We start from the raw sequence: 142,457 nt of genomic DNA, 5'->3' as shown, positions 1-142,457 counted from the left end.
AGAAATTCCCATAGAACTGTAGCAAATACAACCTGGTAAAATAGCACACAGGGATTATTTATCTTCCCCTCTTCCACCAGTGTCATTGCTTTTTGCAAATCAATCTCATTCAGGACAAAGTCTATAGCAGACAGAACAACACTCAATTCTAGCACTATCCTACCAACAGATAAAGACTGAGAGCTACAGTGCCCCCAACAAGACAAAGGTGAGGTGTTTTTTACTAAGCACCTCCTTCTACTTTGTGACAGTTCAGAGGAAGCCAAACTGAGTGCCCTACGCTTGGCCAAAGTTCAACAGGACTTTTCTATAGCACAAAAGGCAATAACACTATTACAGAGTATTGAGTCCTGCTGAATTCATTGGCCAGCAGAAACACTTTGTACTACCAGGTGTGGAGGTCTTCAAAATCCAGGGGCCCACATCTGGTGCCAGAGGAGAGGAAGCGACACGCTAGCACAACAGCTGTATTGGATTATATTCATAATTCTCAGAAATGTACCGAAACACTTTCCAGCATGCGAACGCTTGTGCTTCAGGATTAGTCTTGAAAAGGCAGAATCAAATTCTTCCCTTTCCTGGCACTCTCCCCTTGACCCACAGGGGATCAATCAGCTTGTGAACTACAGACGAATATTTGCACACAATATTCTTTTCAGATACAGCATTTGGCAGAGGCTCATTAGAGGAAAAAATGGCACTGATTTAGACAAGGAATGGCATTAACTTTTCTCCTTGCAAAAGGAAAAGGATATCAGTTTCACAGAAAACAGACATGAAGTTCTGAGAATAGGGGTCCAATAGAAAAGCCTGAGTGACTTTGAGAGCCCTATGGCATCGCCACATGCTGCATGTGCAGCCATGCCATATGACAAAGTTGCGGCTATGCACTATGACATCACTTTTAGGTCAGAGCTGTGTCTCTTTATGTGACAGTTTCACAGAAGAGCTTGAAAAAGCAAGTTGGAATAGTCACTGTGACAACTCTCACATCTTTCTTTTTAGATGTTGTTTAAAAATCCAGCCTCTGAAAGAAGACAATGATGAAATACTTGTATTTTCAAAGTTAGCTTCTGTCCTTCTCTCCTATAGAAGAATGTTTAAAAAATGCTAGAGGCCCAAAACAGAAGCAGCAGAACTTAATTTTGTAAGTGTCAAAAGTTCTTGGACTCATGCTCTCTAGCAGGCAAGATTGTTTGAAAGCCCTGGGGGCTTCTTCCTCAGGAGCTTGCCTGACCTGCAATATCTAAACAAACATGCAGGAACACATCCTTTCATTGCTTTCCTACAATTTTTGCTCCTATAATTATGTGTATTTTATGAAAGCTAACAAGAGAGGTGAACAGTCTAACTCTCCATGAGGGCTGTCTTCTTCCGAGGGGAAAGATCTATAAGTTTCCACAGTATTGTTGTTCTTGTTTGTACCTAAGGGTCTAATAAAAGTTAACCACTCCTGCACAGATTTTTGGTGGAAGCGCATTTGCTGCTTTTTATAACAAGGAAAAACAGAAGCAGACTGCCAAAGAAACTCACATGACTGACTGCAAGTGAATCATTCAGTGCTATTTCTTGTATATGCATAAACTTTTTCAGTCCCAGCATGCCCAGTCCTCAGAGAAGGGTCTCCCCCATTACTCTATTTTGACTCACTAGAGTTACATTTGTTCTGTAGCATCAGCCCAAATTGAAGCCCAAACTGTTCTGCATGCCAGAGAGAATAGTTGTACTGGACACATTTTAAAAGACAGTCATGAGATGTCTCAGATTATGCAAGGTGATGCCCTGATGCAATACAGAAAACACCCCAAGAAGAGGCTAAAATGGAAAAAAAAAAGTTGGAATAACTGACCACAAGCTTGTATTTTAGGCAGGGGAAGGGAGCTCAGCTGGTGTCATTCCACTACAGACCAAATTTGTTTCACAATTTAAAATGAGTTGTGAGTGAAATAAAGCTGTTCGTACAAGCATTGCCTCTCTCGGAGGTACTCTGTAATTCTAAGCCCTGGTGAGATTTTGTGCTCACAGTTGTTTGATAATGCTCAAGCAATGTATCTGCACCCTGAACCACTGCGGGTACTGCTTTTATAAATAACAATTTTCAAAGACTTAAGTATGTATTAATCAAGGTGCAATACTGAATAGGTATGTTGCCCCCATAGGGCAGCCTTCAAAGTATTCCTCAGCTCCTGAGAAACAAAGATATGAAGCAAGAGCAGCAAGAAATCACCAAGGACTTCCTTGGTGCTCACTGTAAGATCACTGGATTGCAATATGATAGTCCCAGTGGAACATTAGGAAAGAGTATTTTCTTTTTTAGAATGACAACAGTGTAATTTTCTGGCCTCCCCATGCATGATTGGAGGTCTCACATTTCTGGATGATCTGGATTAGTGTAACTTTAATCTGTTGCAGCATTCATTCCATCACCAGCTCTGGCAGCAATCCAGGCAGAGGACAGAAAACCTCCAACAGGCTTTCTTTGGGAGCCTTCTTTTCCCTATCCACTTCACAGACATGGTGCCAGAGCTTTTTCTGACTGAGAAATAAGCCTGTCTTATACTCCTGTTGGCTTTAAGAGCCTGAGATAGCCACACAGCCATCTGCCACAGGTATCATTCTTCTCACTTTTCATACCACTATGTGACTCAAAAAACACAGAGTAGGCAAGTAGCAGAACCAGGAAGATGTACAAAGTTTTTTTACACCTTCAAAAAACAACAGCATTAAGCAGATGGTATCTTATCATGAACTATTTTATTTGGTTCTGGTTTGCATCAGTTTTAAGAAAAAGGTGTTGACTGCATGAAGAACCCCTCGTTATATACTATAATAAGAGGGGAAGAGAAAAAAATCAATACTCAGTTAAAAACAGACTTCCCAAAAAAATAGGCTTTGTTTTGGTCAACCCAGTAAAGTGGGAGCAGAAAATGGAGCCCTGCTGAACAAAACCTAGAATTGTGGCACTTCTCACGTGTGGTGGTAGATTAAACCGAGATAGTTATGGAGCAATCCCCCATCTCTTCCTGCAGCCATCTACCATGTCTCCCTCAAGCAGGGAGCTGCACCCTCACTGCAGGATCAGCTGCAATCAGGTGAAGTGCCATAGCAGCTCCTGTACCACCATCATGCATCAAAGTCAAGTTCACAATGTGGGTTTTTTTGCTATCTGCTGCTGATTATCAAGAGGTAAGCTACTCCTCACCACCAGATCCTCTTTCCTACTTAGCAGAGCTGCTTAGGCTGGTTCAAGAAGAGAAGTTGTTCTCTAAGAGTGTGAGCACTGATTTTTCTCTTCTACTCAGATCTTCCCCAGCTAACACCACTGCAAAGCAACCATTTTGGGAAAAGACAGAACAGCTGAGGATCCTAATCAGTTCAGGCATCCCAGCTTAATCTGTTGCCTACACTACCTGCATCATCCCTACTCTGCAGCTCTTAGCACTTCTCTAGAGCTTTGGAGCACTTAGGAACTGTCCTGCCTTATGACAGCCTGACCAAGACTCAGGATGTATAGCAGAGTGGAATGCTTTGTGGAGGACCCAAAAACTTACACCACTCTGTGGCTGCAAATCTTCCTAGCTCTTATTAAAGATTAGCCTTTACAAGTATCCTGTCCTCTCTTAGAATCACCCACCACATGACAGAAAAACCACAATCAGTTTCACTCTAAAGTTGGGGTTGCTATGAACGAGCCCCTTTAAAGATGAATTAAAAGTGTGCCATCTGTAAGTAAAACAACGTGCACTTGTGAAGCCAGACATCTTCACTAGGAAGAAAGGCTCTCAAGTCAAAGGCAATAAAATATCTCAGTAGGACTGTTGCAAAGCTTAAATTCTCTCTTTGAAGTAGCACACAGTACTGTTGTTATGTGTGCTAATGAATAGCTCAGCATTCTCAGACTAGTTAGTTAAGCACTACAAGGAATTAGAAATGCCTCGTGCCAGCCACTCTTTTCTATGGAGCCACTGGCAATATTTTTGTAGTAGTTTGTCTCTGAAGCCTTAGAAGTGGCATTGATGAGGCTTCCCAGAGAAGGAGAGAAGGAAGAAAGTGAAAGCAGGTGTACTGGATAAATAATAAAACCTCTGCAATTAATTTCCAAAAAGTCCCAAGATGCAATTTCAGCAGCAGCAAACACAGGTGTTCAGCAGCACTCTGAACAGGCAGATGCAAATAAGGATGACAGAGACATGGAGAAATGTGAGTTCCCTATTCCCTCTTAGTACTTTTGGTTATGTTGATCTGAAAAAAGACTAAGGCCAGAGAAAGCAGTTAGGTATCTGTAATCAATAACAAATCAACTGCTTTCGAACAGGAAACTTTGCACCTCTCTGCTGTCTGAAAAAGTAGTGTATGGGACATCTTTCACAGGAGATATAGAGTACTATTATGTGGACCAAAGCCAGGAGGCAAAGCCAGGATAGCAGCAGAGAGAAAATAACTGTGATAAGCTATTAACAGCAGTTCAGTGGCTTCTAAGCTTAGCCTCACTTTTGCCAGTAGGAAAGGTCCTGGATACTACTTCATTGAACATAACTGCCTTAAGCAATATAGCCTCATTAATTTGAGCATCTGTTTCACCTGCTAAAGAGAAGTGATTTTGGTCTTGTATAGGCTTGAAGTGACAGCAGTTTGAGAACACTTTCAAGGAAATTTATGGAGATGGAGCTCTTAAAAACATTAATGCCCCCCTGCTTTTATTTCTGTATTCCAGATGCACTTCTATTTATCCCCTAAATAAACCCTCACTCTCTCCATTGCTTGACTTAAAAGATCAGTGCAGAAGTTCCAGTACCTCTGTGGATCATTGTAACTAGTGTGACAGCCTCAATCATGGTGCCTGGGAATGGTGGCAGAAACAGTCCTGGTGCATGGGAATTCAGTGGCAGAAACAGTCCTGCTCAACCTCCCTTGGAAGGAAGCAGGCTCAGCAGCATTACCCTGTGCCAGCAGTCAAGGAACTCTGCTCTACCGGCTAAAAAATGCAGCTGTCTTTTGCAAAGATTAACAAACCTGGGATGGGGGGAGATGGACACAGTCCAAACCCCATCTTTCCTCCTGGAAAGCCCCCCTTCCCCACATGCAGATACCTGTAACCCAGCTAAAGAAGTCCCCTTTAAGAACAAGGGACACCTCCCCAGCCTCTGCTGCCTGACAGAGCTCTGTCCATTACCAGCAGCCTGTGCTGTCACTGTGTCCCAAGTGGCCTGTGCAGACCCAAGTCCTGCCCCCGAGTGCCTCTGTTTCCCATGGCAGAGAATACCTAACCCTGCAACAGTACTGCACCTGAAAGTCTGCCCACTACCCTGCCAGCAGCTAACACCAGGCAGGTTCCTGGGTAAAGAAAGATGTTTTAACACACAGTGCTCTTTGGGAGAAACATAAAACCCAAAACCAACTCCCCTCCACCCCCCACACACTTGTTTTTACTTACACTCTGATCAGTTCCAAGAAGTCTGTTTTTCACCCAGCATGCTGCTGTCAGGATACACACAGTCTCGCAGTTGACTCCCATTTGTCATGATTATTGTTTCCACCAAGAGAGATCCTGCCTTAGGAATACACATCATCTTTACATATCCAAACTCTCAGCAGCCTGAGACACAGTAAATTAAATAGTTCACTATTACCAGGAGATGAAAGTCCCTTCCCCTTTTCTCCCCTCTTCCCTCCCTACATATACCTTGTCAGATCTTATTGCCCATTGGTGTCATCCAGAAGCCAGAAGAATCAAATGCCAGCTCAGATGCATGTGAAGTTTCTGCCTCAGGCTTTTCTCTCTCCCTGCAGGGCTTCTGGGCAAGACCCAACTTAATCAGGGGTCACCTGTTCAACAGAAAGGCTAAAAGCTCCATCTTTCTTCACAAACATCACTCTCTAACACAGGACATGTTCAGCCATTCTCTTTCCAGAAAATAAATAGAACATGTTAATAAGTGTCCTGCAGGCATCCACAAGGATGGCCTGTAGTGTTGCAGTGGTGCTAAATTAGGACAGTCATAAACAGTCTCTGAAAAATACAAGAAACCTGGGGGTTTTTCCCTCACAGTGACTACTGTGGCTATTTTCACTAAAAATTGCAGAAGTCAACTTAAAGAAGATGGCTGTTGGATGAATTAGCATTTGAACTCTCATGTGTCTAATAAGTTCCAGCATCAGAAGAAGCTTTTCCTCTGGCCACAATCTCCCCTCTTTTTCTTTCATATAGATTCTCTAGTATCTCCAATTCCGAGCATATACCATGGGTGTTGTCTTTAGAGTCATTCCCCATCATCTATTTTCAGGAAACTTACAGTAAGTCAGTTACTTTAAAGGTATGTGTCAAATAAAATTGCACTTGGCAAATAAATTCAGAAAGCATAGGAAAAAAAACCACAGACACAGAAAAAAAGATATAACAAATGTGCACAAGCTCAAATGCCCAGGCACCGTTTCCTTAGAAACCAGGCAAAGGACAGGAAAATCCTGTAACCAACAGTAATGTCTGGTAGCAAGGCCTCAAGACTTAATAGTAAATCCTTGTCCTTTAGAGTATGAGCTCAAAAACAATCCTCCCTCTCCTGGAGAGGGAGGATACAGCTGCAACATGGGCAGGAGGATAGTGATTGCCTTGTATGGTTCAGATGCTAAAATTAATAGTGACAAGTGATACGGCCAAGAATGTGATAAATATCATCCTTGCAAAGAATTGGCAGGAGGCTGCTGCATTATCAGCACCCAGAGTAAACAGAAAAGTTTACCAGGGAAAGCATCTGCATTTACTATTCTGCAGAATCAAGTCTGAATTTTAAAAATCTCCATCTAGATCTTAAACCAAGGAAGGGATTTCACAAAGTAAAAGGGGTTTGATGGAAACCCGTCTGTCATGTCTTCCATGTCTTCCACCTGGAGAACAGCCCAGCATTAGCACCCACGTGTGTAAGGCTGTTTTTTGAGAGAAGTTCTTCAATCCAAATCCTTTGCCAAAAGTCAAAGTAAATGGCATCAAAATGATTTTTGATTGAGTGTTATATGGCTCGTTTCAGATAGGGACAGTTAGAGTCCAAGCACCCTATAGATTTCAAACAGTGAAAATCTGTACTACAGACCTTGTGCAGCATAGGAAACTGGTGTTATAAGATACGTAACTCCAGTAACACTGCTCTAGAGTGTTCCAGAGAAGACTTCTTCCTACAAGGACTCTGGAGTAGCTTAGATGTGGACTTGTATGAGGCTGTGTCTATGTGCAAAGAATTTGTTTGAAGAACTCCAAAACACAGGAAAGTGAGAAGTCTTTTTTTCATACTAGGTATTAGGCAGTGCAAAGGTGATGCTGGTCCAAGGGAGATTGGAATCTTCTTACCTTGTGGTACAACTGGGGGAAATTGTCTCAGAAAACAGAAAAAGGAAAGTATTTCTGACCAGATTGGTCAGTTAGAGGTCTTGATCACAAGAGGACTGAATGTTCATTCCTAGCACCCCAGGTGCAGTCTCTGACTCTGGCTAAAATCTTAATCAGAGTGGTGGAGTGTGTGTGCACCTCCAGAAATCTTAACAGTAGCTGGAAGAAATTGGTTCCTCCTTTACGCTTTCTTTAACTCAAGAAAAGGTGCCTGGTTGTCTGACAGTGCAATCTTTGAGCCAGTGGAAACAGAAAAAACCATGAAACCTGTTCACAAGCTGATTATTATGCAGATCAGCAATCATTATCCTTTCTCTCATTACCTCAAATGCTTTCTGCCATCTGTTGGTAACAAACCTGCATCTGGCAGATTACCAGAGGAGCCCTAATCAATGGGTAATTGGGGTAGAGGATTGTGTGGACAATCCTGGCAATGAAAGCACAGAAAAACTTCGAGTGGGAGAAGAAAGTTTGCCCATTACAAAGGTGAGATCCGACACACAGCATTTCTCTACCATTCTGACATAATTCCTTCTAGGTGGGAACTATGTGGAGGGGTTAGACAGATATTTGTCACAGGCAATGGGATGAATTATACCAGCCTGTGTAACAATACCTCAAGCAAAAGGTTAATTTCTGACAGATTATGCCAGCAAGTGCTGCCAGGAGAGGCACAAGCAGAGCAAGCACAAACATGCATGAGTTTGCATTTACACTGTTGCCTTTTAGAACCATCTGTTAATGAGACACAGAGGATGCTATGGACTCATTCAAGTAATGGCTCCTAATCTAGTCTCTTAGTGCCTTCTGATAGGAAATGCTCAAAATATGCCCACTGTAGATTTTCCTTCTCCAGCCATACATTCAGGGTTCTGCTCCATTCCACATAGTCCCAAGTCTTGATTACAGCAGCTCAGATCTAATATTCACATTATTCCTCTGGCTTCCAAAGGAAACAAAGCTTCTAAAGTCATATTTCTGGTGCTGAGCTCCCAACAGAGACATACTGACAGATTTTAACTGAAATTTCAGAATGAGGCAGAGTTACCAGATTCCTACAATTTTTTGAGGGAAATGACATCTGAGTGGAACAGAGAAACCCAGACAGAATCACCAGCAAGGGAAAGAAAAAGGGAATTTGCTGCTCTGCATTCCCATTGTCAGCTGGCTAGTCTGTCAGCAAATGCTTTGAGCTACTCTGCACATGAGGACCTGTCAAGCTACCTCTGCTGATGTCCTTCTCCTCCCTGAGCATCTAGGAAGTAAGATGAAACTTCAAGTGGCAATTGTAAAGATTTCTGTAAGAATCAGATTTTTTTTATTCACCTTTCAAAGAATGGATCAAAACAAAACCAGAACCGTACTGTTTGAAAGTTCCACCCTTCTGCCACTCTATAGATCCAGAGGACATTATGCACCAGAAAAATGTTCAGGGCATTTTACTCTCTCTCCCTCTCTAACCCCATTGTAATGGTGCTTGAGATGTCAAGATACCTGAGTTTAATAACGACACAATAAATCAACAAGGCTAAGTAATCTCCCAAAACTAGATCTAAGGGTGTGAAAAAGGTGGTACTTTTTTTTTCCCCTTAGTGCCTTGCAGGCCAGTGCTGTGCTGTGCCTGTTTGCACTGGCCCTGGCAGCTGGGAAGGTACATGCATAACATCCCTTGCCCAGACACCACCCTGGGAGGGTTGCATTCATTGGTGCATGGAAGAAATCAGGAATTCTTGTAGTAAGAAAGTGGCCCAAAGAAAAGAAGGAAGTAGAAATCCCTATAAATATCCAAGTGCTGCCAATGCCCACGCATGCTGGGCTGGGATCCAAGCTCACTGTTTTGGGGTGATAAGAATCCATATTAGGCACCTGAACATGGGAGAGGAACACCAACACCCAAATTAAGATGTTAGTAAGACTGTGACTAAAAACCAACACCCTCGAATGATCTAATATCCAGGCTGGGGTGACTAAAATGTGACAATGTGAATTTTTACTATTCAGAGGGACTAAAAGGAGACATAGGAATGCAAGTGAAAGTCGGTTTTAGAAGCATGTTCCCAAGAGATACAGATCTTATTTCCTTCCTGCTATTAAAGGAAGGGGGCCTTTGATATGTACTGGACTACATAAGGGCAGAGAGCAACACCCCCATTTATTCAAATCCAACAACTTTGCTTTTTTTTTTTTTTTTTTTTTAATTCAGTGTTTCAGGGACATTACTGCAATCTCCATCTAACAGCTGCAGCCTGCAACACGTTGCATTTACGTCCCCACTCAGAAGGCATCTGAACACAATAACTTCTCATAGGCTACTAACTTGGACTGCTACCAAAACCCAAGGGTTTTGTACAGCTTGTAACCCAAGTCAGCTAACTTAAAACTTTCAGAGAGGGAACAGAAACAAAGCTGGTTGAGAGAGATTTGCCACTCTGCTCTTTGGGAGGGTTGTTTTTGTTTTGAAATAGAGATATTGTGTGGTCCATCTTGAAACAGAGAACAACAACTCAGTCACTTCTCTGCAAGATCAGATACCTGTTTGTTAATGGGAGGAACAGTTTCTCCAGCCATCTTGAGCCTCCCATACTCACCAACAGTATAAGTCAGAAAGATGGAAGCACAGTGAAAAGCCAAATCCTCTTCACATGTCATTTGTGGCACTGAAAAAGAAGGGAAAAAATACCAAAAAAAAATCCAGACTCAGTTCTTCAATATGACTATGCTATTGTGGGCAATCTCTGTAGACTTAAATCACAACCTTTGCTAAAACTACAATCCCGCTGCTTTGCTACTGAGACATCTCAGCACAGCTACGCTGGACATGCCAGAGGTGGCATTAGTTCAGACACAACACTGAATTGTCCTGCTGACGCCTCAGGAGTGACTCAGCTGTGCAAGCATCTAAGAGCATTTTAAAGATCCTGAGTATTTCCATATATACACAGTGTTGTTTAGGAAATAAAATCACCTAAAAGCCAGGTATGATAGCAGCCTCTAGGAGAGCTGTTTACACACCAGTGACCCTCTTGAATCCAAAGTATGCTCTGTCCTACTCCCTAACTCCTCATTTCACTAATAAAGAAGGCATGTAGATCATCCTCTGTGTCTGCTGCAAATTATAAAATCTGAAACTCTTTTCCCTTCACAAATCTGTGATGCTCCTGTCTATGACTCAGAGGAAAGTAGTACACTCTTCAGGAAAGAGAGACTTGCCAGAAGCAAGAATTTTCACAGCTTGTACTAATTCTGTTGTATTGAAATAAGGATTTCAATACATTGATCACACTACCCTGGCACAGCTTTGGTCTGTATCCCATGTTTTATCCTTCTGAAATCTGAAACCCAGAGGGCCTCTCGTTACCTTCTTCATATAATTGTCTTCCTTTCTTCCTTAGTTTTCAAGCTTAGTGGCAGGGAGCTTCACCACTCCCCACGTATTAACCCTTCCTCTATTTATGTCACAACCAAACAGTTCTTTGCTAAATCAGTGAGCAAAGGAGGTGAAAGAATTAAGTGAGAGACAAAGGTGGCTGCTAAGATGGTGCATGTCCCAGTGATAGAAGAATCAATAAAAATGATTTTTTAGGCATCAGTCTTGACTCAGGGTCTCAAATGAAGATAGTCAGCTCCACAAGTGTCCTACTTTCTGAAGAACAGGATAAGAAGAGAGCACTTTGAACTTCTGCCCAAGGCCTTACCTACAGATTTTTGTTGACCTACAGAGAGCATTTAACCTTGCTCTCACCTAAACAATGCAGATGTGCTGAAGGACTCACAGCAATATCTATGTTGTGTGCAGAAATTAGTCCTCTTTCCTCATTGTAACATGAACTTCTCAAATTGTTGATCTCATTCAGAGCATAACCCAGGCCAGGACAAGATGCCTGGCAGGCAAATAATCCACACCTTTACCTTTGGTTCAGCTGCCACAGCATCAAGCAAACAACTCACAGCTGCTAAAACACCATACTGAACCACTCAATTCCATAAGTTACCACTTTCCAGGTAACCTCTCCATAAGGATACAAGGGCTATTCAAGATTTTTCTGAAAATTCCCTTCTGTTTCTGTAACCATATTGCAGAGAAAAACAGCCTTCATGGAGAAAACTCTGATTCTACACCAGCAAAGAAACTACTGCCAGAGTCTAATCTTGCTGCCTTCTGAACACTGCTACTTATTGTTCCACTGCATTGTCTCCTAGGACTGGCTGTAGGTACCAATACTTGGTGCATCCAGGATCACAAGACATTTCCCAATCAACAGCCAACAACAAATTTAAGAAGATTCTACTTATAAACAGAAAAGTCCACATTAATTGATTTGCACCCACTCAAGTTCACAGAAGACGACATTTCTGTTCACCCATTAGATGTTTCCTGTACTAAAATACTTTTTGCTTTGGAAATCTTCCATTGCAAGTCTTTGAAGCATATATTGAGGATTATCATAAGCAGCTTATCAGAAGAACATAGAAAGATGACATGGCCCTAGTTGTTCCAATCTCGTTAACTGGGCAAGCAGGCAAGTGTTTGAAACAGACTGCAGAACATAAGGAAATATGTTTCTCCCAAAAAGGCTGCTCAGCAGAATGTACCACTGCGACACAAATGCAGGTGTCACTCTGAGACAGTCACGCTTTGACACACAGGCAAGTATTCAACAAAGAATTGAGGCATCCAGGAGCGTAAGCCTCGAGTCTCTCTTTCCTCCTTACCCAACCACTGTTCAATTCTCTCAGACAACATGAGCTCATCTAAGTCTAAGGTCCTGTTATCGAGGAGGGCAACATACAGAATTTTTTCTTTAGATCAATGACACTGTTATCTTGATAGCTACTGTGAGAAAAATTGGACAACAGATATTTGGCTAATACTGTGTTAATTAGTCAAAGACAAATTTTTTACTACCCATGCCTTCCTAGGCTCTTAGCAGAGAATAAGTGTCTTGTTCACATGGTGAAAAACATGCAGCAGCCATCAAACACAGCCAGGGCAGCTGCTAATAATTGTCATGCAGAGTCTGTAGAAAAGAGTCCTCAAAAACTAATCCATCAGCCTTTGTGCTCCTCTTTGCCTGTGACATTCCTCAAAACCACACTGTGTACCTCACTTTTAATAAACGTGTGAAAATAAAAGAGAATCTGTAGATAGGAACAACTTCCTTATGAACCCAGTTTCACAGTAATAATTTGTTTACTAGAAAATCTATTCAGCATGTACACACAAAGAGATGAAAAAGACTGTTGAATAACTGACTAATTGGAAAACACAGATGTCTGCTTAAGCAGAGTCCAGCAGCCTCCAAGTTCAGGCTGTGTTCTGAAGATCATGCCCCATGCCAAGTGACCAGCACATGGATTTCAATTGCATGAGGTAGGGAATATCTGGTTTTGGATATCAAACCAGTTGTTCAATCCTTTTCCTCTTAGCCATCACCTACAATGAACCATTCAGGATGGATCATGAAATGAGGGGTAGGCTATAGTTCAGCTCCTCTGGAACACTTACACTGTAATAAAACTCTGCTAAAAACTAGCATTCTCAGTTCAGATGAAACAAACAAAATATGTGTTAAACAAAAGGCTGTATCTAGTCATCCTCTGAAGACAACACAGCCCACGGCCAACACAGCAGGAATATATTAACTCCAGCGAAGTAGGGAAATTACCACCTGTCACGTATCAGGTACAGCCTGCATGCCCCTTTATAAAGCAAGGGTATTTCTGTGATGCTAGGAGGAATATGATGGAAAGCTCTGTGCAGTGAGGCAGCCTGATACAGACTTATCAGTTGTGCCTATTCCCACACCTACCAAGCTCTGCAGCTCAAGTGTTGAATTAAAACAGCTCTCCCATCACCACAGGGGCCTAGAAGCACTGCAGCAAGTCTGAACCCAATACAGACATGCTGCAAGTTGGAAACTTGTCTACTGAGCTGCCCCTCCATGGCAAAGACAGTGTATAGGATTAGTTATAGATGTACTCATAACCTTAGAGTGCTCCTGTAGCTTCCCTGTTTCTAAGCAACCAGTCCTACTCAAACAAGCTGCCTCCAGTACCTCTGGCCATGACAGAGAGGAAATGCCTGAGCCCCTTTTTCTCTCCATCCCAACAAGTTTCAACGAGCAGATCTAACAAGTTTGTCTAATCCTTTTCCCCCTCCTTTCACCTGAAAGCAGCTGCAGGCCAGGTTGCTTTGAAATTCATACCCTAAATAAGTAGTCTGATGCCTTTCCATGAGATCTGGCAGTGAAAAACCCAAACAGTGAGTTGAGGGGGAAGTATCACAAGTCTCCAAAATCACAGTATTAGCACAAAATGCAAATCCCAAAGGGCTCAGAAGGTGTAAAGTCAGGACTGGGCATAATCAGAGATAACAGGGTTTAGGAGCTGAATCCATGCATAATTCACAACGAATTTAAGGAATGCCTGTGATGTCCCTCTTTCAAGCCCTAAGCTCTTCAATATTAACAAAGTCCTTATTTCAAAGGAATTTTGTTTTTTCTTTATCACCTCAGCGTGAGAAGTACAGATCCATCAATATCACAGTTTCACTGCAGAAGTCAGATCCATGAAATTTGGCCAATTATTTTACAGAAACCACCATTCCCTTTCCCTACTAGTGCATCACTCCGTTCATGTACAAAACCAACAGAAGATCCTGGACAGCCCCACTCTGCTTTGTAGATGCCATAAGATTATCTCATAAATACTACACATACCACAGTGAATCACATCTTACACCATCTATTCTGGAGAAAAATACTTAATCCATCTCAATAGTAACAACTTAAAACTCAAAAATATCGTAAATCTTGTACATTTCAAATCTCAAACTTCAGCTCAGCACACTTACTGTAAATAAGAAATCTAGTTTTAGTCTGTCTTCTCACAGCTCAGTACAGAGTTGTTGGATGAAGTGAGGCAAGGAACAACAGACTTCCCATGAAATCCCACTAGAAACTAAGAATTTGCACTTGTAAACATAGACAATCTGTATGTTGGCATTGACAGGCCAGGGGTGAATGGAACTACCCATTCCAAGAAATACATGCTAATACATGACCACAGTCTGAGTCAAACTACATCTTATTTTGATAGAGTACAAGATGTACCTACTCCCACTTGCTGTTTTACGGGGATTATGATGCCACAACTCAAAAAGAAAAAGGAAACATACTAGCTTATCTGTTTATGCAAGTCAGTGTCCAATGTCACATTACAAACCCAGCTTTACTGGTGCTTTTAACAAGACAAACTAAATGTGAACTCAGGCAACTAAGGAGCTGGCTTACACTTTGTTGCCATGAGAGTATGAAGAAGAAGCAAGCAAAGATGACCAGACCCAAGGCCACCAGATTTTGCAACTCCAAGCCCAGGGATGATCTCTCTGCAGTTTACTAAATCAGCCAGGTCTATAGGGAACTTACACTAGAACACAACAAAAGAGGCCACACCTCAAACCCCATGTTCAGTCTCAGGCCTCTCACTACAAGACAGGTGCTGAGGTGCTGGAGCACCAAAAGGTGTCCAAAGAGTAACAAGGGTCTGGAGCACAAGTCTTAGGAGTGGCTGAGGGAACTGAGGTTGTTTAGGCTGGAAAAAAGGAGGCTCAGGGGGAATCTTACTGTTCTTTACAACTACCTGAAAGAAGGTTGTAGCAAGGGGCCAGTTGGCCTCTTCTCCCAGGCAACAAGCAACACGATGGGAGGAAATGGCCTTTAAGTTGTGCCAGGGGAGATTAAGTTTGGATATAATGAAACATTTCTTCACTGAAAGAGTGGTCAGGCACTGGAACAGGCTGTCCAGGGAAGCACTGCAATCACCATCACAGAAGGCATTCAAAAGGCATGTGGATGTGGCACTTGGAGATATGGTTTAGTGCTGGATTTGGCTACGCCAGGTTAGCAGTTGGACTCAGTGATCTTAAAGGTCTTTTCCAACCTAAATGATTCTACAATTCTATGATACTCATTTATTAAGTAAATAAACCAGCTTTTGATGTTCAAAACATGAAAATCAGTGATCTGTGAGCTGAAATTGCTATTTAGTTAAAGACAATTTTTTTAGCATCTTTACCTCCAATCCTTACACCAAATCCAAGCTACGTTACCAAAGGCTGTGTCTCCAAGCACCCAGCACATCCCTCCAAAGGCACTGGGGTCCTGCTTCAGTTCCTCACTTTTGTGCCATTTTTCCTTCTGCTACAGAACATTTTCAGCTGTCTGCAGCAAACCCCAGTATTTAAATAGACAGCAATGACATCTAGTGGCTGGTTAAGAATTTGCCTTTCTAAATTCCCAGCCTGGGCATTCATTTTTAGAAAGGAGACAGAACCCACCACTTTCAGCATTCCACTTAGCTGCTGCCAACTACAGGAGTGCACCCGAAATTCTCTCCAAACTCTTTCAAAACACACACCACTGGCTCCCCCAACTCAGAGCATTTCCCCCCTATCCCTTGCTCAAAGCCCAGGAGAGGTCATGTAGTAGGCACAAGTTTGCTTTAGGCCTTGCCTGTACTACTGAATTACTTCAGTGTAGATGTAGCTACAGATACTTGTTCTGGGTATACAGGGCTGGGGCTTGCACACACCCTTTTGGTTATGCTGTTCTTCAGCTGCATTAGGCTAAGTGGTAGGAGTTATTCACACAGACAAGGACAAGACCCAAGGCCACAATTTTTAACAGCTGGTACAGTTCATTCATAGCTTAAAATACATACAAAGGACTGCAAGTTCTAAAATGTAACTGTGCTGAAGTTACAAGGAGAAAAGATAAAAATGCTATTCTGAATGCAAAGAGGAAGAGATCTTGCAGATTAGATTTATGGGAGAACAGTAAGCAGTTCACTTCCCTCCACCACCACAAACCCACCCCATCCCCCCCACCCAAAAAAATAAACTCTCTTACCTTTTTCACTGAGTGATGTTGCAAATTGCCAAGAAGCACAAGTAAGTGGTTACTGAAACTTTCTGAAGCATGTGACAACGTAAAGAAAGTTCGGAAGATATTTTTATTAACCTTTTTGTATTATTGGCACTAGTCATTTAATCACTACTGCAGTCTTTGCCAGCAGTAACACTCTCTATAACCTCCACAACAAACCACTTAAATGATTTTTCAGTTAACAATGGTGAGGAAGAATGAGATTTGAGGTACATGTATCTGGGGCATGTGCCAGAGCCCTCAGAATACTGCATACTAGTAATTAAAAAATACCTACTTCTAGTTTTGTTAACTGAGACCTATTAATACCCATGACCGGAAGCAGAGGTGCCTTTACCCCACCACCCAATCTCAGGCAAAGACTAGAGAGTTTTTATTTACTTATTATGCCTCATTTCCCACAGCTTCTTCCAATACTAGGGACAAGCAGATCATTCTGCAATGGTCTGTTTAGTGATGAGACTTCTCTAGCACAAACAGGAAAAGCATGGAGAACTGTAGTAATTCTAATATACCGGGAAAGCATCCTGTAAAAACCCAAAAGAGATGGAACAAGTGTTAAGAACATGTCAAAATAATCTGAAATTACCCCTGCATCAGAATGAGCTGATAGCCATGTTCTGCTAAAGGGCAGAAAACAGTCACTTACCTTTGACCAGGAATTGGTTTGGGGGGGAGGCTACTGTTGGTTTACAATGACATGTACAACCTTAAATATCACACTGCTTACAGGAAAAGATGATGATTCACAGGAGTGGCCAGTTATAACAGGTTTAATGGTAAACTTCAAAAGACATCACATTTAGTTTTCATCACAAATTCTTCTGCCAGACCCACTAACTTATTCAAAGTAAAAGGCTATGAAAGCCAAAGAAAACGACAGCATGTGGGTTTTCTGAACCACCGAAAAAGTGCTTTCTGACAAGCCAGCAAACACACACCACCAGGTGGTAATGGGACTGCCTATCCCATGGCTCCATCAAAGAAAAGAGGATCTTGAAACCTCAGGTCTTCATACTTTCATATCTGTTTTTATTACTTGTGTCATTTTACACAGATAAAATTAATTTGTTCCAGGCTGATGCTCCCAACAAAAACATAGATGTTCTTCTGAAGTTCTGAACTCTGAATTCTTAGGTCAGATCTTTGAGGAAACCAATACATATTCTCCTACAATAACATGAAGACCCATTTCTACAACCGTACAAACAGGGTAAGTGGTTAGGAGATTAAGAGAAGATTAAGAGAGGTATTCAAGACAAGCACACATATTCATGTGAAAGAACTGAGGTGGTTTTTCAGAAGACAGTATTTTCTATTGCCTTAATTACAAGAATTATATTTTTTCTTTTAGAACATTCAATTCTTCTGTCAATTACTACCTTTGTGATTCAGTCCCAAACAGCAAAACCTAATTAAAATCTTATTTTTCTAAAACGAAACAAGGAACCCTTGCTAAACTGCTAATGAAAATTTTTTTTTCTCTCACTCACAGCGTAGTGATTGCTACCTTCTTGGAAAAATTTTCCAAGTTGGACCAATAGATGCACTGACTTGCAGCCACCACCAAAAAGTGGAAGGCAAAAGACTGTTTAGGCACAAGGTACTAGCTTCAAAGGGCAAAGCAAATCTCACACCAACAGAACATTTCTGTAGACTACCCTTGAGCAAACCTCTGACTAGATCTTGAGTCTAATGCTCAAGTGCAGCTTGAAGAGAACCACAGCAAGATATACAAACAGATTGTGCTCCTGCTTGCAGAGTGCCAGTTGAAACCTTAGTACTGCATCTATCAGTTCTGGTTTGGGGTGATGAGAAAACCAAGACCCACAATACAAAGGCAGTTATAGTAGAAACAGGATGGAAAGAGGAGTGGTGAACAGGCATTCTGAGAAATAGTACCTACAGAAAATCCAAATGCGTCTGGTCTCATGCATAAAGCTTGTGAGAAAGAAAATTATACACCTTGAATTGCAAAGAAATTACTTTTATAATTTTCCTGCAAGATTGTATAATTGAATAATAAATTATACACATTCTTGTATCACATTGTGTAGAAACATGTATTTGTGTAGCATGATGCTTGCAAAATATAAATATGTCAAATCTTCTGTCCTTTCATGTTCTATGTATGTGGTTATAGACTCTCAACAAAAAGGAAAGAGAGGGCAATTCTAGCTTTGAAAGTGATGAATGAAGACTACACTGCTTAGTGGCCTTCACTACCTTTCTGTTTCAGCTTGTCTTCACCAAAACAAATACCACACAACAGGGCAGATAAATCACAGGCTGCTCCCAATTCCTTCTGGACAAAAAGGCACTCCATTTAGCTTCACACTGAGAACCTCAGAAGAACTGCAAGCAGAAACATCTGCTAAATATATTCCAGTAGGTTAGCTCTAAGTATTGTTAAAGTTCTTAGACAGCCACAACTATATCTCCCCACTTCTCAAGACTAGTTCTCCCTAACCCTGGTAAAAAGTCTGCACTACCCTTTGTTTAGAGTTGCACAGAAGTCACTGTGTTCCTGCTCCTGGAGGTTGGAGGTTATATCCCCACCACAGAAGCTTCACAATTTGTTTGACAGTTGAAGATTTGGAAAATTACAACCAGCTTTGCATCTCCTCTTCATACTTCTGGGGATCAATAAAAGGCTTGTCAATGGACCGGATCATCAGCTCACCACAGTACACACATTCAGCTGCCACAATATCATCAATGTCAGCTTTGATCTGTTCCCGGCTCTGCTGCCCCTTCCCCAAGCTAATGGTGTCTGCATCCTTGGGACGATGGTGGCTCTTGGATGGCTGGCTGGTAGCTGCCAGCTTCTTCTGAAGATCTTCAAGTTTTGCCTGCTTATAGGCAGGAAGGTTAGGGAAAACTGCTTGGAGGAGACAGTCATAGTGAAACATGTGACCACACAGGAAAAGGTAAAAAGGGCGGTTTAGAAGTGGAAAGTCACAAGCAGCACATTTTTCCTGAGGCTCCACAGAGCCATACTTATTTCTCATTTCCTGGATGTCCTCTCGGATCCTCTTGGCACTCTGCGTGGCTTCCTCCATCTCCCTTTTCAGCTCCTCAATGTGCTTGTTGTAATCCTCCAGGGAGTTACAGATTGCCTCCTTGAAATGGTCAATAGTGACAAAGTCTGGAAAGAATGGCAGCACATCTTCAATCTTCAGCAGAGCACAGCTGGAGAGGCAGGCCATTGCCTTTTTGACATCTTTCTCTTCCTGAACAACATGGCGAGCGATCTTCAACCACAGCTTCTTCCGGAGCTCCTCATCATCTTCAGGAAGATCTGCACAGGACTTGGCAAGATCAACATCCACCTAGAAGTTGGACAGCAAGGAAACAGAGTTAAGCTTCCCTCTTCGTTTATGCACCATTCAACTTCAAAGCCTGCTGTCCATTTTAAGAGGCATCTAGAAAACCCCTACTGCTATCTCACTGTCTAGGACTGCACTACTGGCGTGCTCCTTGTTTCCATGGCAAACACCTCTCCTCTCCACCAGCACTCCTGACTGAAGATTAGCTTGCTACCCAACAGAGAACAAAGGCCAGCACAGAAAGGGCAAATTCATGTTATAGTATCTTTGCTGGCCACACATTTCAGCGAAGACACAGCAATTCCAAAAGGAAAAAAATCCAGCATCTCCCTGAAGATCAGACTAAGCTGACAAAGGCTTCTGTGATCATTACCAAAGCTATCAATAGGTAATTAGAATCCTTAACAATTGCTATACAAATCTTGCATAAATGTAGATACGTTAAAGGTATTTTGTCAGAGACTGAGCTTGAGACAGACAGTACTCTTCCTTGTACTTTCCATGCCTCCACCCTCAGTTACGGCTTGTCAGTCAGCTGCCTACTTGAAACAGTTGTGAAAGCACAGAAAAATGTTAACAGAGCCAGGTCTTTCTTCCAAGCCTCAGCTGCACCACTTTGATACCAGTGAGTCTGCCCAGCTCCTCTCAATGCTCTGCTGTTCAAAGTAACTTGAACAAGCTACATTCTCGTGTATCACAGCATGCACAGATACACACATACCTGTAAGGCGAGATCCACAGCCTCCTCATATAATTCCATCACTTTGTAAATGTGGACACATGCACGGTGGTGCCCATGCTCTGCACACAGGCGTAGTGCATACTTCAGGTCATAGTGGATCCTGTTTGGGTTGGTTCCTGCTTGCTCCAGGTATGACAACAGTGAGTCTGGCCGACACAAAGCATAAAGAGATAACAGGTAGTTGTGAATGGCTTGCTGGGTTTCCTCCAGCTGGTAGACACAGAACTCCATATATCTGATGGCTTCATTGATCTGCTGGGTGCTGGCACTCTGGCTGTAGTTAACAAGGGCTGGAATGAGGTTCCTGGCATCCAGTCTAGAGCCCATAGAAATCCAAGCGTCAACCACCTTCTTGGGAATATGTTGGATGAGAACCGGAGAGAACTTGTAGAAGAGTTTCTCATCCCTGTGCCTGGACAGCACATTCAGAGCCTCATCGTACTCGTCGTGCTGGCAGTGGTGAGCTACTACCCGCTCATAATCCTGCATGATGACTGCAAAGTAGACCATGTGCTCTGTGTCGCCATGGCTTGCCAACAGCTCATAAATAGATGCCCGATTATTAAAAAGACAGTCTTTGTTTTTAGGACTGCTCAGGAAAGTGCGGAACTTCTCCCGTGTATCCAAATAGAGATTTCGCTGTGAGGGATCTCCTTGCAATATGCCCAGCCAGTTCAGGTACAGCTCTGTCAACCACGTGGTCAGCAGAGTAGTCTGTGTCTTCTCTGAAGGCTTTAGGTTACTCAGCTTCTTAATCAGAAACTCCATCAGGGCCTCTTCTTGCTTGGCTTCAATGAACTTCAGAGCAATTTCCTCAAAGTAGTTCTGGGTCAGCGCATAACATTTGGCACTGTCCAGATACCTCTTGTTTTGGAAGCAGTGCTCTGCCTCTTTGGCCAACACGATGTCAAGACACTCTGGACGGTCCTTACAATACTCTTTTGCTAAATCAAATTTGTTCATATTCATATACATCTTCCACACATCTCTAGATTCCCGCTGGACATGGTAGCGGAACACTACTTTCTCAGTGTGGATCCATATCTGCTGGACTGTGGGATCTTTAATCATGCGTGTCAGCAAGCCAAACTTCTCCAGGAACAGATCCTGAAAAACAACCTGTCCATTCAGAGTGCAGACAGCCTTCACCCGGTCAGGCAGCAGCAACAGAAAGTGGAACTGGGTAAGCACAATGGATATTGGCTTGTTCACAGTTATGTCAATGTCAGGAGGATAAACCCAGACCCGTTCGTCACTCAGAATTGAATCAGGACGACTATAATCCAATGTACCATATAGAACACCGTTTCCCATCATCCAGGCGAAGGAGCGTGGGTTGGAACGCAGTTTTGGAGTGTAAAAGGCTATCTCGCTGAAACCCAAGTTGGCTGGAAATTCCCGAAAGCTGGGCAGATGGTCAGCATGCATGGCAAATATGGAGCTGAAGCCTTGCTGCTCTGTCCCTTCAGGCACTTTGCCAACAAACTGAAAGAGTCTCTTCCTAGTGGTGGCTATAATAAAAAATTTCCCTTCTAGCCCTCGTTCAATTTCCAAGCAGCAGACTGGGGCAGGTCCAGATTCCTCCTCCAGAGTGTAGACCTGTCGGAAGTACTGGTCAGGGTTAGTGCTGAAGAGGCTTCCTTCACTGACAGAGATTTCAGCCTCATAGATCTGTCCCTGGGAAGTCCCCACCAGGATAGGCCCTGTGTTGGTTTCTGAACCAAGAAATTTGTTCCAGCCCACACTTTCAATCAAGTGTCCTTTCCAGCGGGAGAGTGCCCGCACTTTCTGAACACTTCTGTTCAGGTAAAGGCATTCGCTGGTGTTCAGAGCAATCAGGAGATGAGAGCCTGCCAATAGCAGAAGGGTAAGGGAGGGGGAAGGAGAGAACAAATCAAGACTGTGCCTAAGCAAGCCAAATTCCTGCAGCTTCTAATCCTAACATTTGATAAACTCCAATATCAACATACTTAATCCAAGACTTTCCCAGGCATTCATGGGAATGTGGGGATTTCCATGCTGGATCAGAACAGTAGTCCATATGTTGCAATGTTAAATAACTGGTACCAGATGCTCTAGCAAGAAGGTATTCTGTTTCAATAAATGTGCTAAGGATAAACACTTCCCAGAGTTCTCTCCTACCCCTGGCAGCTGGCGCGAGATATAAGCATCTCTTTCCAAATTTTTGTTTAGTTTTTTAAAATCAGTCTAGGCTACAGTGAACTGCAGATGTTTTATGGCCCTTTTTAAAGCTCCTATATAAACCATACAGCAGAGAGTGACTGCAAACCTTCCTTTGATTTGTTTTAGCCTTGCTCAGAACAGCCTAACTGCACGTGTACATTTCAGAGTCTGAAAACACAACACCGGCACAAGCCTGTGCTTTACTAATAGCAAAAGGGCAAACCAGTGGGCAGGGGCCCTGGGAAAGAGTCTGGCTCATGGAAGATTGATCTGTTCTCCTTATGCACAAAGCAGAAAGCACTTGCTCTGCTCTGTTCACTGTCTGTAAATATCCATCACCCACTGCCTCACCTGTGTGGTCCAAAAACATCTTGTAGACTTTGGCTTCATCTTTGCGTCCCAGCTCCACCTGATTAGGTTCATCTGGCTTCCCAAGATCAATCCTGCAAAGAGAAACCATGAAATCACGCTGCCAACAAAAGTTCACATACCTGTAACTCCTCACCTTTGAGGAGTTTTGGTTTTCATACTGGACTCGTGGCTTTTTATCCAGTTTGCAAATGTAAGTTCTTCAACAACTTAGGAAAAAAAAAAGAAAGCAGGGGAAAAACAAAGAATAACTTCAGGATTCTGGCAGCATTACCTGAGAAGGGTGTCTTTCCCAAGGCTCATACAGAGCTGGTTAGAGGAGACCACTAAGCTGTTAATTTTCTCTGGAGGAGCAAAATCAATCCTCTGCTTGTTAAATATTGGCGTTTCCTTCTCCAGTCGTGCATTGACATATCCTGGAGAAAGAATGTGGACGCTTAGAAACTGAACAAGACAACACCCCACAACAACAACCCAAAACTACATCAAAATTCAGACTAAAAGACTAAAAGTATTGTGACCTGCTGCAAGTTTTACTGAAAAGGAAGGCTGTTCCATGAAGCAGGAACACAGAGAAAAAAAAAAAAAAACCCTAATTGCAGGCCTACTGGTGCTGAAAAAGACAATGCAGTGGTGGAAAGTAGCCTGCTACTAGTAGACAAACCCCTTAATTGTTTATTCCACCAATGCTTTCTCCTTGTCTTTGCCTCACCTCTAGACCAGCTACAGGATCCTTAAAATACACTTCTTCTAGAAGAAAGATGCACATACAGGAAGAGACAAAGCAACCACAACCTGAGTAGGCAGCCTTTTGTTCAGCACATGCTTTTTTCTTACACATCGATCCACACCTTAAACACTACCCATTTATACAAAGGTGCATTCCTTTATTTCCAGTTATGTAGAACTGATGTTCTTCTTTTCAGATTAGGGAGCTGCAATGCCACAGTTTAAATTTGCTGGTGTGAACTGCAGCTCAAAACACATACAAAAAGCTCCCAAGGTACAGATTCACATGATATCACAGCTAACCAATAAACACCTATATATATATATAAATATATATATATATATATAAATAAAAGGGAAGGATTACTCTGAAAAACCCACATGTTACCAGAACATCAAGTCACATTCATCCAGGTAATCTCAAATTTTTTTCGGACTGTCACCTGGCTAAGCAAGGCTGACTCAGCAAGGAAACTTAGAGGCAGGAAGGAAAGGGAACAAATAGCCTGTACAGAGGTAAGGGTTTAGAATTAAGGAGAAGCTGTTTATGGTTTCATTCATAGTTCAAGCCAAAGTATTTGATTTCAGCATTCTGGGCTCTTTGGGCCTGTATCCATTACATTTATAACATCCACGGGATCATCACCATTAACATGAGGATTTTAGCTATTGTCCATAATAGGAGAAGGATGAGCTTCCTCAATATACAGTTCTCTATACAAAGGAGATGTCTACTTTACAGCATTCATTCCTTTCAAATAGTCTCCTCCCTCATCTTGTCCCCAGTGTCCCTATTCTGTTTAATCAAGATTCTACAGCAGCATTTCACACCCTGATTTCTGGGCAAAGCTACCTACTTCCTCAGACCTTTTAATCTGCCCAAAGATCTAAGATCACCAGTATGGTCTAGTGGGTCAAAGTAGGCTTCTCAAAGCTGGAGCTACAGAATTTGAAGTTCACAATGCAGCAGGACTTTAGGTTGGATACAGAGTCACTGCTTGTTTATCTACAACCTTGAGAAACAGTACCTGCAGTTTAACAAGCACAGGGAACAACTCCCTGAAACTGAGGGATAAGTTTCAACATCTTCCAAAATTGCAAACCTAACCTTAAGGATGGCTTTCAAGAAGGTAACTATTGTATCTTTTTACAAAATAAATTTACTTTAACTTCAGATGGCCCACAACTTTACCAACCCAAATTTTATTAAAAATTGCCTGTGTGGCCTGATTTCAGAATAACTGAAATCCTGATTAGGCTGTGCCTTTGCAATTAAGCAGTTTCCCAAACTTCCTCTGCCAATATCAACTGTGAGCAAACAGGCAGATTTCTCAACTCTAAGACAGCCATGACTGAAGACAGTGTTGCAGCAGTCAAGAAGAAAAGCTGAGTCCTGGAAAATTTATTTTCCGTGACACGACTTGTCCCAACACTGTTCTGCACAACACCTATTCAGGCCACTTATTCCGTATCTAACATTACACAATGAAATAACCATGCATGTAAAAACAAACAAGGGGAACATACCTATTCAGTACCCAGACTCGGATTAACTGTGTCAGTGTATTTATATTCCATAATTTACATAGCATGACAGAATTTATCAATTCTTAGCACGCCTATGAACATCACAAACTGGTTTTCCCAAAGGTTACCAGTGGGCAACACTATACAAGCAAAAAAACTTGAAAGAATGCGTCCATGTATTTCCAAATTTGTAACCCCAAAACACCAGCTCTGCATAGAGCTGGTCCTACCATGACAATACCAGGTACAACGAATTCTCTCATAACCTACACTTCCCTGCCACACCGAAAAAACATTGAGAGGTGACATCTAGTAGAAAATGGTTATTGAACCTAATAAATCTTGAATTTATAATGCAACAATAGTGGAATAAATTTCTCTGACATGAAAGAAAAAACGGACCGGTCATCACACCATTACTTTACACTGATGTGACACCTCCCTGAGCAGTACAGTATAGCAAAGCCTCACATCCCTTGACAGAAAAGTGCAGTCGTAATACAGACTGCTTTGTTGGTCGCCTTGCCATCGTGCAGTCAGCCTGAAGGAACCACTCTAGAGAACCGAAGTCTTTGCTAAACTGCGCCTGGGTTAGGAAAGGAACTCCGTGCAGGAACAGCTGTGCACACATCCACAACACGGTAAAGCGTGGCTTCCTCAGAGAGGAGCAGAAACGAGAAGCAAAGTGACGAGATGTTCCCAGGCCGCTAGCACAGGGCTGAGCTGCACAGGGCTGGGCTGCACAGGGCTGAGCTGCACAGGGCTGAGGCGCGGCGGGGTGTAACTAGTGACACACGGGCACACGCCACTTCACGCACCCGCGCTTGCTCCGCGCAGCACCTCCGGCCACAGCCTCCCACACAGAAGCAGCGCCGCGGTTTGGCTGGGCTGGCCTGCACGCTGCCCAGCCAGGAATCGAGTGCTCCCCGTCTCTAAACACTTCCCACAGCAAGCCGTGGAAAAAACAAGCCGCGGCCGAATGCTTCGCCCCACACACGCACAGTGACACACCTCTTCCAGGCAGCACAGCCTGGCGTGCCCTGCTCCCCACCCGGAACTGCCGCCTCGCCTCCCCCTCTCAGCAGGAAGGCCGCACGCGGGAGGCCGCGGCGCGCACGTACCGGAGTGCGGGATGCCCACGCTGGCGCGGCCCTGCGGCACGGACACGGAGCGGTGCAGCGCGTCCTCGTACTCGTCCAGGATGGACGCCATGGCCCCGCGCGGCCCGAGCGCGGCGCGCTCAGCTGACCCGCGGCACGTGCCCCTGCGCACGCGCGGGCGGGGCCGGCGGGCGGGGCCGCAGGCTCGCAGCAATGGCGGCGGCGCTGGGGCCGCCCGGTGTGTCCCGACGGCCCCGTCCCCGACACTCCTGCCCGCGACACTCCTGTCCCCGGTGCTCACCTGGAGCTGCCCGGTCGGCCTGTGCCCTTGCTGCCAGGCCTTGGGCTCCGCGCGGTGCCCGCCGCTTCTGCTCACTGCCGCGGATACCGAAAGGCTTGTGTCGAGTTAAAAAACGGCCCACTCTAATAAACAAAGTCGGCATTTTTGTACGCCAGTAATAACCAGAAGTTCCTCTACGTGGGTTCTGTGCTCTGGGTTTGTTGTCGAATATAACAAGTAGAACCACGCCAAACATCAAAACTTGGATTTGCCACCAAAGAAGGCTAAAAAGAGGTAGGGTGCCCTCCCACAGGGGCGCTGGAGACTCCTCAAGTGACCATTAGAGACCCCTTCCCTAATACTTGAGCATGTGTAATAGGATCTACACAATTAATTAGCATACGTACAAGGCTGCTTGGAAATAGGCATAAACTTCTTGAAATGTAAATACATATTCATATAATAAATTGTATATAAGTAATAGAAGTGTGAGTCTTAGTGTGCATCCCAGGCAGAGAGACATCCCCTACCCCCCATTTACCTGGCACTGTAACAAAGTACTGTTGCCTTTCTAACCTGTAACTCTGGTTTGAAGGTTTTCTTTCCCAGTTTTCAGTGACACTGTCCTGTTGTGTGCAGCTGCATGCATGAAAAATTACCTCATTAATGCAGCAGTGTGCCCTACTAGAATCAGTCCCGACTGCCAGAGCAATTCTACTGACTGCGGCTAGGAATTATCCAGTTTAAAACACTCTGTAAAAACTCCTGTGTTGTGGCTCTCGTGTAGCGTTGGTGGCAAAATGTTGGCTTTATCGCTAGAATGATCATTGAGGCACAGCATAAGGGGATCAGCATAAGGTGCTCCTTGAACTATACTAGACTTGCTCTGCAAGTTTATCACAGGTTTCTGTGTTGGACCCAGTTTCTGTGTTGCTAAATAGTACTTATAACCTGGAGTTTTCTTCTGTTCTGGTGTGCCAACAACTATTATTTACAGTTTTACCTTCTAGCTTAAACTAGCAGAATTTATAACAATGGCATTAACAAAAAAGACTAGTGTCTTACACAACCCTTTGGGTTTCATCCTGTATAAAATGAACAGAGATGTATATGTGTACACTCTATGTGTGCTATACACCATACTGTGAGTATACTGTATACTGCATGTTAGATACAAGCTTCACTTTCTGGAAGCAATGGAGAAATGTCTCTCAGGGTACAGGGCAGCTTGCACCACAGAGGGATCCATTACAAGACACAAGAGGTCTTCCCAAACTTAGTTTGCACATCAGGTGGCAGTGAGGCACTACAGGCAGCAGCTGCATGTGCTTGGCTTCTCACAAAGTTACACCTCCTTTTTCTCTGCTCTTGCTGGACACCCCACCCTCATAAACTAGGGCTGTGGTCTGCATCACTCAGCCTCAGGCCTTCTCCCCAGTGCTGAGCCAGACAGGCAGGTCCCACGCTAGCTGGGTTCCTGGAGGCTCCCATGGCACACCTCCACAGGGTCACCTCTGCCTGCTTTGCTAAAAACAGAACATGGCTTTTGCTGACCTAGCCTGCCTGCAAGCACCAGTCCCAGCCTCTGCTGTTTATCCTCTTTATGTGGCAGCTCTGAGCCAAAATAGCAAAACCACATTCTTTTGCTGTCTAATCATCCTGATCTTCATAAGCAGGGACTGTTCTCTTTCAGCATCTCAAAAGGCACAAACCAATTACATTCGGTTTAGGGTAATGAGGTAGGAAGGGACTTCTTGGACTATCAGATCCATTCTCCCACTCTTGTAGTTACCACATCATATAGTCCTTTCTCTATTCCTGTCAAGCTGTGTCTGATAGTGTGGGTATTTTTTCCCCTAGCTGCTCTAGCTCATACCTGTTCCAAGCACTCCCATGATTTCGAGCTGTGATTTCCAGTCTAACATAAGCTGTGGCTAGTCTGAATCCTTTTGTTCTTGTTCAAACACTGATCTTATATAGGACATTATTATGTCTATAGAGGACTTTATTGAGCTTTCATTTCCTCTGCAAAAATCATCACCAATCGTAGCCTTCATTTGGATGTACCAAATCCAGGATTTATCAAACCAAGAAGTTCTTGACTTCTCTTAAAAAGAGGAGATGATTCATTCCTTGGAGCATCCTACAATTCTCCACATTGGCTGCAGCTTCAGCTCATGTTTATGTCACAGGGGTGAGCATAGTTGACCCCATTTGAGATGAGGTCTCCCCCTGTTGTCTTCAGCTATGATGCTTCTAATTTTCCTTTTTGTGGTCATATTTTTAGCAGTGGAAAACTTAAGGGTTATTTGGTAAGGGGGAAATAAACTGTCTTGAAATATATCTGGATATTAGGGTAAATTGACATTTGTGCACAAACTTCTCAGTGTGCAGCTCTGTGGGCTGTTTCAACTCAAAGCCTAGATCAGGCCATGTTTTATAAGTTGTTTTTTTCTTGGTCAGATCTAGAAATGTTGTTCTCTTTCTGGCAGATATTATTGCCTGTTAAGGCTAATACCTCATGAGAAACCTGTGTCTGATTTTAATGTGGTTAAATTGGAAGCCAGATTTTCACCTTATTTGGAAATAAAACATCAGCCTAAAGCTAACCCGAGCCCACAAGCCTGCTCCATCCATCTGCAGTATCATCTGCTGCGATTATTTAATTTACAAACATGTGCAATAATTATATCCCAGTGCTACATTCACAGATTAGGTATTCTGAAAAGAAGGGAAGAGCAAGTGTTGCAGATGAAAGATTTATCAGCTCTTTGATTCACCAGGAATGTGTGGAGAATCTGATGATTACATTTTGCATGTAGCAGTGGTGTAAGTCTAAAAGAGGGACTTGTGCCAGAGAATTTAGGAGATTTTGGTGATATGTTTGGATTGGAAACCTAAATCCTTGTCTTGCTTTGGTAGGCTGTGGTCACAGCAGCAATTTGCAGTTAATTTTGACTTAAACAGTTAACATTTTCTCCAAGCTGTGGGCTATCAACATCTAGGTGTTGCTTCTCCTTAAATGCCTAGAGGAACAGGTTATTCTAGATAACTACACTGACAAAAATCCGATGTGTCCAAGGTTCAGACTCCCAGCAGATAAACTCTGTCTAAGTCTGTTCTTCCTCAATGCTGTCTGTGTCACTCCTGGCTGCCCTGTCCAACCCCCTCTTGGTGCACAACAGCATGTATATGACTGCAGAGTGAGACAGTTCATTGCCCTGCAGCAGATGACTCTGTGACCCATGATCCAAACACGAATGATGGTGCAGAGGAGAGGGCAGGAAGATGTGGCTGTGGAAAGAAGTAAGGGAAGAATCTAGTGACACAATTGAAATTTGAATTAAACCCTGGACTTCCTCACAGATTTCCACTGCAGACGGTACTGATCATCACTCCACCTCACTGTATATAGAATATTCCTTCACAGTGATCAGCATCAAAAATACCCTGTATTCTTAATAGCTGTAGGCAGATAGGTGTAACTCCCTAACTGCACCAGCCTCCGTAAGATACCAACAAAGGTGTAACATACTTCGGGCTATGAGACACCCCTGTAACTGCTTTGAGAAGAGTGCTGCAGATACCTGTGTCTCCCACTCAATCAAGAGACCCTGTCCCAAGAGAAAGGACAGCGTTTCTGAGTGACCTTTTGAATGCTGTATACAAATTTAATGCAGTAAACAGAATTACAGTGGCTGTGTACCCTGGGTGTCACAGTTACCCATGAGAACCTGAACTGGAACCTACACGGGGAGCCATACAACAATTAGAATTTACCCTGGAAAAGATCAAAGCTCAAAATCTTGCCAGAGCCGCCTCCTAACCATTAACCAAACTCCCAAGCTCTTCAAACCCATTGTCAGAAACAAACTCCTGCGGAGCAGTAAACACTGGGTGGAACTGTATCGTGCCTGAGCAGCAGTTGCGGACCTGCAGACCGCGGTTCCCCTGACACTTCGTTTTCCCACAGGTGAACTACCAATGTCTGTTGATGCTCCATGTGCATTCCAGAGCAGGCTGCCCTTTGTAAACCCACCGAGTGCCCCCATGGAAACCCTAGGGCGTAACCCATCTGTCCTAGAGTTTGAAAAAAGCAGGATGGGAACATGCTTTTGCAGTGAGAAAACTTTTTTCCCATCACCGGCACCCTGTGGCTAATCCCTCAGTTTTGATCCTCGAGGGAGATCCATAAATGATAAGCCTGAGAACTGAAACTGATAACTTGGCAGAGACAGTGATCTTAGAGCATTTTATGCTTTTCCGATCCCTCTTAAACCCAGCCATTCACTGTTTAGTGCTAACTGCCTGCCTTTCCTTGTTTCGCAGGAGGGATGTGAGAACTTTATCATCTTTCTCTTGCTAATTCCCTCACCCATTCCTGTTAAACGTTAGCGCCTCTTTGGTGTAAAACGTCCGATTGAGTGACATAATTAAATTAAGCTCAGACCATTGTCTCCCAACCTGTATTTAGTCTGAAATTTTCTGTTTCTCTTTCAGATTTAAAGAAAGTCTTTGAACGCCTTAAACTTTGCCTGTTCTTTCACAGTCATCAGTTGATGTATTAAAATATGTACTTTCTCCAGCAGATGGCAACACACTTCTAAATTATTCACAGCATGTCTGAGAGGTAGGACTAGTTCCTAAGCAAGTCAGGAGATGAAGTAGAGTTTGAGAAAGGGACTTAGTGCTATATGGTGCTTGTCTCCCTTTGAAACGTTCAAGAAAATATTTTTGAAGCTAGCGGCATTGTTATTTCATTTAAATTTATTATTCTCTAATCCGAAAATGTAGTATAATACTGTTCTTGTGGCTCTTTGCCTCCACATTTAACAAGAGCGGCAGTGAACAGGTGAACCAGAACCTCTCTGTGCATCTCTCAGGCATTGCCTTTATTTCCAAAAAGCAATGAACTAGTTCAGAGGCCAGGACAGTGGGAGCTGTGTTATAACATTGCTACATTGTTTCTCTCTCCTTTTTTTTTTTTTTTTTTTTTTTCCCAAAGGCGTTTTGAAAGCACACAACTCCAGTTCGCACCAGAAGTATTCATTAGCTGCTATAGAATTGTAAAGCATTTTTATTGCTGGAGACTCTGCAACTATGGAGTTTCTATCAATCAAAATCTCTATACAGGAAAGTAAGTACTAGAATAATTCTTCCTTAGATTTCTGCTGTCATAATTTTTCAATGAATGGGTACAGCCTGATGTTTCACTGACTGTGTGTTGTGTCTCTTTCTGCCTCAGCGAAGTTGATAGAAAATTATACAAAGAAGCATTTGACATCACTTCCTGAAGGTTAACTAGGCAAGGCACACCGCAAGGGAAAACCAGGCTCGGACTCTTGTCTTCACCTTTTGTCTGTCACTCCTTTTAAGTGGTAATTATAGTTAGCTTGATTTTCCCAGGGAGGAAGCACACTCAGGTGCATGACAAACCCTGGGTGACTCAGAACTGCTTGTGTCATTGCTTGCAATTACGAATTCGACCAGCTGGGCAGCGGCTGTACCTCGATTTCTTCAGCGTCTCTTGATATCACAGGATCCAGTTTGCTCTGGCACCTGCACTCCAGTTTAGCCTCCCTCTCCATCTGGATCCCCACCCACCTGCCCTGTGCATGATGGCATTGTCGCCTGTTCTCACTGTGCCCCCCTTTCTCATTGTTTAGGTTTCTCTTGTGCAGCACTGTGAACAGACTCAGAAATGGGATCCCGGGGCACCATTTGCCAAGGAGCCATATTGACAAATGCAGCCCACTCGTACAAATGCAGCTAACGCTGAAGGCTGGGTTTGCTCACTACCATGTTAGGAGGGGCTGATAACTTTTTTTCTTTTCCCTTGGTGAGATGGGAGCCATGCTATTTTTAAAACTGCCACCTCCCATAACAGACAATGCTTTTTCTGAAGCAACATGAGTAATTTGCTAGGCTTTGCAAAAATGAGAATGGCTTCAACTCTGTGAGTTTCGGACAAGACTGTGAAGCAGAATATCAGCCAAGGAGGCAGAATACAGTGTTGTCAGAGGAACAGAATACAAGGTTGTTGGAGGTCAAGTATTGCTCAGGAGCCACTGAAAGTCAGGACCACTATCTGCTAAAAAGCCCAGTGTCACCATTTCTCCATATTATAATACTGCAATTCAGAATGGAAATTATATGGAATAGTTTGAGCTGGTCTGTAGTTTCATCCCCACAAGGGACAAGCCCATGCATCTGCCTCATCCAAATTGGCTTATGTACTGTTCTTGATTTGGTCCATAGGTGGTCTTCTTTTGCCACAGCAGCAGTGAGAAAATTATTATAATTAATAGAAATGGGCAGAACAGGAAGTGTCTTCCTCTAAATAACCGGGTTTTTTAATAACAGGACTTTGTACAGATGTATACAGTTTGTTTGGTGGTGACAGTCACACACTGCCTGAATATATAAATCTATTTCCACTGTAAATCACTTTAATGGAGCAGCTTTTCTGTGCAGCCCAGCTGAGTAATGGCTAAACACTAGCAGGCCCTGAAATCTGTATTTGATCTGCCTGGAAAGAGTTTGATCTTCTGCACTTAGTTCCTGGTGGATAGGAATTCACATAATGAGAAATACCATCATAATTTGTACTAATTATAATTCCTGGGAGTGAGGCCAAATACAGCCTTGCAGACTGTGTATTTCCCACTCAGGCACAACTGATTTTGGCAGAGGAGCACGTCAGGCAAGCAGCACGCAATGGTGCTCTCCTAATGTACCTGTTACCTACACAGGCAGAGTAGGCAGACCCCAGAGCTGTTGGTTCAGCAGCTCTGGAAATGGGACAGACTTTCATTGCAAAAAAGCCAGAACTGTGCAAAAAAATCTAGGAAACCCAAAATATCTGACTGCTCTCTGCATTGGGAAACTAAACCTGCATCCACTGTTAGCTGTCAGGACCAAGGCAAGACCTGAGAAACGAATCCATGGGAGCGGCCCTGTTTGTTTGCTTAATCACTTTGTTTAAATATAGATTAAAAATCACTTAAGCTCATTGACAGATTAAGTGTGTGTCAACCAACGGTTGTCAGAAACTGCAAGGGAAAGGGAGCATAGTCCCAGAAGAAAGAGATTTTAGGAAAGGAGTAAGAGAAAAAGGGCTGGATCTGTGGAGTGGGGCAACAGTGTATCTTCTTAAGGGAGATACATTCCTAAGCAAACAGCAAATAGGGAACTTGAACTGTCGACTTCTCTTCATCTCTTGTCCCTGCCAACAGTGAACAATTTGGTGAATAATCCCTCATTTACATTCATTTCTTCTGATTAAATGGAAATGTCATAGTTCACAGAAAGTCAGCCAGAGTCTGAAATGCTCTGGGAAAGCTTTGTAAGATCCCTGCTTGCTGTGCTGCCTGTCCCAGCTGCAGTGTAGCGTGTCCTTGCTGGTCCCATTGGAGACACTGCCACACCTCACACGCTGCAGAGTATGGCCTGCTCCGGTGCATTCTGCCTTTTCTGGAGAAGTTCAGCTGTCACCTGGCTCTGAACTAGCACTGAAGAGTGTGGCTCTGGAAAAAGCCAGTCTAATGCAAGCCAGGCCCTTGAGATAGCAGCCACTTGCTGTAGCAAGACTACCTGGCACATGTTTTAGCAGCAGCCTAGTTTCTAATACCATCCCCATTTTCTGTAGCTGTAGAAATTTAAGGCTGTGCTATGTGTAAAAATACATAAGGGGTTGATTAAAACAAACTGCAAGAGAAAACTGCAGAGGAAAAACCTTCTTGCAGTTCCCGGGAAGCTTGTTGGCTGTCTCCAAAGAGTGGACATGCTTTGTCCACTGAACCTGAAGGGTTGCAGTGCTTATGACTTTCTGTCACCCACAGGGAAAAGCACTCTAGACTATGCCTGACCTAAAGATTTCTTCTCAAATTCAGCATTAGTGTAGGTGGAACATCTTTGTATCTTTCTCAGCATGGATGCAAACTACAGCAAGACAAACTCATGAGCTGCTGATCAGCCAGCTGCTTGCAGCACAAACCTGCCCAGTGCAGGCAGGTCTGCCTTGTTGAGAGGACCATGAAGGACACCATGTTAACTGAATGAGTGTTGTTCATTGGTAGCCTGGGTTTAGCTCCTCCATTAGGAAGCAGCTCCACATTCAAAGCTAATGTTGCAATATTGGGTATTGCAGGCATTAATACTTTCCCTCCAGTGTTTCCAATCACTTGGAGGAGCTACACTGGCATGCAGGGATGGCTGAGATAGTGTGGCTGTATCTCTCTTTTAAAGTGGTGTGTTCCCACTCCTCTGTTTAGTCATACTTCTTTAGACGGTGAGCTCCTCAGGGCAGGGATGGAGCTGTCTTCTTAGTTGCCAAGGGCACAGTGTGGTGTGTGAGCTACCAGAGGTGAATATGCAAAACAGGCAGCAGACTGGGAACTCCTGCACTTGTCTGTGCAGCTGGGAAAATACACTTTGTGGCTTTTGCCAGCAGGTAGCAACAGCTTGGCTGGGCCCCAGCAACCCTGTAATGCCAATCGTGTCGTAAACAGATGGGATTACTTTTGGCCATTTGTTTTATATTGTCCTTTACAATATTGACCAGCACTGTTGGTTTTACTTCCGTCCTGATTTCATGGCAGAAATCACAGATGCCCCAAATGGCACGGTGGAGTTGCTTCTGTCAAAAAGGAAGCGGGGGCGACTTGGATGGAGCGCGGCTTTCCCGTGCGCGGCTCAGAGCACGGCTTTGGCCCCTGCCGAAATTCCGAGGGCAGGCGCCGCTCGGGGGCATCGCGGGGGATGGGGGCGCAGCAGCGGGACCCTGGCCCGCGGGACGGCGGCAGGAGGAGGCGGCCAGGCCGGGCAGAGCAGGGCTGGGCCCGGCCACCTCCCGGCGGGGCGGGACAGGGCGGGACTAGGGAAATAGGGGCTGGTTTTGTGCGCGGGGCGGCAGGTGTAGTGATGAAGAGCGAAGCGCGGCGGGCTGGAGAGGGTGGCCCCGCACGGCAGCTCCGACAGCAGCCCGCTCTCAGGAGCATGGCAGCAGCGCCGCCGCGCCGCTCCCCACGCTGAGCCCTGTCGAGTCCGTCGTGCCACCGTCAGTGCCATTGCCATGCCTCCCCAGGAGCTCCTGGATTACGCGCCCGCCCTGCGGAGACACAGCCCGTCCCGGGGCAGCGGCCCGGAGCTGGGGATCAAGTGCGTGCTGGTGGGCGATGGCGCCGTGGGCAAGACCAGCCTGGTGGTCAGCTACACCACCAACGGGTACCCCGACGAGTACCAGCCCACCGCCCTCGACACCTTCTCCGGTAGGTGCCGGCCCGGGCTGCGCGGGGCGTGGGGGGCCGGGAGGATCCAGTCCGGAGCAGCGAAACCTCGGGACGCGGCGTCGGGAGGAGCGGGGTCCCGGCGCGGATGGAGGCGAGCGCTCCCGGGGCCACGGGCTGCCCTGTGCGGGACGCGCAGCGGGGGCTCTGCACAGCCCGAGGGGATTTCTGGGATCGGACCGAGTCCCCCCGACGTTTTGCGAGGTTTAGCAGGTGGTGGTCCTCCGTTCCGCAACTGTGTCAACTTGATTTGCAAGTTCTATGAACTTGGGCATCTTTCTGGTTTTGTGGTGTTGTTATGACTAAATAGAAGGGGGCTTCGTTTTTTTGTTGTTGTTTGTGGTGGTTTTAGCTTCAGAAATAGACTACAGTGTAACGCTGTGATTTTAGCTTCAACTGATGCTCGGAAAAACCGTCTTTTTCTCTCCATGTCTGGTGAAGTTTGCATTGAACAGAGGTTGTAAAAAAGTTGACGGGCTTTATAAGTCTGGCTAGAATTGCAAGCTGATGAGCTCTCATTAATTTCCACTTTTGTAAATGCTGTCTTTGTTCTTGTTCTACAGCCCTCTTCCTTTGGGCTCCAATTTCTAATACAAACCCCAGGAGAATATAAAGCCCTTTGAAAGATTCCTTATCTTCATTTGATATGAAGAAGCACAGCACTACTTGACAATGTAGATTGGTAGATTAGAGATGTGCTCAAGTCAGACCAGGAATGAGACGTCTAATGTGTCATAGTTTTAGGGGTGCTTAGAGGGAGTGTTTTGTTTGAACGTCCCCCCTTAGTTGCTCACTCTGAGAGCTGTTGATTTACCTTGACCTTTTCCAAGCTATTCCACTGTCACTTGAAGGAACTGGACTGGGAACACGCTGCTGTTCATGGTCCAGAAGCCCTTTGTGAACAGATGTAAGGAATTATGAGTCCTCCAAGGGAAAAGTTACTACTCTCTCTGCTCTCTTTGTATTAATGTATATGGATTAGACTAAGAGAGGCTTAACACTACTGTTGTTATTAGACTGCACATTTTTGGAAGCGCAAATCCATAATAAAATGGTCCAGAAAGGTGAAGGCAAGATGAGTGCAGAGACTCCCTGATTAAGAGCAGGTATTCTGAAGGTAGCTGCACATGGGTTTAGTTCCAGTCTGGATGTCCCAGTACTGAGTTTGCCTTCAGAGGTTCATAGGATTTGTAACTGATAGAAATCAAAAACATTAAAAATATGTCTTGTGAAGTTCACTTTCTGCTTATTGGGAGGAAATGGAAGAACAGACAAGTTTCCCTTCCCACTCCTACTCTTACGCTGGATAAGCCTGAAGAAAGTCCCTTCCTGGAGTCAAATGTTATGCTTCAGGATCCAGCTCAAAATTTCAACCCAATTCCTTCCACTTTTGGAGAATACCTGCCATTGAAACAGCCAGCAGAACTCAGCAGTTTAAATTCTAACCTTAATCCTGGTCATGGGACTGTGATGCCAATAACAAGATAGAAGAAGGTGTTGCATTATCAGGGGGACATCTCTGGGACAGTGACCCAGCCACATACAGATGTAGTCTGGCTGCTACCTCCTGCTGGGTGTCACTGCCAGGTAGAGCAGCCTTGAGTGAAATGCGTACCCGGTGACCTTTCTCCACCAGGCTATCCTGTTCTGCCAGCCCCTTTGCTATTGTACCATGATCCATCCTCATCCTGGGGGTGTGGACCTTGTGAGGGCGGTTATTTGGAGAGCTGTTGCAGAGTTGCTAGCGTAGCTCAAGCTAGCAGCAGATGGGATGAAACTTTGTGCAAACGCTGGAGCAGTAGGTAACGTGTGTGGTGAGTTTCTTCTGAAGATGGCGAGACATTTCAGAGATGCTAATTCCTTCTCTCAATGCACTTGTGAGACAGAGAAAACCAGATACTAGAAAGTCAAATGCCTGCTGCCTTGAAGATCAAGTCAGGATCTAGCAGGTTCTTTGATCAGGAACAGGTTTCTCTTCCTCCTCTGGGGCAAAGATATGGTAACAACCCAACTGTTTCCCAGTCACACGGAAGCAATGACTTTCAGCTACGCTTCAAGGAGTGGCACTGTGGTGGATGCACCCACCCCTTCATTTTTTTCCAGTCTTGGTCTCCCACCAAACTTCAGTTCATCTGTTTGTCTGTGTCCCCCTTTTTTTTCCCCAAACTGCTTTCAGGGAGGACTACTCTCCTTCAAAAGCTTGTGTTAGACTCTCTTGTTTCTGTCACTTCTCACCTGACAAATTACTTCAAGAATCACAAAAGATTGATCCTGCTTCTGGTTGGGAGATGTTTTGTTTGTTTGTGGGTTTTGGGGGGCTTTTTGGTTTGGTTTGGTTTTTCTTTTTTTAACAAAAAGGACAATAAGCCCTCCTCCCTGCACAAAGCACTGGAATTTTGCTAGTTTATGTCAAGTGCCAGCCATTGTCACCTTAGCCATGATGTCTGCCTCTATTCACCCAAGCACAGCCCCTTGTCAGGACTTTCAAGTGATTTCCAGCTCCACAACCCCTTTTTCCCTCTCCTCAGTTCCTAGCCTAATCTCTGTGGTGTCTATGCACTTAAACATCTAACAGTTTCATTCCTGACTGTCATCAGAGGTCCTGCCAGCCCTCAGTCTGAGTCAGCTGATACCACATGAAGGCTTAGTGTGATTAGGGAGTGAAATGGGAGCAAACCTTACATGTGTAACTCAGCAGTTTTTCAGTGTGTGGATAGTCTCTGAAAGGGATTTCACTCATCACTGTTTCCTTAATAGCTTCTTCATTACAAAGGTGGGTTTTTCCTTAGCTAGGACGCTCATGTAACATTTTTTTAAGGACAAATTTCTGGTCTGGATGGGAAAAATCTCCAATAGCTTGTTTGATGGGGACTGAATTGAATTTGATTGGCCAAGAAGATAGAAGCAAGTTGCCAAAGTTATCTGGTTTTATCTTTATCTTTTTTCTTGGGTTGTGGAAGAACAAGTGGTTCTCAGGGAACTGTTTGGCTAAGGGCTCTTCTTGTCTAGAGGAGCAGTTGTCCAGTAATGTGGAACTATTCTTTCAAAATTCTGGAGATGAGCACAAAACACCTGACAGCTAACAAAAACAGTCTGCTGCAGTTCTTTTAATGTTTCCAGTGCAAGCTTCAACAGTCTTAGTGAGGTTTGGGAGGATGCTCAGCTAGGAGGAGGTGTGACTTCAGTGAGTCTGTTCAGCAGGGTATGAAGCAAAGTGCTCATGAAAAGCCTGTATGAGTGTACATGTATATGCTGGCCAGCTGCTTTAGACTCATCCTTATTCTCCTTCTGCTACAGTGCAGGTCCTCGTGGATGGAGCCCCAGTCCGAATTCAGCTGTGGGACACTGCTGGACAGGTAAGCTCTATCAAAGCAGCTGTCAACTCTGGTCCTGTGGGACAGGTACTGTTTTCAGGCTTTGAGGATGGAGGTGTTTAACTGGGAGGAAAGGAAATGCACTGGTCCAGAACCAGTCATTTGCTGGTATGGCAGTCACAGACGAGTGAATGACAGATGCCCTCAACTCTGAAACTTGTGTTTGAAAAGTGGCATGGCCACAAAGTCAGTACAATGCCCTGCCTCTGTTGCTATCTTAGTTAACTTGTAGAAAAGCTACTGCAGCATCATGCTGTTAGAAGAACAGTCCAGTGAAGATTTTTTTTCCCCTCCCTTTTCTACAGGAGGACTTTGACTGTTTGCGCTCTCTTTGTTACCCTGACACCGACGTCTTCCTTGTCTGCTTCAGTGTGGTAAACCCAAGCTCCTTCCAGAACATTACAGAGAAATGGATCCCTGAGATACGAACTCACAACCCACGGGCGCCAGTGCTGCTCGTGGGGACACAGGCAGACTTGCGGGACGATGTCAATGTCCTCATCAGCCTGGATCGCTACCACGTGAAGCCTGTGCCCCGGCCTCAGGCAGAAGGTCTAGCTGACAAAATCCGGGCCGAAGCCTACCTGGAATGCTCAGCACTGACCCAGAAGAACCTTAAAGAAGTTTTTGACATGGCCATTGTCAGTGGTGTTGAACACAAGGCACGTCAGGAAAAGAAGATGACTGCCAAAGGCATCAAGACTCTCTCTAAGTGCCGCTGGAAGAAGTTCTTTTGCTTTGTCTGAAGCTGCTTTTAGGGAGGGGAAAAGAAACACCCAATGCCAGTATTGGCTCTGCACCTTCTTGGAGTGACTGCTCCTATGGCCCCAGCAAGGAGGGTATGATAAGCTGCTGGGCTTGGAAACCTGTCTCTTGCTGGGTACAGTACCAGATGCCAAGGAGACATGAACTAGATTTCCATTGTGCTGAGATGTGGAATGGTCCAGGCAGCTGTAATACTTGCTGGACATGTCTGTAGTGTTCCACACTAATGGGAGCCTTTAGTGCATCAAGACTCAGTACCCCAGAACAGGCAGGTTCCTTACATTGTTCAAAATGGCCAGTTTTCTGGTTGAAGCTCACACACTTTCAGAGTTCTGATGCAGCATAATAAACACGAGGGACTTCTGAAATCAGCCTGTGTTTTGGCTGATTTACAGGCGTGGCAGAGAGTAGGGCAGAGGCAGTTGAATGCAACTGCAATGTGGTCAGGCATGGGGTGCAGAGTTTGTAATGTGAGACTTGGGTTCCCCCTCTGATTCCATTTGCTGAAATAGGTAGAATTCACTTGGCTGTGAAAAAGCAGCACTCTTTCTTAAAGGTCCTGTACTAGGAGTATTCTTGAGAAGTTATTTCCTCAATAAAGGCCATTAGCAGGCTGAAGAGAAAATGCACTGGCAGCTACAGTAATACTTTGAGCAAAACCCTCTCTGAGAGGACTCTCTAGTCCTCTGGGTGCAGGTGTTACAGTCCTATCCTAAGAAGTAGTTGTGGACTTGGATACCGACTTTGAAAGGCCTTTTGTGTTTGTGGTGTTTCAAAAGAAAGAAGAGGTGAGGAAGAATGAGGTGTGGCTCTGTCTAGCTGAGAAAAAATTGTGTCAGCAAAGGGTTTATAACACTACCAAGGGGTCAAATGTGGATGGAAGGGAGAAGAAAGAAAAGGAAGAAAATAGAAAGGAGAAAGATGGAATGAAGAAAGGTAGCTGGAGAAGGAAAGGAGAATGAATGTAGTTAAATTAAAGTTATGATTCCACTTAGTTGAGATACTGATATGCAGGGTAATCTTTAGGGACCTGAAAATTTTGCTAGTGATATGAATTTCAAAGTAATATTGTCAATAGATTCAGTTCCGAATCAAAAGGAGGAGGTTGTAGTGAGAGAGAGTTCCTCTTTATTAGAAAAATCCTCCATTTCAGATCTACACATAAGAATGGAATTTATCTTGTACTGTTCTTCCTGAGGCTGCAGAACGGGAACAGAGGACTCAGGGCTTCTTTCTGTTATGCTTCCCATTTTTAGAAGTCACTGCTTGATCTGCTGAAATCAAAAGCAAAGGAAATCCATGAAGTTTATGCTGGAGAAAATAATTCCTTAAGTTTCACTCCCTTCCCCATTCACCTGTTTCTCAGGGGATTAATACCTCAGAGAGACTCTATTCACATTTTATTATATTTTATTATGGAACTTGCATCAATTTCTAAATCTTCTTTTGCAGAGACATTTCATTTTGGTTTATGTAGCAGAGAGCATGACAGCTCTGTCAAGTGATGCTTTGATACTCAGGGGGTTCTCTGCATCTGGGCACAGCTCATCGCTTTGAGGACTCTCTGGAGTAATGGGACAGAAAGAGAAATAGCTGTGTATGGTTTGCCCTAGACCAAAGGCAAGCATGGGTGAGCTAGTCAGCCTGTAGCAAGGCAAATGTGACTAATGCAGTCTGGCTCCAAACAAATGCCTCCCAACCGCTCTCACAGCCAGCTGGTTTTGTAGTGCAGCTCATGTAGTTCCCAGGATGTGAGACAAGACTGCTGTCTCCCTGGGCAGTATTGCAGGATGAAAGAGGTGAAGTGTTCCTGCGAGGGGAAGTGGCCCACGGAACTGCTTCTAGGGTAAGGCTCAGACACCTGAAAAGGATGGTGCAGCAAAACGAGCTGAATGTTGAAAGGACTCCTCCAAATGAAATGCCATTTGAGTCCAGTGAGGAGTCCTAAGAGATGGTGAGCACAGAGACAGTAGCTAGAATTACATGTCTGACACAGGTCTAGGTAGGACACCTGACAAAGCTCTCACTCAGCAATGCATCCCTGTGTGCATATCCTACCTGTACAGGCACCTTTGCTGTATCACTAGTTCAGTTTGTCTGTTGGGCCTTTACACATTTCTTTAGCCTGTGAGACCGAGGGCTGTGGTGTGACCTGCCAAAGAGCATGCCACATCCCCGTGGAGCAAATCCAAAGGTGGAAAGAACACCAGCCTCCTTCCTGCCAAGGACAGCAAGGGTTGTCCTGCAGTAGCTTGGTATGAAACGGGTTATTTCATTCTGGAAAAGAAACTGTACTGAGAGCTACTTTCATTCTATGTGATTGTGTCTAAAATTTGTTCAAATAAATTTTTTTAATGTCCACAGTTTGTGTTTGTAATTTCGTCAGTGCAAATTAAGTTGGGCTTTAATGTGGAGAGGGAGTTACTCTGTTTTACTGACAAAAAGCATAACAGGGAAATAGCCCCACTTCTCACTCCATGTCCTAACCCCACTAGCAATGGTAAAAATCCCCTCATAGCTGAAACTTTCCAGGTTCCCTCTGTTACCTCAGTTAATCTTTCTCAACCTCTGCAGCCACCCAGCATGGAGACTGCTGAGGGGAATGGAGTAGCAAACATCCAGGGCTTTCAATGCCTCTCCCCAGAAGCCGCTCTCCAGGGACCAGTCAGGAAGCCCTCCCAGCACTCACTGAGCCAAGCCCATGCAGGACTTGCATTTGGAGCCTTAATGACAGCATGCTGCTCTGTCATTAGCCTGATGGGTAATTTAGGATGAGCTTCACTTAACTTACCTTGGCAGCTAAACACTGCTCAAGTGCTGAAAAAACTTGCCTGTGCCACATAGGATGCAAAGGCTCCATCCAAGACCGCTCACAGGACTAACCCTTTTAGCCTTGTCTTCAGTATTACAGATACTTCCATACAGGTCAGGGCTCCTGCCTGTCCAGATGTGGGGCCCCATAGCTGCTCCAGAGTCAGAGGGCTGGAAAGTGAGGTTGCTGAGGGAGGAGTGTGGTGGTTCAGCAGAGAGCTAGGAAAGAAAATGGACAAAAAAACAGAGTAGCAGAGGTAGTGGGCAAATTCAGAAATAGGAAATCACTACCAATAAAACATGACTTGGGAGCTTGTGTTTTGGGTGAGGAGGTTGTTGGGGTTTTTAGGATTTGTTTGGGTTTTTTTGGGGGGGAGGGGGCAAATCTGCAATCACACTCTCCTTCTACAGACCCACTGTTTACTAGGTGTAAAGTAACCTAGGGGAGTATTTGGAGCTAGCTCCCAGCTTTGTAACTTCCTGGCACTAAATCTTACAGAAGCACCTGTGAATGGAAATAGCAGCAAAGTGTGAATTAACTTTACAGGGAGTGAGTCACTCTACTGAGCCATATCCTGCCATATGCACAATAAGCACTCTAAAACTCCCTGAAATCCATTAACAAAGCTGAACTCCTGGGTGTGGGGAGGTGAATCTATCTCATTAAATGGAGTTTCCTACCAAAGCCACCTGAGGTGTCTGTAAAGCCTTGCTCTCATCCTCTAACAGAGCAGTACTGGATCTGTGCTACTACCTGGCTTTGGTAGAGTCTGGGCTTGTTTCTGCCTTGCAGTGCTGCTTGACCAACCTGTATTTTCAGATGCTGCTGAGAGCACAGAGGAGTTCCTGGGAGACTGTTGCTAACACAAACCACCCCACCAGGCTGGGTGAAGCTAGTGCAGTCCACTGCTAGGCCAGCACAATCCCTCACAAGTGCTGCTTAGTTTCTTCCAAAAAGGATCCTTATGATTAGTTGATCTGACTTGTTCCATAGCAAAAGTTCAGCATCAAATGTTAAAAGCACCAACATTCCTACAGAGTAGAAACTCTCTAGTACCTTCTTTCTTGCTCAGGGCTCTGACTTGGATCTTGGGTAGCAGACTTCTGCATGTCCTTGCATCCAATAGAGTAACTGGTAAGGAAGACTGTCCTTCCTGTACGGGGGAATGCTGGTTGAGACCCAGCATAGGTAACAGTACAAGTACTTCAGTACAGGTACACACCATGGTTTGTAAATCCACATGAAGCCAGTGTGCTTGCTGCCACTCTCAGCTGCCATTGCCAAAGAACCTGAGCTTGGATGTCAGCAACAGTAGGGATACAGTACAGAAATGACCCTTTAGCTTCCTTTTTCTGTAGGTACACACCTAAATGGGCTCAGCTGTGCCAAAAAGGTAACACTTTCCTCAGCTTCCACTGAACCCTGAGTGGGAACTAGACCCCAAAAAAATACCAAGTTTCATCTGGCTCAGCACGTCCTCCTTCCAGCACCAAAAGGGCAAGTCTGAAAGTCCTTCTGGAGATCTTTATGCCCTGTAAGTTACATCCTATTTATTTTGAAGGGACAGCCTGAGCTACTATCAGGTCAGGAGCTGACATGAGCCTAGCAGGAGAAACCCTGCTGAAATGCAATTACCTCGGAATGGCATCTTCCCCCCATTTCCTGAGAGGGTGTGATTACATTAACAACCTTATCCCTTTCTTAATATTCCCCAATTTAATCCTCAGGTGCTAACTGGCTTTTTCTTCAGATTGCTCCAAGTTTAACGTTATTTATCAATTAGGCCCAGCTTAGAAGCAGGGTCTGATTTGACTTTTCTCAGCTGTACTGGCAGATAGGTAACCTGCTTCAGCTTTGCTCTTAATGCATTCCTGCCCCTAATTTGGGCTAGATTGGTCCTTTCCCGTGGTCCTATCTGCAGTCTCTCAAAGACCAGCGTGGGAACACTGCAAGAGCAAAAGGGAGCAGAGGCACTGCTCCAGCAGATGCTGTCACCACAAGACATGTTTGTCCTGTCACAGCCTATGTGCTAACTGAACTGCTGCTCTTCCATTCTGTTGAGACTCCTTTTTGCCCAGGATGCTGCCCTTGGCTGCGTGGTCTGCTTGTACATCTTGAGTCTGCTTTACGTCATTGCCTCTCTTTGACTGTGCTAAATCACTCTGTAGCAAGGCTGGGTGATAAAGCATTTTTCCAAAGCAACCACTTGAGCTTTTAATATGGCTCCAAGACTGTCCTTCCTGTGGTGGAGAATGCTGGTTTAGACCCAGCACTTAGTCTGCATCTGCTCCCAGAAAGGAATCAAAGGGCTGGCCCAGCTGGCACCTGGGCCTCCTGGAAGCTGCTTACTCATGCCTCTGCAGAGTCCAGCCCAGGGTTCCCCATTCCCACCGTATAAATACAGCATTGTACTTGCAAAGACCTATTGCACAAGAGGGCAGGGTATGTCTCAACTTATCCCTGAGACAGGCTCCCTCTGCTGCAGTCCCACGTGATCCTGGTTCCCAGGGTGACACCATGCCCTTTCCAGCTCCCAGACTGAGCTGCTCGGCATCCAAACTTGCAGGACTTGTTCTAGAGGAGCAGGAGGAGATGTGGGTCCCATCCTCCCCCTCCAACCCCTTATCCCCAGCACTACCCCTAGGGCAGTGTTGTGAACTGAAATACTCTGGTTTCTGCTGCTATGGAGGAACATCAGGTGCAAAGAAATTTGGCTGTGGGACAAGTTTCACCACGAGTCACTGAGCCAGGCTTTTCTTTCCCATGAGATAATCTTGGGCGGGGCAGACAATCTCTTAAAATTAAAATACAATGAAAATACACGGGCTTCCCAGGGTCTAGGGCAAAGCTCTCTTTCCGTGTTTTCTCAGAAAGCGAGCCAGGCGCTGCCGAAACCTTCCCCGGGCTTTCAGCGCAGAAGGAAGCGCTGCAGTGGCAGCCTCAGAGCCAGGCCTGGTGCCTGCTGCTCCCACAGCTGGCAGCAGGAGCCCACCCATGGGACCTGGCTGTGCCGGCGATGAGGGTGGAAGAGCTCAACCTCCTGTGGAAGAGAGCACAGTTTAGCGGATCAACCACAGACAGCAAAGCCCCCTTCCTGTGGCTGTGCTGCCAATCACTGTGCTGGTGGCATGGTGGAATTTCCTGATGGGGACAGCACTGGAGTTTCCCAAGCAGTTACCACATGTGAACGCTTGTGCTGGTGGTGCCATCACAAATGTTAAACTCTGTGGGGAGCTCAGGGCGCTCAAGCTGAGGGCTTGTCCATTCCTCCACCATCCTCATAAGCATCTCGCCCTGCCACCGAGCTAAACTCTCTGCTTCCCCAGGTAAACACCTGGTTACACTGCTCAGTGGCAGCAGGGACACAGGGATGTAGCTGGAATCTGCCAAGGATCTAGCTGGGATCTCCCTTGGAAGGTGGGTCAACACCTCAGCCCTACACACTGGAGATCCTTTCTCATCCAAAAGGGAAAGTCAGCATCACGTGCTGAGGGAGAGCTCATCGTGGGAGGATTTGGTTTTCCCGTCAGAGGCTGCATCCCTGCAGGGCTGGATGGGAGAGAGGCTGGGAAAATGCTGCCCAAGCAGTGCCCATGGGTTTCGGATGGTATTACCGAGCCCTCGCTGCTCTGCTGCAGGGAGCCCTTTGCCGGGCCGCCCGCCTGGGCAGCGGCTGTGCCCGGGGACAGCGGTGCCTGCGCGGCCGGAGCCGCTGGGATGGCTCTCCGCGGTGCGAAGGCAGCAGGAGCACCCAGCGACGGGCAGAGCTTCAGAAAGAGCGCATTCATCTTCCCTGCCAGCGAGGCAGGGAGCGCCCGGGGCAGACTGATGACGCACAGCACACCTGAGATCATTTTCATGGGAATAGACCCGTGAGAGACTGAGAGGAAGAGTCAGGGAAACTCTCCCAGCGCTTCAGTCAGTGTCAGCATTCGCGGGGCAGATTTCACAAGATAAACAAAAGCCTTTAATAACCGCAGTGGAGGGAGACTTTGAAACCCTGTGAAACCTTTGCCAGAAAAGGAGAGCGGCAGGCTTCTTGCAGAGTGCCAATGCCACCGGCCAGCCAGAGGCTTGGCAGGCACGGAGAAAAAAAGGCTTGCAAAACCCAAACCAAAGATCCAAGTGTGGGTACCCAGGCTGTACTCCCAGCTGTGAATGGTTGTACACGTGGTGCTATACATAGCACAGCAAAATTTTCATCCCACTTGCTAAGGGGTTTTAATAACATAGAGCAGATGAAAGATGTCAGCCACCCTGGAATATCATCTGGGCAGCAGCGTATAATTTGAAGGGAGGGTAGGAGGGGATATCTAATGTTGTGATATGTTCTGCAGGACGACTTGGTTTTTTTTCTTGTAAGCCAAATAGATTTGTAGAGTAATAAGTTATTAGCATCTAACAGTAAATTCTTACATGTACAAAACTCCTGTCAAAGGATACTAAACCTGAAATACAGGGACTCTGAGCTAATAAATAAAATACAACCATACTTTGGGAGGAAGAGGACTTCCTGCAGTGCCTGCCTGCCTTGTAAGTACCAGTAATGGCAGTATCCTAGCTTTACATGCAGTGCACTTATTCACTATCTCCAAACATCTCTTTTTGGATAATAAAGATACTGCATTAGGTATTGAGGGAGAAGGTAAGTCTAAATATAATTTAGGTCATCAGAAACCTGGAAATGCTATCCCAGGCTCTAACATCATTTCCCTGTGCAGTTTTGGGTAAATGACTTCCCTTTTCCATTTGCAAAATGGAGTTCCTTTCCCTCCATAGGGTATGATAAACATTTATGAACTGGTACACACAGGGTACCACAGGAGGGGAAGGGTTATTGCCAGGAACATGACAGTGCTTCTTTTCATTGTCCTTAAAATGGGATAAAATCCTGAAATGTGTCCATTATTGCCCTCTGTGAGTTTCCAGAGAGAACTGGAAAATCAAACCCTCTTGGTTATACCTCCAGCTCTGAGAGCAAATATCGCCAACCTTTAGTGCTGCTGAAGGAAACATGGATCATATGGTCTGCAAAGTTAGGAGATTATTAAAAGGAAGCTCTATGCCTATTGCTACTCAATAGTGCCTATGCCACCTTGGTGATGTGGTGGGAAAGGAGGAAGATTGAAACGTGGTGTCTTCACACAGTTATCAAGTTCCCAGATAAAATAAAAAGATGGGCCCAAGAGCAGAGTATGGGACATTCATGTCTGTTCTGCTTCTTTCATGTGATGCCTGTAGCACAGGCAGCACTATCTGAGCATAGCCACAGCCCATGTGGATGAGAGGACACCACATAGGAAGTCTGGGAGCCCAGCAGCAGCAGGAACTCTCCCGGAACAGGAGTCTGAACTAGCTTTAATTATGGGTGTAGAAACAGCATCCCATTCTGAGTCTATCATTTTTAGGAGGGGCAGAAGAGGAAGAGGCATTCTAAATACTGGGACACCTCTGCAGACTTTAGTAGACAAGAGCAGCTGATGAGCAGCACAGGCTTCCAGGAAGGCCAGGGTCTCTGGGTAAGCAGCTGCTGGCCCGGGCAGTCATGTCCAAACCCACACTGAAGTCCGCGCTGCTGTCACAATACTCGATGCAGCTGGACGAAGTGAGCTCACCACCACCAGGCTCTCACCATGCCTCCTGACTGAGGTGCAAACAGATGCACCCAAGGGGCATGAAAGCCTTGTGCTGCCACTTGCTGTCAGGCATGGCTTGGACCATTCCCCTCTCCCTCTCCCAGAGGTGAGACCAGAGCAGGGCTGCTGAGCACCTGGGATGTTCATCAAGAGGGAACAGCACACTCTGGGGTACAGCCTTCTTCCTGCCTCATCCACATAAATAGCCAGTAAAGATGTAGTTTTTCTTCTACTAAATATCAGGGCTGACTTCACTGATGCTGCCCTTCCATGTTTTATCGGCATTCACTGAAACTCTCTAGCTACATCTGTTGTATAAATAATTACAGCCTCTGAGCAAGAAAGGGTGAGGGGGCAGCACAAGCATTTAAATGCTACAAAAGGGACTCCACAGCAATCCTGGGTTGCTCTTCCCTAAACTCCTTTCTATACATCAAGGATCACAAAAGAGTAGGAAGAGACTGAGTCCTGTTCTCAACCCTCTGTTCTAGACCATGGCTTTATTGGTAATTAAAAACTACATCTCAGCTTAATTTTCTTCCCACACTTGGCTGTACTCTATCTTACCCCCATCTCAAAGAGGCATGTCAGTCCTTTCATATCCTCATTGGAGTTCACAGAAGTTTGGCAGCGTTAATCAGAGGCAATTACCTTTGCCTCTTTGGGCAGGGATATCAGACCTGAGCCTAGGGTGACTCACTGCAAGATCGCTTCCCCCTGCAAGGTTCTTCCAGACATCTCCTTTGACTGGAGACCTCAGCTGTTGCCTTTGGTCATTCTACTCTTGGGAAACTCTCCTGGCAGGGAGCAAGTGCCAGCTACTAAGCAGCCTCATGTACTCTGCATACCTGTCTTTTCATCTCACACAGCATGACTGATAAAAGGGTTACAGGCTGGTACTGGCCAACAATTATCTTACCAACATTTTCACATTTTGATCAAGTATTTTTTTTCCAATAGATTTGTGTGTGGAATAGTCCCATTTTGGTGATAACCCATTGCAATGCAGCCAGGGCTGCTGGATCACAGGCCTGTTCTCAGCAGTGAGTCTTTATGAACCCTGGAAAAAACCCAGCCACACTGACCATTCCTGATTTGGTCATCTTCTGGATTCTTGCCTTCCTGCTGAAAAGAAACAAGTTGCACCTTCAGCCCTTGCAGCTCTGATACCATCAGAGCCCTGGCTGGAAGGATATCTCTTTCAAGATCCCTTGTGTCTGTGGGAAAAGAGATCTCCCCGAGGTGAGCACACCATGCTTCTTCTTTCATTTATGAGAGAAAGAAATTCTTTCCATTTATGAGGAAACCTCATGGTTTCCTAGAGGGGGAGTTTTCTGTCCTACAGAAATCCTGGGGTTCAGTGTAGCTCATAAAAAAATCTGCATTGAAATATTTGCCAGAAATATTCCAAAGCAGTATGAATATATGCCCCAGAGAAGAAATTGAGTTCCAGCAAGCTGCAGCACTCGGAAGAAAAGTGAAAATTGGTATTATGTGCAGTATGAAGTAGGTACTATGTTACTATTAGTAACTAATTCATGTTTTTGTTATTCAGCTCAGCCTGCCAACACACACTCCTGGATGCTGGCTGTAGGCATCCTTACTGCTGAAGTGTGTGTCAACCTCACACAGAGACCCTGGCTGTGAATAAACACTCAGCTGACCCTGGCCTACCAGCCTGCCTGTACCTCCAGAGATCCAAGCAATCATTTGCAGGAGAGCAAGAGAAGCCTGATGGTTTAAAATTGCACTTCCATTTACACACAACCTCTCTGGCTGGTCAGGAAGCAGAGCATTTCACATCACACCTGCCACGCTATGAAATGAGGTTGGAAAAGTACGAGTGTTAGGAGTCTGCTGGGATAACTCCATGAGGACCACTGCCCTTTTATTTCTTCCTTTTCCCTCCAAGCAGTCCATCATCTAGGACAGAATTCTGTTCTTCTGCAATAGTGTGGATGCACTTTCTGTAGCTCTGGCTGCTGTGCAAATACACTGCTTTGCTGTTCTGGGGTCAAGAAGGAAAAATGAGCAGGAAGAAAAGCAACTGACTGAAAAGAAACCACATCCCAGTAAAGAGATGAAAGACTGTAAGGGATAATCTAGTTTTGTGTACAAGGGTCAGAGTTCCAAGAAACCCAGGGAACTGGAAAAAGGCCTGCCTCTCATAAAGGCTGGAAAACACCTTGGAGGGACTCACTCCATATGTGAGGTGCTGCAAAGAGTCCTGCCTCAGCACTGCTGAGTGAGCAGGGCATGAGTGCTTTACACAAAGCATTCCCCTGCAAAGTAGATACTGCTCTGGGTATAAGGAAGCTGCCCTGTCATAATATGCATGGCTGATTGCAGAGTTGCACAAGAAGAAGCTGGTTCTGACGTAGGTGAGAGCAGCTCTGAGAGCACCTCAGAATGGCAGGGTCTGGCTGGGCAGCAGCTCACATCCCATAGTTTCCCAGATGATGCTGAACACAGACTTAATTTCAAAGGCAGAACCTCAACTCAGTGAGCAAAGAAGGAAAATGGACATGAGGAAAAAATGTAAAATGTCTTCTGCATGCTACTTACTGACATGCACAGATGTGCTCCACTGCTGGCAGTTTTGAAGTTAAAACAAATGAGCTGTCAGTTCCATCGGCACTGCTAGTGACTGGGAAATCTTTGATAATAAGGACAGATTTGCAATGAGAAGAACATTTTTTTGCTTGGCACTTCCCTTTTTACTAAGACCTTTTTTTCATCTCCTTAGCCAGCAAGTACATCCCTGGCTTCTGTTCTTAAAAGGTGGACAATAGCCTCCTTACAAGCAGGAATTACCTCTGTGCTGTGAAGAGGACAGGGACATGAAAAGCAGGCTTCTCTGACAGGGCAAGCCTTTCCTTCACAGCAAAATACTGCAGTGCATAACAGGCTACAGAACTATTTTGGTGCCCATTGCTCCTTTGCATAAAAGCCTTTGAACCAGAGTCGGTAATCATGGGAGCCGCACCGTGCTCAGCTCCTCAGCTGCTGATATGTTTATCAGCAGAGCATCAATCTGACTTGCTTCCTGGAGGTTTAGATGGCATGGGGTCATGCTTGCATCAGCTAATAAACTCCTCAGAGCTGCGTTGATCTCTTTTTTCTGTATCTGTGAGGCAGAGAGCATCAATGGAGTTCCCATCCCTAATTTAAATAGCTACCTCAATTCAGCAATGATAACCTGCAAGGCTTTAAGGCTTGGGGATTGGAGAGGCATTGCAAAGGGGAGAGGTGCTTCCTGAGAGTTTGGGGAGGTTGGAAACGGATGAGCTTTCAAACTAAGTGAGCAAACAGGCCTTGCATATATTTTGTCATGAAAACATGGAGGTTTGCTTTCCTCTCACCCTGTCTAAACTTTGGCCAAGTATGGCTGGCAAACAAGTGATTTAGAATGAGTCACTGGCCATGGCAGAATCCTCTTGGATACTAACCCTTGCCTGAGAGGAACAGCAATGCTGGGACAGCAGGGTAGTCCCTCTAATTTGTCCTAGAGGTGATCAGCAGTCTTCGTTTCTTTAGACACCCCAAGAATTTCTGAAATCTCTCTTATTTTGTGAGGTTCACTGCTAATCCTATGGAGCTGGGATGTTTAATGCTCTAATGATTACACACCACAGTTTGGGAGAAACTGCAAGGAGAAGTTGAGACACAGACGCTGGATAACCTCGTCAAAAGATTCTCAGCCTGCTCATGCTAGGAGTAGAAAAGAAGCTTTTTAAACAAAAGAGCAATTTTGGACAAATATTAAGTGGATGTGAGCTGGATAAAATCAAGACAGGTTAGAAAGCAGATTTTTTCATCACAGAGCCTGGAGGTTCTGGAGAGTTTAGCAGATGGAACACTGTAAGGACAATCCCTTCCCTTGGATCCCGAACATCTCTTGTTTGTGAAAACTACTAGATGACAAAGTTGTCTAAAACAGAAGGTAAGTGGACATGAGTCAGGAGGCCCTTTCCAGCCCTGCACTCAAAAGCAGTTTCAAAGGACTGCTGTGCCTCATAATTACAATCAGGCTGGGGCTGGCTCTTGAGCTTTGCCCAGCTCCACAACACTCATCTCTATGAGAAATTTGGACTGTACCATATGCAACATGTACTATTCCACTCTAATTGCAGCACAAACAAGCATTGACTTGGTTAGGAACCAAGCATGGTTTGTCTCGGTGCTTTCAGTGGCCACTTTTAAGATGTACCATGCATCATCATCTTTTCCCTTGTAACAGTGTCCTTAGTAAGGAGCCTGGGCTCCTGATCGCCACTTTTTTCCAGGGAAAACTGGGCAGAGAACTGATTTCATTACTGCTTCAGCTGGGACACAGACTCTACTCCCCCACAGGTTTGGATTCACAAAAAACTACCCAAGACACCAGGAGCACATCTCAGCAGACAGCCCCAAACCTGTGTCACATAAGCAGCAGTCTGGCCACAAGGAGTGGCTAGTCAAGTGTCGCACATTTTAAGGAGGACTTGTTTTGTCTTCTGCTCTAAGAAGATGAAAGGCACTCTGGAGAGGACAGTTTGGTTCATATTTGCTGAAAAGCACCATTAAGCTGGATGAGAGAACAGCCAGGTCGTTTTTACCTTCACACGATTGCTGGACGTCACCCACAGATAGGAGCTGGAGTGTGGGTCCAATGTGGATATACTGGGGTGAACTTTTCCTTAGCTTGAATTTTGCTGTTTACTCAACTGAAGCTGGCTTTCTTCAAATCAGAGGCACTCTTTTTTTTTTTTTTTAAGACAGGTGTATTTTCAATCATTATGGTTCCCATGGAGCTTTCTGTGAAGTTTGCAAGTGTCCCACCCAGACAGCTATTGCAGCACTTTGCGCAGTGCCAAAAATCCCCTTAGTGGTTCAAACTGGGAAAAATTTTTATCACTTCCTTTTTTGACACCCTTACATCTGGTGCAGAAAATTCACCATGTCCAGGAACATGCAGAGAGACATGGGGCTTCTGCAACTGGAGAAAGATGCTATCTCCTGCCTGATGCTGCGATATTTAGATTGTGCCACACAATCTGGCAGTTCCAGACATCTTGAAATGCATATCAGAAGTCTCTGGGGGAAAAAAACAGAAAGAAAGGAAAGGAGGGTGTGCTGAGAGTCAAACAAAGGTAGAGTTTATGGGAAAGTGAATGGGAGAGGGGCAAAGGAGCAATAGGAAGTTAAGGCTTTGAACAAGCCCAGTCATGCCTCAGGTACTGGTTTTACCTGTCTGCTGCCTGACCACAGCCCAGTCTGCCCAGTGACTGCAGTGGGAACTGGGGTGCTGAGCAGCGCTGAGCATGGGACTTGTTTGCTTGTCATGTTCCTGTGGAGGGGAGGTGGCCGAGGCACCCTGCAATGAGCGTGCCAGTCAGCTGGCAGCCCTTGCCACAGGTTCATGTGCAGGAACCAGAAGCGGCTCTGGAAAGGAAACACTGATCCATGTGTGGCATCTCCCTTTCGGGACTTGGGACGCAAGTAGGTGGTGACAGAGGAGGTTTCAGCGATCTCTGCAGCGCACCTCAAGGTGCATCTGCTTGCTGAAAGGGATGGCCAAGGAGGCCCTGGCTACAGGGCCAGGTATATCCACAAGTCATTGCAGTTTAACATGATCCTCTCTCTACAGAAGGGAAATGACCCTCCCTACCCAAAACATTTGCCTTTCTCCTACCCTACAAAGTATGATCTTTGTATGGTCTGACCAAGCTCTTAGCTTGGTAAGAGGAGGCAGCACTCAAAGCAAACGGATGGGCACACAAGCCCTTCTCCATTTTGAAACAGAAACAGCATACTCCAAAGCCAATTACAAACTGAGATTAACTGTTCTGGATTTCATTAACTACATATCAATTAGGCCATCTCAGAAGAAAAGCTCATTAGGAGCCATGAAGTAGAAAGGGCATTAGGAGGACAGAGTCAGGAAAGACAGTTATCTCCCAGGGAAGGACAAGCATCCTGTGCACTCTGCCATCCTCATTTCCTCAGTTTCCTCTCAAGGTTTGGAGACAAGCACTATGCATTTCTGCTTTGCTTCTGCTGAAGACAGCAAGTAAAAGAAGGCTCAAGTGTCCAATCTGCAGGTTTTCTGAGACTTGTGATCAACTCAGCCACAAAACTTCAGGAGGAACTTTCTTGAGTACAGGAAGGGAGCAGGGACAAAAGGCTTGGTTCCCTCCAGCCTAGAAACCTGCCAAGCTCTTCAGCACTACTGAAAAAAAAACCAAAAAGGCTTTTCTCCTGACCTGCTGATGGTCACACACACAACCCTGCCAGGAAATATTTGGCCTGCTGTCTCAGGTGACTTATGCAAAGTAAGTGGTCGCTTTTCTCCCAAAGACAGGTTCTACTTGACACTGCACTCCTGGGCATTTGTAGCCTGTTCCTCCTGCTGCAGAAATCCAGGCTCAAGGGAGAAGCTTTTGCAGTTTCCTACGCGGGTTTCACCACCACTGTTTCCTGGCTCTTCCCTCATGGTTTCCTTGGAAAAGACAGTCAGAAGAGTTTCCAGCCCACAGCTAACTAATCACACACAATTAACATCAACCTGAATGTAGTGGGGGAAAAAAAGAAAGCTGGGAAAGCCCCCTTTTCTCAGCAGCTGGATGAGGCAATTTGCAGCAAGCCCGGAGGCATGGGGGAAGCAGGAGCCTTTCATGAGGTTGCTGCTGGTCCATGAGAAAGGGCAGATGAGGGCAGTTTAGGGCAGCACTTGGGCTCCCTCAGCTTCAGCACTGTGGGCCAAAGCAGGACAGCAGGGAAACTGCCTGCCCAAACACCAGCCTTGCTACAAATGGTGTAGGGGAAAGCTCTCTGAACCGTGGGGAGGGCCGAGAGCAACATGACTTGCAGGACAACAAACAGAACCTGGATGCAGTTTCCTAGAGCCTCAGTCCAGCACTGTAGAGCCAGAGCATATGGGGCTAAGGGGGGATGTCAGGACTGACTGGTACAGTTTGACGTTTTGGGTAGCTTCCCTAAGAGCTGCTCTCCAAGCCATGCTCCTGTGTGCTCTCTTCTGCCAGCCCTGGTGCTCAGCTGGTGCCCTGGGGAGTTGGTTCAAGGAGCTGTACTAGAGGAAAACAGATCCCTGAAAAGTGAATTGCTTTTTTCCAGGATGTTTCAGGGCCAGCAGTGATAATGTGAGGAAAGCTAAGTGAGTGTAGAGCTACTCCTTCAGCAGGGACTAGCTGAAGACAGACTGAGTTGTAATGCTGAGCTGCTCCTTTGGGTTCAATTTTCACCATCAGCTCTGCAGGCCGCTGCTCACCCAGCGCTCCCACCCTGCCCTGCACCCTTGGCTGGAGGCTGCTGCCACACAGAGGGCCAGGACAGCCCAGCAGAAAGCTCACCCAGCCCAGAAACAGAATGTCCCTCCAGCCTGTCCCACCAAATGGACCTGCCTGGCCCTTGGCAATTTGAAGACCATTGCCCATCTGAAGGAGCACAGCTCACCTCCAGTGCACAGAGACAAACATGTTCTGGAAGAAGCTGCAGTGGATTGTGAAACACCAGCTGTGAGGTACAGCATGTCAGATCTTAGATCAGTTCTTTGAATCCAGGGCCTTGCAGAGAAACAGGGGCCTAGTGGTAAAAAAATACTGATGAAAACAAATAGCTATTTTCTTGGTACTTGGACTTCCTTCTGGACCTCACCCACTTGCCCCAGGGTTTGCCAACAGTGGAAGTTCCCCCAGTACACAACGCTTTAATATTCAAATTGCAGTGTCTGGTATACACTACTTCCAAGCAGAGCCCTCCAGATGCTTACTCATTTGGTGATGGCCGGGTATTTGCATGGGTTTTACAGCCTTGAATATTTAAGATGGTAATGTGATGGGAATGCAAGAGAAAAGAGAGAGGATAAAGCCTCCCCGGCTGAGAATGTGCATATACAAGGGGATGGGAAGAATGGCATTGGGCACATACACACTGTGCCAGCTCTTCCCTTTACCAGAGGGGCTGTGCTCTGCACAGATTCTGTCTCTGGCCAGTCCCTTAGTTGCTGAATGGGGGGATAAATGGAAGCACGGTGGAAATTGCATGGCTGAGCAGCAGAGGAGTGGTGGATGGATCAGCTAGCTGAAGACATGGCAAGCAAGAGGCAATTCCTGGGGAAATTCATTTTCCATTTAAGTCAGATTACCCCAGGCTTTGGGGTAAAAGGGAGAAGAGCTCGGCCATCCCAAAATACTAAGAGGAGAGGGAAAGGAAAATTTGTTGACAGGGTGTAATTCTACAGCATAAGCAGGGATAGTTTCTAAATATGAGCGAGAACCAGTTTAAACTGGTTTAACAGAAACTCCAATGCACCAAAAACCTCTAGCAAGGACATTAGAATAAGAGCCTTGCATCCCTGCCGGCAGCTCCTGTCTGCTCACCTGCAGAGCTGCATGGTCCATGCAATGACCTCACGGCTCCCTAGAGCTGCTGAGCCACCTCAAGTGTGTCACAAATGCCCCATCTAATGTAGATTTGCAGGGAAGGGTTGTATGGCGAAGCTTGGGAGACGGAGCTACCAGCTTCCAAATTTGATGACAGTCTATTAAAAGAACTGTTTTGGCTTGCTTTGGTTTTAATGAAGGTTCTACTGCCTGAAGTCCTTAGATTACTGTGAAAAAGTCTCTTATTTCTGACAAAATGTAGTGCGTAAGTTTGGGACAGCAATCGAGGCTAGCAAAAGAAATCCAGGAAACTGATCTAAACAGCTAAAGAAAGAGAAGCACCCACGTGTTTTGTTGGTTTTTTTTTTTAAGTCCCAGTGATAAGGTTTTGGGGCTGGACCGGTGACCCCAGTATCTGGGGCTTCCTCTGTGTAACCCATACAAAACCAAAGGGAAGTAAACCCAGGATACAGAACACCCACAAGAGGGGTGGGAGACCCTAAGTCAATCCTCTGTTCTTCTGAAGGTTTTACCAACTCTCCCCGTCTTGCAGGGGGATATGATGCTTTGAGACCTCGGGAAGCATGGTAATATGGACCATAACATTGGTTACAGGTGTAACCAGTGGAGCTTATGGAGCTCGCAGAGGCTCACACCTCAGCACCACCTGCAGCAGTGCACCATGTCCCTGCTGCTTTGACAGTACAGTGTCCAAGGCAACACCAAGAAGGATACTAAGATATTGCTGCCCCCTCTTGTGGACATTTCAAAAGGAGCTGGCAAACCACCCTGGGCAGCTGCTCCCGCTGAACAACACCCCATACTGAATAAAAAATGCAGCAGTGCAGCCCGGAGCCCACGGCAGAGGCAGAAGTCTTGGGGCCCCTGGGGACGCAGCTGAGGGAGGGAAGGGCTCCCACAATGCCTACATGAGAGGGACATTATAGTTTCATTTAAAGAAGAGTTTCTGGCTGGGGGAGTCCCAGCAGCTCAAATGTCTGGACCAATGTTTTGCTTCAAGTGCTCACAAATATTTTTGAACAATCCTGAAGCAGCTGTCATGTGGGTCAGGTGTGTCAGGGCAGAGAACAAAGACACAGGCTCTTTGTATGCACTGAGACTTGTGGAAAAATTCCCTTCCTATCGGAGCGCCTGGCTGGCTCCAGCAGGGCTCCTCTTCCTCTGCATCGCTCATCAGCTGCTCGCTGTCATTTTGTGTATCCTCTCATGAAGGCTGGCTCTGGGCAACCTGGAGAAGATGGTGATTAAACATTGGGTGGCCTCTGCAAAATCTTCTAAAGCTGTTACAGGAGCTGATGGTTAGTTTCAAAACTCCTGACACAGCTGGAGATGAGGACATCTCAGAGAGGCAACTATTGAATGAGGGCCACACAAACTCTGTCACGCCTCAGGTGGCACCTTGCCCAGGAAACACTTACTGGTCAGCCAGGTTTCCTTGCAGAAATGTTCCTCCATGCCCTGTTAGGTGCTGCAGAAGAGATCAGAGCTGCTAGAATTTCTAGAGGTGACTGTATTTCTCTGTGACTACAAGCTATTACAATAACATGCAGTTATGCTTGATAACCAAGGGACAGTATTTACAATTTCTCTCTCCATGATTCCAAGGAGGAAAAGAAAAAAAAAAAAGACTGTCTGGGAAGTTTTCACAGGCTATTTCTCACACAGGCACTATTTTAGTGAGCAAGGTTTGCTTACCACATAGTGGACTAGACTTCAAATCTGCATGTGTGCCATTTAGGAGCTCAAAGCACTCTGCAGAAGGAGCAAGTGTGGTCATTCCTAATGCTTGAAGTAAGGTGGGCAAAAATGAGATTCAAGATCTGTCTTTACATTATGTAGTGCTTGCACCAAACTGTTCCTTCTTTCCCTCAGCTTTAGACCTCTTCTTTTTAACCAGAATGAACAGTTTGGTCTCAAAATCAAAGTAATTTCTTCCTTAGGCAATAAATTAGGCCTGAGGGCTAAAGCAACTTATCAGAAAGTTTCACCCGACTGCGGCTTTTGTGCGTGGAACAGTATTCTGGCCTGCCACCGTGGAGCCATCCCTTGTTGTATCAGGGCAGCTGCTGCATTGGTTTGCAGAGCCATGGTGCCCCGGGGAAGCCAGTGACACACACACGATGTTTAGCTGAAAGCTAATGCTTCCTGTATCCCGGCCAGTAAGCCACACAAAGCCTGTGAGGTCCCCTCCAGCCTGCTGGGATAATCTCAGCCAAAAGCTCAGGCAAATCCTCCTTCCTGACAGTCAAAGCAAGGTGACTAAACAGCTTTGCTGCTCAGGAAAGGCAGAGAAGTTCCACGGTTTTCCTCCTGCAGAGGTGGACACCACCAACAGGCAGACTGGACAATGGGAAGGAGCAGCAGTTTCCTGTGAGTCAGTGAGGCAGCAGCTCCTGGAGCCTGCCAGGAGCCTGGCTCCTCAAGGCTTGCAAACAACCCTTTGGAAAACACTGACCAAGGCATTGTCTGCATACACTGCAAAGACATGGGGCAGGTCCAGACCTCAGAGCCTCCTGCCCTGAACCAGCCAGCAGCTTCACACGGCTCCGTGTTCCTGGCAGCCGGGGAACATGGAGGATGTGCTCCCTGTCCGACACAGCCAGTGCAATGGGGCAGCTCAGCTGTCACCGAGCACTGTTCTTGCTTGGGTAGTAAGGCAGTGAGGCAGCCTCCCCTCACTGATGGTCCCTGAGGAGTGGGATTCTCATTTTGCAAAGTTGCAAACTTTGGGCTCTTGCTCCCATCTGAAAATTTCCAAGAGCTGAGATTTCCTGGGAAGCAGGAGCCCTTGTGTCAGGTGGAGGTGCAGGGGCTGAAGGCAGGTGGGACTTGGGGGGTGGGGGTCCACAAGGGGAGGGCACAGGACAGACCTGCAGCCTCCAACAGGGCTGTGTCCAACACCAGGGGACACGAAGGTGTGGTGTAAGCACAAGAGACTGCAAAGCACGTACCCGCCTCTCTCTGGAGACTGTCACGAGAAGCAGTCCTGGTTTCTGGTGGTGCTCCCAGGCCAGGGGTTAAGCCAGGAGGGGATCGGTGACCCCACCGGCCAAGCTGAGCCGGGCTCAGCAGAGCTGCTCCCGGAGAGCGCTTCAGGGCACAGGAGGGATACTGTCGGCACTTACACCTGTAAGTAGATGGAGACCCACGATGGGAGGGTTGGTGTAGAGTGCTTGGTCATGGCAGAGCAAAGGCCACAGCCCAGAGCAGGGTGTGGGGAGAAAGCATTCCTGCTGCAAGCAGCACTCGGAGCTCAGCCAGGGTGGCCAGGTCAGTGGTGCAGCACAGGTCCACCTGGTTGCTGTACAAAGCCACTGCCAATTAGCCAGTTACATTTAGCTGACTTTACACGGCAGTTCTTGAGTGATCACCCGCCTGAAGACACAGTTAGAGCAACTCCCGTTTAAAGAATAGTGTCTGCTTTTGGTTTCAGACCCAAAGCTCAAACCAGTCTGACCAGCTGGAACCCAGTTTCAGGTTACACCCTGCCTTGCTCTCTGGGTGACTTAGTGGGTAATAATCTTTCTCCCAGAACACCTCGTGCAGTAGTTTCCTCTTCAGGTATCCACATATGTTGCACCCCCGCTTCCAGCCCTCCCCACGCCATGGGACCGCTGCTGCAGCAGCTCTCCCGAGATACCACAGCTGGGGCAGATGAAAGGGTGCGAGATAGCAGGCATGGGAACGGTACCTGCACCCTCTGCGGGCCATTGCTCCTCAGACACCACTCCCAAGCCAGATAAGACAAACATCTCTTTATTATCAGAGTAAGCACACAAAAAAATAAATCAAGACATTAGGTTTATTGCATAGGCCATGATAGGCTGTGGGAAAAACAAAGAGATGGGAGAAATAATATGAGACAGGTCACAAAAAGGAGGAATCTGACCCAGAAACGCTGAGGCGGATGCCTGTGATGGGGAGAGGCATGCAGTCAGAATGCCAGCAGACTCTGGGCAACAGTTTCTCTCCTTCCAGCCCAGGCATCAGCCCAAAGAGGCAGCTGTCCTGCCACTGTCCTTGAGAGGACCTGAGCCACGTCCTGAGCTGGGAATGGCTTCACCAGAGCGTTCCAGAACCACTCTACCTTTGGCCCTGAGTCTCAAGCATTTAAACTGAAGTCTGTACATAGATTCATGCCCCTTACACACACACACACACACACACACACACACACACACATGTGCACCAGTCTCCTCTCTCTTCACAGCAGTCTTCCAAGAGCAGCAGGCACTGGAAATTTAGGGATTGATGCCAGCCCCACAGCACATCAGGCCCTTCACAAATAGCTTCTTCTGCATCAACAGAAATCCTCAGCTCACTGAGCTACAAGCCTGGACCAGCAGATGCAGAACAGAGCTCAGAAGCATCTCATTGCAAAGGGACTACAAGGGAACATATAGGACCAGGACTGGGAACAGGACATTGGCAAAGTGGAGATTTCACATGCTGCCTTGGGGCCAGAGATGAGCTTTGGACCTCCCAGAGCTAGGCTGGGCTCATGTCGCATCAGAAGGGACAAGCCAGCAGGAGCAAGGAAGCCTGTGGATATTAGCTGGTGGTATCCAGCCCACTCCTGTGCTCTGGGAGATGCCAGGGACTCAGGTCAGGCAGTGTGCCCAGAGGAACATGCAGTAAAATCAGAGCTGCAGCTTTCCTGTACTATCAGCAGGAAAAGTATGCACATTTACTTCATGTGAGAATAAACAGATATTTTCTCAATGTGTTTGGGTTCAGACTGAACACTGGGAAAGCAACCAGGGCAACTCAGAGAGAGAAAAATAGTACATGTACTGTACACAGGAGACTGAAACAGAGCAGCCAGCCAGCAAAAAGTCTAGGTGTGCTTTTCTGTTAAAAAAGAAAGCCTAGTGACTTAAGCAGGTATTTCTGTTTCTGTCCATGCTGAAAACAGGAACTTCCAGAGAGTGTCAGAGAGCCCTTGGATCAGGTCTGAATGATTATGTGAATCCCACAGACCTCAAGGGACGAACCTCGACCAGGTAGACTGCTGAAAGGCAGGGCACCTTGGAGAAGGGGAGGAAAATACAAGGTTAAGTGGCAGAAAGTGACACTAAAAACAAATTGCTGGCTCTGGTGAGCTTGCACCATTCACCAACATGAATGCTACACAGATCCAGTTCCAGGCTCCTTCAGGAAGTTGAGCAAAGTTGTGCCCCAGGTTTGAGCAGGAAGAAAGATGTAATTCAGAGTTTCACTGGATTGTTTGAGGTTAGGAACGGATGGATGTCAGAGAGCAACAGAATGCTCCCAGTTCCTCACTTTCCAGAGCAGCCATTTAGCCTAGACAATCACAAATACTAGTACTGCCAAATCACAGTTAAATCTTGGCCTGATGCTCCAAATGTCTTCAGAGAGAACGAGTCCTTCAGGCACAGACCTGTGTCTAAAAACAGAACTCCAGAGGTTTTGGGGAGTGCCCCAGTGCTGAGCTGGAGTGAGAGGCTGTAGGTCAGACTGGTTTGATGCCACTGCTGTAGAACAGATGCTCAGTGTCCTCTGTGGTAGAGAGGGTTGAGTTGGCAGCAGTGGGAGGCTGACGGCGGTGGCTGCTCTTCTTCCTTTTCTTCAGGAAGAAGTAGCCAATGAACACCAGGACCACCATGATGCAGATCCCAAGGAGCACAGCAATCACTACCTCAAAGGCACCTGCAGGAATACATGAACGTGTCAGAAGGGATGCTCCACAAACTCTGATGCAACAGGAGTGTCCAGGATGAAGCAAGCACAAAAGCCACTGCAGAAATTGTGCTGGCAAAGAGAAGAGGCAACAGCTGACATGACAGCACGGTGGTCACTGCACAACCGGCAAAGAAGAAAGATGGCAATGCATGGCACAGCCAGCCTGTCTCTCCCTAATGATATTTCCCATCATTTCCCAGATGCACCACGCCCTCTAAAGGCTGTTCCGTGACTTTGGCAGGCTTGGCCATTTGACAACCCCAGGAATATCAAATCCTTCTGCAACAGCAGCCTTGTGTCATACCTCAACAGGGAGGCCACCACAGGGTGGTCACAGAAGGCACCTCCTGGCTGAGACAACACTGAGGGAGTGAGCTATGGAGGATAGGCTGAGTTCGTGGGAAAGTACTCTTGGAAGTGGTGTGAGCACTTCTCCAACCAAGCAAACCCCTGCCTCATCAGTCAAACATGATGCTTTTGAGAGAATTTAAAGTGAGTGTGAATTTAAAGATTAAATCAACCTCTAGGATTCAAGAACAATAACCTTCATGTGACATTTTTAAAATAATTTGTATTTCAATAGTGTTGGGCTTTTTCAGTGCTGTAGAGTTGTATAGGGTCATCACATTTCCCCACAGTCTAGCACTTGATATTATTCACATATCCACTTGAGCTTTCTTTCTTGTAGAAGTTAGTAGTCCTTATGTGAAACTGGTCCTTAGGAAGAGTTTTACTTCCCATTTTTTGGTGTTGAACTGTGGAACATTCATGCAAGTTGATGGAAAGAAAATCAGGAGTCTCTGTAAGAGCTACTGTCACAGAAACAGGAAAAAATGGACCACAGTTGCACAGTAGCACCTCTTGCCACTGCCAGCATCCCACAAATCCCACACTGCTCCCCTAGCTTCGAAAGGGGTGTGGGACAGAAGGGTACTCTTTGCAAAGAAAGACAAAGTATTTTTCAGGAGAAGGAAAAGCAACAAGAAAGATTGGTTGGGAAAACTGTTACTCACTTAACATAGCAGTTTGGGACTCAAATGATTCCCATCTTCGGCCAATGACATCTGCTTCTGAATCGGGAACACAGAGGGGAGAAAAAAAGGTTTTACAAAGAAGGCTGGGAACAGGGGATAAGACAGCTTTCTGAGGAGCATATTTCCAGAGCTCTGAAGTGACTGAAGGCACACAGCATCCCTCCTCGACACCATGGTACTGAGCTCCCAGGGTAGGCTGTGAGGCCCTGTGTAGCTGAGGGAGGAAGTTTGCCTCTTAACAGATACAGTTTGGCAGTATTCTTCCCGTTGGCCTCCAAAGCAATATGTACCACGAGTACAGTGTAATCCTTTCCCTATTTTGTGTAAAGCTTCAGGCTAGTATTTGAGGATTTTCTCCATTTCTTCCCTCTCACCTGGGGAGACCTGGAGCCAAGATAAGAGGTTAGATTCTCTGCAAAGCAGATATATCTCTGGTTAGTTTTGTTACCCTCCTTTGTCTCTTCTTCAACATCAGCATCCAAAATGCTTCCCAGCTCTGTGAAATGACAGGCTGCATTGCAGAAAGATGCTGTAGATCCCCCATGCTGTGGGTCATGGCCAGGGTTTGACAGCAGAGCAGCTTTGACTGAAAGCTCCCAAGGCGCTGCCTCTTTGGGACCACAGAACTTAACCCAAAGTGGGTTTCCCAGTTTGATCAGTAAAACTCCAGCCCTCACTATGTATGCTTACTTGTGATGCCTGAACACGATTTCATGCACTCTTCCTCTTGCTCAAAGTTGTTGCTGTTGCCACCACAGCCCCCGTAGGTGAAGGGGTCACATTTCTCCAGGAACGGGTTGTAGTACCAGCGGGAGATGCTCTCGGTGCACTGTCCAGTATCAGGCAAGTCCACACAGTGGCCTGGCAAAGCAAGGCAGAGGTGCTTTAGCCCAAACAGTGTCTTCCCAGAGCAGCAAAATTTTCTGCTCACAACAAAAGAGCACAAGCACCACGGCAGAGGAAATCCATAGCCGGAACAGTGGCTCTCAGGTCCCCACTGCTCAATTGCCAGCTGGTCAAATTGGCAATGCAGAGCTGGCACCTGCCATAAATCCAACTAGCAAGCAGAAAAAGGAATGTCAGAGTATGGAGTCATGGTAAACCCTGGATTCACTCCCCTGTGGAAATGACCTGTCCTCCCTGGGAGGCAGAAAGGAACATGAAGAGCCTGGACACACAGAAACCACAGACCAGCTCAGGTCTCCTCTACAACTGAGCTGCATTTAAGTGACTTGGAATATATTCTTTTAGCCCTGTGATAGGTCTACTGTCTACAGTTTAAAAAACAAGGCAAAGATATGGGATTGAGCACAGACATTGCTGTGGTTTGCACTATTAAAAAAAAAAAACAAACACAGCTTTGGTTTGCACTATTGAAAAAAAAAACCAAACCAACAAACCAACAAACCATGCTGCAGGGTTGTGTACCGGCCAGGTACTGTGCCCAGCAAGCAACATGCATGAGACCTACCTGGATGGAAAAAGTTTAGGCAGGAGAGTGAATGCCTGCTGTCAACAGCTGTCCTCAAGGTCAGAGAACAGGCCCTTGCTCATTCTCAGTACAGGGACTATCCAGATGCTACACCTGGTTTTGGATTTACAGAGGGAAGCAGTTTTACCATGGAACAACAAACTGAAGAAAAAACCAAAAGCTGGCAGAGATCAGCCTAGGTGCTCTGGATGGTACATACCTTGCTTATGTGTGACATTGATTTTCTGCAGTCTGTTGAACTCACGAGCATCTGCAAGGGAAACATTTCATGTTACTCCTCTCACCAGTTGAAAAGAAATGCCTCTGTCCATGCAGAAATGGTCAGACAGGGCTTTCCTGCACCTCCCTTTGCTATCACGAGCCAGAGGAAGGGAGATGTCATTTGATGTTCTTACAGATCTCAAAGCTATGAGAGGAACATGGGAAAAATAAAATGTAGCAACAAGAAACTCTTCCCAATTTCCAATCCACAGATACAGAGACAAAACTAAGGAAAATAAAGGCTGCTTTCTTATTTTTGTTTTCCATCAAGAAGTATGGGAAGAATCACTCCAGGTTTTAAAAAATATAAAAGAGCATTAGTGCAGAATATATGAGAGGGTGAGAGAGATGAATCATAGGCTGGCAAATCTAAAAAAGGCAACAAAACACCCACACACAGAAAAGAGATTATGGGAATTCAGAAGAGGTGAGGAGGAATGGAAGAAGGGAGGACATAGGGTGGATTTGGGCATCTCACCACTATGCATTTACATTAGTGTAAGAAGATATTATGGGGACTGTGCCACTGGACAGACTTGGAGAAATAGTGGTTTCCTCCCCCATTTCCCCACTCTAAGAGAGCAGGTAAGGTCATTCAGTGAGAAAAATATTGAAATGGGATGGAAAGACAGGCCTGAAGTCTTACAGGTAGGTGCAGAGAAGAGAGTCAAAGCGCATTTAAGAGGCAGGAAACGTCACAGAAGGAAAGTCATCTCTTGCAGTCAGCAGAGATACAGGACATGGCAGAACCTGCAAACAGTAATACTGTGGAAAGAAATAACGCAGGGTCAGGAGTTAAGAACAGAAGACACCAAACAGTATTGACTCAGCGCCTGTAACTTGGTAACCTGGACCCACTCCTGGGCAGATGGTAAAGTTGTCTGAGCCAGAATTTAAAGTACTTACATTGCTCACAGTACATCTCATCCGATTCATCAGCACAGTCAGGAGTTTCATCACACTCCAGATAGGCATCAATGCAGCAACCATCCTTGCATCTGAAGAAGGGGGCCTGACAGTTCCCATTGCATACTGCATCAGAAACAGTTCAGATACCTCATTAAAATTCATTTTTTCTCCCCGCCAGATGCTTTATGAAGGACTTAAAAGTAGCTGATAGGGCTGGCAAACAAGAAATAAGGCAAACTGGTAAAGGTATCTCCTCAATGCCACCCTAGACTCAAAAAAAAAATCCTGTTTATAAGGGAAACATTACTCTGGAAACAGCCATGTTTCCTCTCAGAAAGAAGTACACAGCAGATGGAAGCAAGAATGAGCTACTCAGGAAGAATATGGAGACATTGCCCAAGCACGGGGGATTAAATTAGGAAAGCCAAACTGAAACCTGCACACTGGGCTGCAAAAGCTTCAAACCTCTTTGCTCTAGAGGTGGCCCCAAGTGCTGAGTACTGTGCCCAGTTCTCAGCTCCCCAGTGACAAAAATCATTGGCATACTAGAGTAAATCTCAGCAAGAGCCTGGAGCACAAGACCCAGCATGAGGAGAAGACAGAGATTATAGAAGAGACATTCATTTTGGAGCACAGTAATAGGATGAGCAGCAACAGACAGGAGTTGCAACAAGGGAAAGCAATTCAATAGAAGGGGAAAAAATTATAATGAGGGTCATCAAACACTGGCATAGTTCGACCAGACTAAGTGTAAAATCTCCTTTTTCAGAGATACCCAAAACTGAACTGGATAAAGAGCTGAGCAACCTAGTGTGACTCAAAGCTGGGCCTGCTTTCAGTAGTGGGTTGGATCAGATGACCTCTAGAGGTAATCCCCAACCTAAATTATCGTATGACATGAAAGTGAAAGGCTTACTAAAGAAATTACTCTCCAGTGCCTCCCTTTCCACATTGAGTCCTAATCAAAAGCCACAGGAATGGACATGAGACACTCAGCCCAAGCCTGCAGTAGATTACACTGTCTTATGGGAGACTCACCTGGCTGTTGTCGCCCACCAATAGAACCTGAAAAGACAAAGGGAAAAACAAAATAAAATAAATTTACCACCACAGCATTTTGTCAGCTTAAGATCAGCTTTATATTGCCTTCATGTATCACATGAGAAGAGCATATTTTCTGGAAGAAGGCCATGAATTACAGAGGTGAAATATGGATACCCACCACTCATAGATCCAAATGAGTTGTATCTATATGAGGCAAGCCTGGAGGAGTACAGGGAAACTTCCTACCACAAGGTAGACCATTTCCAAATTGTCTTTCTTTTCCAAGCCTTTAGTCCTTCTTAAGCTGTGCACTGCAATGGGCCTGGCAGAGGCTCAGCCCATTTATCTGAGCAGCACAAAATTGTTCTCAGTGGCTTGAGGGTGGCAATGAGGGAGATTAATTTCATTTTGGGAATGAAGCACTTCTGGCCCCCAACTGCACAATGCTGCTCTCTGAATTTAGGCTTCAGATGCAACACTAAGATTTGATGAGGGCTTCTGCAGCCAGAGGAATACCAGGATCACTCTAGTCCTTTAGGAGCTGGATAGATACTTCAGATACGTTGGCAGCTTAAGACAATGACTGCCCATCCATAATTAGCCCAGTCTCCTCAGCTTACTGAGCTCTAACTAGGAGTCAGCCAAGAGGCTGCAGTACTTGTCCATAGGGTCATCCCCACCCTATGAGAAAGAGGGAGCTGGATTTTTGAAGGACTCACCTCTGACATTCTTGCAGGCGAGTTCACACTCCTCTTCCCGTAAGTAGTTATTCTTGTTGGGCTTGCAGCCACCAAAAATGAACTCCTCACACTGCTGAAGGCTCGGGTTGTAAAACCAGCGTGGAAAAGATCCCCGACACCAACCCACCTTCTTTGGAGTCAAACAATGCTCTATCAAGAAAGTTAACACAAAAGGGTCTGGGTTAGATAAGTCCTTTGGAAGATTTTCTGTTTTGTATATGTGAAGGCAAACAAAATCTTCTAAAGGACGTGTCTGAAAGGTTTATAAAATCTTGACCAACATGGAGAAGGAGAGTAGGGAATCATGGAATTAATTTTTTTATATGAAAGGGAGGGTCACAAAACTGAATTAGAAGGTACTACATCCATAAAACAAAAGGAGCCGCATCCCCTCACCGCTCATAGTTAAGCTGTGAAACTCCTTGCTTCAGGAGGTTGCTGCTCTTCAAAGATTACATGAGGCCAAAAAGGGATTTGTACATGGCTATTAAACACAAAGACACCATCTTCTGCTTAAAAACATCTCCCAGCTGCAAAATCCTTGGGGATTGTTCAAACACAGTAGAGATTTACTGATAGCATGTCATGTTCTTCCACTCTTTCCAAAGTACAAACCTCTGCACACTGTTGAATGCAGTATATTGGACTTTGGTCAGACCTTTAGCATCACTTGACATGGCTGCTCTTATATTTTTATGGTACCTGAAGTAGGAGACATTCCCTGTTCAGCTACTAGTCAACCATTTGTCCAAGAACTCCTTACTCCTAATACACTTGTAATGCTTAACATTTTCATCATTAAATAAAGCTATTAAAGAACAAAAACATAAATCCAGGGATACATTGAATACCCTGCAGATGACTCCACCTACCTACCCTGCAAGCTAAGGGCCTTCACATAAAAACCACAGAGTCAACAAGACCTTTCACGTTCTTCTGTTTTGCAACCTCAGTTGTACCCCAAGCTTCATCCACTCTGCTGTCACCCAGCAGAGAGCAATGACAGGCAGAGCAGATGGGGTTATTGCAGGCACCATCTCCTGCAAGGGTACATGAAAACTCCAACATAAATCACTACGAATGCAGAGACCTTGCACTACTGGTGCAGACTATTACTGGGAAAAGCTGACATGCAAGTCCAGGCTTTTGGTTGTGCTCTTCTCCCATCCAGCCCTCTGAGAAGAGCACCAATAATGCCAGAACAGCACCCAGGTTCGAGGACTCCAGGTAGATGTGGGCTCAGGCTCACCTTCTGTCTGCTCAGAGCTCAACACCATGATGGTGATGTTGGTGAAGTCTTGCTGCTGTGCAGTGTCTGTGACAGTGAGCTGGAAGACGTAAGTCCCCACCTGGAGGTTGGAGATTTCTACTTGATCTTCTTCGTGCTTCTGAGAATGCAAAAGAAAGGCTTATGTAGGAGAAGAGTACTTGTAAGGAAGGAGTGACTGAAGCTATGCAAGGTCCATGTTCCTGTATTAGGGAGAAAGGAGCTTGGATGGAAACCTTCAAGCAGATTGTCTGGCATGAAAAATGTCTCAGTGCTAGACAATCCCCCCAAACCCATGGACTGGTACCCAATAGAGAGAGAAAATAGTACCACAAGCATAACTAGATATTTCATGGTTGGGGCATTGTGAAAGCACAAGGGAAAATAAAACTCTTTGGAGAGAACAGAAATACCTGTCGTTTTTACTTAACTTTTTAAAACTTAAAACCTATTATGAATCATCTACTTAGAACATAGGGAATAAGGCAGCTGCATTTAATTATTTTGTCAGAAGAGAAAGCTAAAATATTACTGACACAAACTTTTCTTCTATATTTCCAATAGAATTGGACATTCATTTCCATGCTATCTCTGGTTTTGATTAGGTTTCAAAAGAACACAGCCTTGTCATATATAATTTTTATGTAGTTAATACAGTGTAATATTAGGGGACCTCCCCACCTCCAAGGAAGTTGCTTTGGTTGGGCTAGGGCAAAGAGAAAAGGAAAGGAGCACTTGCTGAAAGACACAGATTCCTTGGCACTTTAGAGTTCATCACTGCTGATGTTCAAAATCAGTTCTGGGCCTGATGTACTCTATTGCTAATTCTTCCAAAAGGTGCCGCAAGAACTCCACATCAACTCCATGGCTTTCCAAAGCCTTTTGCAGAAGTTTAAAAGAAATAATTTGCCCTTCTAAAACCACAATTCACTTTTAACATCTAGCAAATAGGCAGTGTTCACACCCCAGAGATCTTGGATCTCTGCTCCAGCTCAGATAAAATAGGAGGAAGAAAACACTTTAAAGAGAGGCAAAGTCCAGGAAAAGCCCCAGAAGAACAGAAGCAGAGCCTGAGACCGGATTGTTCAGAGACAGAACTAGAAGTGGACAGAGTGAAACTAAGAGAAGGCCCTTCACTGAACTACAAGATCTTGGGACCAGAGGCAGCTCTTGCATGGAAGCTCTGCCCTCTCAGCCACTCCCACCCAGGCAAGTCAGGTGTTGCTCAGGAAGGCTTGTGACAGCATCCTGTGCAGAGAGCCTGAGACCCAATGAGGCCAAAAATGACACTTCTAAGTAGTGTGTGAGACAGGGAGGGCAACCGCAAGGACTGCTCCATAGTTTTGGGAATAGGCTCCTGTGTGGACTGGCTTGAAGAGGGAAGGACAAGGTCACCTTTAAGTCAGGGCTCTGACTGACCAACCTAGTGCAGAACACAGCTGCCACTGAGCAAGCTGCTTATTCCCTGCAGCTCCCTACCTTCATCTCCACGGAGGGGTCGCCAAGGATCTGTTTCCATTCATAGCTGACTATCCCATGGTCATCCGTGCTCTCTGTGCCTCTCAGCATCACTGGCTCCCCTGGCTGTACCCTCATGTCCTTGACAGCACGGGCTATTGGAGGGTGGTCATCTGCAGAAGAAATGTAGAACAAGGCTTGGGTAAGAGGCTGAAGGGTCCAGTCCTTGTCTCCACTACAGGAAGACAAGGGAAGGGGATTCTTCCAGGCTAAATCAATCCAGACTTCAACTGCTGAAAGGAAAACACTTTTATACAGCTGTGCTCTTTGCAGCCTGAGCAAGCAACAGGCAATCAGTACTGTTATTACTGCCCTCACTAATTTAATAAGTCCACAACCCACTATGGCAGTGTCTTTGAGCCAGCTGGCTCCCTGGGCACTTCTGTCCACAGGAATCACCACAAGAGGGTGGCCCTGTGGCTACAGCCATTGTGCTTCTGAGAGTGGGACCACATCCTTGCAGAACAGCACAGAGCAATGTCCACCCTTCACTTTCTGAGATGTGGGTGTTGAAGAATGTGGAACTGACTCCCATCATTCCTCCCACTATCTCTAAGCACTATATTAGTGTATTTAGCCAGAGCTACACAATGTAGGACTTGGATGGGAAATATTTCTCTTCCAGCTCATCTTCCACCCCACTCTCTGACATACATGCCTTTAAAACAGCACAAAAAAACATTCATGAGATTGTTATTTTTGTACTGTTCCACGGATCAGCTTACCAGCAACTTCCACAATCTATTAAATGTTATTCCAGACTGTAAGTACAAGAGGTGTAAACTGATCCCTGCCCATGCCAGCAAGAACAGCCTATACAATGACACCACTGAGCCTGACTCATAATTCCTTCTGGCCTGAACGTCTGTGATGGCAGGCTTTGTGCATAGCTCAGCCCATTAAACTCCACCTGCTGGCACCTGTACCAAGTCCAAGACTCAGTGTTCCAGCTCAGCCTGAGTCTTTTGTAAAGGCACCAACCATCACTTATAAGCTAGCTAGAAATCACTCTGCCATTACACTGTTCTATCGACTGTGACTGAAGGAGAGGATTAGTGTCCAAACCCCTTAGAAAATTACTCCATTAGCTGATTATTTTCACTGTTGCAGACTTGCTCCTAATTTCCTGTTTGAATCCTGTGTATCTGGATTCAGATCCCAGCTGCTGACTCTTGCTGCATCTACTGAAAGGACATTTAATACAAGGCATATGTACAAACAAACCTGACATTAAAACAGGCCACTTAGTTCTTTTGTCACCTTGTACACACCACTGCAAGCTCTGGAAAGGGGACACATTCCTGCTATTCCTGCTGGGCAAACACCAGGAGCCTGGCAGGGAGAAAGGCAGCCTACTCCCTGCCGAAGTCCTGTCAGGGTGAGCCCTGTAGGTGGGTGCAATTGCACAAGGAAAAGACCAGTTTTTCAACAACACAGAGGCTGGTCCTTGACTTGTGATCCAAACCATGTTTTTCCTTGACATACGTAAGCATACGTAACATACTTTAAACAAAAAACTGCAGGCCAAACATCCAGCTACTTTGGGTTGTGGGTTGCATGATCAAGTAAACCTCAGTTCTATTCAATAGGCCAGCAACTTCTCCAGTTCCCCTCTCTGATTAGCCAAATTTACTGACTCTCTTCACATCCAGAAGAAGAGCCAAGAGTATTACTTTATTTGTCGTGACTGCCAAGGAGTAATGCTCACTAGAATTCAAGGACCTGCTTTTCAAGTCTATCCCTTTTCTCCTTAGGATGTCTGAAAGTTCAGTGACTTTGGAGTATTTCTGCCACACTGACTGCAGGAAGCCTTCCCTGGCAATGTGGCTGTTTTCCACCTGAGCTTCAGAACCAAGTGCTGACCGACCCAGAGTGAGTATCAGCAAACTGCTCGTACAACGGGGACTCCACTCTCTTTCGCTCTGAAAGTCTGTAGGAAAAATGAAAGTAACCTTTGCTATAATGCTCTTTTGACCATGGAAAGTTTCTGCTGTAAAACTCTGTAATTAACAGGGAGGTTAAAGCTTTATGATGCTGTCTGTGGCATGCTTTTTACTGTGAAACATACTCCTGGAGTCACATCGTAAGCGACAATTTCCTCTCCCATTTATATAACACATCAGTAGGGGATGTATCTTTTCTTCATGATTCCAGAGGAAACCATGATAGAGGGAATCCAAATTGCCCCAAAAAGCTTTATTACTCATGCTGTATTCATGCCTGAGACCCTGATTTTCACTTTTTAAAAAATTTCTTCTTGTTTAAAAGCTCATGTTTAAAAGCAGTCAGTGGCTTGTCCGGCTTCACCTCTAATGAGTTAACTTGAACCAAAATTGATGGGGAAACAGGAATTTAAAAGATAATAAATTTCTACAAGGCCTTCAAAAGTAAGCATCTAAGTGGGGGAGAGACCCCACTGGGGGCCTTGCTATGCAGGCACCATTGAAATCCCATGGCAGAATGTACTTGCAAAGCTCACAGTTTGGAGGTTTTTCTCTTCTGGAATTCAGATATTCACTTTTGCCTTTGAGATCTATAGAAAACCAGATTTCTCCATTCCAGAGCTCATGCAGATGCACCCTGAGTAGCTGAGACTACAAAGCAATGCTTCAAAATACCTCAGAATCATTTGTCACTAGACAGAGCTGGAAAGCTGTCTCATGGTGACTGAGGGGCCCTTAAAGCCCACTGCTGACTGTCTTTGCAGGAGCAACTTGCAAATGAGACAAGTGTGGTTTGCACCAGGGACAAAAGCCACTGCTCAAAGCCACTGAGCAGGCCAGGAGCAGAGACAGGAGCAAAAACGAGGCCACCCAAACTCCAGCATCCATGAGACACAGGACCTTGGAGATTTCAAGTGTCAGAAGCCAGCAGAACCTGTCTGCTGTAAAAACAGGTGGGCAGCAGCATAGTTCTTCCCACAAATGCTTAACTTCTGCTCCTGCATTGCTTCCAGGGAAGTAATTCAAAAGTGAACAGCTTCCTCACCCATCCACACTAGAAAACTCTCCATTTCCATGGGCAGAGGTAATGAAGGGTGACACTGCTGCCACAGTGTTAATTTGCCTGAGGTGGAAAAAGAGAAAAGGGAACAAGGCAAGGCAATGCAGTGCCTGCAGAAAGAGAAATACAGGCTCTTTCTTTAGGGCTTCATCCTGGCTGGGCAGCAAATACAGTCATGATAAAGCCATACAGTTTTCTAACAACTCATGCACAGCCAAGCAGCTCTCAGCATTAATTTCTAGAGGTTTTTGTAGTGGTTTGTAAGTGGTGCACAGAGCAGATCAACTTAACCTCTCTAAAACAATACAGTATGACTGAATGGATTACATTTTCAGAATAACATAAGATGGTGCTGTCACTAGGTTCCCTCCATCCTTCCTCAGAGTGTGGGAAACCAGCCCTATTTGCTTTAGCAGGCAGAGGGAAAGAGTCTCCCGCATGTATTTATGCCATTTTAGTGAAGACTGGTTTGTACCTGCAGCCTCTTTGAGGAGACCGGAGCTCTGGAGACAGGACATGATGGAGCCACTTCAGTAAATGCTGCATGACAAACACTCATTTCACAGCAAGCGGAGTGGAAGCCCCTCATCACCCACTCTGCGCAGGGAGCTGGACCAGCTGGTCCTCCAGGACCCTTCCAGTACATATTAGCCTCTGAATCTGTGCTGTGGGTACTGACTGTGCAACTTCCCATCTCCTGGCCTGTGCTTAAGGATGAGCAGCTGGCTCAGGGCTCAACAGCATCACCCAAAGGGGACCTGTCCCAGCCCCAGCTGTGATACCAGTGCTGCTCATTTTAGCTGTCCACAGAATGGAAACCAGCATGGGACCAAACATTTGAGGAGGGATGAGCTTTACTCTTGGGGACCTCTCCTTTTGGAATGCATTACCAAAGTTTTAGCCTGCAAATCTCCCTCCATGGTGAGGCAGGAGCAGGCAAATCTGATCAGAACCCTGTGGTTCCCAAGCACTTTCTTTCTCCCACTCACAAGCCTTGGATTCACCAGGAGTAGGAGAGTGTCACTGAGCATTTCAAAACAACCACAAAAGGTTCAGTTCAAGAAATGGACAAAGGTTCAGGGAGGTTATTTTCCAGTTTCACACCCAAAACTGGTTTGCCTAGACGAGAATAAGCTGGGCTAGTTACTTAAACACTGGGCTCCATTATAACCAATAAAGTGCATGGTGAGCCTGCCCCTCCCGGATGAGCCAGGCAGAAAACTCGCACCAAAGTTCAGGCTCAGGAATCATTTAAGAAGATTGTGCCTTTTAACAATAACATCAGAGACTTCAGGCTGTACGTTAGCTGAAACAGGCAAGAGACGGTGCCAAGCTGTCGTCACCAGCTTACAAAGAACTCAGAAGTTCTTGTTCTGCAAAATACTGAAAATATATTCAGAAGATGAGCAGAATCCAGATTTCAGCTATATTCATTGTTGACTGTACCCACAGGTTTTTCTGAAGTCATAACAATGTAAGAGTGGCCACAGTGGGTTAGAGCAGGTACCCCTGTCCCTGTGTTCGCTTGCCACCCATTGCTGTGGATGCTTGAACAAGGGCAAGAGCACTGCGAGAATATGCTCTCCCAGCTTTCAGCTACTTCCATCAGGCTCCAGAAACACTCCAAGATTAAATTTGTCCATTCAGCAGCCACCAGCTGTTTGCTCTCTTTCAAGTGTTTACCTAGTCTCCTCCTAAACATATATAAACCTCTTAATTCAACAGGTCTGCTCCCTGTAGTAGCAGTAGTAGCATGAGTCTTATAATCTGTGACTTTTTTGTTTAATGTCACCCACTGGGATCACTGACTGGATATGTCATTATTCACTAGAAAAAACATGCATTTAATTCTTATCATTGCAGAGGGTGTTGGAAGAGTGATACAGGTAAAGGCTCCTAGGACACCTGAGAGCTGTGCATACAGGAAAGGAATGCATGATAAAGCAGCAGATAAGCTTCCTGCAGACCCTTAGGGCCAGAATCAGGGGGCTGACAGTAACCTGGGATCCAGAGTAGTCACAAAACTTCATGTTTTACCAGTGATACAGTGCAACAGCAGGCAAACTACACTGTTTTGTCTCCAGTCTAAAACCTGGGCCAAGATTTTGGGAGGAAGACCTGACATGCCAAAACCAGCTTCCTTTAACGCTTGTTTCACCTGGTCTCTTCAGGCATCCCTAAAAGGTGTGGAAGCAAAAATGCTGTAGAGCTTCCTTCTGCTGCCAGGCAGACACGCTCGGTGCCCAGAGGCTCCTTCACCTGGCCTCCTGCACCTGCCCCATTGTGCCCTTCCCCTTTTTCCCCTCAGTGACAAGCAGGCATCCACCTTCCTGTCCAGACAGGACCCAATTCCAGCATCAGGGCTGGAAGGGCTTGGAGTTTTGGTCTGGATTTTTTTGGTTTATAGCTGAATCAAAATGGACATCCACATTTTTAAGTGTCTCATCACTGTAGGGATGCTGTAGGGAGGAGGACTCGGTTATTTCTCCAGTAAGGTAACTCCCTTGGTCTCTTTCCCCTGCTAGCCCTCCAGTGTCATTCAAAGTTATTCAAAAAGCTTTTGATATCAAAGACAGCGCCTAAAAATTTCAGAGAGGAGGGGAACACATTTCCAGTAAAAGCACAGCACGAACATTGCAGTCTGGCCCAAATAACAGCGGTGAGCTGCCCAGCGTCTGTCAGTATAGCTGGGGACCTGCCTGGACCCAGCACCCTCAAAGTCAAAGGCAGCTGCAGAAGAGACGGAGCCTTTCCTACACCCACAGCAGCCCGAGGCACAAGCCCCATGTGAGTAAGGAGAGGCACCCGGACTGCATTTCTGGAGTGCTTTTCACCTCTCACTGATGAGCCCTCCTGGGTCTTCCTGCTCCACCGCAGCCATGCCAGGATCGGTGAAAGGAGCACTAGGGCTGGATTGCAAGACAGCAACCTCGTATTGGTGTCTGGGGTGCTGCAGCTCGGTGCCATATTTTAGCAAACATGTCACTGCTGGTCACACAGAGATGCCAGTGATCCTGGGACACTTTCTAAAGACCTGCACACATGGAATGCCAGATCCTGGGACCAGCCAAGGGACGAGGGGCTTAAGTCTTCTTGTATGAGGTACTGCTCCACAGAGGTAAAGAGGCTGAATTACTCAACAGTACACTGTATTTTAATCTAATCTTGTGAAATCAGGATGTACTAGAGATGATGCATTCCCTTTTCCTCCTACAGCAAAACCATACAGGAGTTTAGACAGCTGCCAGCATGCCACCTCCAGTCTTGGTGATGTGGCCTTCAGTTCCTCCCTAACTGCAGCTCCTGTGAAAAGGATTTTGAGCCTGGAACGGAGATGCAGGAGAACTACTGAAACAGTCAGACACCTTTACCAAAAGGCCCTAAAATCCAGTAGGAAGCTGCAAGCAGGGACAGAGGACCAGGAGGACCACTTCTGCCACACTGCTGTCCAAACCAGCAACACCCAAGGGCAGTTTCAGAGAAGTCATGCCTTGCTCACACTGCTACCAGGATGGAGAAGTGGTCATTGCGGAGTTTGGGGCCATTTCCCACCTCCAGCATCCACAAGGCCTCAGGCTGGCACATCCCAGCAGAATATCAAAGATATATTCAGCTCACATTATCAAGCCCTTGCACCCACCTGGATGCTCCCCTTGCCATCTACACAAATCCTTTCTTTCCCACAGGTGGGCTGGGAGGGGGTGTGAGGAGGATTACCCATAGAGATATCCCTAAAAGCCCTGCCCAGGGACCAAAAAATGATACACTGATTATGGTTGCCAAAGACCCAGCCAGGCTAGAAATGTGCCAGCCTTCTTAGGCTTCAACCAAAATACAGAAGGAGGGGGTAAAAGGAGAAGCTGCTGTGTTTTTATTGTTTCTGAGCACACTGCAATTATTTGGGGATGGTGGGTGGCCAGCTTCAGATTAGTTCATTTTCCACCTGGCTCTGTGTCCAGGTGCAATCTTTTAGAGCATGGAAACAGGGACTGTGGAACAGAAACCCACCTCCAAAGGGGAAATTTTATGACCAGCCTCCCCCAGCTGCTCTTCTTCCAGCAGCAACAAGCAGAAACAGCCCCAACAAGCAGAGAAATACTGACACACCTCACCAGCCAGGCTGCTGTTAAATAAAGGTAAGTGGATTGCATCCTGCCTCCAGCCCCTGAGCAATTAAGAGATTAATGCAGCCCTTTAAAACCTGGTGATGTGTAGATTTTTAGAAGATTTCACTTTCCAACCTCAAAGGCCCAGGGGAAGGGAGAAGAAAAATAACACCTTTTTCTCTCATTGACAAGTAGCAAAAGCTCTGACTTTGGTTAATCACACACTCCACCTGCTTCAAACAGGTTAAAGAGAGATTCCCTATTCATTTACTAACAAGTAAACCGAGGCACAGATCCTAAAAATGAGCATCGGGGTTTGGGAAAAACCTTTGTGGCAGTAGAAAACACAGGAACACCATCCTTAGCATCACTGTACCCCGAGTGTTTGGCAGCACTGCCGCTCATGTGATGGCCAGAGGAGCTGGCACCAAGTAACCATAAATGCTCTTCCAGACCTGGCTTGCAGGGATCCATTAGGGGCACCTTACCACTAGGTCTGTGATTCTGCATTGCCAGGTAGGACTCGTACACATCCTTCTTCAAGAAGTTGAGAAAGCCGATCTTCCTGGCAAACCTGCAAACGAAAGCCTTCTCATAGAGGCAATTGAGGAGAAAGCAGCCCTGGATGCGGTCTTCCTCCGAGCCCGGGCCCTGCTCCACGAGAGCCAGGTTACAGGCGGGGTCCTTACAGCAGGCTCTCATGCAGTCCCTGCTCCGATGCACCATGGGGGACGACAAGAAGGTGGCTCCATTCTGCACGGAGGCGTCCGTGTCCAGCACCCAATCCGGCAGCCCTGCCGTAAAGTCCTCCAGGCACATTTCACCGAAGGGTTTTTCCGTCTGCCCTTCGCCCAAGTCCAGCACCAGCACCAAGCAGACCCAGGGCACAAACCACGCACCCGGACTCCTTCTGGCCATCTTGGCGCCCCGATTCTCACTGTTTCAAGACTTCAATCCTTTCCTAAAGGAAGGGAGAAGACACATGAAGCTAAGAGGGACAGTGTTCAGGTGCACGACAACCCGGGGCGAGAGGGAGCCGGAGCGTGGCCGAGGCTGCGCTCTGGATCCCGGCTCGCCCCGAGGTAGCCGGGGAGTCCCCTGACCCTGCCCGTCACCCCCAGGCATGTGCTCTCAGCCCCCACCTGGGCCTCTCCGCTGGAGCTGCTGTGGGAGCGGGGTGTCCCCGCCGCCCCGTTGCGCCTTCACCCCTCAGGTGCGCCTTCAGCGGCGTCCAGCGGAGACAAAGGCTCGGCGAGCACAGGAAGTGAAAACCAACTCCCTGAGAGAGTGGAAAAAAAAAAAAAAAATCAAGTCACTCCCTTGCCTGCTGAATTGCGTAAGAGGAAGGGGAGGAGAGGCAAGCTGATAGGATCTTCTACTCCCCTTGGAGCAGAGCCGAGATGGATTCTCTCGCTCCCGCAGGTGCGAGGGCAGCCACTCCAGAGAAGCATCCACCTGCTGGGTGCTGGCTGCATCCCCGTGCTAAGGGTGCTCCGGAGGAACTGAAAGCTTTAGAAGCAGGCGATCTGTGTCCTGTGGCAGTCGCCCTTGTGCTCCGGTGGGATTACTGGCACCATTAGCCTGTGTCTCGCTAACCCAAATGAGTCAGCCCTGCAGCCCCGTCTGCAGTGCCCACCGCCGTTGCTGCTGCAAGAGGTTTTGTGCTCAGTGCAGGCATCCCGAAATCAAGAATTCCCGGCTCTTGGGACACAGTATTTTTTGGTTTTTACAGCGAAAGCCCTTGGAATCGTACCTGGAGGTTGCCTGAGTGGCAAGACCCCTGCTACCCCAGCAGTGAAAATTTGAAATAATCCCCCCCCACTCATGAGCAGCACTTCATTGTTCTCCTCAATCTCATATAGGTTAGCTATGGTCCATTTGTAGTGCCCTTGCCTTGCAGGACTGTGCTGTTTGGGGCCGCAGGAATGAAAGGGCTGCATGTCCATATATTTTCCCCCTTCATACTTTTACTTGCAGATCCATAATCAAATTCCTCTGTTCAACATATACAAGTGTATCATCCACCCCCTCTGTCTGTAAACAGTCCTAAAACCCCGGGGCAAACTGCTCTTATCCCTCTGTCATTGTCCTTAGGAAGGCTGACAGAGTTGGTAATTTGCTTGGACGTTATTTATAATGAAATATTTCATCACTTAAAATAACAACAGCAAATCTGAGATGGCATTCCATGGTATGTCTTCAGAAAGGGGTGGTGAGCAGCAGCTATGTATCAAACAGCAGTTGGCTTTGTGGTTTGGGAGACCACTCTGGTGTCCAGCCTTTCAATTCTTGCTGTGTCTTTATGTAACTCTGATCCAGGATTTCAAGAATCCTCACAGGATTTCTTGAGAGTCCTTAGAGACATGTTTTCTGCCTCCTGGCTGTCACAAGCATGACAGGGGGATAATATTGTGGGAATATAATTTTTCCTTACCTCTAATGGCTTTCTATGACCTGATGTTGACATTTGTGTAGTACTGACATCTGTTAGGAAAAAGGAATTGCTTCTATCTGGCAGTGGTAAAGTATAAAATAAACCTAGAAAATTGATAGAGAAAACATGAATATCTGTAGAGCAAAGACACGTTTGCTTTCCTCATTGGCTTTATGAGTCTTTGTCAGAAGAAGCATGGATGTCTCCCACCCCATTTACAAACCAGATCTTTTGGACCTGCTGGCAGACCATGCAAGCAGTAAAGGAGGAGCTGACCTTGCTTGTTTTGTTGTATTTGAACATCTAAATATATGCAGGAGAAATAAAAATGGCAACAAGGTTGTCTCTTTCTTCTGCTCTGCTGGGCACTCTCTCTCTTGTGTTTAACCTGGAATAGATTTTTCCTGGATAAATATTGAAAGCCTTCAGAGTGGAGCCAGGTAAGGCTCAGTGCAGTTCTCTGACACAGGAGCAGGGAGCTGTTGACCCCATGGCAAACCAGTGACTGTGTTTGGATACCCCCACTGGCAGAATTGTGCCTAAACACTGCAGTTTGGTGTTTTTGTCCCACTGGCAATAATTTAATCTGCCTCAGCAGTTGTGTTGTGTTACAAAATCTGTCACAGATTTCCTGCAAGCCTGAAGGACATGATGTCTCTTCTGCTTGTGCCAAAAAATATAGGAGTAACGTAATTCCTACAAACACAGAACTGTGAGGATTCATTGATTGGCATCTCTAGTGTCTCCGACCACTTAAAAAAAATTATGAAAGGATGAGCCCCTTCATAAGAGGATGAAGCCTAGCCTTTAGAATAGGTGTTTTTATTGGCTTTTAGTAGAAGGCTGTGCTAAGTTCTGCTGCAAGGTTTTTTGCTGTTCACCCTGTCTTTATAGTCACTTCATACTTAGTTTTATTCCATATATTCAGTAACAGTAGCACAGTTTCAAAATATGCCCAGTTTATTCTGGAGCAATTCAGTAATTAAGAGTTTTAATTGAGATTGGGCCCAAGATCAAGGACTTCTACTAGGAGCCCCTCTCTGTGGCAGCAGCTCTTCTTCCAACTCAGTAACTCAATTTTTGCTCTCCTAACCTCAAAATCCCATTACTGATCTCATCTTCTGCAAAATTAATAAATTCCCACGGCTTCAGCCGAGACATGTATTATTCATGTTAGCGTGAAGGGAAAGTAGGGTGTGTGATTTTATAACCTGGGAGTGTTTTTAAGGGGTCCTGAAACAGTGAGTCATTGTTAACTTTTGTCTGTCTTCGAAGTGTCTGCTCTCAGTCTGGAAATAACTATTTTGAGGATGACTCAGGGGGGTAAACCACACCATGGTTTAATATTTGACTAAGATTAAAAGAGGTCTTAGACATGCATGCCTTGTAACAAATGCAGTGCAGGAGCCTCTATCACCTGCCTTCTTTCTGTGTGATTGGTCTTGAGACCACAGCACCTTTGGCAACTTGATGCTCACCTTCCAGGAGGAAGTGACTCCAACAGGCAGAAAAATAAGGAAGACTTGATTCAGGTTTCCCTTTGCCCCGCTGTGCAGCCCAGCTCCATGGCATCATCATCTGCAACGACTTCCTCACAGCAGCTTGTCCCACCGGCTGCTGCAGGTGAATCCATTCTGCTGTGTTTTACCCGGGAACTGCTCCATGTGTAATTAACACTTGGGAGACAGGTTTGCTTGCTTGTTTTGTTGTATTTGCCTCAGGTTAAACCTCCTGGTGTGGTTTAGGGGCGAGACCCGGATGCAAGGAATGGCACAAAGATGTGGCAAAGGAAGGAGACAGGAAGGGATCTCATCAGGCTATGACTAACCACTGGTCCTGTGGAACAAAGCAGGAGAAAGGATGACAGCCTGCTGAGTCCTCCTGAGAGCCATTCCCATTGCATCGAGGTAGCTTTGGGGAAGGGAGTCACAATGAGGGTATATTGTTTCTTTGGGGATGTTCTTGTCTATGGTTTCATGGCACTGGTTTTTATTTTAATGTTGCTGGTCAAGGTAAACCCTTAAAGGCAGGAGCAATGGGAAAGGAAGAAGTGGAAACAGTGTCTAGACTGGTTACACCAAGAAAGTATTTGCATTTTTGTCTTGTCTGTGCTAGGCTTTTACAGGGAGATAGGTATGGAAATGTGAAGCAAAGAACCTTCAATTTGCAGGAACTAGAAGAAACTCACATTTCCCACTAAAGTTCTCACAGACAACTTGATCATCTTCATTGCACTTGTGGGTGGGACAGGATTGGCCATAGGGTTCCCTATAGGCTCTCTTCCATTATTTCCTACAGCAACTGCATCCCCAGAAATCTTCTTTCAACACCTTCAGGCCAGCTGCCACTGCCTCCTGGGAAAGTCTGCTCTCCCCTCTGCTTGTAGATGGCAATTTCCTTGCAGGTGTGAGCAGTACAGTCCCTTTCAAGAATGGAATGGTACCCTTTCAAGGGGACTGGGTCATAATAAACTTATTGGTGCAAGAGCTGGACAACTTCTGCAAGCCTAAAATATTGAAAGCAGGCTGGAAAACAAGGAAGATCCCCTTCAACTATTCAGATAGTGCTTTTATTGTCTCCAACTCCACCATTCAAAGACTTGCTGAAACTTCTGCGTTACATGAAAACATTGATCACGCTCTCAGTGTCTCAGACCTCTTCCTCTAGGGAAACAGCAGTGTAATGAGGGAGAGCAATAAACAAGAGGGATAGAGACAAACAACATGGGCAGGTTTTCAAAGATCTCCAAACAATTATTTTGGCATCTAATTCATGTTGTCAGCTTCACCTAAGTATTCAAGCGGAAGGAGGTCTTCTTCCTCAGTGCAGATGCTTACTCAACCTGCTACCTCCAGCCAGTCTGTGAATGGACAAAGACAAGGAAAACTGGTGTGCCAAAGGACTGCAGCTATTTCTCATTTACCCTTCTGAACTGCTGATGAGACATCAGCCTTTGTGCTTCACCTGACTGCCAGTTACTGAGGCCAGAGGAAGAGCAGGTGGGCAGGCCAGCTCACCTGGCCTCTTTATTGCTGAGACCTCTCTGTTCTCTGAGACAGTGCCAAATAGTGCAATTTGGGTCAATCAGTCAAATTGGGAAATGTTTTCCTCTGGCACTTGTCATTATTTCTTCCCAGTGCCCTTTCACTGCCTTATGAAAGGTGAGCCTGTCAGGAGAAAGGAATAAGGCTGATTACTGGCACCTGGCTGAAGAATGTAGCGGCTTCTCAGCCACTACTGCTGGTGGGAAGGTGGTAGTACATCTCAGGTGAAGCTGGGGACTATTAGAGCTGGATATCCCATTCTGCTTCCCTGCATCTATGGAAGTAGAGGGTGAGAGATGATGCATTCTCCTTCTACTAACTAGAACTCTGGGGCAATGATGCAGGCTTTTTGGTTTCCATGCTGCCATGGAGACACTGAAAAATAAAGAAAGTGGATGATGAACATCAAGGTACTGGGGTTGCTCACCTAGGGCTCTGGATTTTTAAAATCTCCAGTCCTGGTTACACTGTCTTATTGCTCAACCTTTTTTCTGTGCCTATTCCTGTTCCCAGGAAGGAACAGAACCTCTTTACCTTGTGGTGTCACTGTAGTATTGATACAGTCACCTCTGCTGGCTTCTCTGGTTTAATTTGTGTTAACTACCACACTTGCAACCACAGGGAAAGTGATTGTTTTCTAAAGCAGGTGGAGAGTGGCTTCTGCTGTCTTGAAGGGAAACGTTCCTCACTAGGCTGGGACTCAAGGGAGAGGGGCCAATCTGGCTCTGTGGAAAGATGAGCTGGGGCCCTGCTGAATTATTAAGCACACACCAGAGTCATCAGCTCAGGAAGAAAGAGAAGCACCAGCTTAGGTCACAGGTGTGGGATGGAGATTACTAGCTTCAAGAACAGAGGAGTGTAACTGGATCTGACTCATGCCCTTGGATGCTCTGCTGCCTGGATCAATGTCACAGCTGTTTGGTACTATGATGCCGATGCTCAGCTTGGTTTGGTGGCCCTCTCTGGCACCATAGAGAGCCATAAAAGCCCAACTCCACAGTACTGAATCCTCCCCTCCTTTCAGACGCACCTCACTTTTAGGATAGGCCTGGAGGTTCAGCGACCCCAGGTCACACGCACAGAAACTGAGGCATAGTGTTTCTTTCAGTCTAACTGAAAAAACATGTTGGCCATGTTTAAACTCCCTTTATTCACTAACCTAAATGATATGCAGATTCGCAGAGGAGATGATCACAAGCAGCTGCAGCAGGAGGTCCATTGGAGCTTACATGTGCACAGCTCTTGTGAAAAAAGATTGCCTAGATTGTTGTAGATGACTCAGTTGCCCAAGTATGTGTGTTCACTCCAGAAATTTTGCTCCAGGTTGTATGCCTGAGGCTATAGGGTGAGATAACTAGACTGAAAATAAGATTCCATGTCCTAGCCATGCCTGAGATCTCTGAGATTCTGTCCAAACAAAATGGTGAATGTCTTTTTGTCCCTTTGGCCATGTTAATCTGCCGTGATGCAAGCAAAGGACAGGATGGGGTGCGGCACTGTAAAGGAAGACTTGGAGCTGCAGTTTTTTTGGTGGCAGCTGGCATTTACCAGTGCTGGCAGGTGGCTGATGTACCCGTAGGAGATGCTGCCTCATTCAAGGGGACAATATCCTCTACCTTGAATGAGGCATCCAGTCCTGTTCCTGCAGGAACTTCTGCCACACCCACTGATCTTGCACTGGTTTTGCTTCTTCTTGCTTTAATCACAGATTAAACCATTTTATTACTGGAGGAGGCCTACTTTATCAGTAAACGTTTATTTCTATATTGCCACCTTCTTATTACAACAAATTCATGACTAAGCTGAAATAAGCCAAAGCAGTATGATGAACATCCTGTAATCTGGCTCATTTTGGCTTGCAGCCTTCCTGAGAGGGCCTCTGACATCATCTTCTGAACGTCTTGTTCAGCTGCAGGGCGGCACTGATAGAGCCGCAGGAGGGCCTGTGCCCCTTGTTTGTTACTTTGTTGATGGAGCACAGGCGGTGGGGTGAGTCTGATGCTCAGAGAACAGGCCGGGGGACCTTTTCAGATGCGGCATCTCAGCTAAAGTGAGGTTACAACTGAACAGCAGCTCAAGCTATTTGAAGAGCCACTAGAGCAGGTTATGTTCCCTTTTTCCTCATTTTCACAGCTCTCCTGTGACTTCTGGATCCTCTGCTTCATAAATTGAACCGTCCTGGCAGAATATTAACAGGGCAAACTCCACCTTTCATGTAGAGACTAACTAAACTGCTCAAGAGCACCAGAGTTAGCACAGGGGATGGAAGCAAGGGGCTTCCCTGCCAGCCCTTCAGCCGCTGCAGGCATTTGGAGTGACTCAGAGATAACAAGTAGCTTCTCCTTCAAGTCTGGCCCTCTTTCTCTGCTGTTAATGCCAGCCTCTCTGGAGATTCTTGGGACCAAAGAAGTACACTTTCCCCCCTCTTTTCCCTCTTCAAATATGTCAGTCCTCGGGCACCAAAATAGAGCAGGTCTATTTGGAAACAGGAATTTATCACCTGAATATGTGTCCTTTGGTCCAGACTTACCTTGTGAATATCTGCCCATTTTAGGCCATATTAACCTTTGAAAAGTCAATAGTTGTAAAAGCATTATAAGTTGTTCAATGGGTTTTACAAGGTTTCCACTAGTTAAGAATCTCTGAAGAATCTGCACTCACTAAGTATGATACAAGCCTTTCAACACAGATTTTTCTGTGTAACTTTGATCTGAATAAGGAAGTTTTAGGAGTAGAATTAGAGCAGGGATACAGGCAAGCAGTGAGGAAAAATGGGTAAAGCTGCTAAAATTAAATAGCTAACAGTTGTCTTCTGAACAGAAGTTTTAGGCTGTCAGAGAAACAGAGGAGATAATATCAGTTTCAGGTATACTTTAACAACTCATTCTTCATGTATGTGAAAGCAAATTGCAGAATTTCCCATCTGAAAAGGATTTTTAAAAAATTATTTTATTTTTGTTTTATTTTTTTGCTCACATTAAGGATGAAAAGGGCTGTAATGACCCTACTCTTTTTTCTAGTACCCTGTGTACAAGATATTGCTGGCTGGCTGTACCACCATCCCTCTGAGGATGGGGACAGAACTGTGCCAGGGAGACTGGGCAAGCTTTTGAGAGACCAGCCCCTCTGCAGACTGCCTCATGCTGCCTGGTAGCACCTTTCAGCAGGAGAAGGGTCGGTTGCTTTTCCTTTGGCTTATCTAGTTCTTGGCCTCCAAACTAGAAATACCTTGGCTCCTGACAGCAGAGGCTTACTTGCTTTTTTTCACATGAATCATGAGACTGGAGGTGTTTGATCTGCTTCAGGTTGGAGGGTCTCAGTGGGTTTGTCCATGAAGTGGGGCAGCTCCCTGGGCAGGCTGCTGGAAGGCTCTGGGAACAGCTGGATAAAGAGGTGTCCTGGCACCCTGTAATCACAGCCAGCCTGATTTCTGTTCCTCTGAACAGAACACAGTGTGCCCTTCTCACATATATTCTTCTAAATGTTATAGGGCAATAATGCTGCAGACCTTTAACCAGGTGGGGAGGAACTGTAGACCAAGCATTGATAATATATAGTCTGATGGCCATTTATGATGCCCCAGCAGGTGAACCTGTTTACCATGAATACTCTTCTGTGAGAAGGAGATTATGCTATATCCCTAGTGAGATCTTCCCCTGCAGTGCCATCACATCGAATACTGTGCTTTTTTGAGCACAGGTATTTTCTTTTTTCCCAGAATTTCCTTGCTCAAATAATTTCAAATTCATGTCACTGGGATTTCTACAGAACTTTCTTACAGAGTTGGAATTAACTTAGAGAATATAGAACAAAAAATGGAACTGCTGAGCCCAACTTTGGGTTGATGTGTCATTTCCTGACCTACTGCTGTAAAATAATGAATGAGCTGCCTGATTCCAGACCACTTCTTATCTGTGCTGGGTCCAGTGCTTTAGCTGGAAAATGCCAAATATACCATCTCAAAGGGAGCTAAACCCTGTAGCTGCAGGCACTTTACTGAGTATGAACTGCAGCAGCGTTCAATGCATTATGTATGGATCAGCCCTCTGGAATTGCACATGCATGTAAGTTATGCCTGTAGGAAAACAGTAATTTAAAACCTCCTTCTTCCCCACCTCTAGGACCTGACTTGTGTTAAATATTAACAAACATGGTTCATCAATTCCCTGGTTCACTTGGCTTCTTTTAACAACAGATGTTATTACAACAACTCTGCCTACCTGCCTGCTCCTGTCAGCACATCTGACGGTGAAACCCAAGAGTCTGCAGCTGTAACTCTGCCTGCAGAGCCTGGCTGCTGCCCCAGCCCTGTGGCCACCCCTAACTCTCTCCCTAGGATCACCAATGCCTCCCACCTTTGATGCCTGTAACTAGCTTGTGCTGGGAGGCACTGGCTGCAGAGAGGCTTGGTTAAAGGAGGCAGAGAAAAGGTGCAAGGGAGCCCAGAGGAAGGCAAGTTCCTGCTGTCAGAGGACGAGGCGGTGAGGATGGCCAGCAACTCCAGTGCACTGCCCCGGGTGACTTTCCAGACACCAGAGAAACCTGGGGAGGAATCATCACACAGGAAACTAGGCAAGCTGACCATAAAGTACAACCGCAAAGACCTACAGCGCTGGCTAGACCTGGAGGAATGGATCAACGCCCAGCTGCAGGAGCTGTACCAATGCCGGGTGAGTAGCTGGGGCACATGGACCACTTGCATGTCAGGTGAATGGATCTAGAGTTCCTGTGTGCTGGCACAGAGGTTTGCTTGCTCTGCTTCACTGGAAATAGTTCCTTGTCTTCAGCTTCCAGTAGGTATCTCCATGCCCCCTCTGCAGCTCTCTGACTGGTGTGTTGGCAGGCAGGGAAGCTTGTGCTGATGCAATCCAACTGGCTTTGAACTGCCTGGAGCTGCACCCACTGAGGGGGTGTAGCTATTGCTCAGCATGAGCAGCACAACCTGGAGAGATGTATAAAGCTGGGATGATTCTTGCTGCTGAACTCCATGTGGTGAGTGGCTTTGCAGTGAGCAATATCCAGGCTAGCTGGGTTACAGTGATCAGTGTATCCCTGTTCCTTTTTCACACAACAGCGAGGCTCTACTTGCTGCTTGAATAAGACACTTTGGAATGTGCTGCGTCCATAACTGCAGAGTCAGGACACACTACTGGCGACAGCAAAGATTGGGAAAAAACCTGTTTGCTCAAATGTAGAGATCTTATGCCTCCATCTTCACCAATCCCCAGAGCTGTCTCCTTTGCCTAAGCTTCCCTTTGCACCAGAACAGTCCCTCCCAAATTCTTCTTGCCTGCCTGAGAGCTGTCCCAGTAGGAAAGATCCAGGAGTGCTTACAGCACCTGAATGGTACACGTCTTTACTTCAGCTGTTGAATTTTTTTCACTGGGCTAGTGACATTCAAGTTCCAGCATTGCCTGGGTATATTGAAATTTTAACCCTGAACTATCTCTTCTATTCATATATTGTCCTTAGATGCATGACAGTTATGCTGGGTGCTTTCCGAAGCAATAGTGTTCTTCTGTGTTTGAGATCCTTGGGAGTGTGGTACAGTAAAAGATGAAAGGCTTTCCCGCATTGTACATCATGATCTTAAACACATTTAAATAGCTTGATTAAGGATTTTGCTCTTCTCTCTAGGGCAGTGGCTGATACAGCAAGGGAACACAGCTTTCTTGACTCACAGAGAATCTCCATCTTCAACAGATGACACAGATGGGTTTACCAATTGTGTAAAACCACTTATTTATGTCCTGGATGGGGATAGACTAAATGAACTGCCAGGCCCTTTCTGTCCTGTATTCTGTATTTGGACCTCAGTGCAGTGTTAAGCACACTTTTGAGATACAAGGAAATAAGAGCTGATGATTGTTTAGAGTCTTCCGCTCTGAGCATCAGCAGTTTCAAATTGCAATCAACACTGAAGTGGACATGTTAGAACAGGCCATGAATGGTGGGTTTCATGCTACTTGCCATGATGCTACAGAGAAATTTTTGCCTGCCCAGGCCGATTTTCTGGGCCTGAGAGCTACAGAATGATGTCACCTTCACAGCTGAAGATCCAGACTTCAGGAACTGCTTCTAAGTCTATCCTTATTGTTGTTGCTGTTGTTTTTATTATTATAATCATTATTATAATAATTCTCTGTGGGACTTTCTGTGTGACTGTGTATTTGATATTTGTGTGGGAATGTGCCAAATTCTTATGCCATGTTGGGAGATAAAAACAGTTCATTTCTAGTTTAATTTATGCCTCATGCAAAGAACAGACAGAAAATAAATACGGAGAAAAAGGTCCTCCCTTCTGCTGCAAATGCATGGCTCCTCTGAAAATGAGTATATTACTGCTTCTGTTCTGTTAACTAACTGTTTTAGATTTCCCAAACATAGCTTGCTCAGTAAAAATGACTAATCTCTTCAAGTTAGTTGTGAATTTCCAGTTGTTTTCTATAGCTTATTAAAATGATAGTAATAAAGTCTCAGCTGTATCTTAGGCCTCTTGATAATGCATTTTGAAACATTATACAGTTCACATGGGAGCACAAGTTATCAGCAGAGCCAGTCAGACAGGCAAAATTCAGTGTGTCTGCAAAGTGCTAGCATGGTAGTCCTGGTGAGTGAAGGCTGTTCAAAAGAGTGGCAGTGACAATACCATGCCTGCACTGGCATTTAAGGGACTGTCCCTGGAGTTGGTAGCTCAATTCAGAGTCCTCTTCCTGACTGTTGAGATAAGCAAGGAGAATGGCTGCTGCTTTGAGTAACAGAACATCTTGCCCTTTAGAGAATTACTGCAGTTTTAAAGAGTTACATTTTTGTCACTTTTTTTCTGAGACAGTCAAGAAGCACTTGGTATGACCAGTAATATGACCCCAGACGGGGTCGACCATGTGCTACTCCTACTTGCTGAAGCGTACAGAGATAGACCTTTACACTTGCAAAGGTGTCAGAAAAACAAGTCAGTTTATGTTCAGTTCTATTTTCCAGAGAATTAAGAGCTGTTTACTGTCATCAGAGTAGCTGCCCAAAGGGGATTTTTCTCCCTACTGCAAAATCCCAGTAGGCACAAGTGAGAAACCCAGCCACGCCCTTACAGGAACAGTTTGCCAGTGGATTTCCCTTGCTAGTATCTCTTCAGCACAACAAATTTCCCTGCTTCCTGATGTATTCAGGCCAGGATAAGAGATTTGATACAAGGAACTACATAACATAATGCTGTGCCAGGTCAGAGACTGTTAACAGGATCTCTTCAATACATACATGTGCCACAGTAAATTACTTGTAATCACAGAGATGTCCAGCAGGTCATCCTACTCTCCTCTGTGCATTGTGACAAGACTATTTAGTTGCCCTTCTTCTTTGGGCTTCCTTGATCAACTTCCATTACAATTGTCTCTTTGTTACCTCTTACTTTGCTCCACCTGCCCTTGGCAGTGCAAAATTCCTGGCTGTCTTCCAGAGATTCAAATGACAGCAAGGTTAGCTCAAACATCACCTCCTGATGCAGGGAATGCTACAATGTTTGCTGTCAAGAGGCTTTTTAGCAACAAAACTAAGACTGATTTTCAAGATGATTCCTTGCATATGGAATCCAGAAGAGCATCCACACTAGGACTAAAAACCACAGGGATTTCCTACCCTATCTCACCCTCCCAGCCTACTTAGCTTCTTAACCAGAGACAAAGTCAGACTGGATGAACAGCTGTTTTCTAAAACGTCACATGGAAAATATTACTTTTAAGAAGAAACACTGTGTGGGTCAGAGTGCAATATATTTAACTCTGATTTATTATTTATTCTTAAGTTAGCTCTGTATCAAAGTTAACAAGGGCTCTCTACTTCCTCTCTGGCTTGGTACCAGTGACTGCCCAGGAAAAGTTTCTTTATTTCCTGTAAGTATTGCCTTTAATGTTTAATATTTTACATACACCTCTGTAAATGCCACAACCTGGCAATCAGGAACTGTGCTGTTCACCCAGTATCCTCATTCTGATTACTATGCCAAAATATCGCTAGTGTTGTGTTGTGAAAGATTGATTTTGCAAATATACTGGAAAAGCACAGGCTGCTTTCCTTGCAGAGATTTGTGAAGCTAAAATGTGTCTGTGATCAAGTGAACAAATGTTTCCAACTAACATCCCCATGCAGTACAAGATTATCACTCCAGTCACCAAAACTAAAAGGAGTCCCTCTTACATTAAAGGAGATTATTATATCACTCTCATATCTAGAAGAGAAAGCTGGCAAAATACTGTTAGGTCTTTTAACAGCAAAGTTTTCTCTCCATTACTGCCAAAAGCCTTAGTATAAATACAAAGTAGGTGAGTGTAATTAGCATAAAAATCTAAAATCTCCTTCTATTATTTATGCCTCTCTGAGATTAGGCCTGTTGGAGTTCTGTTTGGTGAACTCTTCATAGAGGAAGGGTGTCACAGGCTGGTATACATAGCACTGCAGTTTGATATCCTTGAAATGCTCTTCCAATGGTGGGTGATGATCCCTGAGCAGTGTAGTGGCCGGAAAAGATGAAGAATGTGTATGTCAGGATGTGGGGCTGTAGCAGACACTACAAAGGGGCTGAATCCATGCCCTCATTACAAGAACCTCCTTTCTTTGAAATTATTTATATCTTGACCTCAACTTTGCAGCATAGTTTTATTGTAACTCAGCTGCTTAGTTCTTTAAAGATGGCCTCTAGAGTTAGAAGTTTGAAGGGTAATTAACTCTGCTGTTTTTTCTCCTTTTTAGCTAAGGGAGGAAACGGAGGCAGCAGCTCCTGAACCACAAATTGATCTTGAAGATCTCCTGGAGGTCCCTAATGAAGAACAGAAAATGAAACTGCAGGTCAGATATAGGGACTTGGTGATTTTAAGTTAGTGAAGTTCTCTTCGTAAAGACCAGTGCCATGTGGGGTAGAGAATAGGTGTTTGTAGTGTTGCATGATGCTTTCTTGTACCTTCCTTTTTGTAGGGAGGGGAGAACTAGATCAACTCAAAAAATACTAAAATGATGACTCCTTGGTTTTTTAGGAAATCCTCCATGAGTGCTCCAGCCCCACAGAGGTGAGTGAAGCACCATATAAATTTACATGTATACATGTTAAACTATTCTGTTACAGTGTCTTTGCTGCTGCTCGGCTGAGTAGCCAAGACACTATGATGCTGCAGATTTGTTTAATAATAATGAGGTGTTTGCCACTTTATTCTGTGATTGTAAAATTACATATAAACACACAGGAATGAGCTGAAGGCAGAGCACTAGAGCAAATAAAGAATTATGCTTTACAATCAGAGGAAGCTCTTTCCATGTTCTGGACATCCTAAGCTGATCAGTCTGAGCTGCTGTTTGACCCTCAGTGTAGAACAGCCATAGTGACATAGCTCACATAACCATTTTTTACACAGTTAACTGAATGCATTTTTAGCTTAAAACACTCTGGGGTTATGAGTGGCAAGAATGTAGAATGGCCCTTGGTTGGACTGGGCAGATAACTGCTGAGCAGTGGCCATGTAGGTTACTTTTACACATGGATTTTTTTTCCCCCCAAGTAACTTTTCAAGTTTTTACTTTGAATTAGACAGTTAAATCCCACAATGTCAAGACAATTGGAGGCAATACTGTGTGCATGCACCACACAGGGATAGCCTTTGCTGCACTGTGCAAAATGTGGTCCCCATCACTGCTTCAGCCACATGCACTGCATATGAAAATTCTGCTTGCACATCATCCATCAGACTCCATGTGTTGTCGAGCTGATGTGGCTGTGCACTGCTGAACATACAGAAAATGAGATGAATGCAGGACTGAAATTCAATCACTGAATCAATATTAGTATCACTGAAATTAAACTGGGCTGTAGCAATCATCACAGATACTTTCCTAGCAGGGGTTTCAGCAAAGCTGGCAATATGAAATAGTTTTCAGAGTGTCTGAATGTCAGATCTGAGGCAAGAAGCTCACATTCCCAGAGTGGTAAGTGAAGAGAGTTTGCTCTGCTAAGCCAGAAGCCATGCAAGTGTCTTGTGGGCAGCACAGTACCTGCTGAATACAGATACTGCTGCTCCATTGACAAAAACACATACTTTCACCCTGGGGATCTTGAATCCAGTCCCCTTGAAAGATCACAGCAGTTTAACTGCAGAAGGCAGACAAGAAACTGAAAGGACTGACTGAAAAGAAAGGTATGATCCTAGGCATTTACTTCCAGAGCATGTTGTGGCAACCTCTGATCACCCAAGTGAGGACACTGGGCTTCCACACAGCACAAATGGTAACCAAGCTGCAATACTTCCAGTGACCCTGCCTAATTACAAGAACATGTAGAGATGTCTTTGGGTAAGAAAGGCTGCACACCTCTTTATGGTGATGTTACTTGCCATGCAGAGGGTAAAGTTTGCACTAGTCACATTGCCTTCTGCTTGGAATAACCAGATAGGCCAGTTTAGTTCATAGTCCTTGGCTGTGTCAGCAAAGTAGTCAGGGTTTGTCTCCATTAACTGCTCATCTATCTGCTCTGCCTGTCCTCAACCCCTGCTCAACATTATCATTAGTCCTACATGTTTTGCTCCACCTCTTCTCTGCCAGCCACTTCCTTGTAGAACTGGCACAGCTCCAAGATGGTTTGCAATTCACAACATGGAGCTCTACTGGTTCAACAAGAGGGACAGCTTGCTTTGCCCTAGATTGGGAGGGCAGCAGAAGTGGGCAGGAGGTTATGGTGGCAACAGGAAGCAGTGGAACCTAAAAGAGAACAACAGCATCCTGAGGTCATCTCATGGTGGGAAAAGCAGGTATCTGGGATAAAGAGGGTCAGGCTGGCTCCTGAGGAGAAAGTAAACATGGCTGTTCCAAAGGGAGACAGGGAAAGAGGAGGAGCTTTTAGACCCTTCTCATCCATCACAAGGTCTCCTTCCCTAAGCTAAAAGATAGGTTTGCCCAATATATGTCAAAATTGTGGTTTCTGCTGAATGCGAAGGTGAATGTGGGAATGATGCAAACGCCACAGTATGCTTTGGGCTGGTGAGCGCTGGAATTAATACAACATCCTTCTTCAACCAACTCTTATTGTAGGACTTCATCACGGAATTGCTTAGTCGATTGAGAGGTCTCCGAAGAGTCACCAATCCTCAGAAGAAATGACCTTGCTCACATGGAAAACCCAGCTTTGGTTACAAGGAAACATGTATCTTCCTGACAAAAAAACCAGGATCAGCAACAGAACTTCTGAGTATGTTTAGGACTTATTATTATTATTGAGAAACATCACCGAGTTTGTGAACTTTGTACCAGTGGTTTGAAGTCTCCACTCCTTCCAGATCTACACACACAGCAGGGAGCTAGATTGTACATTTTCCTGATTCTTAAAGAGTGTGTTAACCTGAGGAACAGGACAAGATGTCCCTCCTTTAGATTCTTCTAGGAATTTCCATGCTGGCCAAGGAGCACTGAATACAATTTTCAGGAGCTCATCAAGACTTCTTTTTTTTCGTCCACTGCAAGGAAAACAAGGCATTGGTTATCAGTCATTCATCAACATGGAAAATCAGCCACTGTTAAGCTGCACCTCATTTCAGTCTGGCTTAAACCCAACTGTGATCTCCTGCCTGTTACTGCTGTACCTGACTCTACAGCATTGCACATACTTTGTAAGTCTTACTAAGCCTCTCTTATTTATAAAGGTTGGACAGAAAATACATGATAGTTTGGGTGCACCTGATCTGCTTAAAAGGAAGTTTGTGAAACAGCTGCTACAGCTAATGGCTATTTTTTTTCCATTTTGTGGAATTTAAGACTTAAAACTTAGAAGCCTTTTCTAAAGGAACAAGGTCTGGGAACAATTTTTCTCCTAGTTTAAAAAGATGCTGGAAAAATACTTATTTTATATTAAAACAGAGAAAACCAGCCATGCACTGCTTGATTTTGCTCTCTCTTTAGATTCTAAAGAAAAACTGAAGTAAAAAAATACCTGCTCCCAACTTCCCTTCAGGAAGCATCTTGGAGTGAGTCTTTTGCAGACAGGTAGGTCTCACAAATGAGCAGGGAAGTAGGACACAGTACCTTGCTGCACAAACTCTTCTGGCTACAACTAGTATTTGCCTGGAAAAATACAGAGGAAACTACATCCAGCCTCTCAGCAAGTCAGTAACTTGACACATGGACTAGGAAATAAGACAGCAAATGGAGGCTGATTGCTTAGGCAGAGCACTCTCACATGATGCCCTGTCCCTACGTTGATACCTGCCACGCAAACACAAGAGATGAGTCTGAGTCGCATCCAGAGGAGCTCCTACAGAGCAGAACATTCAAGGCCAGCTTTTGAGTACACCTTTTGTCTGTTTGGTGAGCCAGGCAGAAGGGAGCAACTATGGAACATGCAGGTTAGCTAACAAAGACAAGGATTCTTGGGCTGAAGCAGTAATATCTTAAATGCATTAGCCTTTCCATCTTTATCAGTAGCAAAGTGATGACTATTATCATCTTGTTCTTCCCTCCTATTTTCCAGCTGTCAGTGAGCAAACTGTAAGTTGTATCCTCTAAGAAGACAAAATCCAAGCTACAGTAACAACTGTGATGTAAGGGCCTGTTTCCTTTTACATGCTTTTCTTGTATCTGACTGGAAGTTGGCAAGCCAGGGAACACGTCTTGTTCTAAGGCTGCTCCAAGGTGTTCTAAGCCTCACCCACTAGGCTGGAGAAATGGTCTTTCTTTATCAGGTCCAATATATGTCTTTGGTAGCCCTGGGAATATGCCAATTTTGGCTTAATAAGGGGCTAGTGGGACATGCTTACCCTCAGGAAATCTCAATCAGTAAAATAACAAAAACTTAAATCCAGACCTGCAATGGTTGCAGATATGGCTTATGGATGACACCTGCTAAGACTCATGTAACACACCCCTGGAGAAAGGAGTGCAGCATTTTTTGACAAAAAGCCCTGAGCACTGGTAAAAAAAGACTAGGATCAAACAGAAGTTCAGATGGAAGAGCTAGGCGGACAGGACTAAACTAGAGATGCAATTAGCTACAGCACAGCAGTATAGGAGTTCAGATCACTTATATACCCCACTAACAGGCTTTGTTTTATTCTGCTGAGCTGCAACAGCACAAAGACATGACATGCCTCTCTTCCAGCCCAAGAGAAATAGTTTCTTCCCCCTGGGAACTCTTCTGTATTTCCTCAATACGGAGTGAGCCAAAAAAGAATTTTTGTCTGTGCTTTAAGGTAGACATTGTTAGAATCAAAGAGAAAGCAGATTCTGAAAACTCTGCTTGACCAAAGTTGTCTTTATGTTCATTCTGCAAGTAGCAGCAAAGGAGTAAGCTGCAGAGCGTATCATGTGCAGTTGCTTCTGATACATAATGATACCTGAGAGCACTTCAACTGAGCACACTGAGATCAGGGGAGCAAGGCAACATGTGGCCAGTGGTAGATGGTTTCTCAGCTCACTGGTGCAAAAGAAAAAGCAATGTAATGAAATCAGAGTAACTTCTTTTTTGTTTCATTCTTAAACAGTAGTAAATGACACTTGGTTTGATTTATGTTTTGGCTGTTCTCACACCAGACCACAAGGATAGATTAAAATCAATGCTTGAAAAATTTTTGTTACAAACATCTTCAAGTTAATTTTGCTGTTTCTCAGCACCACCACTAGCATAAGTATGTAGATACTATCTAAGAATGTTGCTTGAAAGGAACTTTGCCCTCTAGATTATACCAGGATAATCCAATGTATGAAAGTTCATGAACTTTTCTAATTTGAATTCTTGTTGGAGTGGAGCCCACATTTAATAATTCACATACAAAACATTTTGAGAGGGATAGAAAATCCCTAATGACTTGGTACAAAGATAAGAGCAAACAAGTTGAATCTCTTTCTGGAAGATGCCAAGCTGTCTTCGGTCCTTCAACAACTATGACTGAAGTTGATCTGGCCTGTCAGGAACAGACTGATTACCAAGATCTTTGTTTACCAGCACCTTTTCAAACACAAGGATAGGGAGTAAGTAACACAGCTAACATTGCACTGCCCACTTAAAGGTCATGTCACATTCCTCTTTCACAACACAGATTCAGGTAGGTGTGCTTCCTGCAGACAGCCCATCTGGATACCCCTCTGCCCTTCCTACATGGAGTTCACTGAGGCAACAGCTACAGTGGGAATGGCTTTTTGGGGGAAAGTGATTGGGCTGCTACTAAAACGCCCCATTACATGCAGAAAGTGCAGCAGCCACAAAAATGTCCATTAGTGGAGCAGGGAAAGCAGCAGCTTGTGTCTGTATGACTTGAAGAGAGTCTTCCATGTATGACTAAGTTCTATTTCAGGTAATGGGTTGGGTGCATTTCTGGATTCCTTGGGGTGGCCCTACAGAAACCAATTTTGGAATCTAAATAAACTGCTTCCGGCTGCAACCTGGTCCATTACTACTGACGTGAAGAGGGCAGGGCTTACAAGACAGAGGCTGCCTAACTGCAAGGGAGCTCAAAGTTTTGTTGTGGCTGATGAAGCATTCAAAATGTTGCAAGTTTCATACCAGCTCATACTAAGATATTGAAAAAAACAGCAGTTGTAAATCAAGAAACAAAATTACTGCTAACTGCTTGGGGATGACACAGGCTGAAGCCAAAAGCAGTGGATCAATTTAGGAGAGAAATAACAGATAGTTGCACCTTTCCCTGTATACGTAAAACATGAAGGCTTTAACCTCAGATAGAACTGGGCTATCTTACTAGCAGACTAATTATCCATGTCAAATAGCAATGAAAAAGTGTCACTCCTATGACAACATAAATAAAGAACAGCATTTTGTTTTGATTTTTAAGACTGCAAGCTCCTCAGGGCTTACTTAAATAACTTATTTAAATTTTGTGTGTCACAGGGTTAATTGTGAGCTCTTGCATCAGAATAACTCAAGTAGTTTTCCCATCTACCTGTCCCAAGGAGACAGGCACTGGTGAAGCAAGGGCTGCCAGGAGAAGGAAGATCCTCCACAGAAGTCGGGTTTTGCCACCCCTTCCTAAGAAAAGGTTTTGATGGCACTGTTGGATATGCTTGCCATTTTTAGTGTTACTATTATTAAGTATTACTATTCTACATTGTTTGAATCAGGTTTTTGTTGAAGAGTCTGATCCAGAGCAACACATTAGCAGAAACCCACCTTCCACAGTGGTTTAATTCATTTGCTGTCCTCTGACCAGAGGTGTAGGTAAACACTGTTTCATCACTTCACCTCGGAGGCACTGACCTTAAGCACAGGGGCAAGGCAGACAGCTGGGAGTGGCAGCGTCAAACCAGACAGGCAAGATTAATTGGAAATTCCCTGTCAAGGGCAAATCCTTTATGTTTTTGCATTTGGAATTCATCAGCCTTAGAGAGCTCTCTCAGAAGTCACATTATTTGGAAAGAGCTCATCCTGATAGAATAATAGAGCATGTTTACAGCAAATATATTTAGGTATTTGAAGCAATTCTGGGTGTTCTGGGCACTGGCAAGTGCCACTTGCACCTTCTTGTCTCCAAGAAGGGATATGGACATATGCAACTGAGCTTCTTTCCTAACCCAATGAAGAGCATCACACAGGTACCATTTTTATCATACCAGGCAACCAAATAATAAACAAAGTCAAATCCTGCTTTCAGACTTACACACAACTCTTCAGACTAACATGCAGCTCTTACAGATGACATGACCTTGGCATAGCCACTGCAGGCCACAACACTGTGTCAGTAGCAGATTACCTTTTCAAAGGATCCTTCCTTTCATGTCAGTGAGCAACACTGCCCTGCATCTTTACCAGACATGCCACAGAAACATTTTTGATGACTCCACTATTCTTCATTTCTTTCCCTAAGCCGCTTGACACTAGGACTAACACACCATTATAAGAAAGCAACACTTTGATAAGGGCTATCAGGCATTTTCAGGAGAGACTTTAACCACAGGCCTCTGTAAATAATTTTTATTATGCTTTGCAAGTTCCCATCACACACGTGATCACAATGCAGACATTTTTCTCAGTGCAAAGTGCTTTGCTGCCTGTTGAATCAGTGTATAAGCTGTTAGTAAAAGCAGGAAGTTATTTATCAGCCAGTCAGTACTGCCTTAAACACACATCTTTACTGCTACCCACATTGTTTTACCATCTGTATTTATGGACTTGTATTCACCTCCTCATGTCAAGTCCTCATTTATCCCCAAGCATGCACAGCAAACCCTGCACTTCTCAGCTGTATTTGTGAAGACCAAGTCACATGCCCTCCAAGCCTCTCTCAAATTACAGCACATCCTTTAACTGTCCAAAACATCACCCGTTTTGGCTGCAAATCCACTTAGATTCTTCCCATCTGGCTGGCTCCTCTGTTTTCCCATTCTCCAGCTCCTTTTCTGCCCATAAGTGTGGTCACTTCTGTTTGCAAGGAAGATGATAGCGGGAGGTGTGGTGGTCCTTCAGGTCAAACTCCTCATGGCCTTCCCTAAGAAGCAAATACAAAGTGCAGTCAGAAGCAAATACCCAGGCCAGGAACTCACCCTTAGCCACTGCACAAGATATCTCCCAGCAGCCCTTAACCAGAAACTTATCCCAAGGGTTGGCTGTGAGGACCTGACTGGCAGCCATGTGGACTAACTATTTAAGATATTTGCTTGCAACAGAAATTCCTGAGATGCTTTGTGGGAAGGTCTGCTCATCCTTGTCAGCTGGATTTGAAAATGACAAGAGGTCCTTCTGTTTCTTTCCCTCTTGAAGAGATTCATGTAACTCATGGCTCATTTTCAGCACTGTGTCTGTGATTCCAGGGACATTAGCAACTGTGACAACAGACAAAATGAAAGTCTCCTCCAGAAAACTCTGGAAAATAACTGAAAATAATGCAGTGTATTGGCAGCTGTCTTAACCCTGCTCAGGAGCAGGCAGTGTTGAGTAAGACACAAGCCTGCATCTGCAGTGTGTGCATGATACACTCACCTGCCAGACTGTTAAATCTGCTTTTACTGATGTTTGCTGTCAGATACTTTGTTCATATGCTTTGTTTTTAACAATCTAACACTGCCAGTCATATGTTTTCTGAACATTTTCATATGAATTTCCCCCACCGCATTTGCATTTCCCTACAAATACATTTGCAGGAAATGAGAGAATATGCACAAAAAACATCTCTTATTATCCCAACCACATTTTTAGCAACCTGCTGTCTTAATGTCATCCAGCACTAATGTGAGAACCCAGCCAACTACTCAATACTTCTGAGGCATGAAAAAAGCGAAGTCACACAACCTGTTAGGAATAACTTTGTATTCAAATTAATTAACCCTCCAAATCTGAGACATGAAAATTTTGTCAAAAACATCAAGCTACACATGCTTAAGAACAAAGACTGACCAAAAAAGGCTCACACATACATATATCAATGCAGAATTTTTTAATATAGTTTAGGATTCCAAAGTCTCAACCTAAGAAAACCCTCAGGAATTCATACTATCTGATCTTCCCCTTTAAGGGAATCCAGCCTAGGTTGGATTCAATGGCATCAATGGCATTAACAAGCCAGAGGAGTCACTGAACAATGGTCTCATTTATCCCATCCCACGTAATGCAGCATATCAGCTGCTCCAGAGAACACTCAGACAATGTGTCCAAACATTCACTCAAGCATTTCTGCCTAGGACCAGTTTGGTTCCTGAAGCCTGGGACAACTACTGATCTCACAAAGTATTTCTCTAACCACTAGCATTAAGCTCAAATCTGGATTCCTCAAATCTTGCCTCCTACTGCCTTTTTGCCTAATGAGAAAAACATACAAAGGGGGCCAAGCTTACCTGTGACCACCTCTCAGACCCAGAGGAATTGCATGACTCACCAAAAACAGCGCTGACAGTATAGGTCCCCGTCACAGCCATGGCAGCGCAATGTGGCATCTTCGTTGCAGATGCAGCACCAGGGTAACTCATCCTCATCACTATCATCTGCCCTCGCAAGTGCTGTGGTGGCTGGAGTGTGGCTCTAATTCACACAGAAAACAAGAGACAGAGAGTTCAAACCCCAGCATGGACAATAAAGGACCTTAACTGTAATGCATGATAGCCACAGTGACCTGCCCCATAGCCCACAGTTTCCTCTCTGTTGATCCTAAGTCTGTAAGATGAACTCGCCCAGAGTGCAGGGACAGTCTCCATATGCATCTAGATTGTTAAATAAAAATCCAAGGTACTTTCTAGAATTTGGGTTAAAATCTGTGTTGCTTGGAACACAAACAGGTATTCAGCCTCATTTAGTATCTACAGTGACGTACACCCACATTGCATGTGCTGTGTTAAGGGCATAAAGCTCAGATATTCGGGCAGACACCACAACAATACCATGTGACAGACAATTCCTGCTGCAAAAGCAAGAGATCAAACAGTTTTGCTGAAAGGGGCTATGTGGGAAGGGAAAGGAATGTGGAGGTGGGGGCATTGTTTTCTCCCTGTTGTGGGAAGAAAACTGGGACAAAGAAAGTGCTTTGCCAAAAGGCCCCTACTATTCATTCATACCTGAGGCTGGGACAAAAAGATCTTAAGAAATCATAATCTAAATATATCCATACAGCCAACTATGGCCTCCTTCTCCCTTACAGGGAACTCTTGTGGAACTGAAAACACATAGAGGCATAGTGCCTGGACACCGGCAAAGGCAGCTTCCTGACACAATCTTTTCCTAACACTATCTTTTGCATCAGTAATCCCAGAAATGCAAGGTGTCATACCTAAGATGGATGCTTTTGATAATGTTTACAATTATATAATTTCTTCCACAGGGAGCAGGCCTGACAGGTGCCTGTGAGTCACAGGTGCATTTAATTCTTGTAATACACATTAGAGATTATGTATATATTTCCACAGCAGGCCAGAATCCACTCTGAGCATAGGGTATCCTGCTACTGATTCCTTCCTCTGACATTATATGAGAACACAAAGAGTAGGATACTATCTAGAGGTTCTATTCTGCACATGCTGGAAGCACTGGGAAACCTCCCATTTACTCTGGTTCAGATTGTATGGTACTAGACCATGGCCTTGTTGATCTTATTATACATGTATATATATACACGTATGTATGTATAATTCTCTAATATCCATATTGTGAGGTGTCTACCAACTTCTTTTGGTTTACATGACTCTGTAACATTCAACTCAAAGCCAGCCTGAAATGAATTGTATTCTAGGGAACAGTTCCTTTTATAAGCACTAGGATGATTCACAGCTGAGCTCAGAGCTGGTCAGCCTTGCAGAAGCTGCTTGGCTTGTTAGCTCTGGAGAAACTGGTTCTTTCTTTTTTTTTTTTTTTTTTTTTTCTGCATCAAGCCTAGGATACAACAAACTTCTGCTTCAGAACTGTACTCTCCTGATACCCTGGAACATTCCAGACATCAGTTAAAGAGATCCTGACCACTTCACTGACCTTTTGCTTTGCTTGCTTACACAGGTTCTGTTGTGAGGGTCCTGGTTGGGTGTTCTGATCTGGGGGAATGTTGAATCCACTTGCTTCATCCAGGGCTGCTTCCTCTGTGAGCTGGTAACAACACAAAGCAAGAAGTCTCTTGTTTCAAACACAGCTGTGAGCCTCATTCTAGGCCCTAAAACTCCTGCGCTTGTCTCATGCAGTAACAGGAGATGAGAAGTCTGAATGCAGCTCGTGCTACCCATACAGATGTAAGCTCGCTCTGCACTCAGAACACTGTGTGTGCATTGTGGACAGTCTGCAGCAGCAGGGGCCTGCAGCTCACACACCCTGCTTTGCAGTGCAGCTAGCAGGCCCTCAGCATCATGCTAATCACACGCATGTGACATATCAGACAAACTTAAGCTCAGGTCTGCCTGCAAGACAATTCAGAGACATTTTGGGGAGGAATGTAGGTGTAAGATGAGCTACACAGCACACATCTCATCATCCATGTTCTAACTGGCTGGAGGAAAACACAGAACAAGAGGAGAGGAAGTACCAGCACAGTGTGGTTATGCAGGAGAAACATGCAGACCACAAGAGACACTAAGCACGAATGAGAAAGACAATGTGACAGACTAGAAGCATTGTTTTCAACTGCCTGTCAAACAACTGAATGGCCCATGGAAACTAGTGTTGGAAAAGCACTAGGAAAGTAAGGAAGGAAACTCTTCTCAGGAACAGAAACACGACCTTTGTACGCTCACCAGGTAACACACACACAAGGCATAACCAAGAGGAAGAAAAACAAGGCCACAGCTGCCACTTCTGACCTGTTTCAGCACTCGGCGAATGGCCTCCTCCTCAGCCACTTCCTCATCACTGTCAGGGAGCTTATAGGTTTCCAGTGTAACTGTAGGAGTAAGAAATGCGAGACTGTAACTCACACCTGCCTCAAGCCTTGTGCACACTAATGTACCAGAGACAATTCTTTGTGGTGTGAGCTGGCTGTGGCATTCTGGCTTTGACCTTTTAAGGTGCAGGTTCCTCATAAAGGATGTTACTGTTTATTTTTAATACTTGGAAGAGAGACAGAAAAGATCCCCACCAAAACCAGAGTTTTGCTTTTAAAAGTTTTGTTAACCTCATCAGAGCATGGTAGAATAATGCCAAAGAAGGGTGCAAGACAAAGCAGTCTGACCTTACAGTCCCCAGGCCTTTACCCTCAGCTTCGATCTTTCATAATGATTTCATGACAAACCAACCTGTACAACTTTGCAGACAGAACCAAATCTCAGTCTCTTTTCTTGCAGAACAGAAGAATTAAATGGATAAATGCTAATAAAGAATTTACTCTGTCACAGCAACTCTATTCCTCTCTTGACACTGTATTCTCATCTGCTACCCACCTTTCTCTGGGTCCTCGCCTTTGAGTGCTGCCAGTCTCTTGGCAACCTGTAGGATCTTTTCCTGCCTAGTGTTCTCTTCCCGCAGCTCAGCAGCAGCTTCTGCCAAAAGTTTATTCTTCTCTTCCTCTAGCTGTTTTGGGTCTAGATTTGCAGGGCAAACACAATCTTCACTTCCCCGATTGAGATCATTCAAACTCTGGCTACTAACAGCTGCAGACAGACACACAGAACACACTGGTGACTCAGCAGCCATGTTCCTTGGGCACAGAAAACATGACAAATAATGCTATCAGAGCAGCTTGCTGCTCTCCATGAAATTGGATAACGAGAGGAAAAGGCATGCCAGTAGGATCTTCACTGTACTTGAAGAGAAGAAAATGAGCTACTCTGTGGCTTACAGTGAGATTACAGAGAAAGCAATGCAGCCAGGAAGATATAGTATGCCGGATTCTGATGTTTTGTAACAGTGCACAGGTGCATTAGGAGTAGCAACAGCTCCTGCCCAGAGAGGAGTCACTTTAGAGAAACAGAGAATCTGAATGATACAACCCTGACAAGAAGGAACGATCTCCAAGCAAAGACACCAAGACCCAGCGTGGAGCCAGATGGCTGCTCTTGGTCAGTGCAAGGGATTATAGGGGGAAGATATGGACAAACTGGACACTCAGCTGACCTGTTAAGTTATATAGAGAGGCACAAACTCCCTTCTCAGCATAGCACATACATTATTAGACATAAACAGGTCTTTAGAAGCCAAAACAGATACCTTGAGGCTGAACTCTTGGTCTGTAATGCTCATCAATGGCAACCTCCTCAGACAGCTGAGTTAACAGGTCATCTGTCTGCTGGACCAGACTTCGGGTATCTGGGGCTTGGTGCACCTAAGAAACCAGGGGAGTGTGGGAAAAGGCAAATGAGAGGAAAGTGGCATACTCAATCAAAGGAGAATTTTGGCAACCAAGATCACCCTAGATGGGAGCAGTATACAAAGATACCTCCACTGACGCTGAGAATCTCAGTTTACAGTTATGTGCTGTAATATTTGTAAGGGCTTTATTTTCAGAGGTGCTGAATGTAGACAGCTCTAAGAGCAGTCACCCAAACAAGGCAAAGGGGTGCAGAGTGTGTAGATATACATGCTGCTGGGTCCTAACTCCAGCTCTGCCACTACATCCAGTGTAAACAAAGTGCCATTCTCAACAGTGCCAGCCAGCAGCTCCACAGAGACCTATGATAACAGCTAGGCATGCAGCTGAAAGAACCATAAGGACATGGTATCTTGGGGGACAAGGTCATTCTTATAGGCTTTTAAGGCATATATCCAAGTAGTTCCTCTGCAAACTCAGACAAATCATGCTGGGCTTCAATTTCTGGAAAAACTAACAGGATTCTGCCCAGCTGGTATGCAGTAACAACTAGAAGATGTAATTAGAAGGTAGGGCTGATAAGCCCCCAACACAAACAGCTCTGAAAAACTATGACCACTCATGTACATAAATGAGTTGAGAGTAAAAAACCATAGCATCTGTTGTTAAAAATACACACACAAACTACATCTGGCATAAAGGAACATGCTGCATTCAAAATGAAGCAGTGACCGGGTAAGGGCTGGTGATTTGCTTCTGGAGCAATGACACAATCAGGAAACAGAGATTTCTGAAGAAAGCTACCTGGACACAAAAAGGCTGAAGAAGGAAGAACGGTTAGCATGCTGTGACACCAGTTACTGTGTCAGCTCAGAATAAATTGCTGACTAAAGAGCTGAGGGAGCTTACAGGTCTGGGAGCTTGGGAAGGAGGATCTCTACCCTGCAGGACAGCCAGCCGGTCCTCCATTTCCTGTGTGGATGGAACAGGTCCTCGGCCATCCTCCTTCAGGGCTGCCAGCCTAGCTTCGATCTCAGCCTGAGTAGGGATGGACTCTGCAATTCACAATAACCCAAGGGAGGAGATTATTCTGTTATTGAAAATAAAAAGCTACATGTTTTTTTCCTTAAAATTGTATTTCTTTCTGGAATCAGACTCTGAACACGTGAGCACAAACCTCGTCCAGCCCTGACGTGAATGAAGGGTCATACTGCAGTGACTCAGAGACTACTCTGATGCTAACTGCTATCCCTTTCTTCCACGTCCTTGCCTTTTTCATAGTTTATCTCCTAGCCATAACACAAGTACTAGGGTGATGTCATCTGGAAACCAGCTAACTTGGGATTCTAGGGACAGGCAGAGAAATGAGTGCAATTTAGGCAGTTCAGTCCATTGGTCCCACATCTTCTAATGCAATCCCAGCCTTATCAGACTGAAACTCTCCCCTGCCACATAACGGATGAGAGGCAATGGCTGCAAGCTGTTCCAGGGAAGGTTTAGATTGGATATTAGGAAAAAAGTGCTTCACAGAAAGGGTTGTCAAGCACTGGAAAAGGCTGCCCAGAAAAGTGGCTGAGTTACCATTCTTGGAGGTACCCAAAAGATGTGTAGATGGCACTTCAGGATATGGTTTAGTGGTGGACTTGGCAGTGCTGGGTTAATGGTTGGACTCGATGATTCTATGATAACCAGGTAACCACTCTGAAGAGTGCTCTTGCTCTTTTAGAGACCACATATAACATTTTAAATAGTTTATTCTCATGCAACCACCTCAAAGCAGTCCCAGAACCTGATAGTTGTGGACTGGAATGAAAATCCTTTTCATTCTCTGTGAGACAAGGCTGGTCAGAACATAGTCCCACAGAGACTGGAACTGCTGTTGCCCAAGACAATGACTCACAGGAAACCTTCTTCAAAATAGTTTGGCCAAAGACTTTAATTTCATTCTACTCCAAGTGGGTTCGATAAAAGTTTTTACCTCAAAAAATGGAAAATGAGGAAGTGATTTTACAGGTAAGACACTGCTCCAAAACTGAGTAGTAGTTTCAAGAGAAACCCCAAGAAGCAAAATGAAACTGGAACATTGATCTAAATCATTGTAGAAGTTGGCCATTGAGCAGACCTTGGACACTCTGTCCTATTTTAAGCCTCCATCCCCCTAATATCACAGCCACTTAAAGCCCAGTACTTCCCTCTCCCTCCCTCCAGGTTCCTTGTTTCCCAAACAGTAGTGTTCCCACCCAAGGTATTTATGGTGTTCTCTAAAACTCACTTGGTTTCCTTTCCTCTCTGAGCCTCTCCAGTCTTTCTGCAATAGCTCTATCCTCTTTTGAGAGCCCTTGGTATCTGCAGCCTGCTCGACCTGGGGGTTTTGCAGCTGCCTTCTGTTGGTCTTTCAGCTGGTTTTGTTTAGCCTCAAAAGCTGCTACACGCCTGTGACAAGGATGGAAAAAATACATGTCAATGAGAACAGGGATTTTAACCCGGAGATAAGAAAACTTCCTCTGTGAACCCGACAGGCTATCTGAAGAATGCCAGTGCAGAACAGAAATGAAATCACTCTCTCCAATATCAGCACAATAAAGTACTTGTAAGGGTAAGGAAAACCTTAGCTCGCAAGAACATATGGCAGCACTTCCCAGGACACAAGGAACATTTCACCCCAAGGTTCCTGTTTCCAAGCCAACTCCGATCAGCCACAGACAATTGCGGGCAGGTGGCTGCTCAGGAGTCTATTCAAAAGACCATATCATCCCCCACCCCTACAAACAAACTAACAGCCTAAACAGCAAAACAAAAAGTCCATCCTTAATCTAACTCTGAACAAGCAAATACCACACCACAAGCCCCTCTTTTGCTGGTATCCACAGGGGAAGAGGAGGACCTAAAAGGCTTGTCTGCAGTAGAAAGAACTGTTTGGCAAGTGCAACTCACTTTTTGTAGTTTTCTGGTGGTGACCATTTTGCTGAACTGCTTTGAGATCCTTCTCTGAAAGACAAAAGTGATTTCTCTGAACTCAAGATACTGACAATACTTGACAATACTGACAATCATCTAGTCTCTCATCTCAAGAGGAATCAGTAGGTGTTTCTTGACCTCTTGGTACAGCCCCTTTCTTAACCTCATTAATACTGAGAGGAATCAGCTTATGCAAGGGATTAAGACAATATAGCTGCCCAGGACAGCGGAAGCCTTCATCTCTGTCCTTTGGTCCAGCTGTTTTGCATCTGGACAGAATGTGACTTAATACGGTCACCAGTGATCCAAAGGAGGTGCAGCTGAAATACCCTTGCCTCCCACAGCCTGCACCTCCCAGTTCAGAGGGCAGGTAGGGAGTACTTAGGTAAGACTCCCAGTGTAATTAGCTTCCACGCAGCAGGACTCTCTGGAAGGAGCTGGGGCATGCAACAAACACAGAATTATATAACATGCAAGTAAAACAAAACGTTACAAAACTTATTATTTAACACCTTACAAAACACTTGAACGCTATACACCTAAAACACATCTAACTCTTCTACTTTGCTGTGTTCAGGCTGAGGGACTAAACTAGACACTTATGTAAGTTAGTCAGCATATTTTATTTGTTCTTAGAAACACAGCTAAGGCCAATATAGTAATGACTGAATGCAACACTGTTGGAATGCTTTCTCAAGTTCTAAGGCTTCAATTCTGAAAGCTATTTGCATGAAGAACAACCACATATGCAGCTTGCAGAACTGCAGCCTATGTGTGTTACCTGCAGGACAGGATCCAGAGGGACCTGGCCAAACTCAAGAAGTGGGCCCTTGGGAATCTCATGAGGTTAAATGAGACGAAGTACAAAGTGCTGCACTTCGGTTGGGGCAACTCCTGGTATCAACACAGGCTGGGGCACAAACAGATCAAGAGCAGCCCTGCCAAAAAGAACCTGGGAGTGCTGGTGAACAGGAGGCTGGACATGACCCAGCAATGTGAGCTCACAGCCCAGAAAGCCAACTGTGTCCTGGGCTGTATCCAAAGCAGCATGGCCAGCAGGGCAAGGGAGGGGATTCTACCCATCTCTTCCTCTCTCATGGGACCCCACCAGCAGCGCTGCATGCAACTCTGGGGTCTTCCCAGAAACTTCCAAGAGAGATGGAGAAGGACTTTTTTAGAAGAGCGCGTAGTGACAGGACAAGGGGGAATGGCTTTAAACTGAAAGAGCACAGGTTTAGATTAGATACCAGAAAAAAAATTATTTACTTGGAGAGTGGTGAAACACTGGAACAGGTTGCCCAGAGAAGCTGTGGATGCCCCATCCCTGGAAGTGTTCAAGGTCAGGTGGGATGGAGCTCTTAGCAACCTGGTCTAGTGCAAGGTGTCCCTGCCCACAGCACAGGGGCTGGAAACAGATGACTTTTAAGGTCCCTTCCAACCCATAGCATTCTATGATTCTATAATCTACCTGCTATCCAGCCAGAGAAGATTGTTTTTCTGCTGTAGCTCTCTAGTGCTGATATTAAAATTATGAGAAAAAAAAACACTCAGAGGAAACATCCAGATAGGTAGCCCTGTTTTCTTAATGGCTTTGAAGTTGTGAAGGGAAGTCAGATAATTTCAAAACTGAAAAGATTGAATACTGTCCTTCACTGTTTTCAGCAGCCTGTGAAGATGAAGACCTTCGCTAATGAGGCTCTTCTCCTTTAGATGCCTGCAGAGCCAGAAAATTCCCCCACTGCTGGTGAAAATTCCATGCTGTAGTGGAAAAGTGAGGAAAAGGAACAAGAGAAATGCAAGAGTAAAAGGAGGACACAGAAGACTTGGTTGACAGAGGAATTCTGGTGTACACCTGTGTTCTTGTGTTGCTTGTTCAAGTGTATGATCCTGCTGCTACTGAATTCCATGTTTTGTTTTCAACAGGAAGTCTACTGGTTATGATTGCAAATAATTTTTAGTTTTCTTTTAAAAGCAAAACTTTTATAGATTTTAGGCTACAAAACTATACATCTTCAGGCCACACATAGAGAGATGCCTCAACAAGGAGGATTAATGTAATTATTTGCCCACAGAATTAATAACACTTTGAACATCTTATCATCAGACTACTCAACTATTCACATCTGAGAAGACTGCCAGAACTGTTAAAGCAGTGTAGATTTCTGGGCAAAAACACAGCATGGCTTAACCTCAGTCCATCTAGTTAAGCTGTCCACAGGAATTCAGTGTCCATCCATGAAGATTTAAGCCTGATGCTTTTAAACTACTTTGTCAACCATAGAGAACAGGAACAAATCCTGATTCCTATTTTAGGACTGCACAGCTCATACAACAACAAGTTCAGAGATGTCCTGTTTTGAAATTCTGGGGTACAAGCAGCATCCCTGCACATATGGAAGGCAGAGCTCTCCTGCAGAAGTCTCCAACACCACATGGAATGTAAACTGAAGGAAAAAAGCAGCAAACTGCCTTTGGGTGGAGAAACACTCCTGTCTTACCCAGTTAGTTTTCCATGGCACTGCTTGCACACCTTCTGCTGAGTGTTTCCACAGCGGGGAACAACAGCGCTGAAGCTCCGGCAGCCCGAGCAGAAGGAGCGTCCGCAGTTCTTGCAGCCACACTGCAGAGACAGGAGAGAGGGGCAGGACAGGCCTTCACCACCTCGCCACCACACTGGTGCCACTTGCGGGCACAGTGCCCGTGCCGAGGCACACACAGAATAATGCTGGGGGTATACTGATTGTTTTTGGTGATAGAACTGTTCCACCAGCTGCTGCTGAAGATATGGAGACTCAAGAACCTTGGAGCACCAGCAGATAACTCCTGCTGGGAGCAGAGTCACCACTTCACCCCACAGTACAGCAAAGCGTGTGTGTGAATTCTCTGAGACCATGACAGAATTCTGGATTAGAGGGATGGCATTCAATGACTTTTTGTTTTTTTGGTCAGTAATTTCTCATATTTGAAGACACATCGGAATTAGGCACCATGAGAGCTCAGTAAGCAAGGACAACAACGCCAGGATGCTGGCCGGGAAGCGTGTCTTGGCGCCGGGCGAAGCAGCTCCCGGTTCCCTTCTCAGACCCTCGCACGGCGGGGGAGGCACCCGCGGGACCGGCCCGTTCCTGACCCCCGCAGCCGGACTTGCCTCTTTCTTGAAGACAGAGAACTTGGACGCGCACCCATAGCACCGGCTATCCATGGCGCTACGGCCCCAGCCCGCCCTCAGGCACGGCGCTGCACCCCCGCCACCCCGAGCTCCATGGTCAGCCCGGTGCTGTGGCCGCCTCAGGCCCAAGGACCGCCGGCGAGCGGGGCTGTCACAAGCCGGGAGCCGCGGACACCACCCTCCCGTCCCCGCAACACAGAGCTGGCGACGCACGGCCCTACGGGAGTTGTAGTCCCTTGCTCTTCCCTCTCCGCCTTCGGACGCTGGGCGACTCTCCGCAAATAAACTACACTACCCAGAATGCCACACGATCCAAATGGCCGGCCGGCTCGGCCACCATCGCCGCGCGATGCATTGTGGTACGTGCAGTCCGGTGCCTCTGCCCGCCCCCGCCGGAGGGGCACCGGGCCCGAGGGCATTGTCTGATCTTGGGTGTTATTAAGACAAGAAAGTGCATTCTCTAAGGCTGACGGTGTTGCGCTCAAGCTACTCTGGGTGGGTTTTTTTTTTTGTCCTAAACCTGTGGTGAGATCCTGGTTCAGAATAGCAAGAATCAGCTGAACTGCAAAACTCCAGTTATCCCCAGCCCATCCTTCTGCCAGCGTCGATCCGCCTGCCCTCAGGAGTGAGTGTCCTGCAGTGTTTGCAAAAAAAGTCACGGAGTGCAAATGAGTCATCCTGTTAACCGCGAGGGTTTGCAGGTGCCTTGTGCATTCTTTCCAGTTTAATATGTAACCCCACGTTGTAAAGACTCACACAATTAAATTAGGAAACTCACTGATTTACTCAAGGAAGAAAAACTCATTAATATCTGAATAAAGCTAAATTTAGAGGGGAGAAAATGGGGGATTCTCTCTCAAGCTTTCATTTTTTGGCATTTGTTTGCTTGTTAGGGTTTTTGTTTGGTTAGGTTTTTTAATAGTAAAAAAAAAAAAAAAAAAAAAAAAGCAAAACAAAAAAACATTAGAAAGACAGCTGGAAGCTAAACTTCGTACCTATCCAGCAATTGTGTTAGAGACGACCCGGACATTCCAGGTATTGTAGGCACAAAGCAGAGAATCGAGACAAACTCAAATAAAAGGCTTCATTGTCTTTGCTACTGAGCTGCTCAATGGGAAAACAGGACCAGGAGACTTCAGTCTTGATGCTACAGTGCAGCCTACCGACTGGCAGCTGCAATTTGGAGCGCAGCTCTGGAAGAGAAATTCAAGCAGCAGCCCAAGGAACCCTTCCCATCATGGAGCAGCGCCAGCAGAGGAGCGCGGGGGATCCCGTTAAGGAGACGGAGCCGGGCTGCAGAGGGCGCCTGACGGCGGCGCCGCCCGGGGCCGGCAGCGCGGCGGGCGGGGCGGGAGGCGCCCCTCAGCCGGCAGAAGCGGCGCCGCGCGCCCCCGGTCCCGGTCCCGGTCCCGGTCCCTGCAGGTGTCCGCCAGAGGGGGCCCGGCCCCCGCGGATCTCGGGCTCCTGAGCCGACGGCCATTTGGCAGCCGAGCAGCAGCAGCAGCTTTCCTTTATTTCTCTTTTTTGCCCGCGGCTGTTTCCCGTGGTAAAGCGATAAAGCGAACTCGATTATAGAATCCGATGTGACGACTTAGCCTATAAGGTTTTCAATTTCCATTTGAAGTGCAGGAGAGATTAAATGGGCTTTGGTTTGTGTGTCCTCATGCCAAACTCAGTTGTTGCACAGTAAGTTGTACATTCTCTGTCCTACAAGTTACAGCCACTCTGCTCTGGGCGGCTCCCACCTGCAGTGCTGCATCCTGGTCTGGAGCCCTTAGCACAGAAAAGACGAGGATCTGTTGGAGCGCATCCAGAAGAGGGCCACAAAGATGATTAGAGAGCTGGAGCACCTTTCCTACGAGGACATGCTGAGGAAGTCGAGTCGAGTTGAGTCAAGAGATGAGAAGGCTCTGGGGAGACCTTATTGCAGCCTTTCATACTTATAGGGGGCTTATATGAGATGGGAACAAGAATTTTAGCGAGGCCTGTTGTGATAGGACAAGGGACAATGGTTTTACACTAATATAAGGGGAAAAGTTTTTATGTGTGGGTGGTGAGACACTGTAACAGGTTGCCCAGAGAGATAGATGGTGGGTGCCCCACCTCTGGAAACATTCTAAGTCAGGCTGAGTGGGGCTCTGAGCAACTTGGTCTAGTTGAAGATGACTGCTTATTGCAGGGTTTTGGACTAGATGACCTTTACGTGTCCCTTTCAACCCAAACTATTCTATGATTCAATAACAGGGGTTGTAGTCATGCAAACAAGTGTCATCTCAACCACAGTTATTTGTTTATGTAAGGAAAATGTATTTTAAATTAAACACAAAAATAGACCTATGAGTAGTACATTTTTGTGTGCTTCTGTAATGCTTTATTCCAGGCTGTTTTTCTCCTGCAGCAATAATTGACAGATCTCTGTTCTGGTTCTTACAGACTACAAAAGCATAGCACTCAAAGGCTCTGATTTGCCTCCCAGGCAGGAACCAGGACAGTCTCAAAGCAGGTAAAAAAGGAATACGTGGGCACAAACACTCTTATTTTTTTCACACACACAGGCTTGTGAAGTGGGTCTGTCTTTAAAAACATCTGGTTTTGTATGCAATTAAGGTAATACCTGTTTGTGTCATGAGTTATGTACATCTATGGGAATGCATATATTCCTCACTGCTAGATACCTCTGTGTTTTAAGGTTAAAATCCTTACATTTTGGATTTCAAAAGTGTGTTGAGTGCTGAACTTTAGTTAGAACTTCTGAAAATCCTCTTGTTGTGGTATTTGAATCCTAAACTTTTGACTATACTGTCCCTTGTGTCTACTAACTGGTTACTCTTCCTTCATATAGTTCAGAATATGAGTGTTTTGTACATGGGCAATGTCCTACTTAAAACCACATTTCTAGGGACAAATTGCAAGACCGGTATTCCTGTATGTGGTATATTGCTTTTGGAATATGCTGTTGCTCTTTTACCAAGTATGGGTAAACATCTAAAACATTGCACGTCTGTAGAGCTCCACATCGGACCAAGGGAAGGGAATCCAAAGTAATACTCAAGTTACAAAGCTGTTCAGCACTGTCTGTTTAAAACAGGGGCCTGTTCAACTTTGTTATATAATCAAAGTTATCATGGGGTTGTTACTTTAGCACCTCCATCGAAGTCCTCAGACTCAAGGAGAAGAATTAGCATTTTTATAGTCTGAAGCTGAGCTTAAAAATAGAAGTAGAGTTTAATTTTCTGACATGCTGATGAAATGGTTACATTCTCCAAAAATATGCCGATCTAAATAGTGAGTGAAATTAAATGAAAGAATGCTTTTTATAGCCAGAAGATTGGAGCCTTTAAGAAATACAAATATTTGTTGCCTGCTGTGCACGCACTTTCCCAGCATGATGCAAGAAAGCTCTAAACTCTGATGTCCACAACTTATCAATTATCATTCTTCTGTGGGTGAAAATTGACGAGTGCTTAAAAAGCAAAACATTACAGACCTTAAACCCCTCCCCCCCCCCCCCCCCCCCGCTGCTACAAAGTCATCATAATTCAAATTTTTTTTGGTTGCACCAGGAAAGCAAATTGGCAGTTTCTACATGTTCTTTTTCACAAAGAGATAATTTCAGCAAAGTCTTTTATTATTTATTATGCTTTGGCATCTCCCACTTTGGCACTAGCATTTAATTCTGAGTACATCAAGTCAAGGCAACGTGTTAGGTGTTTACAGTGGTGATTTCTTTCCCCACTCCAGCCATCTCTTTAGAGGAGGATTTCTCTCTACAGACAAGGTGCTTCACACCTAAAATGCTCTCCAAAGAGAACATTCAATGGTCTCTATGTTAGGTTTTCAGGCCTCATTTTTAAAAAGTATTTTGGTAACACCTTCTGGACAATTTCAATGCCTGACTCAGGCCACAGCAAAGTGACAACAGCAGGTGCTTCATTCCATTCCCTCTCCCTCAGTGCTTGTTCCTGCTACTCTTAACTTTAGTTTCTTTAGTTAAATCTGTTCCCTGACCTGGCCCATCTCACAGAGGAGTAGTGCAAATCCTTGAGTTGAGGTACTGTATGTCATACATGTACTATGACCCCACTTGTTTGGTGTCAAGTGATGTTTTCCAGGCTAAGCTCTGGTGCCTATATGAACTGTGATCTTGGCTTCAAAACATAAATAAATGTGTTGAAGATTTTTCTGTATGCATGCTGGAATGCACGTTTAGGTTGGGTATTAGCATTTGACAGAATACAAGTTAAAGTTACTACACAGCCATGTTCTGAATTTTTTATGGGCACAGTTTTAACCTCTAGAAGTTCTTGAAAATCTGCTTACATAGTTTCAGCTGTGCTATCGTGTTTGGCCATGCGATACCATCAATGAGAATACTATAACAAAAAGCATACAGTCTCAGACAGAAGCATCCCATGGGCAGGAATTTCCATGATTCACCATGGAAACTACACCACTGTAGATGTAAAATTAAGAGGTTAAACTTCATGCTTGTTAAAGGTATCAGGCTATATATTTTTTTTCTGAAATCAGTGGCATCTTCACTTTTACCTGTGGCTAGCTGGACTCTTACTCTCATTCTGTTTTTCAAACCCCATCTGTATTATACTTACCTGGCAAATGTATAACTCATCACAAATCCAGGCAACTCCCACACTAAATCACTGTGGAATTCAACCAGCACAAAGTTCCCAGTGGAAGTAAAGTCTGCAACCTTCTCTGTCCCACAATAAGGGCCAACTGCAGGTGACATAGGGCGGCTTCCATCATGTATGAGCAAGTAGTCATACATGCATCTGTCGCTATATTCCAGCTCAAAGGATAACATTTTGAGAGATATCTGGAGAAAATACAACCAAAGCACTTTGTTTCCAGATTGCAGCATTTTCTCTTACCCATTTTTTAACAGCAACAAATACTCTCAACTCCTTGTGTGCAGGCACCATTTTTTATTCTATGTGTGCACCACATCCTGATCCCATATGGCAATGCAAATTAGTAGCAAATTATTTGCTTAGTTCATCAGTATTTGGATTGGAAGGATAAGCAAGGGACAAGATTGATCTTCTACGCTTCACATTCTTTCCTCTAGAGAAATATAAAAACAGCACCTGTGTGATATTTCAGTTTTCCAGTGGAAGCTCTTACCTAGGGATTATTTTGAACAAAGCCTTGTGGTACAGGCTAGATTCATGAGTTTACTTGCATGTATAAAGGTTTTCCCTTGCTGAGAACCTCAGATACCAAGATCCAGCATAAATTCTTCAAATGAATTTTTGCTTTCAGATTTTTACTTTGAGACTATCTGCTGAAAAAGTGACAGAACAGCTCTTATTCTTCATGGGAAATGTGGGGTTTCACCCCCGGATTGGGATGACCCCAAAAGATGGAAAAGTCCCTCCTCCAACCCGTGCCTTCGAAGAAAGACTCAGTAGTCTTCTGTTGTCTGTTCTCAAGGTAGTTTATTGTTGGTTATCTAAAAGATTCTTCTCCTGAACTGCTGTGGCCCGTTCAGCAGCTCAGACAAAGGCACACTGCCCTCCCAGGGGGCTGGTGCTATCTTTTATATCATATATTACGTACTACATGTTTATGCTTTTTCTCCAATACCTACTATCTATATTGAATGGTGACTTTCTACTCTAAACCAATCTGTGAGTGCCAACATCACCAAAGACATGGAGGCTAGGAAGGAGAAAGAAAGAGGACAGGGCACACCCAAGTCCCTCCATCTTAGATCTCCTGACCCCCATGTACAAAACTTGGATCCCTGCGTACAAGGCTTAAAACCCCCCTGTACAGCACTCAGAAATCCTACCCTTTACTTCGTGACTACTTCTACTATGCTATCTAAACTTTTGTGACTTCTTGTTCTTCCTGCAAAGTTGGTAAACTGTTCCATGGGTCAGATTCAAAGCCACAGGGGTCTCTGGCTGCATGCCAGGGTCTCAGATGCTTTTGACCTGGGTCTGGAACGTCCGAGAATGTCTGTGGGACATTCTGAGTTCCGACAGGGAAACAGAGGTTTCATCAGAGAACAGTGATGAAGCCCACAAATGAATTCATCTGTTCCTTACCTTGTATCCTACTGGAGAAGTGATGACCCAGAAACATGCTCGGTTTTTGGGGTATTTATTAGGGTAGTTTGGAGTGGTGATGACTCCCTTTGAATCTCTGAAAGTGGCTCCACAATTCACTAAGGAGAAAAGGGAGAAAACCAGATATATTAACAAGAGTGTGTTGTCAGTAGAAATGAGCTTGCTTACAGCCTATTGTATTATTTCTTCAAATTAAGAAAAGATGTGCTACCATGAAAACCTACCGCTGAAGTACTTTATTTCTTCACTTAGTATTTGTATCATCAGCTCTACTGAAGGAACTAGAAACATGTCTGATAAATACTCTTTGGAGGACAGGGAACAGCTGCATCTAAAGCTGTATCTGACTTTCCAATCAACTGTTACCGTATTAGCATAGCATTCTGATGGCACCAACTGCCCTTCAGAAAATAATCAGCTCAAGTATTCAAGATTGCATTATCAAGCTAGATCTAGTGCTTTCTAGAAGTTACTCCATTGAATGAAGCAAAAGGAGTAAAAATAACACTTTTCTAAGACTTCTTATATTTATGCTCTAAAAGAAGCTTGGATTTTCAGTTGAAATAAGACAACTTTGGGTTACTGCCTTCTTCCTGAAAGCATGACACAGCACAACAGAATTTGGTCTGGCAGTCCAGGATGCATTTGTGTGTTTGCAAAAAAGACACCCTTCACATGATTACAGGAAGCACAGTGTTTTGTGTATATAACTTTTAATAAAGTTTTTAATTCAGAAGGTGTAAGGTACCCAAGGTCAGTACCTCTGCTGCTGCATAAAATCCCGCAAAACCTTGAATAATGTCTTGCCCAGATACTGGCTTTGCATCTCGTTGGTTGAGGTCTCTTGTTGATTCTGCAGTCTCTGTGCTCTTTGGCTGCACTGCTCCTATTAATTTCAGTCATTGCATTGTTTTTATTTAAAGACATTGTTCTGGAGATACGCAGAAGCCTAACAGAGGCTCTCAGAAGAATGTGAGTGAGATCTCAGGGCAACTAACATGACACCCATGTAACATCCCATTTTTTGTTTCCTGTGAACCTTTAGACACATCATTGCCTGGCCTTCTGCATTTCCAATTGCTAAGAAAGTGTGAAGAATGACAGTGAAAAGACCTACTCTGTAGTGTATAGTACAAGTTTTCAGTTCTTCTGTTCAAATACTGCTAATGCTGTTCTCCAAGCTTTGTAAAGGAGTGTTCATACCCCTGTTGTAGGAGGCTCTGAATCCTGTGGCCGTAATGCTCTCATCGCTTGCAAACTCTACCAGCATTGTGGATCCAGATGCCACTAAGGAGGGCAGTGGACCCTTCCCACAGTACTTGTCCAACAAGACAGGGGAATTCTTGCTGTTCCCGTTGTAAATTTTTATATAGTCAGAAGAACAGTCTGAGGAGCGTTGGAGATCAAAAGCCTCAAACTGCAGGAAGATCTGGAGAAACAAAAAAGCAAAAGTTGGGTTTAATGCTATACACAGGGAAAGTCTCAAACCTTCATATTCATTTTACTATCCATGTATTATTGAATCCTTACTTTCTATATAAAAAGAGCACAGAATTTCATCTAGCTGTCCTATTACTGAGATCCCAGAGACTGATGTTTCACTACTGCTTGTCTTTGAAAAGCCATCCTATCTGAAGTGGATAAAAATCGAGTGAAATAATCCCTCTTATAGTCTTAGTTCTTATGAAAATTGTTGAAACTTTCATTTACTGCATAACAAAATAAATGTCTTGATGCATGAACTGACTGCCAGGGCTTACTCATGGTGATGAAATAATGCTGTGTAGCCTGGATACTGTGCTTCTTCCTAATAAACTTTCTTCTTCCTAATAAAAATTACCTTACTTCGACGGATGCGGATCAGCCACAGACAGTTGCTGTTGTTCGGGTATGGGGACGGGTAATTGACAGAGGAGAACGAGCCTTTGGGTTTAGGCAACACAGAGCTGCAGCAATCTGAAGGGAAGACCCAAACAGCATTGAAGAGAATGAAAACTGCACAAAAATATTCCCATAATGCCTGACAAGTCTCTCCAACCATTTGCAGCAGTCAAGCTTGTATAAATTAATTATAATGCTTACAACTGTCTTGCTGTTCCTGGTCTAAAAATTATTGAAAACCTGCAAGTGAAATAAACGTAGTTTAAGTATTTGCCTGTTTCAGCTACTAATGTGTTTTCTTTTTTAAAGACAACAGGGCTTTGTTCACATATATTTATTTACTGAAAAAGGCCTGGATCTTTCATGAACTTCCTTAACTTCAATCACAGAAGTACTTTCAATGACAGCACTACATAAATTTCTATTAGCAACTGTGTGTATTCATAAGTGTGTGCAAAAATCAAGTTTGAAAACAAGATTTTGTCAAAGCAAAGAGAGGTAGTTACTGAGGGAAAATGGTAACAGAGAGCACTGAAGTCAACCTACAGACCTATGACTGTGACTGGTATACAAAGTCTGATCTCATCTGTCTTTTGTTTTTCCACGTCTTCATTTTTTGCAATTTATGTAACTCCCCAAATTACAAAATATGAATTTATGACATCTGCTCATAGGAATTTCTGACATTTTTCTTTTGCTTCCTACTTTTCCTGAGACAACCAGATTTTTTAATGGGTTTTTCTTAGTCCCCAAGTTTTTCTCTCTTTTTAAAATTTAGTGCTTTTCTTCTAAAACATACAGATCTAATTATGAAATTGCATAGTAATGGTACTGAAATGTGATTAATTTCCAGCCCCACTGTCTAGAATAAATATCATAAAATATTTGTTATTGCTATCTTTGAGACACATAAACTGTAAAGTTGTCTCATCTACAGTTGTGAATTTGGAGGAACCACTCTCAGCAATGATTTCTGTACTTAACAATCCAACTGAAGGAATGCTGATTCCTTCTAAATTCTAATTATTTAGCTAAGTTCTAACACAAGAGCAGAATTTAGTACACTAATATTTAGATCTTGCTTCTTGCTGTCTTGGTGGAAACTAATTGAATAACATCTCAGAAAAGTCAAATACCATATAAATCAGTTAGCCTTTGTCCTGGGAGTTAAAGTAAAACCCGTGCAGTGCGGGAGCATGATATTATACCTGTTTTGTGCATCATGGCTGAAGAGTTCCTGTTTGCAGAGGAATGTTAGGTATTTCTAGACCTTAAGATACCACAGGGATGAGTTAAGAAATGGATGTGGCAAGAAAGTAGATATCTCTACAAAATGCCTATGGTTTTCTCCTCCAAGGGGTTCTGATCACGCTGAATGGCACACATGCTTACAGCCCCGCAGACATTTTGTAATTAAGAGAAATCACAAATCTGCTGTCACTACTGATGCACGACTCTAAGCTGTACTCATGGCTGAGGAGAGCTTACATGCTTTGCTACCTTCAGAGCTTTCCTGAAATGAGAATTTGACAGAGGTAGCAACCATGAGTTCTCTGATGGATTTTGCTTATCTCAAAGAGCAGGGATTAGGTGAGGATAACTCAAAATGAGAGTGAATTATTGAAAGTAAATTGTCCTTTCCAAGAAGGCAGCAGTTTGGCACAGGAACAGTTCTGTTTCCTGTTGTAGGGTGAGAGAGATGTAGTGAAGGGACTGTGGGCTACATTCCTTTGGGTGATGTCTGTCAGTGCCTACAGACATTAGCTGTATTCATATGCCTTCCATCTACAGCACTTACTGCACTTGTAGAGCTTGTTGATTTTAGCTACATCCAAGTTACTCAGCCCATCTCTCTGCCCAATAGGTATAGAGGGGTCAGGAACTGGTACAATAGTTGGCTTTCCTGGAGTGCTGGAGAAATCATACCTGTAGAAATAAGGAAATCACATTTCTAGATTGCTTTTCATAGACAGGGAAGTTCTCTAACTGCATTATCATTTCTCGTGTACCATGCAAACAGAATCTTAATGGAAATGGACAAGAAGCTTCTCCGAGACCTGGTAGCCTTCCCTTAAGAGGACCAGCATGGCAGATACTTGATGTTCAGCGGGTGAAAGCAAGGAAGCAGAAAAAGCTGCTCTATCCTGAGTGAAAAGGCCTTTCACCAATGTCCAGGAAAATGGACTGAATCCCACCTTCTTGGCTCCTGAGGCAGAAGGAGCAAAAATAGTTCTGTCACAGTTACAAATTGCCTATTTGCTATCTGCAATTTCCTGCCTTCTGCTAGTCCAGTTTTGTTTCATGGTTTTATTCAGAAATTATCACTTACTTGTGGAAATAAAGGAGAAGGTACATGATACAAACTTGTACATTATGGACTAAAATGCAGCCTTAGACAGTGTTCCCAGATTAACAGAAGGCAGCATACAACATCTCAATAATATTAAAAAATCCATTTTTCTTGCCTCTATACCTGAATGTTGTTGTCTATGATTAGCTGTTACTACATTTATAAAATAATTTAAACTTCAGAACTGGTTTTGATCAGTGGTTCAGTAGAATTAGACTTTGGGCCAGAGCCCTGTAAAAGGCTTTTAGCAAGAGGCAAGAGCACATTGGAAGAAAAATGTTGTCCTATGTTTTGTTGCTATCCATATCAACTCTTGTTTTCCAGGAATCCTGCTGACAAAGGAAGTATGCTCACCATTAATTATGCCCATGCACTCAAATGAATAGCAAATTCACTCCCTGCACAGAGCAACTTCTTCTTCCTAGATCTGAGCAGAAGATCTGAAAGCTGTTTGCTCCTTTGAAAGGATATTTCCACAAACAACTTACGCGCCATAGTGCATCACTGAAGAGTAGTCATAGGGAAGGCCCAAGTTTTTGGAATTCATTTTTCCAAAGTTCCCTTGTTCCCCTGTAAGGTAGGAAAGCAGCATTTCAGTCAGAACAATTATTACTGCTCTAATAGTACACTGCCTGTTGTCACAATCAGGAGGGTAACATAGGATACTAATATGTGTTCTAATGAGATCTTGGACCTAGCAAAACCACCAGAGATTTTTGAAATCCATGAGAACCTGTGTCTAGTAGGCTTCAGAATATAAAGTTAATCAAATGAATTTTAATATATCAATGAATACCTTCTACTCTTCAAGCAAAAGTATTCCTCTATCCATCTTCATTAGGTTGGCTCCAAATACATTTCAGTGCATTATTTTGAATACTATAATCACCCAACCTATGTCCCCAAAGCTGCATTCATACCTTGAGGGGGAAATCTGGCTGACCACTGAGATGAAAAATTAGGAGCTATGCATGGGTGATGTCATGCTGAGTCTTAATGCCACAAAAGAAAGGAACATATTTTCCCTGTTACTTGCCCCAGAACTCATGCTGCCAGACATGTTCTGGCTTTGTCTCTGGTCAAATCCATCAACAGTGACTAGAGTGAAGTGATATGACTCACATGAAGCAGAAAAACAAATTCTGTCAGAACAGCTGCCGAGCATCTCATCCCTTTTCATCAGCCTTAAAAAGCCAGTGTGAGATAAGGTGTTACACTGATACAGGGCTGGGGCCCAGGGACAGAGACTGGATTTCCTGTCACCTAGCTTTATTTCTTCAAGTTAGGCACTGAAGCTATTCCTCAAGGTTGCCAGGATAGTCAGAGGAGAGGGAAAGAAAGAGAGACACAGTTGGAGGGAATTTCATGTGAAGAAGGCACTTATTTTTCTCACTGACTGGAGATCCTCAGTATGAATTACGTGCTGGGTCTCTTCTCCATGGTGAGACAGGCAAACAAGCACTGTCAGAGCAGGGAGCTGAATGCAGCCAGCCTGGCATTAAGACTAAAGCCCTAACCACTGAGCACTCCTTTCCAGTTCCGTACCTTCATTATTGTAACTACAAATGTGGTTTGTAAACCACAGACCATCTGGAACAAGGGTTCAGAGTTGGACATCCTTGAGATCTACACAATTCAGTTGGCAGGCTTCCAGCCAGAGCAAATCTCAGCCAGTAATGTCCTTCAGCATTAGTCCTGGGCTGAGGGCTAAGAGATGAAAAAGATTTGAAATCCCAACTCATAGAAAATTTGGGGATAAACATGAATTTGGAACTTTCCATAGCTCTAAAACTCAGTTAAGGCTTAAACTGTTTCTCAACAGCATTGGCCTTCCTGACTCTGTTTTAATCGCAGTCCTTCTTATCTGCTATACTAACTTCAGAAAGAATTATCAGCAAGTGTGCAGCTTTTTTTGAGGTGATGAACAGAGAACACAGTTCAAACGTGGTGAAACACTGAAGCATATGGCTACTGTTTGGCACAGAATTGCTTTGCTGAATTAGTTTGCTAAATAAAGAAAAAGTGACAGCATCCTTGCTGGACTGAGGTGCTGCCAGCAAACTACTACCTACCTCATCACATGCCAAAGAGATCTGGCTGTCTAGACCTGCACGTGTCTGGGGACTCACCCCATCTTTTGCACTCTCAAAAAAGAAAAAAAAAATCTACCTCTGCCAGAATGTATGTGCAATGACTCAGAAGAGATGAAAAGGAAACTATGGCTGAAGACTCTGAATATTTTTTCCCTAAAAATGAACAAAACAAGCTGAGTTTCAAGTAGCTAAGTGGACAGCAACTGATCAGGCTGCATTTTGTCAAAACAAAGAAGTAGGATGGCTTCCAAGGTAAATTGCTGGATAAAAACAAAACCCAGAAAACATTCACAATATGAAAGTCCTGGCAGAAGGAAAACAGCTTGTGTGAGAGAGCTGAGACACTGGAAAAGGTCTTGAGGTCTAGTTCTGCACCACCAAGGTCAGCAGGAGCTCTGCCATCAGCAGTGTTAAGAGCAGCAAGTTGTAACATTACAGTCCTTGTGAACATAACTCTTTCTCCATTTCCTTTTCCCTGCCTATCTACACATTTTTTCCCTACAGTGCACACTCTGCATTCCAACTCTCTTGGCACACAAATCATCTCATTCTCCACCCATGGTGAACACTCAAAACACTGATGATATACCTCATCTCCTTTGGCATAGCCTTGTCTTCTTTACTTCTTCCCCCTCATTTATCATTTCATGATACTGTGTCTGAATCACAGCTTAGTTACATCTGTATCCTTCAGGAATTATGACATCTGAACCTGTGGAGTTCCCTTTGCAAAACTACTGCAAGACTACGTGTATTTATTGTACATAACTTCATGATTTCAACTTCTCTTTCCTAGTACATCCTTGGCTGACATTTCAAACATGGCACACCCTTGCTGTACAATGGCAAACAACTCACAGCAAAATTACACCTTAACACTGGAGCTGAAACCTCAATAAAGAACAACACAAATGGAATTTACTTAGGATATCATGGGAATAGCTGAAGAAAGTTTGGAGAGCAGTGTGTTAGGAATTTGCAATAAAAACAATCAAGTTCCATCTGGAGAAAAAGATGGATATATTTTTAGCTGTGCATGATATTGTGTAGTTGAGTATCTTATTTGTTGAAGTGTCTTAATAGAATTTGGTATTCAATTGTCTGGCCTCATTTACTAATAATTTCTGTAATGAACTAAATAGACTATTGTATTTTTACAATTGTTATGGATTACTCAGCTCTCTAAATAGCTGTCAGACAAGTGATGTCCTGCATACTTTCTTCTGCTATTTTCCTTCTATCTATCACTTTCTCACTTTCCCTTGGATCTCTTGCCATTCTCTCCACCCTTTCCTCCCCAGAGCCTGGAGCTCTTGCGTATGATGAGCCCACGTTCCCAGCACACAGATATGGGCACGTGCCCAAACGATTCATTCTGCATTCCTTTCCATAAATAGTATCCACTTGTTTTTCCTCTACAGAATTATCACTCCTGACTGCTTCCCATGGCTCCTTCTTTTCATGTGTCTATGGTCCTGTCCACGAGGAGGAAATAATTGCAGTCTTTCCTCTCGCATCAAGCCAGGTCCCAGAATTTTTTAAATGTTAATGGTTGCGTGTGTTTCCAAAGCCTCCACATTGAGCCCCTTGTTCATATACATTTTGGGATATGTGCATTTCACTCACTGCCAAGATGCCTTCTGGTTGCCTTTCCCTATTTCCCTAGCTTTCCTGGGATATACCTGTTGTGTGAATCCCCAACATGATCTAAAATGTCACACTTCACCCCCTCAGTTAAGGGTCCAATAGTCTTGCCTCCTGGCTCAGTCTTTGCAACAACATTTTGTAATCCTGATGATCCTGGTATTTTGGGGTCTGGGCTCAAGATGGCAATCAAAATAAGAACATAGAGCTACTTTCAGGCTGCATCTTTCACAGTGCCATAGGTGTAGCCACAGAAATTCCCTTAGTACAAACACTGAACAAGAAATTCCATCATACTGAATGTGCTGCTGCTGCTGCAGCAATTCAGCCAGCATTAATCATGGTTCTTATTTGCATTGTTGTTCACAGGAGAAATGTTCTCCTTTAACTGTAAGTAAAGATTTTCTCTTAAGATTTAGTGGACATACCTGCCACTATGTGTTCCCACATAATCTTGACAAACCTGTCCCGATCACTCCGTGCCTGTTCATGGATGAAGCCCAGTGCATGGTTCATTTCATGCTGAATTGCTCCTTTATCCATGCAACCATTTTTTACCAGACCTACTGCTTGCCGTCCTCCAATCTTTCCAAAGTAAGACCAGCAGCTAAGAATAAGCAATCAATAACCAAAAGGATCACATTTAGCAAATACAAATATATAGACGCATTGATTATGTCACCAAGGTTCACTACATATGCAGCCACAGCAGGAGACATGCAAATAATCACTGGCATGAGATATCTAGGCTTCTGAAAGCTGCCAAATGACACGGTGGGAGGGAAATAAAGCCTCTGTGATAAGGATGGCAAATTTTAAACCAGTAAATTTGCTATATCAAACTAAGGCGAAGCAGTATAAAGTGTTAAGCAAAACCTGAAACAATTATACTCTTTAAATTTTACAACAATAAGGGAAAATGTCTTATTTTGAATTATACCCCATTATCTTTCAATCTACACACACATTTAGTCCTGCAGCCCATTAGCTGATGTAACTACCAGTATATCTAAAGAAAATTGAAAAATTGCATCTTGTCTCTAAATCTTTACTGCTAGTGTGAAAGGAATAAAACTACTACTTAAACCCAAAGCAACACAGGAAAAAAATCGAAAAGACCTTTAGAGTGCTGCCACTCTCAGGAGCCAGGGAGCTTACCTCTGCCCTCGTTCAATATAAACATAGTCTGTTTCTGTAGTGCGATTTACAAACTGCACACAGGTCAGCGTGGAGATCTCCTGCAAAGCATCAGCAATCCAAGACCTCTCTGTTATTGCTAGAAAAAGAAGGGGGGCAGGAGAAATCTTTCTTAGTTAATCAAAAAGCAAGGAGCATTGATGGGGTGCATTCCTTTAAAGCTTCACAGCACTCATTAGCTCTTTCTCATGCAAGTATAGTAAAAAAAGGGTACTAAACATTCAGAGATCTCCAAACTGGTTGGACTTTGGACTTTTATGGGGAAGTATAGCAATTACAGCTATCCCATATGCATATTATTTAGGAGAGAGCTGATGGAAAGCAAAAGATTGGCATTGTTCCTTCCATTAGGCAGAGCAGAAGAAATGAGGCAGTTTTAGATACAAGTAGTTGGATTAGGGTATCCCAAATAAGCCAGCTGATTGTAGCTAAGCACCAAAACCCTATTTTGTTTATCAGAAAGAGCAAATGCCTGCCACAGCCCCCTTGGAATCACTTGAGACAGCCAAGGCTCAGGTACCAAATAAAGATCAGAGTGTTTATCTACTCTGGAACATTTGCGCTTAATTTGGCTTCCTCAGTTATGAATCATCTGCAACTGATGTGTATCTCAGTTTCCTAATATTTAAACTTTGGAGAGAGGCAGAGAGAGGGAATAACCCTCACCTGTCCACTAAAGTATATACTGCAGTTCTGGAGGCACATGGGCAGAGAAGCACCCCAGATAACACAGAGATTGAGCTTTTCTCTGTTCCTTTCCCTGAGGAACAGGAATCAGGCTCAGGCTGTATTTTATTTCCATGCCATTTTCTCTCAAGGGAAGCTCTATGAAGAAGGGTGTGTATGGAATTCACTCCTGCAGCTTTTTGCATAGGACAGTGCTATTGACTGACTAGAGGGAATCAACAAAGGAAAAATATCTCCAAGGATTTTTCCTCCATTTTTGCCTCTACAGGGGTTCTAGTGTGGGAATAATTCAATGGGAGATCAAAAAAGAAAATTATAGCATTCAAAAAACATGTTCCTAGTGGTAATTTTGACAAAAATACATTCACAATGTGAACAAATTATGCCTCTTCTAATGTACTTGTTAAATATCAAAGTACATCGTACGTAACAGGAGCAAGCTAATGTTTGAAATTACAATTAATTACCTGACTATTGGCCCAATTACCTGACTATTGGCCACACATATTTTAGTGTGATCTGTTTGGAGTCTTAGCCAAACTTCCATGGGGCTAACAGGATAGAAAAAGAGACGTGTCAATAAATTCTCACTTGTGCAAAGGTTGCTTTTGGTGCATGCCAGAGAAACATAAAGTAACAGGGAGTTAGGAACTGGAAAATCAAGGCTACCTTTAGAGCATCCATTTGCATACACTCACAGAAATCAGAAGAGATGTTAACTGGAACCTTGACCAGTCCATCTTGTGACTTGGGCCACAAACAACTCTCACAGTTAATTGCACTGCGTCGCCCTCTTCTCAGGAGAATGTCTCCTTCATACACAGCTATTTCACTACCTGGCAGGTGCAGAAAGTAAAGAACATACAAGGCACTGAGAAGGCAAATACATGTGCAGAAAGGGAGATGAGAGGTACACACTAACCAAGATTTTGCACCTTTGGATATTTCTTTCACTGAAGTTCATTTGCTAATAATGTGAGGAAGTATTAGTATGCTAAGACTGGTTAGGTCTGCCTTGCTTCCTGGATAGAAAAGTTTAGTATCAATATAAATGTCATAGTGCAGCTTGAGACTAAATAAACTTTAGCTTAAGAAGCTTTGGGAGCTGACAGAGGGGAATGTTAAGTGTTATAAGGCATTGTCCTCTTCATTAGAGCTTGTGGAATTAAAGAAAAATCATAACTGACCTCTGTAAAAATAGGATTAATAACACATTACAATTAAATAAATGACTATTTTTATAATGCATATTGAATGTATGCAAGCTATTCATGTCTAGGTTAATTGTGAATTTGACATAAGACAGTGTGACGCACTCCTCAGTTCTGACTCTAAGATACTAGGAATACATTTTTCACAGACAAAAGCTATCTGTTATTAACAAAAAATGCAGAAATCTTGGGTATAGCAGACAGGAAAGTACCATATATCACATAAGATAGAAAACAAAGTGAAAAATACTCTGATTTGCTAGAGCTACATATGGAAAAGAACATTTCTTGTAGCAATTGTTCAATAATTCTTCATAATTTCTTTATCACAACAGCATAAAAAAATCACAATGAATGTGACTTTAAAACTCATCTGAGTTCTGTGAATTGCCTTCCACTGATGGTGGAAAAAAAAAAAGCAAAACATTTTCAAAGAGAAAAATATACCAAGTCATGATATTGAAGTATAGTGATGTAGTTCCACCAAAACCTGTAGTTATTTATATAATAATTACAATCAAACTCACCTAAGTAATTCTTTCTTGTAGTTACCTGGAAAAAAAAATAGTACATATATTTTAGTACATGCTCATCTCCATAGCAGAAAACTTTTATCAAGTAGATTCACAGCAGTAAGACTTTCTAATTAATTTTAAGATAGAGCAACTCAGCAGCAGCAATGTAAATTCTCAACATCTCAGAGCAGGGACACACCTGGACAGGTTTACTTAGTGCAAAGCTACAGAGAAATGCTAAATGAGTTGGCAGAAGAAAGTACTTCATCTTTAAATTTCCGAGATGAACTTCTCTGCTCTGCAGCTCAGTTCTCAAAATTGTGGTTAGTTTACTTGGGGCAAGTTTTATGGGAAAGCTGCTGCTGTTGTTAACAAGCGTAACAAAATTAGATAACAAGAAGTATTTTCACAAAACAAACAAGCTGCGGGACCTCTCAAGAGAATTTCCAGGCTCTCGTTTCTTATTTATCTTTAGAAAACAGAGGAAGTGGAGTAATAGGAAAGAAAATTCAGTAACCTTTAAGTGACTCATCTTTAATTCTAAGAAGAAGCCATGAGCTGCTGCAGGTCCCCTCACTGCTGACCAAGGGACAGGATATCCGGCTGCAGTCTGTTTACAGCCAAGCTCCATCTCAAGGAACTCTTTGATCCATCCACACTGACTACCTGTAATAGTAACTCCTTAGCTGGCTGCCAGGAGACACCCTGCTCTGCAGAGCCCCTCTATCTGCCTGTCCCCTCTGTGCACAGCTCCCAGCCAGCATTTCTGGCCAGGAGCACTGAAAATCTGTTGGAGTCAGAGATGAATCTGATTGTTGACAGAAATTGTTTTTTCAACACGGTATCTTGCAATATAATCATTGCTGACAGGAATTGTGGGTCTTTCTGGAGTCTGCAAATGCATAAAACCGCCAGGTCACAGAGTTTTGGCTTCCCAGCTTCTGGGAAGCCCTCTTTCCTTTGAGGTCCATGAATGGAAACAAGACTAGAAAAGCTCAATCCTAGAAAACTCACACTGTAAGAGTAAGGCAAAGAATTAGAATATTCATGCTAAAGCCACATGAGCATCACTATAGGCAGGTAGATCCTGTTTTCTTCTCCCAGCTTCAGTCCCTGCAGAAATACTGAGGAGCTGTAGAAAATTGTAAAGATTTACTGTATCAGATCTTTAAGAAACAAGCAAGAAAATCTTTTTTCCTGCAAAGACAATATTGTGAGGAAGCTATGTCGCTCACAGCAAATCAAGATGGCAAGTGCCTTTCCAGAGAGATACATGGGCTGGTCCTTTGCCTTTAAAGAGTACTTTGCTAGGAAAATTTTAGCTGATATTATGTAAAGTTTTGCTAGTAATATTTTAATTTTACCCTTCTAATAGTTTGCTCCTCAACTTTCTAAAACAGTCCACATTTCTGTGACTTTGAAAATTTACCTGCATTTATCATTTCCATGTAGAAAAGTAATGAGGTGCAGATAAAAAGGGCCCTTTTTCCTTTGGCTGATCAGAGGATGAAGTATAGAATCCTCATTAGATTGTTTTATCATTAACCAGAGGTTCTCCAGTACAGTTCCAAGCAACCTCTGTGTCTATTCAAGATCAGGCTCAAAAGAGAGACAGGAGGAGTCACAGGAGCATATTTCTGCTGCTACACATCACAAAATGACAGAGGAGAGAGCAGAAGTTATTAGGCAATAAAAGCAAGAGAACAAGTCCAGATCACTGTGGAGAGCCTGCAGCTGGGTCACTCCAGGTGTGCAGTAAGGAGGGATGGGAGGGCTCTTTGAAGTTCTGCCATACCGTTTTGCATATTCATTCCATGGGGAAAAAAAAACCCCAAACCCTCAAATCAAGAGATTTATCCCATGGTTTAATGAGTTTTCCTGGCTGCCAGAAACAACTGGGTATTTTTCAAGGCTAATTTATAGACCAAAGTCTTGTATCACCTGATAGCGCATTATCAGGAGTTGTCTCATAGATGCAAATTTCCTTTTTGATGCTGCTTATCTGCATTATCTGCTTTGATATTCTACCAGAATACTCTTCAGGTCTTGGTTTCATTATCTATCCAAATAATTTGACTACACAGCTCTAAGTTGCTTTACTTCTCCCATATGCCTTTTCTTATGTTGCATTTGACAGTTCTCATTCTTAGCCACACTGTCCTTGATCTGCCACATATTTTATCAGTGCTATTTGTTATAAATTTTAATATTACATTTATCACATTTTTGGGGATGCTTCCTTAGTTTCACCTTTATTCCATGATAAGAGAATGGGCACTTCTTTCACCATGTAATCCAAATTGCTCTTGGCAAAATATTACATGACAAAGTTAGAAAAAACAAATACCTGAAGGTGTTTAAGTAGAAGGTTTTTCCCTAATTCTGTATCAGTAACAGGTATCATCACAAGCATTAAGTATAGTATGTCCCATGTTTTTTCCATAATGAGAAAGTACAGAGGCATTTTCCCTGGCTAAAGCATTAGAGTGAAGGGTTCCCTTCCTATGAATGGAAGCAAAATTCAGGAGGGCGAATGGCCATGGGATTGTCTAAGTAGCCAGTGGAATATCACATTAAAGCTCAGTTCCTCAGCTATTCACTCAAAGGTTATGCAGGCAATTTCCAGTGAACAAACAGTTGGCATAAGTCACCGGTGTGTTCACCTTAGGAAGCTTATTACCTTTGAGGAGGAATTACAGATATCTCTACATGTTTAAAGAGGCCAACTGTCCTTTCTACATTAAAAATCCCAATTTTTAAAGTAACAGTTATAGAAAGCATTGCACTTCCTACATGACAATTCTTTTCAAGGTTACTTTGAGCAACTCTACATTTAGGGAGAAGTCAGGTTCTGCAGAAGAGCATTTTAAAATAACTTTGTAGCCATTAAATGAAGCTATCATGCTACACTATAACAGCCTGAAAAGAGTTAAACAATAAAAACATACACAAAAAATCCTTTGTGGTTAAAATTATGATATTTAAGGGTTAACTGTTTACAGATATTTTGTCTTTCAGGATGCTAGGATTAGTGAAAGCATGCAATTCATGCCTCATTAACTGATTGAGAGAAGAAAATGAGCTTTCCTGCTTTTGAGTTGTGAGTCAGTTAATCAGTCTGGAATAATTAAATCATTGACCTTGATCAAGTGCAAAAGTGTTTTGGCTTTCGCAGAAAATGTCAAAACCACAATAATAAGATTTAAATCTGGTCCCTGGTTCTTACTTTGTTCCAGTTACCGGACAGCAAAAGCCAACCTTTCATAGAAAAGGTTTTGAGCAAAGCATACACGAAATACAAAAAAACCTTTGAATGCTAGTTTTATTATAATCAGTCATTGAGGTGTATGTTACAGCATTTTATTCCACTGCATATATTGACATATTTCCACATTTTGGGTATGTTTTAATTTAAAATAAATATTTATTCTTTAAAAGAAAAAAATCACCAGTGTCAATACTGAGCTATGTTGAAATCAGTTTAAAACCAGCATGTGTGCAGACTCTGTTCCTCCCAGACCTCCTGCAGCAGTGTGATCTCTGCTATTTTACCACCACTTATCCTTTACCTTTCCAGAGTCAGAATGATACCATCATGTGAGAAAGGAGAGGCACAAGTCCAAAGACTTTGCACAGGAGACAACTCCAGGGGTCAGTGAGCCTCAAACCCAGATGATGCCTAGAGACAGGAATCAGCTGAAGCATTTCCAGCACGGTCGGTTTTCTCTGATTTGCAGTAGCTGTAGGCTGAAGAGAATTTTACCATAGCTTTTGAACTTGATGCATGGGGAAAGTTGGGTTCCTGGAGACTACAAAGGCTGTTTTCAGTGTTTCAGTATTAGGTACCCAAGGACTGAATCCCAGATGGGATTTGCTATAGCTTCCCTGGTTCTGGTAAAATTGGTCTGAAACCAGTGTCCAACTGCAAACATCACACTAAAGCATTGTTTTATGTTGAGACACACAGCAGAAGTCCTGATTTAATGCTGCTCTCTAGCGGTTTGCCATTTGTGCAAGAGGGACACATTTCCAGAAACAGACAGGAATGCCCCATCACCACTCACAGCCTGTTTGCTCCTTTGATCCCTGTCTCAGCAGGGATCACTAACTGCTTCCTGCACAAAATGCTTACAGGCATGAAGAGTTTGTCCTGTAAGCTGTGCTGAGAAGTGATGTATCAGTTTTAGCCTGAACCATCTCAAAACTTTGATTAACTTCTGCATCTTGTGGCTGCAGTGCACACCTCCTCCAGACACACAGCTTATACATACCAATGCCACAATGTGTTGCTGAGGTGCTTTGATGGCCCATTAGGAAAATGGGCCACTTAACTGCACCATTTTCTCTAAGATTCTCAAATCTCAAGATTTGTTTTATTGATGAGTCCTGCTAGGAGCTTTTACTGTGGAACCCAAATAATCCTCCTACTCTGTTCTAGCTCCACTTTAAGTACATAGCATAGGTCATTACCCCTTTCCTGATTTGCCTTGAAAGAGAACCAAGACAAACAGTCCAGAAGGGAACAGGCTGAGAAGGGTGACTCTAAAAGGGGGGCTCCCGAGGGGAGCACAGCCTGTTTGATGTGAATTGCATCCAGAAGCCGAAGGCAGAGACAAGATTAGAGACAAGGACACAGCATAGATCCAAGGTCCAGGAAAGAGACCAAGACTAGGCCAAAGACACAGTATGGAAGAAATGCAACAGTTCATCCTGGATCCTTTTTAAAGTTTGATTGCACTTTGCTGTAGCTCTGGCCCTGTGGTGATTTGAGCAGAGCTTACTGAGCTCACTCAGCAGCCAAGCAGTTTCATATGTAAGTTGCCTCTGAACTCCTGGGTGAGCATCATCTGTTCCTAGTAAGTGGTTACTATTTACTGCACTGATTTGTGTTAAAACCCTTTCTTGTCAGCAGTGATATTTTCTCTGAGACATTCTTCCAAAACATGAGATTTCCTCAGATCAAGTCCTGTAAGGAATGTTTTACTGGGAACATCCCTGTTCTGTAGCACATCAACCTAAGGGATGCACAGCTTTGCTGCAGTAACATTATCTTCTCCTTTACTACTTGCTTATCTACTGCTTCCATCAAGTTTGATTGATTTTTGTTGGTTTTTTTTTTTTTTTTAATTCTCATTTAACCCATGTTATATGATGCCATTTGTCAGAATTCACACTGCTTTTTATTTTCACTATTCAGATCTTCCGTTCTTTATTTCTGCTGCTTCCTGTGTCTAAGCATGATTGTTGCATTTTTACAATGTCTACTACACATCTTATTTCCATTTCAGATAGTATTTTCTTGTCATTTTCAAGATTTTGTTTGTTTAGTTCTCCTTTTGTCTAACTTCTTTGCTTTTTGGGAATCTTTTTAAAGGTTCATATTACAAGTGTACATTTTCCAGGTCTTTCTCTGCAACCAGAATTTGGACTTTATAAGAACACAGAAGTATATATACATGCATTTCCACAGCAGCTTTCAGGGCAAGAAAGAAAAATACATTTCATACACAAGAGATTATTTTCAGATGAAATTTCTTACTAGGTTAGCATTGAACACCTGTGAGAAAGCAAACATTTCTTTCATAGATCTGTCAGGCTGATACTTCAGGAATCAAATAGGTTTGGTTTCTCTGAATATTTGTAGGGACAGCACATGTTTTGGGACTACACTGCTAAGCTAAAAAAGTCAAAAAAATGTACAAGTGGATAATAATGTTCAGAACTTTCTTAGCATGTCTCATTCAAATTATTATGAAATGATATTAAAATATTACACTGAAAAGTGGAGTGAATAGCTGCATTTCATCAATAAAGAAATTCAGATGCTGACTCAGTAGTAGCATGAGAACTGAGTCCCATGTCCTCACTCTCTATGTGGATTTCTACACATTCCTGACAAGCAATATTCAGCAAAGGAACAGAGCCTCCAGTTTTTAAGCATTCTCTTGTAAGCACTTACAAATCATCTGGGTGCTATGATCTCATTTCTACTCATTTCTCATTAAGGTCAAACCTGAAACAGGGAAATGTGAGAACCTGCTGTAGACTCTTACTGCTGGTTGATATTTAAGTCAGATATTTTAGATGCCCATGTTCTGCTAGGAAAAAAAAATTAAAATTCAGTTGGTCACTGTCTTTCTCCTGGAGATTAATAGGAGCTAAAACTACTATATAAGGGTACATTGCTCACTCCGTTAGCTGAAGAACCAGATACCTCATGAACAGTAAAATTAAAGCAAGAGAAGAAGGAAGAGAAAAATATGGTGACAGAATCTGAGTCTGTTGTATCTGAACCTGTGCTTTCTGACAGCTGTGGAATTGCCACTGCATTTTATGCAGTTCTGCTATGCAAACGTAGCACTTTGCCTGCTGCAGTGCAGAACTGACACCCTTTAGCATTTTGCTTTTTAAATAGCTCATATATTTTTCAACAGTTACTAGAATCCATATAACTCGCCTGTGCTTTTATCTCCAGGGCAATGCTGGTATCCTATCTCCATGGAAGCTCTACAATAGGCAAACTGAGGTCAATATTTTTTCCTTTTAGAGCTATAATTATCAAGGCACAGCCCATTAATGGAGAATAGCATGAAGGAGATGAAAGTTCCCTTTCATGGCAGTAATGGTCCCACCACATTTCAACAGGCTCAGAAAAAGGATTAACTCTACGTGCTAATCTCTGTATGCAGGCATAAAAGCATAAGTGCATAAACGCAGAAACAGAGTTTTGCATAGGGGCAGTGTCTCTTGCAAGCACCTAAGCAAACAAACACTAACAAATATTTGCTCTGCAAGGGGTTTTTTAATAGTGTATGAAATCTTTAACAAGCATTTTAAACAGTCTGTGCAAAATACTTTTTGTGTGGTTTTGTGGTGAAGCCAAGGTATGAATCTCCCTCCCTCACCCCCTCCAATCCACTGCTGTGAGTTGGGTCTGAGATGGAACTGGATTCCTGTCAAAATGATGGTTATGTATTATATCATCAGCTCTGAAGCATCGTTGTCACCCACTTTGTGTTTAAATATTCAGAAATACATGAGAGTGGATCCTTAGACTAATGTACTGCCAGGCGTTATTATATATGTGTGCTCCCATCATTCCTGTTCATACAGCTTTCCCAGTGCACGGTTTAATTCTCCATCTTTCATGCAGCTTTTGCTTCAAGTAATTATCTGAGAGTCTCTGTTCTTACTAGAGTGAGACCAGCACCTGCAGAATGACAGGCAGTCCTCTGGAGTTCATTTATCATCTGAAGACTGGGACTTGCTCTAACCCTAATCTCTAAGAAGAGAGTCAGTCACCTGTGGCAGCTTGCCATATCTGTGTTGACTGTAAACTGCAAAAATTACACATGGCTTGCATATTGCACCAAATAAGGGAACCCTATTCTTTGTTTAATGCTAGTCATTCTGGGATTACATATAGTTGGTTTGAAGCATCCAACACTCTAGACACCATTCCAGGTGCTGACATCTGCCCTAGCCTGACATGATAGGCAGCTTGCACACAGACCTGTCTCTGTGGATGCTATCTGGGGGATTTTTTAGAATTTTTTTTTTATTTTTTTTTTATTTTTTTTGGCCTGGTGATTGGACTTTCCCATCAACATTTAAGTGTATTGTCAGCTGCTCTTGGTGGAAAATTGTTTTGAGCAGAAGCTGTTGAATGTGGGTAGCTTTAAAAGCTACACAAAGTGTGCCTGTGTGAGAAGTGAAGAGTCTCTGGCAGTTACTGTGTCAATGTGGTGACACTGACTGTCATTTTTCTTTTTGCTATAGGTTCCCAGGTAGATGGTCTCTGCCTGTTTCCTAGTGTTGCAGTTACCCAACACTGCCACTATTCCAGAGGGTGTCTTGGAACATCAATAGGGATCTAATGCAAGGCAGTGGATGCTTTGTGGATCAGTGGTCAGGTTGGAAAGATGACCTGGGAGAGGGAGTAAGAGGGCAGGACAGAGACAGTTGGCTAAAGCTGCAGTGGACAAGCAGATCTGGACTTAGCTACAGCCCAAAGTACACCTGTAGATCTTAGGAAAGCTCACACAGTGTCCAGCAGAGAAACAAGCCACTGATATTAATCACTCATCTCTAAAAGAACAGGGGAAAGGAAAACTCCACCTACTCAAAAGGAACACAGAAACTCAGCAGAAGGTTAACCAAGTCAATATTTCTTTATGTCTTAACACTGTGAGGTACAATTTATGTTGGAATAAATGTGTATCTCAGTTCAGAGCCATTAGTATTCTTTCTGGACCACAGATTCTAGGCTTGAAGGCAGCTAGTTGATTTTTCATCCCTGTTGTCAACATTGAGAAGAAACTTCACCCTGGAGAGGGAAGATCACAAAATGGATGATAAATTCATTAGAGGATGTTGGCCAGAAGCACAGATTACAGGAAACACCATAACTCTCTAAGCATTATCATGTCAGTGTCTCCTTTCTGTAAAAGAATTTACTGTTGGTGAAGGTGGAAAAAAAGTACTTAAACAGGTCAAAAATACCCTGTAAAGAGAGGAACCATCATATGAATTTTATTGTTCATGATAGGGGTGAATTATTATCAAGACCCTTGTTCTGACATCCTAAGAAAAAACCACTGGTGATTCCAAATGTCAGCAGAATCTACTAGCAGGGCTTTGCTATCTGTACAGTTCCAAGTCTTTGGCATGAGTTCAAAGTAAAAAGGAATCTGAAAATTCCTGAAATCTGGGAAGCCCATATGTGAATCCAGTTATGTATCCTGTCATTTTGGCAGAAACAGTTTTCTATTGCAAGACTTTGAAGCCTACATAAAAATTAAATTGCCTTTGTGCTCTGTAACTAAAGGCATATTAAATATAGCAGCTTTGTTTAAGTGAAGCCAAAAGTTCAAACTTGCTTATTTCAGGTTTTTTTCCCTCATTATAATTATCAAAATCTGCTTTTATTGCCAAACACATGACTTTTGATGAAATGCAGCTTTCAGTCACTTTTTAGGCTGGATTTTGTAATTAATCTCATTTGAATTTTAATTTTGGTAATGTATAAATATAGATGCTTTCACAGTTTATTTGGTATTGAGTGATTTCAAATCTTGTTAGTTTATTTTTCTCAGTGATTCAAAGTTAACCATATACTACATGAACAAGCTGTCTACCTTATATTTTAAAGCTAAACTAAAATTAGTATCTTCTTCATTCTAAAAAAACCATGAATTATAATTAAAAATAATTCTTTCTTCAAACAAAATAAAATTCTTGACCAATTTGAGAGTTAAATAGCTGTGGTAGCTGATGTATTCCTATTGTACTGAAACAAAAGAAAAATCCTGTGGAAATTAGTGAGAATGTTGTATGACCTCAGTGATGAACTCCTAAATTTAATATCTGAATGCTCCTATAACTATTATCTAATGAGCAGGAGGTGCAACCATTATAGTTATGCTTCTATAATGGCTCTTACTTTATCATTTATGCCATCCTTATAGGTTGTAGCATTTTCTACCTATTGTTTGCAGGGATGTGCATGACAGAAGATGTGAAAAATCAGGCTGTAAGAATCCTTGGTTGCCAACAATATGCCCTTTTTTTTTTTTATACAACCTGTTTTGTACAAAATCTCACTAGAAGATGCCATCATCTGTTGGTGGAAGTGCTTGTACATTTAATAGAAGCCTCACGAAACACCTCCTGCCATAATGAAATAGAAACCCATTCTTTCCTGGTGCTCTGAGAACAAGCAGACCATGTCAATAGTCAGTGACTCCTCATATCATCTTCAGTGTATTTATTTTCTTGTCATGTAACAGGTTGGGAGAGGCTCTGTCACAGGCATTAAACAGCTTGCCTCATTTAACAATGCTCTTTCAGAGAACTATAAAGAAACACAACAAAGAACAAAAAATAATAAGCCAAGCTGATGTTTGGAGTTCAGGGTTTTACACAACTGAGCAAAAAGCATTTGCATTCAGAGAACTGGGCAGACTGATTACAGCTCTACAAGGTAATGGGTAAGTGCTCTATCTCTGAGCAAAAGGATCTTTAGTAGAGACTTGAAATGGATTTTAGATAAGAACTTTCCCAATAAGAGGGATATATGGTCACAAAATGTGTTTAATACATGAGGAGAGTAACACATATCTGTTTTATCACAGAAACATCAAAATCTCTTCCTTCCATGGGCAAGACCCCAATGTTATTGCACAAAGCAATATGTCAAACCCAGTTATAACTAATTTCAGAAACTATTAATAAATCTCCTATTGTTACCATCCCCTAACATGGCATTCAGAAATATGCTGACTAATTGTCTATACTTGATTCCATTCCTTTTCTTGATACCTCTCCTATTTCATGATAAAAAGACTTCCCACTGCCCAGGGGGAACTGTAGCTTTTCTTTATTTCGTGTAACACCAAGCCATTATTTTGCATTTAAACATACCTGTACACTTTGCACCTAATGCTAAAATGCCATGTGAAATACTGAAATTTGCACAGGGGAAAAAGCCCCTGCTGCATATGAGCTTTTGGAATGCCAAAGTCCTCAGCTTGAGTACCACGGGCCCTTCACGGGAGAGGACAGGTGGAAACCTGTGGACCTCTAAATGGTGCTTTCTACAACTCTGAATCCGATGATGCAGCCAAACCACAAGACTATCTGTGCTTTTCTTGTTATACCATTAGGATTTAAGGGTGTTTGAAAATGAATAGGAACTCCTTAAAAGGAGTCAGTTCCTGAATTAGGCTGTTACCAATTCAGGATGTAGGAGGCTAAGTGATGCTCCTTGCTCTGCCACAAATGTTTTCTGTGGCAGCTGATATCTCGCTCAGATTCCAGTGTAGGACTGCGACTGACTGCTGTAGGTGCATAGCTTCCCTTGGTTTAGTTACCTTTGTGCCTTCAGCTGAACTTTATGCCAGAGAGAATTTTATTAATTCTCTGCTGAAGTCAGAATATTCTCCAATATCCAGCTACCCAGTGCAGCAAGTACCTCCCTACCTTGCAGGGATGTTGTAGAGGTGCAGTTAGGCAAGAGAGAATCAAATGTTGCTGTACTGAGAGCTACAGAGGCCTGAAAAGCATACAAAGTAAGGGTAGGTCTCAATACACACATCCTTCACCATGATGTACTGTGAGCAAAACTAACACTTATGTCTTTGCAAAGTTGTGGCTAATTTGTTTGTTGGATGGTCTTGGGATGCTTGAAAAGGCCAATGGCAAATTTATTTTCTCAAGGTAAGGAATTTTTTTTTTCCATCTGGAACAGAGATGTCTGGAGGAGTTGTAAAAGCTCCAGTCATTATTAACCAGCAGCTTTATTGTCTGAAAATAATTTCCTTTCTAGCAGGACCCTTTAACATGAGCCAACTACTACCACCATCCTGTGATCACCTGTTTCAATGAATTATTACTGTGTATTATTTTCCTGTCTTACACCACCTGGCACTTGCATTTCTTTTTGCTGCATTATGCTTTTTAACAGCAGGCAATGATAAGGCTGCTCAAATGTCACACAGGGCAAGAATATGACTTAAGAAACTAGGGATGAAAAAATGGAGGTAAACTGGGGTAACAAAGCAGGACCATTCTGCTTGATGATGGCAGCCACCTGCACTCAGGTGAAACTGAACCTTGCAGCAGTCTAATCTAGTATCAATTATCTCTGTTTTAATGTTTGTGTCCACTTGAGTACTGTAAAACAATCATTAGTACTCTCAGTCTTTTTGAACACATCTACGGGAAAGCTCTGTCATTGCAGGGGTGTGATTTGGGACTTCAGTTGTTGATATGGTTCTTATCTCTGAGGCAGTGTATGGTTATCAGCATAGGCAAAAAGTGCTGAAATCTCATCTCCTAAAGTTAGTAAATGTGACAGGGAGAAGCTGTTAGTAATTTTGCACCTGAAGAGCGGGCTTTCTGGTCTACACAGAAAAAAATATACCTGAACATCACTCTTTCACATACTCACCCCTACACAAAACGTGGTAACTTCTATAAAACTGTCTTTCTTTTTCTAATAAGTAGTTTGGGAATGTACTGTTACCAAATCTGAAGGTAACTATTTTTTTCCCCACTGACTTCAACACCTTGAACAAAATTATAAATGATCAAGGCTTTAGTTAAGATGTTTGATACCCCAGCCTTCACTGAAAATTCTAGGCAGGCAAATCTCCCCAGTTAGTCCATACTTCTTGAAGACTGGGAGAGGAATCTCTCCATGAAAAGACATCACTTTTCATTTACAAAAAGTGGAGTTTATGGAAGCATATACATTAGCCATTTTGCTTCAGTAGAGACTCACTTTTGAGGTGAATCTCACCAGACCAGGACTGGAGTGCATTAAATGGACCAAATCCTTTTGGATAAAACTAAGTAATAATTTCAGTGCTGCTGAAATAGTTTTACAAATAAAGTTCTTTCTGTGCTTAGCACAAAGTAAACAAATTGCATTCTCATTCTTTGCCCCCCCCTCCCCCCCAATCCCCTATTTGTCTATCATCCAGAATATTCTGATTTTTCCGCTGGAACATTCTTGAACTGTTCTGCAGACATTGCAAACATAACAACCTGAAATTAACTTATTTAAAAGATTGCCCTTCAATCTATTTTATTTTATGGGCTTAGGAACTTGCTGAGAAAAAAAAATATGTCCGTCTGAAATTCACTATTTTAAATGGAGAAAGTTGCATTTTGAACTTCACTAGAATGAATCATTTAACCTGGATGAGGGAAAAGATAATTTTCTCTTTAACCCTTTCTACTTTAGGCAGTATCATTTTATTGTTAATCAGGCTATAATTTACATGTTAAACTCAACACAAACTTTGTATTATCTTCTTTCTACCCACCAAAATATGGATTTGCATTATACAATTAAAATTTAATATAATTCTACTACTACTACTATTGACAAGATTATTTGATATAAATTGTATTTGTTTTGAAGGAAGGACTTACATTTTGGTTATATTATTACAGTTAGTTTTATATATCTAATATAGATGCACACACATATATGTGCAGAACTGTAAAAATTAGTGTGGCATTTGAAACCTTCACTGAATTCACTGGCTTCCACTACTGCTCTTCTGAAAAGATTCACATGCTTGTGAAGTATCTTTATATTTGCATAAGAAATTATAAGTTCTGCTGTGAGAGTCTGTGCCAGGAAAGGGCTGCAGAATACTTCCTCTAAGAAGTGATGCAGATAATCATGTAAGGCATGGATGTGTTGTGAAAAGCAAAGGAAATGAATCTTTTTAATTGTCAGTCCATTTGAGGTGAGGGAATTACTTTGTTTGGTGTCTTTCAAGGCTTTCCTTTTTAACTGAAAAAATGGAAACCACTCTTATGTTACCACTCCAAGGAGGTTCTGCAATTAGAAATGACAGTATGGAACAAAGAAAAAATTAACTGTGCATTGAGAGAAGGTATTCCTAGACTTTAAGCAATGTAGTTGTTCCTTTTATGGTTTCTGACTAAATAGAGTCCACTGTATTCCAGAATGCCTTAAAAGACAAATATAGGGGATTTCTTTAGATAAGAAATTGCAACATTTCTTAGTAAAGAAGT

General features: G+C 44.1%; 6 protein-coding genes across 6 annotated transcripts; 2 read left to right on the top strand and 4 right to left on the bottom strand.

The window, feature by feature from the left end:
• Positions 1-16,379: 16,379 nt before the first annotated feature.
• Positions 16,380-26,469, bottom strand: VPS18 (VPS18 core subunit of CORVET and HOPS complexes). Its single transcript, XM_038138862.1, has 5 exons — positions 26,328-26,469; positions 23,225-23,366; positions 22,933-23,024; positions 20,377-22,247; positions 16,380-19,658 (listed from the first exon to the last, which is right to left on the bottom strand). Exons 1-5 carry the CDS (start codon positions 26,416-26,418, stop codon positions 18,930-18,932), a joined length of 2,925 nt encoding a protein of 974 aa, XP_037994790.1. The 5' UTR covers positions 26,419-26,469; the 3' UTR covers positions 16,380-18,929.
• Positions 26,470-35,452: 8,983 nt separating this feature from the next.
• Positions 35,453-42,371, top strand: RHOV (ras homolog family member V). The gene is made up of 3 exons (XM_038139662.1): positions 35,453-35,855; positions 39,171-39,229; positions 39,553-42,371. The coding sequence occupies exons 1-3, from the start codon at positions 35,660-35,662 to the stop codon at positions 39,991-39,993; spliced, it is 696 nt and encodes a 231-aa protein (XP_037995590.1). The 5' UTR covers positions 35,453-35,659; the 3' UTR covers positions 39,994-42,371.
• Positions 42,372-60,610: 18,239 nt separating this feature from the next.
• Positions 60,611-79,245, bottom strand: SPINT1 (serine peptidase inhibitor, Kunitz type 1). The gene is made up of 11 exons (XM_038139236.1): positions 79,085-79,245; positions 78,431-78,903; positions 70,795-70,946; positions 69,298-69,436; positions 68,028-68,198; positions 67,303-67,329; positions 66,262-66,387; positions 65,294-65,344; positions 64,293-64,463; positions 63,582-63,638; positions 60,611-62,535 (listed from the first exon to the last, which is right to left on the bottom strand). The coding sequence occupies exons 2-11, from the start codon at positions 78,858-78,860 to the stop codon at positions 62,339-62,341; spliced, it is 1,521 nt and encodes a 506-aa protein (XP_037995164.1). The 5' UTR covers positions 78,861-78,903; positions 79,085-79,245; the 3' UTR covers positions 60,611-62,338.
• An 8,385-nt stretch (positions 79,246-87,630) lies between these two features.
• PPP1R14D (protein phosphatase 1 regulatory inhibitor subunit 14D) lies at positions 87,631-99,209 on the top strand. Its single transcript, XM_038138973.1, has 4 exons — positions 87,631-88,090; positions 92,163-92,258; positions 92,444-92,476; positions 94,485-99,209. Exons 1-4 carry the CDS (start codon positions 87,908-87,910, stop codon positions 94,551-94,553), a joined length of 381 nt encoding a protein of 126 aa, XP_037994901.1. The 5' UTR covers positions 87,631-87,907; the 3' UTR covers positions 94,554-99,209.
• A 145-nt stretch (positions 99,210-99,354) lies between these two features.
• ZFYVE19 (zinc finger FYVE-type containing 19) lies at positions 99,355-111,427 on the bottom strand. The gene is made up of 11 exons (XM_038138972.1): positions 111,210-111,427; positions 110,560-110,681; positions 108,038-108,091; positions 107,376-107,536; positions 106,013-106,158; positions 105,004-105,118; positions 104,238-104,447; positions 103,662-103,741; positions 102,847-102,957; positions 101,267-101,409; positions 99,355-99,883 (listed from the first exon to the last, which is right to left on the bottom strand). Exons 1-11 carry the CDS (start codon positions 111,261-111,263, stop codon positions 99,811-99,813), a joined length of 1,269 nt encoding a protein of 422 aa, XP_037994900.1. The 5' UTR covers positions 111,264-111,427; the 3' UTR covers positions 99,355-99,810.
• A 3,342-nt stretch (positions 111,428-114,769) lies between these two features.
• LOC119701624 (embryonic protein UVS.2-like) lies at positions 114,770-129,218 on the bottom strand. The gene is made up of 11 exons (XM_038138571.1): positions 129,103-129,218; positions 128,916-128,940; positions 127,876-128,013; positions 126,452-126,569; positions 125,722-125,900; positions 122,045-122,126; positions 121,005-121,132; positions 119,166-119,281; positions 118,529-118,754; positions 117,305-117,423; positions 114,770-116,067 (listed from the first exon to the last, which is right to left on the bottom strand). The coding sequence occupies exons 1-11, from the start codon at positions 129,169-129,171 to the stop codon at positions 115,837-115,839; spliced, it is 1,431 nt and encodes a 476-aa protein (XP_037994499.1). The 5' UTR covers positions 129,172-129,218; the 3' UTR covers positions 114,770-115,836.
• Positions 129,219-142,457: the final 13,239 nt, after the last annotated feature.

Source organism: Motacilla alba, chromosome 5, assembly GCF_015832195.1.
Source record: "Motacilla alba alba isolate MOTALB_02 chromosome 5, Motacilla_alba_V1.0_pri, whole genome shotgun sequence".
In the NCBI taxonomy this organism is placed as follows: domain Eukaryota; kingdom Metazoa; phylum Chordata; class Aves; order Passeriformes; family Motacillidae; genus Motacilla; species Motacilla alba.
Note: the sequence above shows the minus strand (reverse complement) of the source record. Positions and strands in the feature narration are given on the sequence as shown.

Coding starts and splice junctions, on each gene's coding strand:
- VPS18 (XM_038138862.1), bottom strand. CDS start 26,418: ATGGCGTCCATCCTGGACGAGTACGAGGACGCGCTGCACCGCTCCGTG. Junction 23,367..26,327: donor CGTGGGCATCCCGCACTCCG/GTACGTGCGCGC, acceptor TTCTTTCTCCAG/GATATGTCAATGCACGACTG. Junction 22,248..22,932: donor GATGTTTTTGGACCACACAG/GTGAGGCAGTGG, acceptor TGCTATTGGCAG/GCTCTCATCTCCTGATTGCT.
- RHOV (XM_038139662.1), top strand. CDS start 35,660: ATGCCTCCCCAGGAGCTCCTGGATTACGCGCCCGCCCTGCGGAGACAC. Junction 35,856..39,170: donor CGCCCTCGACACCTTCTCCG/GTAGGTGCCGGC, acceptor CTTCTGCTACAG/TGCAGGTCCTCGTGGATGGA. Junction 39,230..39,552: donor TGTGGGACACTGCTGGACAG/GTAAGCTCTATC, acceptor CCTTTTCTACAG/GAGGACTTTGACTGTTTGCG.
- SPINT1 (XM_038139236.1), bottom strand. CDS start 78,860: ATGGCCAGAAGGAGTCCGGGTGCGTGGTTTGTGCCCTGGGTCTGCTTG. Junction 69,437..70,794: donor ACCCCTCCGTGGAGATGAAG/GTAGGGAGCTGC, acceptor TTGCATTCTCAG/AAGCACGAAGAAGATCAAGT. Junction 65,345..66,261: donor TGAGATGTACTGTGAGCAAT/GTAAGTACTTTA, acceptor TTTCCCTTGCAG/ATGCTCGTGAGTTCAACAGA.
- PPP1R14D (XM_038138973.1), top strand. CDS start 87,908: ATGGCCAGCAACTCCAGTGCACTGCCCCGGGTGACTTTCCAGACACCA. Junction 88,091..92,162: donor AGGAGCTGTACCAATGCCGG/GTGAGTAGCTGG, acceptor TCTCCTTTTTAG/CTAAGGGAGGAAACGGAGGC. Junction 92,477..94,484: donor AGTGCTCCAGCCCCACAGAG/GTGAGTGAAGCA, acceptor CTCTTATTGTAG/GACTTCATCACGGAATTGCT.
- ZFYVE19 (XM_038138972.1), bottom strand. CDS start 111,263: ATGGATAGCCGGTGCTATGGGTGCGCGTCCAAGTTCTCTGTCTTCAAG. Junction 107,537..108,037: donor CCACCAGAAAACTACAAAAA/GTGAGTTGCACT, acceptor TCCTTGTCACAG/GCGTGTAGCAGCTTTTGAGG. Junction 102,958..103,661: donor TTCGCCGAGTGCTGAAACAG/GTCAGAAGTGGC, acceptor TGTTGTTACCAG/CTCACAGAGGAAGCAGCCCT.
- LOC119701624 (XM_038138571.1), bottom strand. CDS start 129,171: ATGAAGTACTTTCTTCTGCCAACTCATTTAGCATTTCTCTGTAGCTTT. Junction 122,127..125,721: donor GTGGGAACACATAGTGGCAG/GTATGTCCACTA, acceptor CCTACCTTACAG/GGGAACAAGGGAACTTTGGA. Junction 118,755..119,165: donor TCCGCATCCGTCGAAGTAAG/GTAATTTTTATT, acceptor TTGTTTCTCCAG/ATCTTCCTGCAGTTTGAGGC.